Source organism: Amphibalanus amphitrite, unplaced genomic scaffold (assembly GCF_019059575.1).
Source record: "Amphibalanus amphitrite isolate SeventyFive unplaced genomic scaffold, NRLGWU_Aamphi_draft 000319F_arrow, whole genome shotgun sequence".
NCBI lineage: Eukaryota > Metazoa > Arthropoda > Thecostraca > Balanomorpha > Balanidae > Amphibalanus > Amphibalanus amphitrite.
The window spans coordinates 389,731-511,626 of record NW_024881814.1 but is presented as its reverse complement, the minus strand read 5'-3'; the positions used below and the strand labels follow the sequence as shown (position 1 = coordinate 511,626).

Sequence of the window (121,896 nt, the reverse complement as noted above, 5' to 3'; positions counted from 1 at the left end):
CTCTCTCGACGAGAAAGGCCGTGCTTGATGTTTGGCCAGGGTAATAGGCTGATAGCAGGTTGATACTACTGATTGACATTTGCAAGGGCGCAGTCAAGTTGGGACCTCCCCCGCCCCTTACCGCCAATGTAGGTACCTACGTATATTTTTAGATAATTTCTTTTTTTGGGCCCCTAACAATATAAAGTGGCCAGAATCCGGGGAGAGAGTAGGATTTGGGGGTAGGTAAGGTTCTGCAGGCGCCATCCTAACAAAAACCTTATGGCATTGGGTCCCCCTTTCAGATGCCCCTGGATTCGCCCTTGCCCCAACTTAATTCCCCCTGTCGACTTTTCCTGTAAAAGTAACCCTGCGTAGCTGTATGCAATGGGTCAAACATGACAGCTCGCGACTTTGCAGGGACTTTGGAGCTGAGTCTTTATGGTGATAGTCTGAGCGAGACAAGCGGCAGATTTGCGGATTCCGCTGTGGCGAATTCCCAAAATAGGGCTGACGTCATCACACAGCCCAGCCGCGAGCGATGTGATATTCTTGTTGAACAACTGCATCGCTTAAATATAAATGCAACACATTGGAGGGCATACATGATTCATGAGACGAGTCCAGTGAGGCTATGGAGAACGGAAATGCTGCTCTAAGAATGCGCAGTTCTCATATTGGCTACACTATCTTGTCAGCAGGGTCAGATTCCAGACAAGAAGGGAGAGGATGATGGGGCCATGCAGTCCCGATCGTCATCCGCCTGTGCTTCTGCCTGGGGGTTTCATGTACTTTATTTTACTTAGAATAACAACAAAGAAAAAAATGAAAAGAAAATATCAGGAAAGATGAAATCTTAAGTTTTATCTTCAAGGAAGGTCGCTGTTCGTTTCGGTGTTAAGCCTTTAACAACCCATACATGATTGCTGTCGCCTTATGCAGTGACAAAGGTCCTCTGAGGCTCCAAGGAACCGAGGTCCCTAATCTATCGAGAAAGGGTCTTTTTAGGGAGGGAGTCCATTCCCGTTTTATGTTTTACCCTTGCTTGCAACCGGAGAACTGCGCTCGGCGGGAGGCCGTCACCGAGTCACGTAACGCCGCATCATGTCACGGAGTGTCACGCGCGCTCGAGCGTCACGTCACGGTTGTGCGAATGTCACGACACGTATGCAGCAGCTAGCCGAGAGCTCTGGTCCTCGTGGTATGGGGCATGGGCTGGCGCGCCAAAAGGCAAACTCTTCAGTCCAGAAATACATGACATGTATTTCTTGAATACATGACTTGATGTTGACGATGAAAATAGTTAGCTACTCATGCCCAGCAGCAGCATCCCCACTCCCACACAAACATATGCACAAGGAGAAATGCTACTAATTCTGAGCTTTGATTCCAGAGTTCCGCCCTCGGTTCCATAACTCGTTGAACAGCTCTGGGATAATCAAATGCCTGACAAAGGTTCGATAAGATCGGTGGTCAGTTTAAACTTTAAAGCCACACACACCCAAAACGATGGTAACCAATGACTGGAGAATGTCCAAGAGAGCGAGCCAACTCAAACCAACCCAAGCACGAGGTTCGCGAAAAGCGCACTTCAGCCGCAAAGACGTCGCCGCATGACGCCTTTCGAGGGGGAAAGTTCCCGTTGGAGCGTCACGCGGGTCGCGCGTCACGGACTGACGCGTCACGGTGAGTCGTGAGGCGTGTCACGAGCTCACTGTCGGCGTCACACGGGCAATCGGCCGCGCGCGCGGCAGAGCGCGGCCGAGGGCGGCCTTCCCCGCACTCATGACGAGCTCGAGAGGCGCTGGAGCGTGCGGAACGGGTTTGGTGCAGTCGCCGGTCCACCGCTGCACAGAGCAGGCATCAAGGGACGGCGCCAGTGAAATAACGATAAGAACACTTGCATCTATTGCGTCACTGATTTTGTGCAAAAGGACGCTCCGTTTTAATTAGGCACCTATCCGAGCAAATTGTTTGCGGATGTATGAATGGGCTCAGTGTCTAATCATCATTTTGGAATAGCAGGAAAAGAGTGAATGAATAATAAATATACACTATACAGTGAACAGAATGAATGGTGTCAGCCGTGTTTTGGCTACAAGAGCATTTTAACCCGTGCCCTGGTGGGGTCTGTTTATAACGCAGCCTGGTGGGGGGGGGGGCTATTTTTTGCCCCCCCCCCTCGTATCTCCGAAACTACTGGACGGATCCGCAAAATTCAAAGAGTGATCGAAAGCACTGTCAAATTTGTCAGGGGAAATCCAATTTCATTGACCTCGGGGTCACCAATGACGTCACATGTCAGGTCAAATATAGGGTTTTACCGGTCACGGGCTTCTAGGGAATGCGCTATAACATCGAGTAAAACGCATTTTATCGAAAATCAGCGATAGGGCGTCAGTTGCCTAGCACATATGTTGGTATTAGAGGTCACTGATAGTACCAGGTCAGGTCACAGAAGGGTCAGCCTCAGCACACTGAACCCAATTTTACTAGGGCTGTGTGATGCATGTTTTATGGCCAATTTGTCATTTCAAACTCAATGGTGTTGGTTAGAAGACCATCAGGAACGGTTTAGGTCACTTCCTGGTGGAGGTCAGGTCAATGTCAGGTCAAAAAAGATCAAATATCAAAGTTGATATTTTTGCATAAAATGGGTATTGATTCGATGCCGCTTGTCACGGCGAGTCTAATGGTGGTCTTTGTTTTGCGCTAGGTGGTCTAGAATTGCTAAAAATTGAGCCTGAAAATTTTACGTCATCAATTTTGAACAGTTTTTTCGCTATAACTTGGCCGAAATTGAGGTATCGATCTGAAATTTGGTATGTAAATAGAAATCGGTAAGGGCTATCTAATATATTCCATTTCTTCGAAAATCGAAAAACTTTTTGGATTTTTTTTTGGCAACCATATTCAGTTTTGGGGAGAGGGTCAAAATTAAAAAAATATAAATTCCGAGATAGCAGTTTTGTAGCCCCGGTGATTCTACACCGTCAAAGACGTTTTTCTGCATCTTCAAAGCTATACGCCTGACAGCTCTTCCCGCGAAACGTTTTTTTTAAACGGCAGAACATGACGTCACTGTGACGTCATTTGCGGCCAACCTATCATATCATAGCCTTTGGAAAAAAATTGATCACGATATGTAAAATTGATGCCCGGGAGGGTACTGATAGTTTGGTGACGATTGGCGCATCGGTTCTGGATATACATAGGTATATCGTATCGAAAAGTCTGGGGGGGAAATAGCCCCCCCCCCACCCGACCACCAGGGCGCGAGTCAAATAAGCTCCCGTAAGAAACGGATCCTAGTGTGATGGTCGGCATATAAGTCATTTATCTAACGTTTAATTAACTGTGGCTTTTAACACGCGCAGTGGAAGGGGGGGGGGGCGGATTTCGCCCACCCCTCCTGTTTTTCGCCAATAACTCGCGCCGCAAACATAATATTAATGTGAAATTTTGGCTACCTGTCCAAAATTGAATTGCGGATCTTCTCGTGCAAGAAATAAGAAAATCGGTTCACAACTTTTCTAGTAATAGCGGTGTAAAGTCAAACATCCTGCCGCGGCGGCGGCGCGGCGGCCGGCGCTAGCCGTTACGCGCCGCCTGAATTGTAGACTGTGCCGGGGCGGGACGGTTCCGTCTTTACATCGCGCTCCTTACCGCTGATTACATTAGATTCGCGTCAAATTTGGTGAGAAGACTGAGAAATGTACAGGTAATCATATGGTCAAAGAATTTTGAAAATCGGCCGGTAACAACTTGAGTTATGAGTGTGTAAACACAAAATTGTGATTGCCGCGTTTCCCGCGTCGGCCGATGCCGCTTCAGCCGGCGACATCTTACCCTTAACAGGCTTCTAACTGCCATATTCATTGTTGGATTAACTTGAAATTCACTATACATACTCACAAATGATTAGTCTTTCGTATAGTGAAAGAAAAAAGAAAATCGGCCGGTAAGTTTTTGAGTTATCGGCGTGTAAACGCAAAAAAGTCGCAAATATGGCAGATATGACCACATTTGACCTCATTTGACCTTGAAGATATTGACCTAGGGTCATGAAATTCACACACAACAGAGTTCCCCATGGCCTCCACCTACCCTCCAAATTTCGTCTTTCTAGCTCCAGTGGGAGCTGAGATCTTAGGGGGGGGGGGGGCGACATCCGCCCCCCCTTCCACTGGGCGTAGTACTCGCAACCCTTCCACTGCGCGTGTTAAACCAGAGTAACAATAATGCAATTAGCATGCATAAATTTAAAATATTAAAACCACCATGTGGTAGGGAAATCATTATAACCTTTTTGATATCAGCTCAGCCCAGTGTTTTTATCCCACAAATCCGCAGAGACAATGAATGGAGCTGATGAAGCCTGCTTTGGACTTTGCAACAGGCTGCTTTACCGCAAACACACATATAATTACACATACAACTCGTCTTGCGTCAGCATCCACTGATTTATTCTCATCAGCAACTGCGTTTGTCACCATTGACATAACATTTCAATGATAAGGCATTCGAAGCTGAGTAGAAAGCATAAGAATACGAGGTTTTACAGCAATGTAACGTAAGATGAATGGCAAAAAGGCCTTTACACAGGAAGATAAAAAGATTATACACAGGAAGAAGAAATCAAGTACCTGTGTACCATCGCAAATGTTGCCATCGCAGCCCATCCCTAGAATTTCCATTGCCATTGCCAATCCTGAAATTGTACTGAACGTCACTGGAAACTGGTATGATCCTAAGAAAAACTCTAAATTTCCAGAAGTTTGCAGAATTTGTTTCTTTATGCATTTCTGTGTAACTTATTGCAAAATGCTTTGCTGGTAAGGATGTTTTCGTTTTTGCTGTAATCGGCAAAACCGTTCTTACCAATAAAGGTGCACACTGCATAAAGACTGTGCCTGCATTCTAGCTATCGACGTGTTTCCAATCAAGTTATTATCTGCATGAGGTTCAAACCTAGCTCTAGGGAGATTCCTACGTCTGATAACTGGATGAAAGTTCCTACTCAAACACCTACTACACACATATGCGCCCGACGCCCCAGGAAACACTGCCCCGTGTCGGCAATAGCAGGCACCTTTGGTACAACTTGCAGTGGCGGTGGCGGCGACTGTTCAGGGGTCGAAACGGACCGAGATCGTGCAGCAAGTGACGTCATTCCAGTGCGAGACCGTTGGATCCTGGGTGTACCAGAATGAAGTGATGCCGGCCATGGCTGGCAGCTGCGGACACTCGAACCGGGCGCTGAAAAAAATAACAATATCAAATGGGCCGTGCCCACAGGTCACAGGTCGGCCATGTTTGCGGTGTCAGGATCAACTTCAAGTCATTGTCGTTGAGATGCTTCCTCTATGCTTTTTCTCTCCACGATTGCAATGTCTTATGAATCAGGTGCACAACATAAGCACAGGCAGCATAAGCACAACAGTATCCAGAATACTCCTCAATGTTTTTTTTTCTTTAACAGAGTGTTCTAAGAAGGACCACTAGATAAGAGTTATAATTGGATAACACCGATGAATATTGTCCCTTAGTTTGTTTTGGGCTGGTTGAAGTTCGCTTGTGGAAAGGGTGGCATATCTTTTGGTATCTTTACCAGCCTAAAATATAAATCAATGCCTAGCACAGGAGACACATGCCACTTCTTTGATCACTTACCTGTCTCTCTCAAAGGCCATGCTTTCGGTATTGGTTGTGACGCAGCTCTCATAGTTCACTCTATACGTGTCGCCCAGGCTGGCACGGTCCGCCGACATCAAAACAACGGTGCGTCAGCTGATTATTGGTCCTCCGATTCAGGAGAAATTATTAACGCGGGAACGCCGGCGCTAAATAAAGGCGGTAGGATTCACGTCTTCGCATGATCGTGTGCAATGTTTTTTATAGTATCAAGCGAGGGGTATTGCCGGAGTTTTGCAAATAAATATTTTGCTCTCAGTTTCGCTATGCGATCGTGAACACTTTATTTTCATAGATACGATATGAAATAGGATAAACAGGCAATACCATAGGCCAACCCAAGGCTATGTAGGCCAACCTTAGACTTCGCATAGCCATGGACATTGCGAAGGAAGGTACTCGCCGATCGTACCACGATACCACGGGCAAGACATCAGACTTTTGGGAGTTTTGTGTCGCTGGAATGTATTTTAAGTGCTAAGAAGGAAAATAATTCAATTAAATGATGTCATGGACAATGGACATGCCATTCCAAGCATATATTTGCCTGGCTTCGACAACCAGATAGCCAGGCTTATTTCACGAGCTCCTAAAGAGGTAGTGGATTTAATATCGTTTCTATTACATTTGATTGATAATCCTACATATCAGTAAAGCTGCCACGTTATCATTATCGGCGAGCGATTACCGGCACATCGTACCAATGCCAATGCAGCGTCGAGCGTCCGATGGTTTACGATAGGAATTAAAACAATAGTTTTAATTTAGCGCTTTTTAGAACCATGGACAGAAATGGTAATTCAAAGAACCTCTTCCCCTTTCAACTCACCTGAAAAAGCTGCTTTCGTGTACCACCCAGCAACTGTTTCGTAGATATATCAAAATGATAACTGGAGGCGAAGATTATCCTCGGCCGTGCCCATTTTGGAACCAACCCTGAGAGGCATAACTAGGCGGCGGAACGGGCCGGGCGGCGGGCACCGGGGCACCGTGCCCCCTTTACTTTTGGCATTTTAACATTAGCCCTATGGGCGTCGCACGGAAAGAATGGGACCAAAAGTCGGCAGTGCCCCCCCCCCCTTAATTGAAGGTGTTCTGCCGCTACTGCTGAGAGGCCGTGGAAAATCGCTTTTGAAATCAATGCCTATTTTATGATCTACCACGATTCGTGGGGCTGACTAGTACCGACGGGGATCCCACAAACACGACGGTCACATTCGTTAAGCATGATGTAGGTACGGCGTAAAGCACCACAACTCACTCCAAAAGCGCAACCTTCTGAGATATCTTATATTTAGTTTCAATGCTGGTACTGGTGCAGTTTCAATGCTGGTACGGGAACCAGCAGTTGCTACTGTACACGAATCCCTTGTCTAGCCGTCTGTCCTGTCCAGTAACAACCGATAACATTGATATCGACAACCGGTCCCTGTACATAATAAAAACATAAAAAAACATTGGGACACAAACAACTGGGTTGGTACTTTCGCGCATAGGCGGCGGAACGGGGAGGGCACCGGGGCACCGTGCCCCCCTTTGATTTTGGCATTTTGACATGGGCCCTATGGGCGTTACATGGAAAGAATGGGATCAAAAGTCGGCAGTGCCTCCCCCCTTCCCCTTAATTGAAGGTGTTCCGCCGCTACTGCTTTCGCGTACGTAACACAACGACGCTGGCAATAAACAAGTTGCAACATACGCCCGAGATAATAAGTTTCAGATAACAACGCCGGCCAAGAGGTGCGCCGTCCGAAGGCTCCAGTTGAGCTGGGCGCAGGTACTAAATAGGGAAATCCTACATTCATCTCGCCGCATTTAAGCGCACCAATCGAAAGACGACAGCGTGACCGCGCTGACAGGCAATCAACCTGGCCACATAAAACTAGCTAGTGCAAGGAAGATGTCTATATAAACCACTGGACCATGTAAAGTGTTCATGTAAATAAAATACGAGTAAAGATGACGCGTTTGAGGGCAGACTGGCCAAACAGTGACGTTACACGCGGATCTCAACACTGCACAACCCATTCATCAAAAAAAGATCTCGTGGATCCCTATATACGTCATAACTGGCCCTAGTACGGGGGTATATAGCCATGGACGTAAATGGCCGGCTTAAGGCACAGGATCCCAATTGTCATCCCCATTACGTGGTCCCCAGAAGTCACCAGGCCGAGAGCCAATGGCAGTTAAGCACATCTTACACGTGCCGACAAAGGTGACACAATGAATCAAATCATGAGTCCGTTAATAAGCCTGCCTAATTCTGCATGTAGACTGCTATTTACCACCACGGCGGAAGGCTAAAACGCATCCATACAGCTCAACATAGGTGTCAATTTCCGCCGGGTTGGGGGTGCTCAAGCTCTCTAAATTCCCCTCCGGCTCGGCTGGCTTGGCTTTGGAGCCCCAACAGACGGTGCGGGTCAAGGTCACCGCTAAGGCGGCGGCGGATTTGCTGCGCCCGGGCAGTGGGCACTGGGCACCCTCAATTCGGTGAAAATCGACACCCATGCAGCTCAACATGACAAAACGCTGCATACAAGCGCACGTCCTCGCATTTAATTGGCGCATTTAACTGCGTCACTAACCTTGTACACTGTACAACACTGGTGAGATGACTGTCCGAAGGAAACTGCCGACTTTGGCTGGCAACATTCAGGGTTGGTGACTTATGTACTGAGTTCGGCTGGCTGACAGCGATGTGACTTCAAGACCGGTTGATGAACGGGCCATCCTAGCCCCATACTACAGGAGCCCAGCTGGTCTTGGCGAGCGGCGGCGACTGGACGAGGCTGGACCCCTACTACAGGAGCCCAGCTGGTGCTGACGAGCGGCGGTTACTGGACGAACGGGTCAGCCTGGACCCCTATTGCAGGAGTCCGGCAGGTCTTGGCGAGCGGCGACGACTGGACGAGGCTGGAGTCCTACTGCAGGAGTCGAGCTGGTCCTGTTGAGGAAACAGTTCACCTTTAACATGGGATTTTAAACTGAGATAGCAGTCTGATAGAGCAGATTTGCGTATGCCTTATATTTGAACCGTTTGAGATATTCACCTTTTATCAGTGAATATTGGTGTTTAAATTCATGTTCTAGTGGTCATTTACAGCTAGCAGAAACCTCTTCAACACACAGTGGCCAATCAGCGATGAGAGCACTTACAGGAGCAGAATCCCTTGCAGCTGATAGGTTGTTCAGCTGTTAGTGTTCATAACTTTAATCATTAAAATAATGAAATCCCTTTAGAAGAAGCGTGTAATTCCAAGTCAGAATGCATTTAAATTTTATTTATCACATTTTTAACACATCTTTTTAAATTTTATTCATCAAATTATTCACAGAAGGTGAACAATTTCTTTTAACACTTACCTTGCTTCAATGGTGACATGTAGTTCTTGCAGCAGAGAAGGCACAGCATTTGGCTGCAACTTCAAATATTTACTTGTTGCTATTAATTATTCAGTTTTGAAATGCATACAGGTACAGCGAATCTTGGGTTCTCCTGTAAGAATGCCGACGTCACCGCAGAAGTTCATCCAGAGCTTGCGCCTGAAAAGGGCCAGGTTTAATATATGAGTGAAATGAAGACTTTTGAATCATTTTATTATTATACCATAATCACACTTTGCCTAATTTGTAAGAAATAGGTTTAGGTTAGCAGAAATAGGTAAGGTTTTGACTAGACCCCCTGGGTCACAACAGGGGATGACACCCATGATTGGTGGGACCACCAGGCACCAGCACTGGCATAGTTCGTTCTGACCACCGCACACCTATCAGCCCGAGAGCACACTAAATTGCATGTCAAAGCTCCATTAATGCTTTTTTTCAATTTTGGCCATCCATTTTGTTGGGTCCATCATGTCCATCACCAAGCCACATTTAAAATGCACTACACTACATCATCCCCCACTACCTGACCACACCAGGCCAAAGCCGCACCGCGCTACACAAAATCCGCACTGCACCAAGCTAAATCCAGGCTACACCAAACCCTCACCAGCCGGACAAGCCGGCACAGACGAGATCTTGTCGAAATTGCCATGCTTTGCAGAGTGCATACTGGCCTACCTGAACCTCACCTTACCCAACATATGAGCCTGACTGTCCTAAGCACTGGGAGCTCATTGAGACCAGGCCCCACAGGCCTAGTGGCCTCCTAAAATCTGATTTCCATATGGTAAGGTGAGCTATTTAAGAATGGTGATCGGATACCTATCGAACGCGAGACAAGACAGCAATGCAAATGGGCAGTGGGCGGTTCATGCAACAATAATCATGTTTCCTTGCCACAAGTATCAAAGCAAAAGCAAAAATGGCTAGGTACCTATCGAATTCAAATTTCACTGGAACCTCACCTGCATGGATCTTAAGTGAAAGGTACATCTTGATACATCTGCACGAAAGATACATCTTGATCCACTCATCTCAATCTTGTTTTTCTGCATCCAGGGCATGCAACACTTCTGGTATTTTTGGCACAACTTACTCGACTGCTGAGCTCAAATGCAAATTGCAATCACGGTCATAAAATACCTACTGAATATTGAATCGCAATGTATATTCAGTCGATGTACCCCTCGTTCGATGTCTCTCGAACGACGAAGATTGTACGTCGTCCGGCCAATCCCGTTCTAGGTCAATGGGGGCTCGGCTGCAATTATGGAATATGATTGGCCAAACGGCGTAGGATCTTTGTCGTCCGAGAAACATCGAACAAAAGTAATGTCGCTACTGCGCCATTTGTTGCATCGAATTCGCCCCATAGAGGCACGTGTTAACTCTCTCCCATAGGGTCCTGGGTAAACTCATGTACACAACCTCCATAGGGTCCTGGGTAAACTCTCCCCTTGTCTATTTTCTTTAAACGGGAATGGTTTGGACAGAAAAATATTTCCCACCTCATAAAAAATAAAACTTAATTTTTGGTGTACTATATTTATGAAAGGCATCAAAAAACCAAAAGAAATTATTTCAAAGAAACCGATTGTTTAAAAAAGGACAGCTGACGGCATGCCTCCCGTGTCCCCTGGCTTGAAGCTTCGGCTCCGTGTTACCTTAGTATTCTATGACCGTGCGTGTCGCCCAGGGGAGCGCAGGTATAGTTTTCGGGGCTGTCAAACTCCGGAGAGGAATCGTAAAACGACACCAAAACGTAGTCCGGATCGCATTCATAGCGAGTCTGCCAGATAAAAAAGAGCATAATCTTCAATACATAATGCATAGCAGGGTACGATTCTAAATATTAACCCTCGCCCGTAAACGGCGATCTGCCACCTTCGCCCATGCAGGGGGGGGGTTGGTGCGCCCCCCCCCTTGGCGTTTGAAAACGGAGCGTCGTAGAGCTTAGCGGAAAAGACCAACGGATTGCTCTCGCCGAGATCTCGCGATTGGTGGTATATTTTTTGGTCCTAGGTCAACATTTGACCTACTTTTGACCGGTCAAAGGTCAAATTTTCGGAAAAATAGACTTTTTTCAACTTTCCGCGGCGATTGCGGCAAAACGGTGGGAGATATCGACTTGAAACCTTCACTGTCGTGTTCCTTGATCAATTCTCTATCGTTTGGTATGTATTTCGTTTCCCTAGCTCTAAAAATGGCGCGTTGGGAGCGCCGGAAGTCGGCAAGGTCACAGTCGGCGGCAGAAATTCGAAAAATCAAAATTTAAATTTTTGAAATCTGGTTGTATTTTTGGATTTGGAAGGTCCATTTGCTCCCTATAGAAGCTAATATTGCTGCATATTCCCATTGAGGTGACAAGAATTAGCAAAATAGTGGTTCGGGCGCTTTTCAAAAATAGTACCGGACGCTGTTCCTCTTGTGACGTCATAGCTCCGTGACCTGACCTGACCCGGTCAAGTTTCTTATACCATATGATAGCCAATACTTGCCCCAACATGCATGGGAAGTTTCATCACGATCCATCAACCGATGTCCGTACCACCGGCAGGAAACCTCGGGCGTTGGCACTCAGTTTGTGAAAATCCGGCCGGAGGCTGTTCCCTTTGTGACGTCATAACTCTGTGACCTGACATGACCCGGTCAAATTTTTTTTATCAAAAGATGCGCAAGGTTTGCCCCATAAGGTACCCAAAATTTGGCGGCGCTGCGCGCCGCCGTTTTTGCACTATTCCCGAAAAACCTCAGGGGGGGTTGCACCAACCCCCCCCCCCTACATGGGCGAGGGTTATAGTCCATTTTATTTCAAAAGGCGCACGGGCCCGAAAATCGATTTTAGAATTGTCACGTGCAAAGTGATGGCTTTGACAGAATTCAACGAACACCGGCTTGGCACGTTTCGAAATCAGACTGGTCGGCTGGTCTCTGATTTGCGATAGTTTTGAGAGAAGTATGTACATACAACTCATAATGAGGAACTGTGAATCGAAAATGCTTCCACACGGGGTCTAGCCATAGGCACTAAACAAATGATTAAGATGATTACGTGGATGACTTGTTTGCAGACCTACAAAAGTAACACACGGATTGGCATTTTGTTTTACGTTTATTTCTGTTGAGTTCAAAAAGAAACATGAGCCAGCATATCTGCCGATCTAGTACAATGTTGATCGATCGATTCCTGCATTGGGAAGAAGTCGGGTATGCGCCTACTAAATCTGGAAAGACTCATAAAAAGACTACTGAAGTTTGTAGGGGAGAGGCGGGAGAATTGGGACGCAGGAGAATAGGGACACGCCAATATCTAAAAAATGGACAGCATCTTTGCACGATCATTGCCTTTACCTTTTGATTATATGTGTCGTGCAACGATGGGAAGCCTCAGCAACCCTTTTGTGGCCATCGTTTGGGCTGTGCTGGCTGAGCACCAAAAAACTTGTTTTTTTCGAGCGCTATTCTGAGTTGTCTGTGCCTTGCATATGACAAACAATTTTTCTTTCAACATATTACGATGTTAGCTTAACACCGTCCTTATGCGATTGCTAGTTTGAATGAACACGCTCTGTAACTGATAAATGACAAAAAATGCGTGACTTGTTATGGCGGTGTTGTGGGAGAATAGGGACACCAAATGGTAAAAACGGTAAAGTGGTGTAAAAGATGTGTTTTTACCTTCGTGTTTTGGATGGGGTTGCAGCTGCACACTTGACCACAAATACATCAAAGCGAAGACCAGAAAGTCTTACTCTGGTAGGAAAATGTACATTTTATGGGAACATCGTGATCCTGAGAGACAATCCCGGCCTTAAACGAAGCAGACAGTGTGAAGATAAGTTCCAATGTATCAAATCATTGCCTAGACATAGACACGACAAATAATTCGAGATAAAGTCATCCCAATACCCAATTTTTATATGTCCCAATTCAGCTTCGTGTCTGTCCCTTGTCTCCTTGCATGTGTCCCTATTCTCCTGAAAATGAGTGTTTTTGTTTTTGTCCACATATAACTACATCATTACACAGGCTCGCTATTTTATGATGGCATAATGCAGAGAAATGGTCGACCTTTTATTGGTGCTGCGCAAAGCAGCTTGGCTACAAAACTTTCCAAATAATACCTCAATGAACATGGCCTGAGAAATAAGTCCCAATTCTCCCGCCTCTCCCCTACGTAGCATGCGAGAACACAATGTAAGACAACAATATGGAACGTCACCAGCTTCAGCAGCTAACAATGACATGATTAGTGAGCCTGCTGTTCAGAATTCTGGCGCCCGACAGAGCCTTGTAGCAAAAAATATTGTTCTGTCTTGATTATTTAAGGATTTGCCGCTTGCTATTTCTCAAGTGATGGCCTGGCTGTGGAATCAAGGTTAATATAGGAGTGACGTTAGATTAGCATGCAAATTCAACAGAATGGCTCAACCGCTCAAATATATGATTTTACTAACATTCTGCAATATGACACGATTTATAAGCTAAATTGAACAACTTCCTCCGTAGCACTGTGCTTATCTTTCAAAAATGGCCGAGAAATTCATCTCAGCTTGCGTTATTTTCTAGCGTCTCGCACGTGCCAACTCCAAAATAATGCTTCGGGCCATGAGCCTTTTGAAAAAAATGGACTATACTATAACCCTTCTACCATTTTATAAATCGTAAAAACTGTTCCGGTTAATTCTAACTAGTATTTGTACAGGTCTCGCGGGTTTTAGCGGTAGGTCTTGCATCTAGAAAATTTGGTGTACTTCAGACTATATCTTCGTCGTCTTAAGCTTTTAAGTGTTGAAAATGCGTTCGAGTTGTTGGGTAACAAGCCGGCCATGATCGTGTAAAATGGCTTCATCGTAGATCGATTAGTTTCTGAGATATAACCAGAAATGTAAAAGTGCAAAACCTACCGCTTAACCCTCGCCGGCACAGGGGGGAGGGTTGATGCAACCCCCCTAAGGTTTGTCGCGAATAACTCACGTAAAAAGCGGCCGATCGCGACGAAACTTTCAGTACCCTCGCATTGATCAATTTTACACCTACCCTGAAAATTTCATGACCCTGACCCAAATGACCTTTGACCTGTGACCATGGGTGTAGTTTTCCAAAAATCAATGGGGGTGCTCAATAGCTTTCAGAAAAGCATGTCATATTGATATTTTTCGTATAGTTAGTTTTTTCAGCTGATCTTTTTTACTGTAGCCATCAGGCGTCATGCAAGAAATGATGTTAAATCGGTTCGAGAGCTTGTTTTAATAGCGCCACTGTAAAACGATTTTGGTTCATCCAATGCATTATTAATCACGGAAGTTTTTGAACATATTTGAGAACACGCTGGGTTTAAGATTTAAATTCAGGCCTTACCGGACTTTAGGACCTGTTAGAAAGTTGTAAAGTGTGGCGTCTAAGGGGTTTCCTGGGTGCCTACCACAAATATCGTGTTAATTGTGATCACAGATGGTGTCGTTAAGCGTTTAGACCAGGTCGGGTCAGGTCAGGTCAGGTCAACCGGTAGGGGTCGTGACGGGTATTCGTAGCACCTGTCATCCGCCTCTGACAGCTTCGTAACATGTTACGAAGGCACCAAACGAAGGCACCAAAACTACTTCGTAAATGTTCAAATGGTTGTCAATTTCGAATTTAGCCCCAAAAACTAGCATAGAAACATGTAAAACTCGTAAAAGTGAGCCGAGGTCAGCAAAGGTCAATGACTTAACCTGACCTTCAGGTGACCTTGACACTCACCCTAATACATGGGAGCAACATCAAATCACATGTTTGAACGTTTGAAACCACGAAAAGCTTGCAAACGCGCGGCTAATGCGAGCCGACATACGCCGAATCGCGATTCCGGCCAAACATGGTCTCGGAAAAGAGGTCACAGGTCAAAGGTCATTTTGGTCAGAGTCATGAAATTTTCAGGGTATGTGTAAAATTGATCAATGCGAGGGTACTGAAAGTTTCGCCGCGATCGGCCACTTTTTACGCGAGTTATTCGCGAAAAACCTTAGGGGGGTCTGCATCAACCCTTCCCCCCCTGTGCCGGCGAGGGTTAAAACTGAGTCCATCAAAGCCCGCCTCATTCATACCGATGTCATGTTCTTGTACCAACTCCTTCACCACCGTACCGACTGCGCTTACCTGGTATCGATGTTTGGCCTTACCCTCGCCGGCACAGGGGGTGGGGTGAGGCTGATGCAACCTTCCCCCTCGATTTTTCGCGAATAACTCTCGTAAAAAGCGGCCGATCGCGACGAAACTTTTAGCACCCTCGCATTGATCAATTTTACACCAACCCTTAAAATTTCATGACCCTGACCCAAATGACCTTTGACCTGTGACCGACTTTCCGAGACCATGTTTGGCCGGAATCGCGATTCGGCGTATGTCGGCTCGCACTAGCCGCGCGTTTGCAAGTTTTTCGTGGTTTCAAACGCTCAAACATGTGATCTGATGTTGCTCCCATGCATTAGGGTGGATGTCAAGGTCACCTGATGGTCAGGTCAGGTCATTGACCTTTGGTGACTTCGGTTCACTTTTTCGAGTTTTACACGTTTCTAGGCTAGTTTTTTTTTAGCTGAACTCGAATTTATCAACCATTTCAACATTTACGAAGTAGTTTTGGTGCCTTCGTAACATGTTACGAAGCTGTCAGAGGCGGTTGACACGTACTACGAATACCCGTCACGACCCCTACCGGTTGACATGACCTGACCTGACCGGACCTGGTCTAAATGCCCAAAGACATCATCTCAGATCAAAACTAACACGATATTCGTGATCAGCACCCCGGAAAACCCCATGGCAGCCACACTTTACGACTTTCTAACAGGTCCCAATTTTCCCGACTTTTGGGTCATTGACCTGACCTGGAAGGTCAACCGATGACCTAGGACCTTAAAATTGGATATCATCGGCTTCCTCGCGTGACGGGCAACACGCTCGTTTTTTTTCCTCGAAGCTCTAGCTCGATCAGGGGCCAAACGCGAGGGGGTGGGGTCGTACCCCCCCCCCCCTTGTGCCGTCGAAGGACGCAAATTGGCCCGTGCCGGCGAGGGTTAATGTTCCTGGGAGGCGTAACCGCCGCACGGGCTTGTTTCATGTGCCCTTGGGGAGAGTGAACACCGTAAAGAACTGTCTTTCTGTGCATATTCCTCGGTTGTGCAATCAATTTTTGGCACAAGGTCCGTCGGTGGACTTTTACCACCCTTCCACGTCCTTCCGGCGTGAGGCTTTCCAGTACTCCCGAACACTGGACACCATGGGATCTCTCTGTCATCATGTCCCACTTGATTCATTGACCCAGGTTGTACTGAACTTTTAGAATATTACAGAAAATTGGATATTGTTAGGCTGGCGGCTGCTTATACCGGGTGGCCCAGAAAAAACATTCCCAACTTTAAATCAACATTTCTCAGAAAGTGAAAAAGACACAACATTGAAACTTCCCACCGTCAATGCGGCATATATTTTCAGTAAATTGTATTATTTTTGTGTTATTCGGGCTATTACCTACTTTTTAAATGGTTCGTGTTTCTAGCATGCCATGTAACAATTACTTTTTTGCTCAGATGTTTACTAAAAAAAAAAAACGTGAGTGAACGGGCCACTTCCATCTCGGTACCACGGCCTGCAGCCATGACTGCTAACTGACAACTGGCCTCACTGATGGTTCAGGCCTTAGGGTGGCACATTCCCTCTAGCTTTTTTCCTTATTCGGTCGATTTACTGTTTGATCTTCTTGAAGGGAGGGCAATCAGCAGTTATCCATGCACCGCGCCACTTCTGCTCGAAACAGGACTCACTGTTGAAACGAATGGCATTCATTAACACCATTTTGGCTCAGTATTCGGCACATAAGTGGGACAAAAATAGTTAGAATAACAACACACGTGCTGGTTTCATTCACGTGTTCCATTTTTCTATTTTTTCCTAACATGGTACGTCTAAGGCAATCATCACTACCGTCCAACATCGGCAAAAAAAGCAAAAACGTCTTACTTAATTCAACATGAGATTGCTGGCTTGAAAATGATGATGGACTGTTATAATTTGGCATACCAATGCGCAAAGAAGTAACGCAAACTTGATGAGAAATTTGGCTCGTTATTTGCACTCAAATTTGAGGTACCTATAGGCCTCCAAAGTTCGGAACGTTTTTTTTTTTTGGGCCAGCCGGTATGCTTTTACGCAAACAGAGGAACTAAGTATGGTGTTGTGAATGTCGATAAATTTTACAGCCATTGACATTGTTTGCCAACCTTCATTTATGTTAGATTGGAGATCTTACTTTGTCCCAAGTTAAGCACCATAATATCAGATGTAATGTAAACACAAATATCATGCATCTTAATTTGTGGTAATTTATTCAATGCATATTCTCTTAGTCATTGAATTCAGTAAACATAGTATTTGCATGATTCACTGAGCTCATTACAGCACTAGGAGATGGAAATACTGATTATTGAGGGCCTTGAGTCAGCTGGGAATGTTTTGAGGAGACTGGGGGTGCTTTAAGGAGGCAGGGGGTGCTGAGCTCAGGATTGGGGGTGCTTGAGCACCCACAAAGAGATATAAAGTTACACTTATGCCTGTGACCTTTTTTCCGAGACCATGTTTGGCCGAAATCGCGATTCGGCGTATGTCGGCTCGCATTAGCCGCGCGTTTGCAAGCTTTTTGTGGTTTCAAACGTTCAAACATGTGATTTGATGTTGCTCCCATGCATTAGGGTGGGTGTCAGGGTCACCTGAAGGTCAGGTCAGGTCATTGACCTTTGGTGACCTCGGGTGACCTCGGTTCACTTTTTCGAGTTTTACATGTTTCTAGGCCAGTTTTTCGAGCTGAATTCGAATTTAGCATCCATTTGAACATTTACGAAGTAGTTTTGGTGCCTTCGTAACATGTTACGAAGCTGTCAGAGGCGGTTGACACGTATTACGAATGCCCGTCACAACCCCTACCGGTTGACCTGACCTGACCTGACCTGACCTGGTCTAAATGCTTAAAGACATCATCTCTGATAAAAACTAACACGATATTCGTGATCAGCACCCCGGAAAACCACATAGCAGCCACGCTTTACGACTTTCTAACAGGTCCCGATTTTCCCGGTTTTCGGGTCATTGACCTGACCTGGAAGGTCACCCGATGACCTAGGACCTTAAAATTGGGTATCATCGGCTTCCTCTCGTGACGGGCAACACGCTCGTTTTTGCCGCGAAGCTCTAGCTCGATCAGGGGCCAAACGCGAGGGGGGTCGTACCCCCCCCCCCCCTTGTGCCGTCGAAGGACGCAAAATGGCCTGTGCCGGCGAGGGTTAACTCGCGAGACCCGTACCTATACAAGTGAGTATACAGTAGCGGCGACATGAGGAATACATGATATGCTTCTTTGTGGTATTTTACCTGGTGGGAGTCCATCTCTCTAGTCTTCAGAGATAGACCTAGAAGTGGTTTCGTAAGGTCGTACTGAACGCAGCCAACAACGCCCAATCCCTGAAACGGCAAGGACTCCGGATATAACAATGCATGTAGTGAATAAAAAGAATAAATTCTGTTCATTTTTACCCTCGCCAGGCGAGAGGGCCCTTTCATAACGCAGACGGCGAGGGGGGTTGGTTGGTATGGTCCCCTGGCGATTGGCTTCATGGCACTTAGAAACACCAAATTTACAGGGTAGGTGGGCCCATAGGAGATCTCGCCCCTGTTCAACTTTGGTGACTCTAGGTCAATATTAAAGGGACCCTCCCACCTTAACATTAGTTTTGAGTTGAGATAGCCAAGTTTGCGGCCAGGCTCAGAAACCACCATTTATCCTGGTCGCAACCCCCGCAGCTTTATAGTGTTCAAGAAATTTCTTCCCTTTACTTGCAGGGTGGGACCAGCGTGGTCCCTATCTCTTAACCATTACGGGAATCTGATGACGTCACCAGGCTTTCGAACGTCCGTTAAATGTTTGACTAAAACGTTTTGTAGCACGCGGTGGTATATGCTGCTTTGCGCGCAACAAATGCCGCACTTTCAAATAAAGTCGCTAGGAACAGCGGAGATCCCAAAAAGTAAACAAAAGTAAAAGTCTAATATCTTGAAAACCGGTGAATATTTTTCGATGAAATCTGGTAGATATTCGTTTTTGCTCTTTCTGAACCGAGCGACATCACTTTCATGCCAATTCATTAACTTTTTTGAAGGTGGGAACTGGGAGGGTCCCTTTAACCCGCGCCCTGGTGGGGGGGGGGGGCTATTTTTTGCCCTCCCTCCAGACTTTTCGATATATCTCCAGAACCGCTGCGCCGATCGTCACCAAACTTTCAGTACCCTCCCGGACATCAATTTTACACATTGTGACCAAAAATTTTTCCAAAGGCTATGATAGGTTGGCCGGAAATGACGTCAGAGTGACGTCATGTTCTGCCGTTTTCGACCCAAAAAAGGGTTTCGCGGGAAGAGCTGTCAGGCCTACAGCTTTGCAAATACAGAAAAATGATAAAGACATAAAAGCTGTAGATTGGACAGGGCTACAAAACTGCTATCTCGGATTTTTGAAGTTTTTGGATTTTGACCCCCAAAAATCAAAAAATAGATTTTTTGGATATACTAATCGAAAAATTAAAAAAGTTTTTTGAATTTCGCAAAAACCGGAATATATGTGATAGTCCTTACCGCCTTCCATCCACATACCAAATTTGAGATTGATACCTCCTTTTTTGGCGAAGTTATAGCGAAAAAACTGTTCAAAATTGATGACGTCAAATTTTCAAACTCAATTTTTAGCAATTCTAGACCCCGTAGCGCAAAACAAAGACCACCATTAGACTCCCCGTGACAAGCTGCATCGAATCAATACCCAATTTATGCAAAAATATCAACTTTAAAATTTGACCTTTTTTGGCCTGACCTTGACCTGACCTTGACCTGAACTTCACCAGAAAGTGACCTAAGCCGTACCTGATAGTCTTATAACCAACACCATTGAGTTGGAAATGAAAAATTGGCCATAAAACATGTATCACACAACCTTAGTAAAGTTGGGCTCATGTGACCTGACCTGTGACCCTTGGTGACCTGACCTGTGACCTGACCTGGTATTGCTAGTGACCTCTAATAGCAACATATCTACTAGGCAACTGACGCCCTACCGCTGATTCTCGACAAAATGCGTTTTCCTCGGTGTTATAGCGCATTCCCTAGAAGACCCGTGAACGGTGAAACATTTCATCTTTGACCTGACCTGTGACGTCATCGGTGACCCCGAGGTCTATGAAATTTTGTTTCCTTCGACAAATTTGACAGGCCTTTCGAACGCCGTTTGAATTTTGCGGATCCGTCCAGTAGTTTCGGAGATACGAGGGGGGGCAAAAATAGCCCCCCCCCCCCACCAGGTCGCGTTATAAACAGACCCCACCAGGGCGCGGGTTAAGGGAGGTTTTGGGGGTATAAGTGTAAACATTTTGCTAGGACAGGTCAAACGTTTTCGCCTATAACTTTTGACCTGATCACAATGAACACAATGACACCATTTTTGAAGCTCTAGCCCCCCTCATTGTGTGCCAAATGCGAAAACGTAGTCTGACCTCATTATACGAGTATCTTGCAAGTCTAAATCGAATCAAATCGATAAACAACTCTCGATTTGATGGAAAAATAGTGTGTTTTTAGTGTCATTTTGACAATGTACCGGCTTTGTGACCTGGTACATACCCTGGCCGGCCTGACCTGAGGTCACTGGAACTCAAAACTCCCAGGACGCGTGTCAAATGAATGACTCAAGCTGGACTTCAAATTTGGTGGCACTACATGCAACGGCACTTGCGCTGTTAAAACCCGCGCCCCACTGGGGGGGGGGGGCTATTCATAGCCCCCCTCCAGTTTTTCTGCAATAACTTCCAAACCGCTTGACGTATCGACGCCAAACTTTCAGTACCTTCGGCTGCATCAATTTGACACCTTGTGTCAAAATTGGAACTTCGTAGCTACTATAGGTCGACCGGAAATGACGTCAGAGTGACGTCATGTTCGGCCGATTTCGACGCAAAACATTGAACCACAGCAATCGCTCTCAAGGGCTCAGTTTTTAAGATAGATCCAGTTTCTTTGCATGAGAGGACTCAGAATAGACTGCGCTATCAAACTGCTATCTCGGATTTTCGAAGTTTTGAAAATTTCGAAAATTTTACATAATAAAATTTAAAATTTACATTTTTACATTTTTTTGCAAGAAATTTTGACTTTTCGAAAAACCGGAATATATGTGATAGAACGCGTTATTATGACTAACTCTAGCAAGTTTTAGCTAAATATCTTCAAAAATGGCCAAGTTATACGCATTATTGCAAAAAAATTCACAATTATTAATTTTTCAAATCAATTTTCCAGCACGTATTTGACATCGCACGCCAATATAAATAGCACCATCGTATTCCTGAGCTCAAACTGCATCCAATAGACACCTTTTCCGTTGAAAAATTATAACTTCAAAATTTGACCTTTTTTGACCTGAAAGTGACCTGACCTAAGCTAAATTCGACTCAAAATGACCTCGAATGACACAGACAACATCAAATTCGAAATCTTTGGCCCAAATGGACCATAAAACATGTGTCACGTGACCGACGCATGATATAATATTTTCGTGACCTGTGATGACCTGACCTTGACCTGAAAATCAAAGTACAAGTTTGGTACCCTCAGGGTATCTAGAGCATCTGTTCACGAGTGTGTGAACCAAAAATGAGCCTGATCTGACTTGTAAGACGGCGGCCATAGCCCAAAACGTGAACAAGCCAAAATGCTAATAATTTTTACTTTGACCTGACCTGTGACGTCATCGGTGACCTCGAGGTCAATGAAATTAAGCTTTGCTCGACAGTTTTTCCGGGGCTATCAGACTCCGTTTGAATTTGGACGATCGGCCCAGTAGTTTCGGAGCTAGGAGGGGTGCTATGAATAGCCCCCCCCCCCCAGTAGGGCGTGTTATACGCAGACCCCAGTGGGGCCCGGGTTAACAAAAAATTGTTATTCCGTTGATTCAAGTAAAATTTTACCCTGACTTTGTACCGGTTTTTGTGACCTGGGGACCTGACCTGAAATGGCTGAGACCTGGAATTTTCAGGTAAGTGTTAAAAGGCTGTCCCAGAAGGTATGCCAAATTTGGCGGGATACGCGCAACCGTTTTTACGCTATTTGCGAAAACCCTTAGGGGAAGGGGGCTGCATCAACTCCCTCGCCGGGCAAGCGTTGAAATGAAATTAAAAGCACTGAATTATGCATCGAAACACAGATGAAATAAATGACCAAAGAGGCGTGCTGCATCATCTCTATGATACGTAAGGGAAACGTCAATCTAACAAAACCTGCAAATCGTGGTTTGTTTTCTGAACTTGTCCAACCACAAACTATAATCACTTGATAAATGTCACAAACACATGCTAGTATGATACATTTTAATATGCTTACCTTCCAGGATGTAAAGAAGTCGCCTCGATCTTCAAGTACCACAAGTATCTTGTTGGGGAAGAAATTCTCGCATCCCAATACATAGTAACTTTCATTCGCCTTCAGGCCGGGTTCTGTGTGCGTCATTTCTTTAATTTTATCTGGGATAAGAACAAGCAAATAAGCTGGCTAGGTAGGTACTCGTAGTATGTATGTTATACAAACAGTAGCTGAACAATGGACTATCATGGAATGGGTGGTGCGTTCTTATAAGGGTGCGGAGCCAGAGCCGGAGCTGGAGCCGGAGCCGCCGGAGCCGGCATATTTTGCCCGGAGCCGGAGCCGGAGCCGGAGCCGTCAAAAAAAGGCGGCGGCTCCGGCTCCTTTTTTTAAGAGGTAAAAAATTATTGAACTAGTTCGGTTTGATAGTACAAGGCAGTAAAACATGTGGTATTCAAAATAGCCTTGTTATGCAAATATAGAGGCAACGTGAACCAATCCCTTCGTCTTTTTCTTCCACCCGTATTCAATTGTATAAAGATGTACTGAGTACTGGAGCCTGAGCCGGAGTCGGAGCCGCCGGAGCCGGACCATTTTACTCGGAGCCGGAGCCGGAGCCGCCATGCACCCGGAGCCGGAGCCAGAGCCGGATCCGATTTTTTCTCCGAAGCCGGAGTCGGAGCCGGAGCCGTCTGAAATTTCCACGGCTCCGCATCATCCCTGGTTCCTATGCATCACGGCCTCGGGAGTCGGGATGCTATTGCACGTGCATACCCTACGTGAGGGATCGATTCCAAATTTCGAGAACGGCTGGACCAATCGCGCTCAAATTTGGATACCGTATATGTACTCAGGTCAGATTCCGATTGCAGCAGTAGGGGCCGGCTGGTAGAGCTCCCCGCACAGGTCAGTTGGAGCTTCTAGCGTGTGCGCACGTCCAGGATGCCGCCTCTATTCTTAACCCGTGCCAGGTCGCGGGAAGGGGTGTTTAAACACTGACTATTTGTTTTTGGCACGCCATTTGATGCCTCTTTTCTGAGCATGTACCTACAAATTTCCGACCAAGGTCCATCAAGGTCAGGTCACTAGGTCTATACAGTATACATGGCCCAGGGGCTAAGTTAGAAGATTAGGGGTGGGGTGGGGGTGCTCAAACATCTCCTGGCGCGGCAAATATGACGTCGAGCACCTTCCCGGCGCGGGTGCTACAGCTGAGCAAATTGAGCTCAAAGTTGATACACCTTTAGGCTGGAAGGGTTACTCGTTTACGTTAGTTGGAGGCCTCGTGTCGTAATTTCGCATATCGGCCGGGCACACTGTCTCGCTCGCTAGTTTGTCGCCCAAAAGGCTTCTTAGTGGTAATTATGGGTTCAATAACCGAGAGAAGGAAGAGAAAATCTCATGCCATCGAACAACTTATAATGCCTTCCTAGTACCTAGTATTGTATATCACCAATCAATCAGCCATAAGTACCTCACCTTCGGTGATGTTCTGTTCGGGTCTGGCCACGGCAGTGGTTGGTGCCTCGGTTCCTCTGGTGACGTCCACCTCCTGCGTGGGGTCGGCGGCTGTGGTATTAGCTAAAACAGGCTGTGTCTCGTCTCTGGAAGGTGACTCTGTGGGTGCAGTTGTCGCTTGTTTGACGATACTTGTGGTTGACTTGAAACCTGTTGGTGGGTATATCTGACTTATTAGTGTAGTATTTAGTATTAATACTTACTGGCGAAGGTATGCCAATGAATTTTGGGCGAAGGGCATTGACTTTTGACCCGTTCTTCTATGTCTAATTTACGTTTTCTGGAATAGATTTCACTAAAATATGCATTGGTTAACCCGCGCACCGACGGGGGTCTGCGCCAACTTCGCACCGACGGGGGGGGCGGATGACCGCCCCCCCTGAGATCTCGAGAACGAAGCAAGATAGCGACAAGCGGTAAACGGCATCGGATACGCACGGTCAAGATCTACAATTTTTACTAAGGTCATTTTCAGGTCAGGTCAAAGATGACGTCACAGGGGTCGAAAAAGTCAAAATGGCGGCGCTAGATATGGAGAGAGTTTTTCTCGAATAACTTTCGAATTAGTCAAGATAGGAACAAACTAAGGGCATCATCGTGATCCTCTCGTCAATCCGCATCGAATGATATATATGTTGACCTCGAAAGGTACAAGGTCAAAGGTTGACCTCAGGTCACGTGACCTCGAGGTCATCATGTATATCATTCGATGCGTCTTGACGAGCTGAACACAAGTGAGACCATCCACGCCGTCTGTATCTTGTTCCTGTACGGAGTTATTGGCCAAAAACCTTTGGTGACCTTTGATGACGTCACATGACCTCACAGCTGCCCAACAGCAAAACAGACCTCAAGGTAGTGAAGGTTGATCGTATATGAAGTCATGTATGGTATATGGGGCCATTCCGACCCGTTTTAGTGGTAAAAACAGGGAGTTGATTTTTCCCCCATTGACTTATAATGGGGAGGTCGCGAAATTGACCTGACCTTAGGTCACCGATATCAAAATTCCGAGATATACAAATTGTAGCTCCTAATGACCTAATAATATCCTGCGACTTTCAAAGGCCTCCGACATCTACTGTAGCTCTGGCACGGTGACAAAGTTGCGAAAAAGTGACTTGAGGTTGGGTCATTCAAAGTGACCTGGTGACCTGACCTTAAAAGGTAGGAGGCTCAAACTTGCACACCATGTGTAAAATTGATTAGGTTATAGTCATACCAAATTTCGCGGCGCTACGCGCCGCGGTTTTCCCGCTATTCGCGAAAAACCTCAGGGGGGGGCGGATATCCGCCCCCCCGTCGGTGCGCGGGTTAAAAAAAAACTATGTAACGGGTGGTCAGTATGAAACTGGACAAAGTTTGAATTGTTACTGTGTCAAAAGTTTTCAAGCGAAAGCAACGAAAATTGCGTTACTGTGCCATTATTTTGTTGTGATCACGCTCGCCCTAATGGATCTGCGACACTGGACCTCTGTCAGCCGCCAAGCGCACGCGCGCTGGCAGCCCCGCTTTTGTCTTTCGCGGCACCTCCGGGTCGATTTGACGGATGGCCTGCTGGATTCTCCGCTTTAGTTGTGCGTCTCAGCGACCTGCCCATTCCCCTATACACTTTCTGTTTAATGAGCCCCCAGAGATCCTCAATGGGCTAAATCTGAGGGGTACATGGCAGGTTCATGTCACGTGCTATTTCGGGCACCCCAGCCTCCTCAAGAAGTTTCGTGGTCTAGCGCGCGTACTGTGACTGTTGCAAGGTCAGAACCTAACAGAGCATCATGCTCTATGTTCTGAGACTCAATAGTGGTAACAACGCGCCATTCAAACACTTTTCATAGCACAGTTTACCCGTTACATTGTCTGTGCTCGGCAAGTAACTGGACGCTTGATCCCCTCGGGCTCGTGGCAAGCCAGACGGGCATCTCGGGTGGATAACTTGCTCTCAGGTCGAAAGAGGAGGTGAGATCCGCATGTGGAATAGTGTCTCCACCAGCTGAGGTGTACAATTCGGCACTATAAGGCATTTGGCTGCCACTGCAGGTGAAATAAGATTCATCATCCATATGCACCTCCATGTTTTTGCTACTCTGCATTGGACCCTGTGACAGACGGCGCAGGCGGGTTTTCTGTGTACGCAATTGTGTCTCCGTCACCTTTAACCTATTCCTGTACTTGATTCCTGCTTGTTGACATATTAATTGGTCATATGTTTTGAAGATCCCAAAATTTATTCCCAGAGATCACTAGGAGAGCCCCAACTGTTCGGTGACGGCGCCGGTTTGTTTCTTCAGTAGCTGAATGAGCATTTTCTTGGTGATCTTGCCGTTCCCACCATGCAAAACATCTGCAAGTCCTCAGGACTTATTGATGATCACATATTCTTAAGATCTGGTGACACCCTATGGCGTAATGTGACGCATAATGGTACCATTTTTGTAATTTGGGTTATTCTCACAAACTTGTGCGAACAGGTCCCGGAACGCTTGCTGACTTACCGGCGCAATGTTTCCTACTAGTTAATAGCAGAAAGTTGAAATCTGAGCTGCTAAAACAAAATAACTGGAAGTATTCACCTACCAAAAATAATTAAAATCTGTCCATAATTGGAGATGCTATGCTTAATCAAATTTTGTCCAGTTTCATACTGACCACCCGTTATAACGATATTTGCTATTTCTTTAATGATTAAGCCTCTATGCCCGGGGCCAGTCGCAGCGGCTCTCTTAGTTACCGCATGTGGTTCTGTCCAGCTGATACCGTCCGTCGAGACAGCTGCACGTGTTGTCCCGGCAGACGGCAACGCCGGAGGTCAGGAGGCCACACTCCCAGTCGGACGAGCACCAGTCGCCCAGCAGCGCTGTTCGAGCAAAGAAGGGGGGAGAGAGAGGGAAGGAGAGAGAGAGAGAGAGAGAGAGAGAGAGAGAGAGAGAGAGAGAGAGAGAGACAGAGACAGAGACACAGAGAGAGAGAGAGAGAGGGAGAGAGAGAGAGAGAGAGAGAGGAGAGAGAGAGAAAAAAGAAAGAGGGAAAGAGAGACGGTTGAAAAAGTGGCAAACCATTCCAGCCTGAGGCGGTTATTATTCATTTAGGTAGCACCTATCTTTATGAATGTCGCAAATATTGCACAGTGCATTAGTTGGATTGGAGAGCAATCCACACCTTTTGTCAGTTAAATTCGGTGCTAATCGTCCATTTTAGAACTAACGAAATGTGTGTATATGTAGTCTCACACATCCGATTCGAAGGCTTATCTCACCCAGTCCTCGTTTGTAGAAGACGGACCAGGGCCGGAGGGAGCCGACGTTGCCTCGGACATTGTATAACGTACAGCGGTGGGTGTCAGGGTGGTAACTGAAGCTCAGACAAAGGTCCCTCGCCATACACCGGCTACGGCAGAGACCTGGAAACGTAGCAAAACGTAAACGTAGCGTTCTATCGTAGAACACGGTAAAACATGCGTCAAGTGCTTGTGTTTTGCGTCCCGAAGAGCGCAGTACAACGAGGAAATAGGTAAGTCACAATTTTTACCTAAAGAACCAAACCAAAATAACACATGATTAACCCTATTAGTGGCAGGGGGGGGGGGGTGTTTTCATCCACCCCTCAAGTTTTTCGGGAATATCTCCAAAACCGCTGAAGCTACGATGTTGAAATTTTCTGACTTTTCCTAAAACTACATTGGGCACATTCCCTGAAAATTTCAAGTTCATAACTTTACCAGGGGCGGCTCCAGAGCACTGGGAATTGGGGGGGGGGGGGGGGGTCCTATTCGTGAAGCGAGTCATTTGGGCGAAGATCACGATGCTGATGTATTATAACTGTATGCACCAGTTTTACGAACAGTGAAGGAAAGGTATCATGTGATAACATATACAAAGTTATTGTGCATCCTCTTTTGACACGTTTTTGCTATAATAGGCGGATCCAAGCGTCCAAAAAGGGGGGTTATGTTTTACCTCCCAACATAGGTGCCCTGACACCGCCTATGCATGACCAATACAATTGTAGTCGTTCTCTCATAAGAAAATTGTAACATAACAAGACCATTACCACCCTTTTTAGAAACAATACCAACAAAAACCTTAACCCTCGCCGGCACAGGGGTGGGGGGTTGATGCAACCTCCCCCCCTAAGGTTTTTCGCGAATAACTCGCGTAAAAAGCGGCCGATCGCGACGAAACTTTCAGTACCTTCGCGATTTTACACTTTGATTTTACACATTGATCAATTTTACACCTACCCTGAAAATGTCATGACCCTGACCCCAATGACCTTTGACCTGTGACCTCTTTTCTGTGACCATGTTTGGCCGAAATCGAGGTTCGGCGCATGTCGGCTCGCATTAGCCGCGCGTTTGCAAGCTTTTCGTGGTTTCAAACGTTCAAACATGTGATTTGATGTTGCTCCCATGCATTAGGGTGGGTGTCAAGGTCACCTGATGGTCAGGTCAGGTCATTGACCTTTGGTGACCTCGGGTGACCTCGGTTCACTTTTTCGAGTTTTACATGTTTCTAGGCTAGTTTTTGGAGCTGAATTCGAATTTAGCAACCATTTGAACATTTACGAAGTAGTTTTGGTGCCTTAGTAACATGTTACGAAGCTGTCCGAGGCGGTTGACACGTATTACGAATACCCGTCACAACCCCTACCGGTTGACCTGACCTGACCTGACCTGACCTGGTCTAAATGCTTAAAGACATCATCTCTGATCAAAGCTAACACGATATTCGTGATCAGCACCCCGGAAAACCACATAGCAGCCACACTTTACGACTTTCTAACAGGTCCCGATTTTCCCGGTTTTCGGGTCATTGACCTGACCTGGAAGGTCACCCGATGACCTAGGACCTTAAAATTGGGTATCATCGGCTTCCTCTCGTGACGGGCAACACGCTCGTTTTTCCGCGAAGCTCTAGCTCGATCAGGGGCCAAACGCGAGGGGGGGTCGTACCAACCCCCCCCCCCTTGTGCCGTCGAAGGACTCAAAATGGCCTGTGCCGGCGAGGGTTAATTACTATACTTTTTGTGTACCCCCAATCTCAATGATCTGTATCCGCCTATGATTTTTGAAAATGCATATTTTTAGGATCCATGTGAACCTGGTTCATTCTCTATCGATCGGCAAAAGTTGCGTTAAGATTGGTTCAGAAATCTGGCCGTGATAAACAGTCTAAAATGTATCTGCAATTTGCACATTTTTACCCCCTTCTACCCCCCTATTGACATTTTTTTAATTTTTATTTTTTAGAAATGTAGATCACGTTGAGCAAAATCGAATGCCGTTTGAATTTTGAAAATTGGCCCGTTAGATCTCGAGATATAAAGGGGGGGGGGTCGTAAACAGCCCCCCCCCCTGCCACTAATAGGGGTAGCCAGGAGCCTGCCACTAATAGGGCTAATGCATAATTAGCTTGAATATAGCTTGTCCGATAGCATACACAATACTTCAGTGTATTTCCTAGCGTTTTACCTAACATAAGTTCTGTTTGAAGCATGCGCCTCATTTTACCAAACACAGCGCATGGCGCAGGCGAGCGGGTCGCAGAATACTCACACTCGGACGCAAGGGTAACCTCATCGAGCACTTCAGACTCCGGAGCTTCTGCCCTGTGCTGGGGCCAGGAGGAGTTCTGTACGACAAGCAGCTCCCTCTCAAGATAGACACGACCGGGAACATCATGTGCGAAACTGATTCCATCGGTGATGCTGTCGAGAATGCCGCCAGTAGCCTCGTTCAGGGCACCGGGACCGGACGGCCTCTGGTCAGTCAGCGGTGCCGGTGTGTATTCGGCGGGGGCGTCGGAGGTAGTGCCAATGTTGTCTGCCTGCTGGGTCGGCAATGAGAGCAGCTCCACAGCGGCTGTGTTAGAGGTGAGGAGACAGAGCATGGTGAACAGCCGCAGACCCTGCAGGGCCAGAGGCGGTGCCATCCTAGCCCCCTGCTGCGCGGCGGTCCACCAAAAACTGACCAAAGCTCAGTACGAGCGGTGTTTTATACATTGGTCCGAATAGATGAATGTCCAAATGTTTTTGAGAGTTAGAACGACGAGAGCCAATTAAAAGGAAAAACGGTTTCCGGTTAGGCTCGGATAATGAGTTTCTGTTGTTTGCCGCTCGTGCCTCGTATGCATGTGTAACACGCTGCACGAAATAAATGAGAGCAAATTCGAACACAAAAACAGCAGACTGTCATGAAGACAGAAGACCGCTACTTCATAACACGTTTATCCACCGGCCGATCCAGGATAGCTTTGAAGCCATGTGGCTTCCAGTTCCAAAGCTCCACACTAAACGTTTTTATTCCCTAATTCATGCCAATATGCCGGAATGGGATCAGACTTCCTTTGCTCGATGACATTTGCTGCCGGTCAACAATAATCAACCAAACTTTCTCATAGTTCGAAAACATTGCCCACTGTTGATCTCTAACTAGGAGCGAGATCTGCCCGCTGTCTAGCTTGTGGCGAAAACCCGCGAGAAACACGAACCCACTTTTACCCTTAATTCTGGCATTTCAGCGATCTGTAACTAGATATTCTCACTAACGGCTCTCTGCTTGCAGGGTCCGGCGAACGGGCGGAGCCGTCGGATTGCATTAGCCCTCGGCTCTCGGCGACCGCCCCGAGGTGCCATCTCGCCGGAACGCACGGCAACGGCGCGCACATTAGCGTAAATTATGCAGTTTCACGTGATCTTCGGACATTTCCGGGGTAGTTCCGACTCAGAGGAGAGGCGGGATCTGGGGAAACGAATGGTGGCGTTGGGGACCGACCGACATGTTGTCATCAACTGTACCTAATAGAATAATAGAATAACTGCCTTTCCCACCAGGCTATCGACTATTGAATTTGACAGGAGCCAAATTGTGCGATAGCTGCTGAGCAGGCGGACCAAAGTGAAGAAAATTGTACCGGGGCCTCTACAACATTTCCTCAGGGCGAATAAGACGCTGTAATTTGTCCTGCTCGAATGTACGACATAGAAACGTTACGGCAAAATGAGAATCAACCGACAACCATCGATATTACCGATATGAGTCAGCAGGCTTTGATGCATTATTATAAAGGAAACACCGTCAGCACATAACATTTTCGTTCCAGAAACCAAATATACATAAGTAGGCAGTAGATACCTAGGTAATATCAGCTTACCAAAACATCCAGTCTACGCTCCGAACATATTCGGTTATAAACGAGGATGAGCTCTTGGCCAGAGACCAACTGTGTACAACAGCGTACAAACTAAGCCACATCAACAGACATGTTTTTCGGCGCGCGACATTCCAACTACCATCAAACAGTGTGTCCGCGGATTACGCTGCTGTCGCCGAACGGAAGTTGGCCCCGCATACGGCGGTATTCGGACGGCGTTTTCCATTTCCACGGAGACGTGTAGGCCGAGGGCCGTTTGTTACGGCACAAATTGCCGTACATTCGCCGCTCCCATATTGCGCAGCCTACACTCACAGTGGTAACGGGTCGTAAAATCACACGCCGCAGCATCAGATGACGGGAGTTGTCGCTGTCTCGTTATGACGTACTAAGCGGGGCTGCTTCCGTGAGAACGTGACGCGGGGGGACGGCTGTTTATCGAGGCGTTTACTTCTCACATAGGTTAGAATTAAAGCTATTCCATTTTACCATTACATTTATAATAACCGTAATCAGATAAATGTCACGACAGCGAAGGCGTAATAGAGCCATCAGTACAGCGTGCGCCACCTCTTCCCTCTGCAATGTCCGGCGTGCTCCGTCACTCTCTCTTCTCTTCAAATAAGGGCCGGAGAACGTGACAGGAATGTCATAAACGCACTGTGGGGGAGAATCACCGCTATGATCGGCTGCATAGCCCAGCATGGCACCCTATGGGACAGCTCAATAAAGGCCAATGATGAAGAACGGGTAGTACGATCATATAAAGTTATCAGGCTGGGGCTTGCGCATTACCATCCGATGATCGTAAGTATGAAGTAAGGACCGATAGTGACGCTAACGGAATGTGTAAACGGTGCCCTTTGACGTGATCTATCAACGAGTATTCACTAGTTAGTATCTGTCAAAAACACGGGATAGATCTTAAGTTCCTCATTGTATTAAAAAGGTGCTCTTGAATTATGATGAATCACACATACCTAGTGGACAAGACACATTTCATTGGAGAACATTATTGAAAACAATGCTTATTGCATTCCCGAAAGCTGCACGCCCAACCGGCACCAGGTAAAGTAGCGTGCCGCATACGACGGCTCTAGGTCATTAAAACACTAGATGAATCGGTCATTAACCCGCGACCTGGTGGGGGGGGCTATTTTTTGCCCCCCCCTCCAGACTTTTCAATATATCTCCAGAACCGCTGCGCGGATCGTTACCAAACTTTCAGTACCCTCCCGGACATCAATTTTACACATGGTGACCAAAAATTTTTCCAAAGGCTATGATAGGTTGGCCGGAAATGACGTCAGAGTGACGTCATGTTCTGCCGTTTTCGACCCAAAAAAGGGTTTCGCGGGAAGAGCTGTCAGGCCTATAGCTTTGCAAATACAGAAAAATGATAAACTCATAAAAGCTGTAGAATTAACAGGGCTACAAAACTGCTATCTCGGATTTTTGAAATTTTTGGATTTTGACCCCCAAAAATCAAAAAATAATTTTTTTGGATATAATGATCGAAAAATCCAAAAAGTTTTTTGAATTTCGCAAAAACCGGAATATATGTGATAGTCCTTACCGCCTTCCATCCACATACCAAATTTGAGATTGATACCTCTTTTTTTGGCGAAGTTATAGCGAAAAAAACTGTTCAAAATTGATGATGTCAAATTTTCAAACTCAATTTTTAGCAATTCTAGACCCCGTAGCGCAAAACAAAGACCACCATTAGACTCCCCGTGACGAGCTGCATCGAATCAATACCCATTTTATGCAAAACTATCAACTTTAAAATTTGACCTTTTTTGGCCTGACCTTGACCTGACCTTGACCTGAACTTCACCAGAAAGTGACCTAAGCCGTACCTGATAGTTTTATAACCAACACCATTGAGTTGGAAATGAAAAATTGGCCATAAAACACGCATCACACAACCTTAGTAAAGTTGGGCTCATGTGACCTGACCTGTGACCCTTGGTGACCTGACCTGTGACGTGACCTGGTGTTGTCAGTGACCTCTAATAGCAACATATTTACTAGGCAACTGACGCCCTATCGCTGATTCTCGACAAAATGCGTTTTCCTCGGTGTTATAGCGCATTCCCTAGAAGACCCGTGAACGGTGAAACATTTCATCTTTGACCTGACCTGTGACGTCATCGGTGACCCCGAGGTCAATGAAATTTGGTTTCCCTCGACAAATTTGACAGGCCTTTCGAACGCCGTTTGAATTTTGCGGATCCGTCCAGTAGTTTCGGAGATACGGGGGGGGGGCAAAAAATAGCCCCCCCCCCCCCACCAGGTCGCGTTATAAACAGACCCCACCAGGGCGCGGGTTAAAACTGCGTGATGACGGATGATATACAAGATGATGTGTCGATGTTACGATACACGTAGTGAAGACCACCCCCCGCAACCCTCACACAGGAACACACAGAACAAGACATGTGAGCACGCATCAGCTACAATGCTACATCGCCCGTTGAACAATAATATCACAATGTGAAGACCGGCTACCTGAGACTCTTCACCAGTCACCAGGACAACGTAACACCGTGCCCAAATAAAATCACCAAAATCGCATCATCGCCACACAGTAGCGAAAGTCTCCGTCATAATCGCACTCACAGTAACAGTCAACAATGCCATCGATATAGTGGTCAGTATGAGCAGACACATCACTTCACACCAGTTTCACTCACTGATCAACCAGCACACGCTCGCTTCACTTCATCACATCACATTGATATCGGAGGACGAAACCAGCCAGCACAGGGATAAGCACCTCCGCGGCACCCGAAAAAGGCGTCCGTTCGCGTCCACTTCGGTCCCTGCACCGCTTCACGCTGAACGCACGCGCCTCGCTCCTCCTGCCTGGAAATGCCATTATGACTTCCCAGTCCCGAGCCTGAGCTTGGCTGAGCCAGACCCGAGCCAAGTCAAAACCGATGGCTGAGATAGATTCGAGCCAAATGGAGCTCGATGGCTGATCCAGTGGTGACTCCACAGCTCTGAGGTTGGCTGAGCCAGATCCCAGCCAACTAGAGCCCGGTGGCTGAGCCAGTTGTGACTCCCCAGCCCGGAGCTTGGCTGAGCCAGATCTCAGCCAACTCGAGCCCGGTGGCTGAGCCAGTTGTGACTCCCCAGCCCGGAGCTTGGCTGAGCCAGATCTCAGCCAACTCGAGCCCGGTGGCTGAGCCAGTTGTGACTCCCCAGCCCGGAGCTTGGCTGAGCCAGATCTCAGCCAACTCGAGCCCGGTGGCCAAGCCGTCCCAGCCGCCGCAGCCGACACCAGTACCGGGCCAGCGTCCGTGCCGGCACCGCTGCCGAGCTGCCGCCGGTCGCTCCGTCCCTACTCTCCCGCTCAGACCACCGGGACGCGCCCGTTGTTGGCACTGAGCGCCCGGCGCTGCTGCTGCTGCTGCACCACGGCCTGTTTGGTGCGCCGGCGGCGCGGCCGGCGCGACTTACGGTACAGGTAGCAGAGCACACACACCGAGGCGATTAGGAGCGCCACCAGACCGTAGGTGGGCAGGTGGGGGCGTCGGAACGACGGGCCCAGCGGACCACTGTCCAGGTCCTCCAGCGGGTCCGGCCACGTGGTCTGTCGGAGGAACACGCCGGCGGTCAGCTGGGCTGACTGGAGATGATTGGTGAGTGGGATTGGTGGGCTGGTTAGAGGCGTCGGGTGAGGTACTTTGGGGTAGTTGAGACTACGGCGGAGTAACGGGACAATGTTTCGGCACAATTTACAGGGTGACATAGGCTAGTTGGTTGATGTTGAAGTCAAACGATATTGAGACATATATACCGTAATAAAGTGATGCAGCGTGGATTACGTGACCTAGTTATTATCGAACCCGACCAGCGAAGCATCATCTGATGCCATCTTTGGTCAGATGGGGCCAGTTGAGGTCAGATCAGGGTGGTACGGGGATCCGCAGTTGCTACTGTACAGCGACCCTGAGTAAATTGTCCCAGCACCCTCACAGGGAACAACGATAAGCTGTCAGAGGGCACTCACAGAAAACTTCAGCTGCTCTTGGACAGGGACCGTCAGTCGATATCAATGTTATCGGTTGTTACTGGGCAGGACAGACGGCTAGAGTTGGGGTTCGTGTACAGTAGCAACTGCGGGTCCCCGTACCATAGTGCCAGGCTATAGTGGAAAAGGATCAATTAATGCTTTCCAGCGTAGTAAATACGCAGCTTTCCTGTAACAGGGAAACAGCAATCGCATATGACAACAATGCGATTCTCCATTGTGCGGCTCAAGTGGTACACAAGCACACTTTCACTGGCGAACCACGCGAGTAATCGATAAACTTGTTTTGGCCGCGGCACGCGTGCCATTTATCAGCTCCCGTCATCGGCGAAATCTCTTCCCCCGATAACCGCCAACATGTTTGTGAGCCGCAAGTACACACCCACTGATGAATCCACCACACACACAATCACGGGGACGCATAACTTCAACACAATCACGCGGTGCATAATTTCACGAGCGACTAAGCAGCGCAGGCGGCGGCGGGCGGCCGGCGGGCCCGGCTCGTCAGGCGGCAGCAATATTACACCCAATAGCGGTCACCGTAGTGGCGGCTACGCTGAGCGATTTCTGCACGGTCGGACGGCTGCCCAAGAGCCGCAAGCTCGGACCGGGCGGGTCGATCGGGGGTCGGGGGAGGACCATAAAGAAAATGTCCGAGAAGTGATAATCGTGGCGATTTGTGCCTCGAGGCAATTGAATATATGGGTACCGGGTACTTCCAAAGGCCAGTAGCCGTTGAAGCAACAGGCCAGTGTTTCTGAGTTCAGCTACGAGAGCAAGTGTTTGACAATTCCAATATAGCAAATTTGATACGACATGTAACAAGTGAATCCCGATGCATGAGCACAGCCGGCTTGTCAGGTATCAGCCAAGAGCTACAAATGTACCTTTACATCTCGTACCAATCGATCCAGTCACGGGGATCGCGAGGAGTGCAAATTGACCCGGTCCGAGAAGGCACTGACCTCGGGTCATCGTTTAACGCCTTTTGACAGACCCGTTACAGCAGTTACAAACTACTGAAAGTAGCTTTGCTTGATTCGATGCCGCTTAGTACGTCGATTTTTCTTACTCCCTAATCGATCCGAACCGATGTAACATATTTCAGACTCTAACATGACTTCCGGAATAGCCTCTTTCAATATTAGAAGCTCGACGAACTGCTGAAAGCGAAGTTTCAAATCTTCAAACTTCAAAGGTTGCACACACTTACAAGTTTCTCACTCGCGTATGAAAACCGCTACCCCATCAAACGAGACACAAAGCTCGATTAGCATCCACCCACTCGATTCACACTAGTTCAGACCTCCACACGAGTTGAAAACCGGCCCAGATCTTCGTTTGCCGCCCATCGCCGCGCTCTATTCCCGCGTGGCAAACTGCAATCAGCGTCCGTCAAAGCCGCGCCGAGCGCAGCAAGCTTTCACAAAGCTCCTCAAGCCTCCTCCTCGGGACGGCGCAAGCAGAGCGGACTCAAAGCCTCCGATTAGACCCCGCCTCCGGTCCGCTGTCGAAACGAGTTTACCGAGAGACATTGGCGCTCAATTTCTGTCATCGTACCGACGGCACTGCCCCGCCCCCGGCCCGTAATTCAGTTTACAACGCGCGACAGCCGCGCGCGAACAAGCCAAAAACGCAATCACCGGCGTAACAGGTCTCCGGGATTAAACTCGACACATGCCCGACGGTGCGTCGATTTATGGCCGCTACGAGCCTCAACGGCGAGAGAGGGGTGGGGGTGGGGCGAGAGAGGAATGGAAGAGACAGAGCGGGGAGAGGTACAGGGCAAAGACGGGGAGAGAGGGGACGGGAGAGTAAGACAGATGAATGTGAGTAGGAGAGGATAATTTTCGAAATAATGGACAGAATCGACGGTACCAGGCGGAACGAGAAAGCCGGGGACGCGGATGGCAAGATAATGTACGCGGTAAATCTATCGGGAGATGGCTGAGCGCGCATCCCTCAATGACTGGGCAGTGGGCAGGGGATGGCAAAATGGTAATCGCCCGCTTATAATTGTGTGCTTTTTATGGCTTATACTTTATGTAGGTTCAAAACATGCAACGTCTCAAATATCTCTACAATTATAACCATTTACTTCTGGTTGCCCGACCGACCAATGAGATATTTCCGGGTCTACGGTCTACGGTTTCCCGCCACCGTCCCCTCCAGACACCCACAGCCACCCCTCTCCCCCTCTTCCCCACCTCTCCCCACCCGCGGCCGGGGTCCGCTCTCCTACCTGCGCCTCCTCCAGTGAGTCGCGCTGGTCGTTGTGCAGCGGCAGCACCGGGCTTTCCAGACCGACAGACAGCAGCTTGGCAGACTGCAGGCACGGGCACACACGGTGCACTGTGACATCGGCGAAACCCGCACCCGGGCAGCAGACACACGCACACACACGCACACGCACAAACGCAGTCAAAATAGGAGGGGTGTGCTGTTTATAAGCATGTGGGGTCCTTAATGACGCACACGACATGCACAAAATCTAGGGGGCAGTTTGAGATGTCCATTCTGATGGCTGATGATTCGTTTTAAGAAATTCGCAAGAGAAAGTCAACAAGGTTAAAACATTATTAACCCGCGCACCGACGGGGGTCTGCGCCAACTTCGTACCGACGGGGGGGGGGGGGGGCGGATGACCGCCCCCCCCCCTGAGATCTCAAGAACGAAGCAATATAGCGACAAGCGGTAAACGGCAAGGGATACGCAAGGACAAGGTCTACAATTTTTACTAAGGTCATTTTCAGGTCAGGTCAAAGATGACGTCACAGGGGTCAAAAAAGTCAAAATGGCGGCGCTAGGTATGGAGAGTTTTTCTCGAATAACTTTCGAACTAGTCAATATAGGAACAAACTAAGGGCAGCATCGTGATCCTCTCGTCAATCCGCATCGAATGACATATATGTTGACCTCGAAAGGTCAAGGTCAAAGGTTGACCTCAGGTCACGTGACCTCGAGGTCATCATGTATATCATTCGATGCGCCTTGACGAGCTGAACACAATGAGACCATCCGCGCGGCTGTATCTTGTTCCTGTACGGAGTTATTGTCAAAAAACCACTGGTGACCTTTGATGACGTCACGTGACCTTGCAGCTGCCCAACAGCAAAACAGACCTCAAGGTAGTGAAGGTTGATCGTATATAAGGTCATGTATGGTTTATGGGGCCATTCCGACCCGTTTTAGTGGTAAAAACAGGGAGTTGATTTTCCCCCCCATTGACTTATAATGGGGAGGTCGAGAAATTGACCTGACCTTAGGTCACCGATATCAAAATTCCGAGATATACAAATTGTAGCTACTAATGACCTTATAACATCCTGTGACTTTCAAAGGCCTCCGACATCTACTGTAGCTCTGGCACGGTGACAAAGTTGCAAAAAAGTGACTTGAGGTTGGATCATTCAAAGTGACCTGGTGACCTGACCTTAAAAGATAGGAGGTTCAACCTTTCACACCATGTGTAAAATTGATAAGAGAATAGTCGAACCAAATTTCGCGCCCGCCGCGGTTTTCCCGCTATTCGCGAAAAACCTCAGGGGGGCGGATATCCGCCCCCCCCCGTCGGTGCGCGGGTTAAAATGTAGAGCTGCTTGTTGACTTCAAGATAAAACCATCGACTTCTCAGGAATGCAGAAGCATCTCTTCGATCTAGAATTTGCTTTGAGAACGGCGGTCATATTCAGCAAAGTTCGATAATGGGTAAATTTGCATCACTATGATTAGGGTAAGGGCGGGTAAGAGTACGCGGGCGATAAGAGTACGCATCAGCTGTTTCGGTTGCTTAGCAACGCGGGTTTGTCGAGTTCATGAAGTGACATGAAGCCGCCAGTGCGTGCTTGTCACCAACGGAACGTGGGCGTTGAGCGGCGACGCTGTTGAGTTTAAGGCGATGAATATTAATTTCGAGCGTTATGATATTATTATGGTATGGTACAATAATGTTGATACTTGGCAGTTCAGATAAGGTACATTTCCGCGATTGTTGTGGGAAACTTGTGAGGTTATCTGGGGAAATACTGTGCAGTGCAATATTCTGTTTGCGAAGTTTTGCACAACGTTTCGGGGTTGTTTTGTGCGCGAATTGCATGTACGGTAAGAGGACGCACTGTTCAGGAGGGTAAGAGTACGCAGAATTATACATTAACCCTCGCGGGCCCGGGGGGGGGGCGTTTTTCGCCCCCCCCCCCCTGGCGAATATTTGCGATAACTCCCGAACGCTTAGGGATAGGAAGGCGAAACTTTCAGTACCTTTTCTCCCATCAATTTGACATCTTCTGAAGTAAAAAATTTGGACCTAGCCCCATTGATGACGTCACAAGGTCCATTTTTCTAGACCCCTGCACGGCAAACTTCGGCGTCACAGACGCAAACTTCAAATAGCTGCTAAAAATAGAGTTTTAGAGATAAAGACAAATTACGAGCACGGCTGTGTAGCGTTTGACCTAGAGAAAAATAGAAAAATAGTTTTGGTGACCTGAGGTCAGAGGTCAGGTCAACGACCCCGAAATGTGGTTTTAGTTTTTCGCAAATAACTTCGACAAAAATGGTCCTAGAGCTACGGCAGTGGTACCATCGCATTCGCCTTGTCAAGCCGCGTCGAATGATATATATTTTGTTCGGAAAAGGTCAAGTTTCATGTTGACCTCATGTGACCTCGAATGACCTCTGGTTGACCTTGACACATGAAAGGTCGTTTATGATGGATTTGTACCCGCTGATCACGAATCTGGCATCTATTTTCCTCTAAGCCTTCATTTAGAGCTTCCGGATGGCAAAATTGTCTTATTTATTATTACTAACTTGAATCAGTGAAATAGCCTCTAGCAGGGATACTCTTCTGTGACCTTGACCTTTGAGCAGCCTTGTATCGTAAGATGAACCACAAATAGGGAACTGATAAGCCTCAAAACATTTCAAAACATCTTGGAAGTTAGCACGCAAGATGTGCGAAAAAGTGCCAAGTTTGAGGTCAATTTTGAGCGTGACCTTGACCTTGACCTTTGATTTGGAGCACATTTTCAGAATCCTCAGATTCTCTTCTTTCGTTTGACACCCAATTTTGCCGGTTTGATGCAGCCTGCCGTCCTCTAGGAGGCTTACTTTGAGATCACTACACATGTGCCGGTTTTGGCCTTTGACCCTGACCTCTGACCTTGAAAATTGACCTGAGATCAAAAATTTTAGGTGCATTAGAATCGTCTCGTAAGGACCTTTCGTTTGGTATCGCTTTTGTTTCCGTAGCTCCCTTATTTACGGAGTTAGACAGGGGGGGCGAAAAACGCCCCCCCCCGGGCTGCGGTGGTTGGGATTACCCCCCGGGCCCGGCCGGGTTAAATCGAATATACAGAAATATACAATTATCAATCTATCGCTCAATGACGTTTGTTTTGTAGGTATATCATCAATGGAGCACTGTGATGCAGATGCGTACCCGAAATTCTTCCAAATACGAGTTATTCTCCCTTTTGATTGTGCATGTTTTTAAAGAAATACACGACATGATTATTTACTGATTTATAGACTTGAAAGATTTATTTTATGTTTTTCTTTTTGGATACTAGAATTAACTTAAATGCCCTCTGAGTTTGAAGTTAAGCATTTGGACAGTACAAGCTACATAGGTGTGTGTTCATATGCTTACGTACTCCACCCGCCTGGCGTGCGTACTCTTACACACCCCATATGGTAAGAGTACGCAACTGCAGCGGTTCAGAAAATGTCAGTTTTAGACCACTTCCATTTACGCTGAAGGATCGTTGCCCCATGGGATGATGGCTAATTCAATGAACTTTAATATTCCCTATTTGCGATTTCTTTCTTTCAAATATTAAACAAATGAGAGCAAGAAATCCACTAAGTGCGTACTCTTATACGACTTCACCCTACAACAATGTGCTGAAAAATGTCGACATCTGCTCACTGCGTGTTCCGTGTTAAAATCATATCTAATTTGTACCAGCAAACGACATTCAACAGCAATCCCGATAAGAACACAATTTAGGTAAAAAGCTCTGCATTGAGTAAAGGGGATTTTCGCATCAGCGTAAAAAAGAAAATTGAAACATCTGCACTATGGCCGCACGACAAATATGAAGATCTTTCCCCATTTACTCCGGTCGCGCAAGAACGTCGTTCAAGAATTCAATTTCCCATTTTGAAAGCCGGCGACGATAGCACAGAGAACGGTCGGCCTGAGGGGCATTGGAATGACTTTTTGATAGCGCTATTCACCGTGGCGAATATTCAATTCATGTCGAAAGCGCTCGCACAGGGGAACCTTCTCAATAAGGCATTATCCAGCTCAGCTTCGTGGTTCCGTTCAGAGGTAAACAGGGCACGAGAAACCCAAAACATGACCAAACATCACCAGCAAACAAATAACTGAATTCAAAGCCACAGCACTGCACTCGACAAACAGACAAATAAATAATACTGTTTTAAATTAAAGCGGAAGCCAATCCTACACATTCAACTTCAACCAAATACCAAATTATGCAAAAAGCAACAGGCCTAACACACATAATCAGCCAATAACAAACCTCTTACAGCAAGATATAACCTTCTACACCCACCCGTCCATTGTTCCAGAACCCTCTGAGATTTTCAGCCCAGCCCCGTCTCTCCAGACTAGATCGTCTCCATTCAAAGGCCCCGACACCGTATCCGTGCCTCCTTATTCGTTTCTGGTCCTTACGCCTCCTGTTTTTCTGGTCTATTTCTGTGTCTCTGTGCTCCTCCTATCACATTTCCCTGATTTTCTTTCCAGAAATAAAAAAGCAATTTCCCATCTCCACGTGTGTTTCTTTCCCTCCCTTTTCCCTGCGTCTCCCGGCATCTGACCTGGTACAGGTTGACGGGCCCGGATTGGTTGACCGGCTGCGGGACGGCCCACAGCCTCTCCAGACAGGCGGGCAGTGGACGATGCGTCCTGCCGTCCAGGTCGTTCACCAGCACCTTCGAATGCCTGACGGAGAGAGAACAGCACGGAAATCAGACACACGGGGGAGGGCGAGAGGGGAAGCGGGTGGCGTGCCCGTATGTGATAAATGTGGAAATAAATAACATGTGAAAAATAAAGATGGAAGAAATGTAAGCAAGAATTTGGAAAAGAATCGAACACTTGGGAGCACAATGAATGAGCTTGTTCGGAAAGTCAAAGAATCAGAATGAAGAAAACTGCGGCATTGAAGAGGTTCAAAGCACCAAAGGGTCTAAAAACAGCTGTCGAATAGGGTCTAGCTATTCCGAAGAAGCTCGCTTCCGTAGCTATTTGATTATATTATTTCACGCATATTTTTTTCACATCAGTGTATAAGCCTAATTCAAAGCTTTCATTCAAAAATTTTACTTCGTACAAACCTGTTCGTAATAAATTCCACTACCTACAAACTACGCAGCGATTCTATTCAGGGCAACAGAACACCAACCACAAAGGCCGACTCCGTCTCCAACTTCATTGACATTTGCACAAATTACATTTCCGTTAGCCAGTGACTCTAATCCGGCTGTTCGTGTATACTTAGCTCTGCTTATAGGCCAGAGGTCAGAGCAGCATACAGCGTTACTCGTACTACCATGAGATTATGGGCATGTAATGTGCATAGTTCATGCATGCCTTCTCAAAATAAACAAAATGCCGCCACTCGTCCGTAAAATGGCTGCATTCACTAGCTATCTCCATGGGTTCCCTTTAGCGGATACTTGGGCTATTAGTTTACATAATGACGAGAGGTTGAAAAACTAGTCCAAGACTAACGATGGATGTGGGAGACGAGGAAAACGAATTGCTTATCAGGATGAATGACGGGGAAGGGCTGGAAACTAATCACTCGCTTTATTCATGAAAGGGACGATAAAAGGATTGCAAGACTGCAAAAATAAGATTGCAGAATGACGATAGCGAAAATTGATCGAAGTGGCAGGCATCCATCTTGCAATGCTCATCCACCTGGTGCAACGTTGTTACCTCCAATAACGGAACAGTGACTGGGGAAATTTCCCCATGCGACAATGAAAAGTCCTAGCCAAGAGAATATATAGCCCATAACATTGAATTATGATCACGAGAGACCATCTTCTCAATACAGTCACCATCCTGTGGCTTAGCGCTGCCATTTACGTTTCACCTAGCCAGCAGAGGGATGAATAAATAAATAGTGATGCAGCATTTACACTCGCTGTCTCGGAACGCTCGTCTCTGGTGAATAAGTAAAGGTAATGATCGGGAGACGCCACAGTGGACCAAGGCTCAGACGAAACAACACAACAAAAAAGATTCTATGTGTCCCGTTTTCGACTCCTTAATAATTATGAACCAACGTGCCTTACCCAGTACCCATGCAGCGCTCAACCGGCTGATGCAAGCCTTGACAAATATTGTGAAATGTCATGCGAAATAGCGAGAACCCATCCGCATTGCAACATTCGGCCATCCGCTGCGAGCAGCGGTGTCTAATTTCGCTAATTACTGTGACGTAATGCACCCAGGTTGGTAGTTAGCGCTAATGAACGGTGTAACTCTCACAAAGGGCTGGTACTCTTAAACCGCATCACTACGCACCTCGGGCGGCTTAGCATGGCTCTGGCTTGTTTTTCTATTCACCAAAGTTTGAACTAGGTTTGATAGCGTGATACGTGCTTTACTGAAAAGAAAATGATAAAAAGAAACCGTAGCCTCATAATAAGGTACAATATATTGCCGAATATAATTATAACAAAGTGAGACGACAGTTTCGGGCGTAGCCCATTATCAAGTCTGACATATTTTTTGAAATTTCAAAATGTCTTTTTTTTTAATATTTTTGGTGCCCGACTCGGGCTTTTGTCGTTAGTAGCACACATTCATACTGGGTTAGTACACTATATACACGGCAGTGGTACGAATCGTTTTCGGCACCCGCTACGCGGGACAGCCTTGACCGCACGCTTCCTGTCACATGCCCCAGGTGGCACGGCACTGGTGCGCACGCTGGGGCTATCCCGATTTCTCGGGCCCGGCAGGTCAGAGGGCTGCTCCGGGACATGAAGCGAGGCCGTGCCCTTGGGACATGTCACCGGACCGAAGGATCTGTTTAAAGGCGGATCAGGCCCGTGTACCTGCGGCCAGGGGCGCTGGTTGGCACAGCGTTAATCCCCACGACCGAGCGAACACTCCCCAGTTACTGCCATCTCCTGGGTAGGAGCCGGCCGAGGAAAACGCTGCCAGAGGTCAGCTTTGATCCAAGGACCTCCCACACCAAACGCGAACGCAGTTGCCAACTGCGCCACAAGGGTGGTGAAATTTCAAAATGTCTAGCACACTCGCAAACACAAACATTCATTGAAGCGCATCTTCCTTTTTCTGGGATATCAAGCCTGATATATCTCTCAAACACAGCTACCATACATCAATGCATATTCGTAAATACACGAAACATACAATGCTGCACACATGCAAGATCAGATCGATTCGGGATATTCGTGCAGTTGTGTTACAATACACAGGTGGTACTGAAATGATGAATGTGTCGGTGAATGAATAGGCAACTTAGTGAATGAGTGAATGAAACTTTATACAGTGTCTGACAGCCTATATATGGCCTACTGAGTGCCATAAGGTGGTGGGGCTATGAGTTTCCACGATGAGTTTTGCGTGTTCAGCTTGGGATGAAGGTCTCTGATGTATTTTGACTCTGTGATTTTAAGGGATGCTACGTCTTTACATTTCCGAAGGATTTCTAGATGCATTGATGTTGCTGTTATATCGGTGTCAGGATGATGGGTGCGCACATGGTCACCAAATGGTGTGTCCTCTGTCTTGTTTTTTGCGTCACGAAGATGTTCGTTGTATCTGAGTCTGATTGGTCTTTTTGTTTCGCCTATATAGTCTACATTTTGGCAGAGTGTGCAGCAAATTTTATATACCACGTTTTTAGTGGTGCATTTCCCTTGAAGTCCTGCTGTACATGCGTGGCACTTTTTGTTGCCCGAAGGGCAGATAGGTGGGTTAAGCGCAGAATGAGAGCGCAGAATGAGTGAGTATGTTTGATACTGTTGGTCCTTTTTGCCAAGCTATTTTGATGGGGAGGCCTGATGAGCGAACTTTTCCATTAATTTTGCGGGTTAGGTCGTCGTCAATAAATGGGAGGGAGATGAAGGTGATGTTTTGGTCCTTTTTGTCCTTTCTGTCATTGTGGTTGTCGGGGTGTTTTACCTTCCAGATAGCTCGTTTGATGATCCTGAGTGGATAGCCATTGCCAAGAAAAAGGTCTACGATTTTTTGTTTCCCTCGTTGTATGGCTGCGTCATTCGTTCCCAGTCTTGTCGCACGCGTAAGCTCTGAGTGGAGGACGGCTAACTTTACTTGCATAGGCTGTGCTGAAGTAAAGTGGATAATGATTGGAGAGGCCATAGGTTTGATGTAGAGCTCTGTTTCGTACTGACCTGTGGGTTTCACTGTGATAAGAGTGTCCAAGAATGGCACACTGGAGAGGGAAGCGGTGTTTTTTTTTCTAGCGAGAACTTCAGGGATGGGTGAACAGAGTTCATAAACTCATGATATTTGTCGAGTGACTCTTCCCCGTGTGTCCATACGCCTAGGATGTCGTCGATATATCTCAGGTAGACTTCTGGTTGTTCACGAGGGGCCGATAAGATCAGAGATTCAATGGCGTGCATAAAGCTGATAGCTAAGGGTGGTGCTACCCTACTGCCCATGGCTATTCCTTTCGTCTGTTGGTAATATTTGTCGCCGAATCTGAAAAAAGCGCTTGCCAACATTATCAAACATAAGCCTAACCTTTACTGAAAAGGTCAGTTAAGCTCGGGGAGGAAGCTTATTTTTACACAACCTGTAGACACCCAATGATGAATACGACAACGCATTTACTTATGCTCTGCATGGTCTCAACCATGTAGCACTCTAGCCACGAACCGGTCACACCTTTCCGTGCGGTGTAGAGTGCAGGTGCATTATGTGCATCTCTCCACTGTACACCTCTTCCCACCCCTTACCTGTGCAGATTGCTGCCCTCTCCCCACCCCTCACCTGTGCAGATTGCTGCCCTCTCCCCACCCCTCACCTGTGCAGGTTGCTGCCCTCTCCCCACCCCTCACCTGTGCATATTGCTGCCCTCTCCTCACCCCTTACCTGTGCAGATTGCTGCCCTCTCCCCACCCCTCACCTGTGCAGGTTGCTGCCCTCTCCCCACCCCTCACCTGTGCATATTGCTGCCCTCTCCTCACCCCTTACCTGTGCAGGTTGTCCCACCCCTCACCTGTGCAGATTGCTGCCGTCGGCTCGCTCAGGCAGCTCCAGGACCGGCTGTACAGGCACCGTGGTAGCCGGCTGAAGCGTGGACGGCAGCTGACCAGACGACGTGAAGTGCAGCAGCGCCGAGAGTAGCGTGAAACATTCTGGAACCGAGGAGGGAGGGGGGGGGGGGGTAAATCATCTGAGAGAACGCTGGGGAACGAGGGGTAAATACTCTGGGAAGGGACAAGAGCAATATGGTACAGTCCACAGCAGAAGTAATGTGCGGTTTCAGTCATGGGTATGTTCTGCCTCTGAAGCTTAGCAGCGATTAGCCAGACTACAATGAAACTTTGAATGTTGCTTAAATGTATCGTCACCCTTGCAGCTACAACTTTACCTATTGACGTCTTCTTTTCGATCACTCCATATTAAAAAATCGCCAGTCAAAGCCATCCGTTGAGATTGGTAAAATCGCACATTACTTTAGCGGTGGGCTGTACATTGGGGAACGGAAAGAGGAGGTGGGGTGAAAGTCTGGAAAAGACCAACAGCATCGTTAAACACTCTTGAACAGCAAGGAGATGTGGGGATGCTCTGGAAAATACCCACAGCAGCGTGAAACACTGGACACAAAGGGACATGTGAGGCTAAAAACTCTGAGGGATGCAGGGCGGGGTAAATACATACACTAAGAAATACTGCAGGACTGAGGGTCAACAATATTGGAGGTTATCACGGCTTATCACGGTTTACCACTTGGTTCAAATGTATTCCGTGGGAGTGTGTCTAGATAGATTGGTGTTTGCATTCCATAAATCGTGTGTTTCACTTCCATTTATATTGTTGGCACACTGCGACAAAGAACGGTATAAGAGTCAACCAGATTGATGGCCATTGCTGCAAACTCTTTTCGCGTGTTGTTCTTTGGGATCCCCGCAGTTATTAATGTAGTTCGATTGTTTTAATTGAGGATTCACAAAGTCCCCTAAAACAAAACCATTCACTCAGCAGTCTCTCTAATGTTTGGCGGCTCAAAACTTTACACAAGTCGCGTTTACGGATCAGTAAGCATATGATAGCTTGAACGACCTCCGGTGACTGCTTCGACCTACGTGTCTGAGCAATCTGACACGGAACGACGAACCGGCAAACATCGAACGACGCGAACGCACACACGATCGATCGACGGCGGTTCAAATGTGTCAAGGTGCATAATCGGAATGGACACTTAGGGTGAACATGAGGATATTACACCTAACACGAAATATGGCCAGAAAGTGTGTAAGACAAAGTATCGATGCAGGGTACTGGCACATTGCGTGCGGCGAGGTTGCGTGACTAAAGCTAATGGTACAGTATGCCACTAATTGAATAAAGGATATCTAATTGACATTACAGTCCATCGCCAATGGCGTCTCACCATCGCTTACGATGATAATCATGAAGCTATTACGTCGAGTTCCGACAGACACCTATAACCGCACGGAAGCACGCTAACGCATACAATAACGCACACAATCAGCGAACGGACAGCACATCCACCATCCGACCATCTGTCCACCGTCTGTCCACAATCTTCCACCGCGCCGGCAGAAAAACATTGTCCACCGACCGGCCGCGGCCCAGAGCGGCGGCCACAAATCTCACTCAGACACAATCGGCCCGTCCAGCGCCGGACCAACTTGGTCTCAGAGTGCTCAGAGCCCAGTTAGCGCGTCAACATCAAACGAGCCGGGAAAACGCGGTGGAAAGACGCCCCCAGGCACACAAAAATACACAACAGAGATGAACAAAACAAACATAACTCTACATAACATCAACACATAAAGGACACAAATACACATGAAACATACATACAACTAAGTAAAACATACGTTCACAAAGGCACACAAACACACACAAAGACAACATGTTATGGGGTGCTGGCAGTCAATACTCGCGCCGATTAAAAGTGCGGCCGGCCGTCAGCACGGCTCGAACGGACCCCGGGCGGGCAGTTAGCGGGCGCCACGGGGGCTGTTGCTGTCCAAATCGACTCGCCTGTATTATGGGCGCCGAGAGCTCGCCCGAATACAGAGAGGGGAGACGAGGAGGTACACGAACTGAGAAATTTAGTGGAGGCTTAGTGGCAGAAAAAATAATGTGAAGTGGAACTGAGAACATCGATAGCAAATTTAATGTTTCTATTGTTAATTGAGCTAAATGTTTCAGCGAAAAAAAAAAACAAAGAAAAGAAGCAGTAACAGAGCCTTTCATCGGAAAAAAGAAAACTAGAAACGTCCGACGTCGTCAAAACAGGGCTCGACAATAAGACGGGCAAATGCACTTAATACTGACTTGCAGCCCCTCCCCGGCAAATATTTGGCGTTTTAAAGTTTTGTTTTAAAAACATTGTCTTCAGACTAAGATAGAAGCAGATACGTTTTCATTACGACCTTCATCACAACCTTCTCTTAGCTCGGTAGATGGCTCGAGTCAATGAAATACACAATGCGAATCGCTGTTGGCACAACTGGCACAGAACAGAAAACCTTTGAAGAACTCCTCTTTGAAGAAGAAAAACTCCCTTTGAAGTAAAAAGTCCGATCTCGCCATTCTATTGAGGTTAAAGTTGGTCTGAAGACTTCCTTGTTTGTGTTTGAAAGCAAGCGGGTAAGGAGTTGCGACACAGTCTTTTCAGGTAACTGTAAGAATCAGTTTTAAGACTCTCGGATGGTTAAGATTTATGTTTCAGGTTCCGGTCCAATGTAGCCTGACGAGTTCCCTGCCAATGGGACTCCCCGGGTGATTCGGACCCACCATTTTGGTTATGGTTAGTATCTGTCCGAGGACTCGTTTCGGACTCGCCCCTCTGATTGACTCACCACTCCGGTTGTTCCGAACTCACCCTTTTGGTTGTGGTTCGAGTCGATGCAGCTAGAATCGCCGTAGAGCACGATGCGCCCGCCCCCGGCCGCGCCGCGGGTCTGATACAGACCCAGGATGGCCGCGTCCGGCACAGTCTGCTTCGTGCCCTCCAGGATCTGTCAGACAAAATGCACATATGTGTCACAACAGGGTCCGCCAAGGCTAGGAGAGGAATGACAGGTAGAGTGTCATGGATGAGCAAAACGTCAGGCAATGCAGCGAGCATTTTCACCAGCCGCCGAGCATAATGTGAAATCACATTGATGATATTGAGTGCGTGCTATGAACATAGAATGCAATCAACACCGCTGTGTTCAACTGTAGTTGTACCAATGCAGATGCACAAAGAATCCAGTGAACACCTTGCCTCGCGCCCATGCAAACCGTTCCCTACACCAGCCTGCCTGCTTATGAACCATGTAGAACACAGGCACTTGGCTCGTTTCATCTGTGACCAGACTCATCTAGACAGCAGCCTTTACTGCATCCCGCCTCCTGTCGCCAGCCGCGCCGCTCACCTCTGACACCTGATCGTTGAGTGTGTGCCGGATGACGGTGCCCTCGGCCGGGAACCGTGCCAGCGTCGTGCCCGACGCGTAGTACTGGTCGTGGTCGTTGAACTTGTACTCACCCTCCACCACCTGTCAGGGAAAAGGTAGGAGTGGTAAGACACGATAGAGCAGTAAGAGAGATACGTGAGAGGGATGGGAGTCTCAGTACCCATGAATGTGTGAGACATTGCATTAAATATAAATCGATAAGAGCTGGCGCTGTTAAATTTGAGTGGCAGGTCCGATAGAACAATCAATAAATGACTGGATTTATACACGGGAAATTTATTTTTAAAAATAGCCCTTTGACACCGAACAACTAACAACTCTTCATCAATTAATTAACAACACAGCCAAAAGTCATCCCATTCAGCGTTCAGCTCATGTGCATTCTGCTGTTGCTGCGCAGCATACGCATATTCTGCAAAGCACAGCAGTTGTTTCAAGGTCGCGGGAGAATCAAGATTGACATCAAACCTACATCAAACCCTATGATGAACATCGACTGAGGGCGGCAGCATCCTCACAGACACGCGCATATGGGAGGGATGTAGGGTGGGGGAGGGGTGAGACTGAGACTCCAGAGACAGCGTTGACGCGTGACCTCGCTAATGATATGGACGACGCGCCGCCGGTGATTGGGCTCCTAATACACACCGATTCCGCGTCCCGGGAGACAGAGGGACGGAGCGGCGGGGCAGAGGCCCGGGGGCGGATACGGGCCGACCGAGCGAATCTGCGACCGGTGTCAGGAATATTGATGCCGCCGGCCCGGCCTGGTTCCGACAGAACAAATTTCGCCGGGAACTTATGCCACCCGGCTGAATGGGGCCGCCCGGGAGGAAGTTTGGGCGGTAAATTGAGTCTCGAACGGTTTGCTATTTCATGAACAAGTTATAAAGTCGTTCACGACAATGACAGTTAATGGCTCCAGTACGGTACTTTGGGGATAGTGAGCGAAGTGAGGTAATACAAGTTCAGTGGAATCTTACAACGGTAGACGCATTAACCAGCGACAAACGCTCGCTCGTGTGTGAAGATTCCTTGCTTTTGGCAACATTAGCATGTTCATTGTTCGCCTTTAAGGTAACTGCCTCCACTAGCCAGGATACTAAAAATCCACTCAAGCGCTCAAGGAGTCTCAGTATGGCTCATCACACATCACCTTGACAGGCCTCAGGTCACCATAGAGATCACAGTTTTGGGCCCAACACAACCAACTTAGGCAGGTCAACAGAGGTCAGCCGACGCGCGCCTTTCTTCTCAGTCAGGTCATCAAAGCTCAACAGGGCACATGCCAGCCAGTCAAATAGACCACAATTAGAGGAAAACGAACACATCCCTCCCCTGTCAGGTCGCCGTGGCAGTCTCACCTGGTCACTGAAGGCCATGCCCCAGGCAGCGAGCAGGTCGTTTAGCGCCGGCAGGTTGGCGCCGCCCGTGTCCGGAATCCACCACTCCCTGAGGACACCAGGGGATGTATCAGTGACAGTGAGAGTGTTTACAGGTCGGTCTGTGCCGGCAGGTTGGCAACGCCCGTATCCGGAATCCACCACTCTCTGAGGACAAGAACGAACCGTGGCAGTGGCAGGCAGTGACAGTGACCTTGACATTGACAGACGAATTACAGTGACAATGACAGTGACCGTGGCAGTATCAGACGGCGACGGACAGAACACACTGGCAGACATTGCTGTCAGACAGGGACAGTCAAGTGGCTGTTTTGGAGTCGAGAGACAGAAATGCATAACGAATTAACGCGAAACGACGACTGCGAAGACGCGACGAATGACGAACGGTTAATGGGACATCATCATTCTAAATTGCTACGTTGCAGAAAATTGCAACAAACCATCCATACCTAATCGTAACACTACTCCACTAAACGTTGTTGTTACCAAAGACAAAGAAACATTAATGATCTACGATAAACACCACCGACATAACGTTTTTACTCGGTATTGAGCTGCGTCAGCGAGGCGACTTACTTTGTGTTCTCGTCAAAGAACTTGACTTTCTTCATGACTGGAACGTTGTACCACTCGGCGAAAATGAGTACTGAGAGTCCCTCGTCCACATCGCGGCGCAGCTTCGCAGCCTGTCAGACAGACGCGAGTGAGGGCTTCGTCAAAACAAGGGCATTAATTGATAGGGCATTAATAGGATATAGGATATTAATGCCCTTATAGGATAGGATAAGGGCATTAATACCAGCTGGTATCGCTTCATAGTGGGTATGTAGTGGTCAGCAGGAAAATTACAACTGGTCAGCAACTAACGAAAATTACATCAGGTCCTATGAGCAGGTTCGCAATGTCCTTGATCAAACCTTAGGGCATGTCTTTGAGCAATTTTCCTATCTGGTGAGACATGATTCTAATAGCATGGACAATCACGATACCCGGCTTCGCATGAGCTCCAGCCCAGCATCTAAAAACGATACAAATCCTGGAAATTCGTAGCGCACAGCGCAGCAATACCTACGTACCTCTTCCGGAAAGTACTCCTCCTCGGGGTCGGCAATGAGCAGCGTGCCGTAGTTTTTGGCGTCAAAACACGTGAAGGGCTCCCCGAGGACCTCCACGTAGTAGTTGTGCGCGCGCAGCGACTGGTACATGTCCTGCGGGATGACACGAGGTCAGAAAGTCAAGATTTACTTTAAAAGTGATGGAAGAAATGGTATGGAAGGCACGAGCAAAATACCGCTAGGAGCAGTCATCAAACTGTTGACAAATCCCAATAAAGATAACTGCTATAGAGGCGGCAACACAGATCATGTCGTAATCCCTATCAAACGAACCGATCCGTAACCCGGCCCATCGTTCAAAACATCTGTTTAACCCCACATACGACTAATATATCTCATACACACTCGTCCAAATCGAAGACGCACTGGTTAGGATCAAAGTCACTTGGCATTCGACAATCCATGCTGAGTTTAGCTCACCAAACCATTAGAGTCCCACGCAGAGCCAAAGCTCCAGCTCACCCTGAAGTTGGTATGGATGTGGTCTCCGAGCCAGTCCAGCGGGTCGTGCACCGTGTTCAGAATATCTCGTGGGAAGTAGCCCGGTGGGTAGCGCAGGTTGTGGTACTGGTCCCAGAGCACGCGCACGCTGTGAACGGTAGGGGTGGGGTGTAATACCGGGGAGGGGGTACATGGGATGGGACGTGAGGGGTGGTCCATATGGGGTAATGGGGAACACGACATCAAACGCACCTCAGCGCCTCCGGCAGTCTGGCAGACGGATACAGTTGCTGTATTTGAAGATGAAATATGATTGGGCACACGGTTTGCATACACGCCGTGCTTTCTGACAATAGGAGAGTTGCATATGCGAGCTTTGATCATACCATCCCAGATTGAAGATTCCATTATAATGATGCCTTCAAAGAATGAGATCATATTATGGTCTTGAGAATAAACTATTTGACTGAAAACCCGGGAATTTTTCGTAAGCAGCACATATCCAAATTTAGTGTGTTGGTACGCCAACGTGGTCTAAACGGATATCCAACGTCTAGGATAACGTCAGACTCGCTATAGCATAGTGCATGCCAGTTGACAAAGACATCGTCAACCCCTTCAGACATTAACGGCTTTCGCAGCCCTGCATTTAGCACCCCACATACAGTGAAGGCGACAAAATACACCGGACTACCCAGTCGAAGTCACACCCATGAGTCTGGCCTACCCGCACGAGCTGGCAGCTGCTTCAGTAATCCAGTCTTCTTCTTCAGCCGTCCAACCCTTACATTTCCCTTTCTTCCAAAGCCAAATAGCAAGCAAAACCTGACACCTCTTACCCTTGAATTCTTTCCTCTCAATCCACTCAGCGATCACATTTTACCACGCCCCCCACCTCTTCACACCTTCCTCAAACACGAAATGTCCCAACCCAGTGGCCCTATCACACTCCCTAACGCACCCTCCCACCCGCTCTCAGCTTCAGGGGCCAGGGCGGATTGGCCATGATGACCGCCTTCCCGGGAACATCACTCCTCACACCCAGCACCCTAGCACTTATATCCCTATTGCACCTCACCCTCCCACCGTCCCTCGCGCGCCATCCCCCTCTGGCCTCTTCCTTTACCTCCTGGGCGGCGTGGCGATGATGACGGCCTTGACTGGCAGCCGGACGGTGGAGCGGCGCGGCTCAGTGTCGCCGTCCTCGGGCGGCGACTCTATGGTCAGCTCGACGTGGCCCTGCACCTGGCCGTCCCACGAGGCGCCCTCCTCTGTCACCGCTATCGACACGGCCAGGAAGCCCGACCACGGCCAGATGACCTCAGAGTGGCTGAACGACATCTGCAGCAGGTGGCCGTACTGGCGCGGGTACGGGTACCACGTGGGGCCCTCGATGATGCGGCCAGAGACGCCCATACCTGGCAGACCGGGGTACAATGGAGGACTAGTGAGCAACCTGAAGAGGGTGGCTAGATGAAAGTCATTCATCTGAGTTGTTACATTCGCGTCACATACTGAGAACGATATTATGGAAAGCAAAGGAAGGGGAAGCAAGGAGACAAACTCAAGTCTTCTCAGCAACTCTTCTACCAGCAAAACATTCCAAGAAGTACTTTGACATCTCACATTTGGTAACCTGTAATGACATGGTAATGACTGTGCGAAATTGTAAGCTAGAACAAATCTTTTCTACAGAGTGTTTATTATCGCCAGAGCCACTATCTTGTGTGACAGACATAAACCACCCGCTACAAAGAACAGTCATAAACTCGGCGCCTGCGTGAGTCTCAGGGGCATCTCACCGTTGAGTATGGTAACGTTGACGATGATGGGCATGCCCGTGTGATACAGGGGCTGGGTGCAGAACGGCCACATGTAGTGACATTCAGTCAGGTCGATATAACTGTCGAGAGAGAACGGGGGGGGGGGGGGGGACGACTGTCAGCTTTGGCGGTATAATCACTCTTGACGCTCAACTTCATCAGGTGCAGTAATAAAACTGCTGGGATAGAAACTCAGATCAAACACAGTACAAAGAGAGGCACCAAGCCAAAAACCGCTGTCAGCCGACCAATAGAATACAAAACTACGAGTTACGCACCCGTAGACAAACGTCACAGGACTTTACTAAAGAAGCTGATAATTGAAACTGCTACTGACGTAGTTATATCTGAACCACATTTTATACAAAGTTGGTGTTTAAAAATAAGGTACCCCGGACCTGTTTTGCATTACTGGCTATCAGCGACCCAGTCTAGCGTTTAGCGCCAGTCCCGTATTTGCCACGCGAAAGCTGCCCCAGACGAGAGCTGCATACGAAATCCGTCCAACTGGGAGAAAACAGCGCACATCCATTACACACAAATGCCGGTGAAGCGCGACACTGAGCGCCGCCATTAGAGCTGACATAAAGCACATTCGCAAAATGGTTCAGAGGTGAGTGTGCAACCATGCTTCATACGTTTTGTTCATAGAATCCTCGTGGATGTGTTTATTTCAAATAAAGACGAAAACTTTGTGATTCGAACCAAGAAGACGATTTTTACCAGACGCGTCTGTTTTCTATTACCTGTGTCACAGATAACAGTAGTACTACTGTTATCTGTGCCTGTGTTGATTGGCAGAGGAGCCACAAACGGAAAGAAATGATTGATTTCGGTGGCGATGTTATCCGATGGAATTCCAATAACCGCAGCTTATTCGTTCATCGAATGCGCAGGAAATTGTGAGCTAGCAAAATACTCCGGAATTCGATTGGGAAGTTCAAAATATATAAATGAGAAAAACATATTGTGATCTTTACAGACAGAATGCCTTTCAAACATCAATAAGAGAAATGACAGCAAAAATACGCAAAACAGCGCACGCGGGCCCGATTTGACTTTCGATTTCACTCTGGACATTACAACATGCAAAACACACGCAGAATAACATAATGCTATCAGTCATTATAGACGTAGCATTCACACTTATTGATTTGATCATTCATCCAAACTACGTAAACATCTCGCCCTTCAGTCATATAAACCACTCACCTAGACTGCGTTTCACTCACGTCTCTCATTAAATGTCCCACCAAAGCCGCTCAATTTTCCCACCCAATCACCCATCGATCCCGTTTTGTCGCACCCACCTGGGACTGAGGCTGGCCTGGGGCTTATAGCGCGACAGCACGTGGTGGGCCTTGATGAGATCCAGCTTGCCGGCGCCCTGTTCGTACATGCTGACGCCGGGCAGCCGGCGTGCCGACGCCATCAGAGCCTGTTTGACGCTGGCCGGGTTGATGACGGAGCCGCGGTGGAGCACGGCGGACATGAGCAGCGCCACGGCACCCGCCACCACCTGTAAGGCGACATAGCAGTGATGAGACATACGACGCATAGTGTGACACATTGTATATGATATGAGCAGCGCCACAGCAACCTGCACCACCTGTAAGGTGGCATAGCAGTGATAAGACAAATGACACAAAGTGTGACGAATATGACAATCAGCGCCACGGCATCCGCCACCACGTCCTGTCATAAGACACGTCATGTGGGGGAGATGGGCGTGGGACAGTGGGGCAATGCGGCACACATCGTCGAGTTATATGACGGTTTCGAAAGAATAAACTAGGCACAGCTATAATAAACTCGTTTAAATAAAACGTCATCCATATGGTGATGTAGAATAATGCAGCATCACCATTAGTGGCAAAGGAACGCCATAATGCAAGTGACGTGTGTGACAATGTCAGCCAGCATCACAAAAGCTTACTAATGGTCAGCTGAATAATGTGAATGAGCGAATGACATCTTAAACATGCTGCGAGCAAGAATAACACATATGTATCGTCACCTACCGGAGAGGCGACGCTGGTGCCGCTGAGCGTCTTGCAGCCGCCCCCGACGTTGCTTCCGCGCACCGCTGAGCCATACGTCACCAGGTCCGGCTTCACCTGAGGGAGGGGGAGGGGGTTGGGTCAGGTCAAACAGGGGGGGGGGGGTCACGGACCACCGAGCCGTAGATCGCCAGGTCCGGCTTCATCTGGGGAGGGAGGAGCCTAGTGGGAGGGTGGAGGGTCAGACAGGGGTAACACTGCGGGCAGGGTCAGTGAGGGAGGTCTGAGGTCGGTCCCACTGTCAGGGCTACAATGTGCATATCAAGGGAGGGGTGAGAGTAGAACGATCTTCGAAATGTGACAGGTGAACGCCACCGTGCCAATAGTACGTCGATAAGAAATGTCTGCTTAGGACTGACGTGCAGGACGCGTGGCTGATGCAAGATTTCGTTTTTGTCTTGAGTCAACCAAAAACTTGCTTCGCAGCTTTCGAAGAAATGTGCCTTCATTTATCAGCATTGACATAGGCATGCATTTTGTGAAAATATTACCCCAAGTCCCATTTTGGAACTATCACACTCGGTCACATTACTGGCCAGATCCCACAGTGCCGCCTACAGATTAATCCTTAACTACATACCGTCCGTAGCTGCAGACAGGCAGCTCCCAACCTAAACAGTTTCTACATACCCGCCCGTATCCGGCAAGAATGTCCCATGCCTACATAGTAACATACCCGCCCGTAGGCCCCACCTCTACAGACTACATACCCGTCCATAGCCGGCAGGCAGCTCCCATGTGGTCATTCCTCGCGATGAGAACCGTGCGATCTGGTCCTCGAAATTGATACCGCCCACACCTATAACGTCCAGCTGATCGGCCGGATTGTTCAGTGTTCTGTGGACACGGAAAAACACTGAGACATGCAAGAACTACCCACACGACTGGAGTAAAATCGCTGGAATAATAACGGCGCAGGTTGTGATAGCTGCTCGGATGGCCGCTGGGAAAGATTGTCACTTACGGTCCAGCCGTGCATATGTTTAACAGCAAATCCATAGAACAAGCTCCTTCCACTGGCTGAAACCCCAAATCAGGGACTGATTAATCCCTTACACTATACGGAACACTTCAAAGGCATTGAAGACCGAGATGCCTTTTACCAGTCTGAACTTATCAATCATACTTTGTACCAAATTAATGACATTAGACCCTCACGCCTGATTACCAAATAGCTCACACTAGGAAAGGAACCCCTTTTCGCACCCCTCCAATATCTCACCACCCATCCCTCTCCCTCTTCCTCTCCCTTCCCCCACCGACTCTTACCCGTAGAGCGGTCCGTCGTTTCCTATGGCCGAGACCATGATGATGCCGTTAGCGGTGATCTCCCACACCTTGTCCACGAACGGCTGGTCGGTGAAGTCGGGCCCGCCGATACTCAGGTTCAGGATGTGCACCTTCTTCAGGATGGCGTAGTTGAACGCGTCCAAAAACCACGAGGTGAACGACGACTGCCGGAGGGGTGGAGTCAGTGTAGCACGGGGATAGAGACGGTAGGACAGCCGCAACACCACCTAGCAGTCGAAACGCTCCCCTCAATTAGAGAATGGAGGCACTGGGCCCTGGTGAGGCTAGTATAACTGACTAGTGGCTAGTACCTTGCATCAGCAACGTTCAGATGGTTCTATTTGGGATGAACGATAGAAAATTCACGAGTTATACATTCAAATACACATTCTGACTAAAAGAGAATTGTGCGAGGTGAGACATCATAAAAATGCGCGACGCATAACCGCAATAAATGGATTCCTACATGTTCTGAAAAGTTCGAGTCTCGCGTGTTAAAAATCAATATCAGTCCAATTTCTCGCTATTTGCCGTCGAACCATCGACCCCTCTCCCCAGCCCCCAACCCTTGTCACCCTAGCCTGCCCTGTTCCCCGGACTCCTCTCCGCTCCAACTAACCTGCTTCTTGGTGAAGATGCGGAAGATGTGCAGCTCGGCGTCGGGCGCGAAGCCCAGACAGTCGGCCTGGCTGGCGATCACGCCCGTCACGAAGGTGCCGTGCCCGACGGCGTCGTCCAGGGTACGCTCTGAGGTCCAGTTGGTGCGCTCCTTGACACGGCGGAAGTGAGGGTGGCCCTTCTTCAGGCCCGTGTCGAAGATGGCCACCTTGACGCCTTTGCCTGGCGACAGGGGGAGGGGTGGTGACCGGGTCAGAGGTCAAAGCGTTAGCCGGTAAGTTATCAGTTGAGCAACAGATGTCGTAGGGGAGGGGGACATGGTGCACAAAACCTGGTAAAGCTGGAGTCGGCAAAATTAATACATCAGCGACATCAAGTTATCAACGCATCTATCGCTAGATGTAGCATCTTACCCAACACGACCCATGAGCAGTTCTAGGCCGACGTATGGCCAAGCTGGCAAAGGAAGCAGCCAAATACAAGTATATTTATGTTTGATAGCTCCAAAACAGACCATTTGTCCAGGTCCCGCGTGGTCTAGTGGCTAGGATATCTGGCTTTCACCCAAAAGGCCCGGGTTCGATTCCCGGCGCGGGAGGTCTTTTTCCCATATTCCATTACCACGCTCAATCGAAAACTTTGCTAGATGTTGACGCAAGCGGTTACGCGACCCTACTAGACTCGTCTCATTTCCATTCACCTTGGGCCGGCCCATTACCCACCTGTGAAGCCAAACTGTTTCCAGAGTCTGTCCGCCTGCAGTATGGACGTGACCTGACGGGGCACCGCCTTCAGTAGCTTCCTGCCGTTGTGACGCCCCGTCGAATGCCAGAACGCCTTGTTGCCCTGCAATGGAGAAAGTGTTTTACAAGGTGGCCCGACAAAAAAAGGTATTCGCCTATCCAATTAATGAGACAACCAAACGCCAGAAGCATAATGGCAAATAGATCAATTATGGTGGATATTGGAACAAATATTGGGAATATCAGGCACACTACCGAGATAACATGCATTGGAGGCGGAGCATACCAATTAAAAATGCCAAATACTATGCAACAAACACATACTTGCAGACTGCACTGCATCCCAATCCAATCCTTCTCTTCCACTCACCAACGTAAAGGACCGCCGTGGAGGCTGAAACTTGACACTGGCCACCTCTTCTTCATCCCCCTCCTCCACCGCAGCGGCGTCACCCTCCTCACTCCCTTCCAACGGCTCTTCGGCGCCTTCTTCCGCAGCGTCTCCGACATCCTCTTCCTCCTCGTCTGCCTCCGGCGCGTCCTCACTCGCCAGCTCAGTCTCGTTGACGCTGACGAACTTCAGCGTCCGCACGACCAGACGCTGCCGGGTGACCCGGCGCACGTTGGGATGACGCTCCAGCGCCGCCAGACCGGTGCCCGGGTCAGACTCTCGGATCTGGGGTAAGACCAGCGTATGGGTCTGGTCAGGTTCATGTATAGGGTAGGGGCAGACAAGTTTAGATTTCGAGTTTTGGGGTGAGGTAGATTAGAAATGGTTACACCGAAAGTGAATTAATACAACAAAATGCAAATCGATAGGAATTGAATAGCGAGCAACGACAAAACACATTTAAAAATGAAGTTTATCACTGATCGGCATTGCAAGTTGCAAAAACTTGTTAACCTTAAAAACAAACGGTACAGCCAAAAAGAGAAGCTCTTTCACGTGTGAGCGAGATGAAGAATACGCTATGAGGAACAAGATCCAACATAAGCATATATGAGCATCGGTTCGAGGCTAGCTCACGAAGCACCTGACAGGAAACTCATTTCTTCTATTCGGTGCTTATTTCTTCACGAAACCATGAAGAGCTCAGCACCAACTAAACCCCACAGGCTATTCAAACGCCTGAGAGGTTAAGCTCCATTTGAATGGATCTTTTCCAGACAGCTTAGCGATGAAACTAGTCAGACACAGGCTCGTCTTTCGAAAAATATCAGCGCCGAGTTCCCACCTCGAGCACGTCGAAGTCGCTGGGCAGGTGTTTGGCCGGGTTGTCGCGCGGCAGGATCTTCCACTGGACCACGCCCGAGTGGTTCAGCGCCGCCGTGATGAAGTTGCGCCGCGCCTCCTTCGTGTAGTAGTTGTTGAAGCCCACAATGTACTCTGAGGTCAGTGAGCATTCGTCAAATGGTGCCACATGACTTCACGTGCAAGCATCATCATCAGACTCAATACAACACTGGTATATACGACAAATGTTCCTTGTAAGCTTATGAAGCTTCACTACTGGATATCAAGCTCTATGCAATGATAGATACCTTAATTTGTTATTGGTATCTACTGTAATTTAATTTTAGTTAATTGTGCCAACTTGTTTTGTACCTACGCTTTACAATTTGTTTTGCATGCTTTATATTCACGGCACTACATAATCAGTCTTCGTCTTCGCCCCTAGCACCATCGTGACAGCACATGCCACATACACCTGCGCCCAGCGCCACCCGGACGTCACGTACCATGCTCCACGACGCTGGAGGCGAACTCGACCTGCACTCTCTGGCCGACACCAGGTTGGCAGTTGGCGTGCCCCTCGTGGTCTGTGGCCGCGCCCTCCCCGGGCACCTCATCACCGAGTGACGCCAGCGCTGTCAGAAGCGCTAGGAGTACCACCAGGCACCAGCGCAGCCCCGCCATGGCGCGCGGCCGCTCCAGGAGACACTGAAGGTGCGGTGCACCGTCACCGAGCCCCGCTGTTGATGACGTCACTAGGTCGACTGGTCGTCATCGGCCCTGCAACGAGAAAAGCAGGAGAATGTCAGCTGATTGTCACTGTTCACTGTGGCTAAGAATTAAAAAATCGTAAAGGATACTGGACAGTCGTAGATTGAATGCATGAACATCAAATGTGAAAATGTTTATTTCGTTCGTGTTAATGTTACATTAAAAAAAAAATTGTTTGAATGTGTGAGCGGATGCATTAATAGTCTCAGCACACCAGCAGGCTGTTTGTGGGGGCTGGTTGCCGTCGTCGATCGTGCAATGGCAGGTAATGAGGATTGGTTTGAAATTAGAGTTTGAAACACCGATCGAAATCGGACAATGCCAATCTTCAGTCTCACTCAATTCAACTGGCCATGGTTGCTCCTAATGGCCAGAGGCTCTCCATCCCAAAGACTCGTACCTATATTGAGATCAGGAGTAGCTCAAAACTGGTTTCTCACCAAAAGTGTTCAATGCAGACCTATCCGAACTGAGCAATGAACCGACAACACAGGTAAGCAATAAGCATATGGTGATTTACTATGGAAACAAAGAGGATCAACAAATTTGAGTTTTAACCCGCGCCCCGCTGGGCTATTCAGCCATACGCGCCCTGCTGGGAGGGGGGGGGGGGCAGAATTCTGATTTCTGCCCCCCCCCCCGTCTAACTTCCGAACCGATGGTCGTAGAAAGACGGGGAAAACGGCAATCAAAAGCTCTCAACAAGGCGGATCTTAAGAGCCCAAATTTTTTGCTGAAGTAGGTCAGAGGTCAGGTCAAGGTCAGGTCAAGGGTACAAAATGCAAGTTTCTACAGTATCGGCCTTGCACCGTAGTTGCCGAAGAATGGACTGAGACTGATTGCCCAAAACGTGTTCTTAGGCTACCAAGACAATATTCGTTGCATACAATATTATGCAAAGGTCAAGCGTCAAGGTCAGGTCAGGTCACCAAAAACGAAATATAGAAAAGGACATGTTGATGTGCGACACATGTTTTATGGGTCATTTTATTCATATAATTCAATAGGCACACTCAATAAGTGATATGGACCACATCTGGATGAATTTCAGGTCGAGGTCAGGTCAAGGTCAGGTCAAGTGAGATCAAATTTTGAAGCTAGTTGTTAAGGCCTAAAAAGGTGTCTATCTGAAGCAGTTTTTCACGGCGTATCGAATGGTGCTATTTTTGTTTCCGTACGAGGTCTAGAACTTCCAAAAAATTCATTTTTCGAAAATTGTGTGTGTCGTGACTCGTGAGTCATAAAATTTTGAATAACTCCCACATTTTTGAACCGATTCTTCTAAAAATTGGTATGTAGGTGCACATAGACCAGTTCTCTGACATATATTTCGTTTTTTTCGATTCACTCAAAATTTCGGATTTTATAATTATTTTCCCCAAGTCAGTTTTTGAAAACATTTGGGCCAAAATCCAAAAATTTCAAAAAACCGAGATAGCCATTTGATAGACAAAGTAGAATCACGTATAATCTTTTTGTTACGTCTTGATTCCTTTAAAAATGAAGATGTTAGCGGCGTTTGAAATTTTGCCGTTTTTTAGGCGAAAATTGCGAACATGACGTCACTAAAACGTCATTTTCTCAAAAACTTTCATATGGATTTCGCTCAAATTTTCAGGGAACGTGTCAAATCGATGTATGATAAGGTACTGAAAGTTTGACGTCGCTGGCGTAACGCGTTTAGAAGTTATTGGCGAAAAACGGGAGGGGACAGATCCTGCCCCCCCCCCCCTCCCCAGCGGGGCGCGGGTTAGCTTTTATGCCTGATGGATTCTACTGCCGGTACAATAAGAAATGATAACTCTGCTGCATGGATAAGTTAAAATCAGTTTATCACCTAATGAACTATTAATTGATGACCTCTGAGTCATGCATGTCCAAATTGCATAGGTTTATGGAAATGAAAATCAAAACAAGTCTTTCTGATTTCAAATAAATAAATTAAATCCTGCTAATGCATCAAAGCATGACATTTTGGCCTGACTTTCCGTTTTATTTAACTGATATTCTTAAAATATTCATTAAATAAAAAGGGCCTGAATATTGAGAGCTAGAAAAGTAGAGAAGAAAAAAAACTATAGCCACCTAGAATGAACACATTTTTTTGCAGTCACAAATGACTAAAATGTATGGCCAGAGGCTGACATAACCTTAGTTTCATTTTAGTAAATCATTAAATGTGCACATACCGGGCTTTGCAAAAGTTCTGTTACACTTTCTTTTTCTTAATTTTGAGGGGTTTACAGGTCTGGGCCAAACGTTTCGGCGATATCAATTGAAAATTCTGCTTATTAGAGACATGGTACCATGACGAATTTAACCTTCTTTTGCAGTTATATCAAAATGGAGGCCAAGAGAATAGAGATAGCCGCTTTGCTCCGCGCGCAGCATACCAAAGCTTTCTTTGCCAAGCACCTGAAAGTCAGTCGGATGACCGTCCACAGAGTTGCATCATCACGGAGGCCGGATGTTTGGTCTTTGACACGCGGCGGACCTCGGAAACATCGTTCCCAAAGGTGACGACGCGGTCGTTCTGCTTGTTCACGACCGGGTCAACCGTGAAGGTTTTCTCATCAGAGAAGATGAGGACGCGTTTTACGTTGCTCTTCAGGTCGCTGAGCAGGCGCTGACAGCGGTCGCGGCGCTGCTCCCGCATTCGGGCAGTGAGCAGAGGCCCTTCCAGGAGTCGTAGGCTCTTTCCACCCTGGTTCTTGACGGCCCTGGACACCGTGGCGACCGAAGTCTTCTTGCGTTTCGCGACCTCAGTCATTTTCAGCCTTGGGTTGCGTTCGAATGCCCGTTTTACGGCCAGTCGGCTCACTACTCGAGGTCTGCCGGTACGGGGTCGATCTTTGAGACCTTCTCCGCTCTTGAGCCTGTCCGCAACTCTGTGGACGGTCATCCGACTGACTTTCAGGTGCTTGACAATGAAAGCTTTGGTATGCTGCGCGCGGAGCAAATCGGCTATCTCTATTCTCTTGGCCTCCATTTTGATATAACTGCAAAAGAAAGTTAAATTCGTTATGGTACCATGTCTCTAATAAGCAGAATTTTCAACTGATATCGCCGAAACGTTTGGCCCAGACCTGTAAACCCCTCAAAATGAAGAAAAAGAAAGTGTAACAGAACTTTTGCAAAGCCCGGTATAGCTCCCTTGGCAACATTCTACACATCTGCATAAGGTGAATAAGGTGCCTGCACACCCACGGAGTGCCCGTTCGCACATGCAAGATGCAATTGAAATTACCATAGGCTTTAGGCAAATTGCAGTCTGGCAAGATAATGACTGAATCCATATAGGCAAGGAACCCCAGCCTGGAACATACTGCTAAATCCAAATGCTCCTATATAAACTGAGAACATCTAACTCTTGGCTTTTGAGTTATACTGCTCCACAAGTTGAAGTGGCTGACGAGAGGGCTTCACCTCAGGGAATAAGTTGAAGTGGGAGCCTGAAACATTGCTTCACAGCACCGACCAGTATTGGTATCAGTATTGATATACAGTCGTCAATGTATACATTCAGTATTCACACTACGGATCTATTATCCATCATTTACCAAAAAATGCATCGCAAGGCCTTCAGTCCACAGTTCACACATTTGACGTCCTCCCTGTCCGGTGCCTGCGTGCTCAACCAATGCTGCAGGATAAATACTTTCACTTCTTCCTAGCAAATTGATATTTCCTTCACTTTTCCTCTACACAAAATTTACATGCGTGCTGAAGTCATCCCAAAAACCTATACTTTTCCTCTAAAATAAAGCATTATAAAGGAAAAGTGAAATTCTCTTCATATGGCACTAGTTCTTGTGGCTCAATCTAGCGCAACTTTTTCAAAACCGACGAGATATACCGTGCCGACGAGTAACACAAGCAGTGCGTGGGGTGGTGTCGTTTCAGTTGGTTTCATATTTTTTTTTTAATTACAGGTAGCTTCTTTTACGGAATACCTGGTAAGAAATGAAAATTTTCAGAGTCTTTTCATTGACGATATCATTTTTTCTGCAACGGTTGTGATGATTGGCACGGGATTTGTATGGTAGTGTTCTTTTCACGGCATTTCAATTTTGACATTTTTATGAAATTTATTTTAGGTACGTTTTTCATACCTGCTCCATATTTTTATTAAAGCACCTATTTTTGTTATTAAATTTTGAGTCGCATGCTAAAGCCGGCAGTCGTTATCAGGCCACAGTTTGATACAGGCCACTCAGGTCAGCCATCAGGCCTCAGGGTGGTTTCTGCATCTCAGGAATGGCCTAATAATTATCATTGAAATATAATAGCCTTTGCTTGTATCAATATTAAGTTCCGAATGGTAAATGAATGCCTAAATTTTGTCCATGGTACTTCTGGCAGTGTCAACAAGAAGATTGAGGGAAAATTGGTTTTCAGTGTTACCGAGGTTTAAATCTTGTAAATGGTTCTGTTCACATTTATTTTTGTGTTTCAATGAAACCAGTTTCAAGGGTTTCTGGCACAGTTCATTTGGAGTCTAAGTGTGCAAGCTTGTAAGTTGTAGGGCTGAGCCACTTCTGAATCTTGATCTGAAGATTGGCTTGGCTGACTGCTTGAAGTCAGCATGTCATTAGAATTAAAGACCAAAGCAGTGATAAACAGTTTTTAACAGCATTTTAACCCGCGCCCCAGGCCCAGTGACGGTCTCAGCCAACTTTGCTATAGTGGGGGGGGGGGCATATCTTACCACCCACCTTTAACTAAAAAACTAAGAGGGCTAGAAAGACGCGGTAAAAAGCAGTCGATAGCTCTCAATGCATACGTTTGAAAGTATTTCAGTCATTTTTCATCTTAGAGCAAAATTGGGGTCATCAGAGGTCATCAAAGGTCAAAATTTGCAAATGTCATTATATTTATCAGAAAACATGCCCTTATCTCAGGAACTATGATACCTAGCTAGAAAAACGCATGGAAAAGCAATCCATATCCAGAAAGCTTAGCTTTTTTCATAAGCAAATAGCTGTGCTAGAAACAGCAGGGGGTCTGGGGGTGTGTTAAAATCCCCCCCCCCCCCCGGCCCGGTGCGGGTGAATACTTTAATTGGCTTGGACGTCTTTTATTCTCAAAGAATCTGTAGGTTTGTTACCACTTACCAACACTGTAAGCCGTTAGGATAGGCTTTTTCTGGACCCTATTATTCATGGCCAATGGGCATGCCTCACCAATAGCGAAACCCTACCATTTTAACGATAAATACCTACCGTTGAGGTAAACGGTCGCACCCGGGCCGACGAGACCAGCAGACCGCCGCGCCGTTCCGCTGGTCCGCCGATACGAGACTGACCCCCGCCGAGCGCCGGCGGCGGTCAGTCACGTGACTGACCCAGGCAAAGGACAGCGGTCATGACCTTGCAAGGTCACCGAACGCTAGCTGGAGCGCCGTTCGCTGTCTGTTTTCCATCGGCGTGCTGCCAGTTTGCTGACGTTGTGGTGCTTTTCATCGGTGGAATTCACGTGGGGTGTGCGGTTCGCCAGTGAACGGTTTAGCGATGCCTGGCTTTCGCATTGGACACTTGTGGAAGGTTTTTCGTGATGCAATTGCAATGATAGTTACTCAAGTTGTCTGTGATTACTGATTCGTCGAGCAATTTACCTACATTGGATGCCGTGGTGTTGCCGTTGAATGGTTGGATGTCTTTTGCTTCAACCTGCATCATGACCACAACGATGACGATGACTGCTATTTTTCAGGACAGGTTTGAATAACCAGATTGAGGTTGAAAGTTCCGAAGCTATAATTTGTCTTTTAGAGGATGGAGGATGACGCGCCCGTTATCTACGGTCTGGAGTTCCAGGTAAATAAAAAGTTGGGTATCATTTTTGTGACATCGCCACTGCGAAGGACCGTTCGGCACGTTACTGTTTGCTATCTCGTAACGAGTGAACTTTCAGCGGTGGTTTTGATTACCTAAGCGTTTGAACACATCGTAATTATAATGTTTTGCTATATGCTGCACCTGTCTGTTACAATGGACTATGCCCCTTGGTCATGTATTGCCATCGTAATTATTGTTTCTAATTATCATCCACTGACGATTTGCCCTGATTGACGTCTCTGTATGGCGGTGCTCCGCTGTCGACAGTCGCGCGCGCTGGCGGCCGTCCAGGGAGGCACCGATGACGTGCTGTTTATGGTGGGCACTCGGTCGCTCAAGTACACCAACCAGATTCACCTGCTGCACCTTGATGAGGACACAGGAGCACTCAATAAACAGGTGGGCTGGTGGTCTCTCAGTAGGTATACCCTGGGTGGGCTGACCCGTGCATTTCGCCTTGCTGTTTGAATTATGCACCGAAGTGGATTATATTTTGCCTTTGCGACTCCAATTTCTTTGTTTATGAATATATCTGTATTACAACATTGTATTATGTGTTGCTCTTTCATTCATGCTTCATTTATTCATTCTTTCGTGAATTTTTAACCCGCGTTCGATGTCTCTCGGACGGCGAAGATTCTACGCCGTCCGGCCTATCACGTTCCATAACCGCAGCCGAGCCCCCGCTTGGACGGGATTGGCCGGACGACGTAGAATCTTCGTCGTCCGAGAGACATCGAACGCGGGGTAAATAAATGATTATTTGTTTAATTATCTTTTAACATGATGAAGCATTCGGTCATTTTAGTTGTCCATTTATTCAGTTGCCTTTCATTTATTTGCTCAATGCTCATTCAATGGTTGATTGATAGATTCAGTCATTCATTCATTCATTTGCCTGGTAGAAGAGACCAACGCCATACACTCGTCTCGTCTCCTATGTTTTCGTTCTTTTTTTACGGTTTTCCTCAGTTGCCTAGCATCTCACTAATCACAGCGGTAAAACTCGCCTGTATTCCATTCTACCACTCGCCAACCATCCCCCTATTTACCACCCTCACCACACTAACGCCCCTCCCCTCCCCCCTCTCAGGTTTTTTCGCACCCTGCCGGCGAGGTGTGGCACCTGGCGTGCTCGCCCACCGACCGGCGCCACTTCAGCTCGTGTTTCGGCCGGCTGGAGGAGGGCTCGAGCCGCCTGGCCGCCGCCGTCTGGTCGCTGCCGCCCGAGGACTCTGAGGACGACACCGGCGCACCGGCGCTGACGCAGCTGCTCGAGCTGCAGGCGCAGGTGGGCGGGGCTGTGGGCGAATGTAGTAGGGGCTGCGGGCGAAGGTAGGCGGGGCTGTGGGCGCAGGTGGGCGGGGCTGCAGGCGCAGGTAGGCGGGGCTGTGAGCGTTCGAGGAAATTGGGACAGATTGAGGGGTGCAGCCACAGTAAGGCAGACTACAGTAATTCAGCGCATTTTGTAGTGAAGTAGTTAAGCATAATCCCGATGGCCGTTCTCCTTATTCGTCATTGGATTCGATGAGCCGTGTCTGTTGTATATTTATAACCCCTCTCGGACTGCCGACTATTTTTGGGCTGTCTGTCATGCAACGTCATGCGTGTTACTCTGTTCCCTTTCTAACGACTCTTTCGTTTTTCTTTCCTCCTAGACTTTTTCTGATGTCATGTCTCTTTCTCCGCTTCCCTCCATAATTTCGCGTTTCCGTGTGATGTCACCTCAGCAGCTCACCTGTGTCCCCGTGTGACCACACTTCTATCCCCCATATGACGTCACGTCCTCTGCTCGTCTGCCTCAGGAGGACATCAGTAGCGTGCAGTGGCAGCTGATGGACGGCTCTCAGCTGCTGGGAGTCGGCGAGCACCAGCTGACCGTCTGGGACCTCGACACCGGACGAGGCGCAGCCGCGGTGAGTGAGGCGACTCAGATTTATCGCCCTGTTATTGGTGTGAGATTTATTGTGTTTGTGGGACGTGCAAGAACACTTAAACGTGAACAATAATTTGCTGGGAAACGTTGAAAAGTTACCTCGCAATAAAGTAAAATTGTGTGTTTTAGTTTATTGCCATGGGTTCCGGAAAATCATAACCTACGTTAGTGCTGTTTCATATTCGTATCTAAAACACATTAGTTTATCCAACCTAATCGACGGAATACTCGCCACATACGTCACACTGACTATCCCCACCTCCCCCCCCCCCCCCCCGGCAGGTATCCAGTGAGATCCCGTGCCCGGGCCGGGCGCAGTCGGCCCTCAAAGGCGCTCGATGGAACCCCCACCAGTGCTGCAGTCAGGTGGCGGCCGCCTGTGACACGCACGTGCGTGGCTTCGACCTGCGCTGCGGCCAGCAGGCCTGGACCGTCGAGAACGCCGACGCACAGCTGGTTAGGTGAGGCACCAGAGGCTCGTCGCCGTGGGAAGCTGTGGTCGTTATTTAAACAATTATGGCATGTGCATGAATTCGTGCATTATCACAATGATGCGCACAAATAAGTACGTACTCAGCATGTAAACTAAACAAAATTGCTTATACATCACACCATCAATTTTTTGATAATGTTTCATCAAAATATGGGGCATTTATTTATTCCTTGACTGAAAACACTTCTTTTATAAATGCAGCCTTTCATAAATCTATTAGCACGCCAATAAGAACGTGATTTTTGGCATTATCGATCCTGAAACATCTGCTTTCGACCGTCAGAGACCTGGACTTTAACCCGAACAAGCAGTACTACCTTGCGACGTGCGGGGACGACTGCAGGGTCAAGTTCTGGGACATCCGCAAGCCGACAGCTCCCCTCAAGGTGCTCGTCGATCATTCACACTGGTAAGACAGCGACGTCTCTTTAAAACGTTTAACACCTGAGGAGAAGAGTATGTGGGTGAAATGAGTCAAACACCCCAAGACGCTCATGAATCGTATGGATTTGATCTAAGAACGCCGACCAAATATGTGTAACTGATTTATTGAAATAAAACGAAACATCAAATTAGCCATATCTGTAAAAGTGATACAAAATGTGATTCCTGTATCCGCCTTTCTCCAAAACATCCTCCCTGCTAACGCCCACACTTCTACCTACCAGGGTGTGGCGCGTGCGTTTCAACCACTTCCACGATCAGCTGGTGCTTACGTCATCGAGTGACTGGCGCGTGCTGCTGACGTCAGCGGCGTCACTGAGCTCCGAGCCGTACGGCCACCTGCTGGATGACGACGACGAAGGACCGGCGCAGTCAGGGTGGGTACAGGGAGATTATAGGGTATGGGGCGTCCTGCCTGCGGGAGGGTTGAAGGGAGATTATAGGGTAGGTGCGTCTCGCACTCCGGCTAAGTTACAGGGAGGTGGGGAGGGCATTGGCGCACTCTGGGTGGGTAACAGGGAGAATGTAACGTTCAGGGTCCATAAAAGGGGAGCCGGGAGGACTAGGGGAAGGTTGGGAAATTTGAGGGAACAGTTTGGTCTGCTAGCAGTTAGTTATTGGGAACTAGGAGAAAATCCCGTTCGGACAGCTCCCGTTCGGCCGTAGGTTTTGGTTAGCTACTGATTGCTTTTCACATGGGGCGAGGGAAATGAGGGAAGGGACTGCACACTCCGAGTGGGTTTTTAGGCCCCGTGGAGACAGAGAAGGCGCGGTAGTGTCCGGCGTTCCCCCGGTGGGCTCCAGGGTTTGCGCGGAAGGAGGAGGTCGAGGGCAGGGAAGTCTGTACCGGACTGGCTAAAAAAGATAGTGGATTAAGCCGGGAGGTGGTATTTTTCCTTGATATGATAGTTTGTAAAACGCCCTTTTTTCTTTTCGTTTCTTTATCTAAGCCATTTATTTAAATACAATAATTTTGCTTTTGCTTTTCACTTGCTGGACGTTGACACCGTACCGTTATCTAGCGTGCTACTGGCGTTACCTAACCATGGACAGGGCTCGGCTGCCGCTTTGTTTCCTACCGTCTTATGACGTGTCTATGACGTCACAGGGCTCAGCTGGCGGACGGTCAGCTGGCCTGCTGTGAGGAGCACGAGGACTCTGTGTATGCCGCCGAGTGGTCGTCGGCCGACCCCTGGACGTATGCGTCGCTCAGCTACGACGGCCGACTGGTGGTCAGTCGTGTGCCGCGCCAGGTCAAGTACAAAATCCTGCTCTGAGGGCGACGTCAGGTGGGGTGGGGGTGGTTATTTAGAGGGCAATGTTGTGAAGGGGGTGGGTACTGGGTACATATAAGACAACTGTCGTGATTCTTAAGTTTTGTTAGATGCTAGAATTACCGACGTGAAAGAAGCGTAGGTATACGCGATACTGTCAGTCGGTGGAGGCTGCAGAATAATGGTGAGAAAGTCGAGCTAAACAGATGACTGGGAACATTCAGTCTCAGGCAATATCCAATCGTAGCCCGCAAACGAGTGCCGATCGTGGCTGAAAGGAATTAAGAACAGGAAGTCTGGGTGTGGGAGCTGTTACATTCACATTGTGGTGAATTGCCGTGTGTGCCGGGGGCGGCGGTTGGGGATGGAGTTTGTCTAACCTTTGTGTGTGATACAGGGCGAAGCAATCGCACCTTATTCTTATTTTGTTTCGGCTGCATGTGACACAATTGGTGATTGGCCATTGGCTTACGGTATTGGTAAGATCGGGTGCATCTACTGTAAAAAAGTCTCGTACTATTTAAAGCATCCGGCTGTGCTATAGGAATGAATGTAGGCCATTTTTTATGGATTTTGTCCAACTGGCTAGTACGATGGTATTTAGTGGCAAGATAAATGCAAATTGGTATCAGTTGATCCTAGTTTTACGAGTTTTTGCCCACGTATGTCTGAATTGGATTCATTCTTGTTGATATTTGTGATTGTATTTGTGTTATTTATTCCTAGCCATATGCCATTCCAGCCTGAAATACATATTGCATAGTTCAGTTGCATGTACTATGCAAAATTTTACTTTACTACTAATACCAGTAAAACGCCTTTTGGGCCAAGAACGAGCGAGCGAGATAGTGAGCCCTGCACGTGCGGAAGGGCGAGAGGGTGCTTCCAACGGGCTTGCGCAAAGCACCCTTCTAACCGGTCGCTAGCGGTGTGCCAAATTTGAACGCAATCGGCCCAGCCGTTCCTGAGATCTGGAAGCGGCATTCTGCACGTGCGCACGTGCAAACGGGGTCCAAAATGACTTTTGCACGGCACCCTACTAACTGGTCCCCAACCGTGTACCAAATTTGAGCGCAATCGGCCCAGCCGTTCTCGAGATCTGGAAACGCCCCCTGCACGTGCGCACGTGCAGTAGCACCCTAACCGCAACACATGGGAATGCATTGCCTGGTGGGTGCCTACCTGTATGCCAAGTTTCAGCGAAATTGCCCCAGTAATTACCGAGTTACTGAAATGGGAACAAATTTGGCACCTCTTATTGTTGTATTTTGCACGCGCACTGGGGGTGACCTACATGCATCGAGACTATCCTATTTTGGGTAGAAGGGATGCTGCTACCCTACAAAAATTACCGCAAGTCAATCGCCCAAGCGGCTGCTGAGATATGAGCCTCTCAAAATCACTACTTTTGCAAAACAGCTTGAACACCCTTGACTTTTCACGTGGCACGTGCCACGACGGTCACTGAGATGCAGGGCTGCGGAGTCGATGGATTTTCGGCGACTCCGACTCCGACTCCGACTCCGGCTTTCAAAAACCAGCTCCGACTCCGACTCCGACTCCGGGCAGAATTGTCGACTCCGACCGACTCCAACTCCCGACTCCGACTCCGCAGACCTAGCAGGGCTGCGGAGTCGACAGATTTTCGGTGACTCCGACTCCGACTCCGGCTCGGGTTTCTAAAATCGACTCCGACTCCGACTCCGACTCCGACTCCGGTCACAACTGTCGACTCCGACCGACTCCGACTCCGACTCCGACTCCGACTCCGCAGCCCTGCTGAGATGTATCAAAAGTAGTCAATTACGGGGTAGAAGGGATGGGGCTACCCAACAAAAAAGACCGCAGGCCAATCGGTCCAGCGGTTGCTGAGATATAAGCCTCTCAAAAGCGTTACAGGCCGGGCCGGGCCGGGCCGGGCCGCTCATACTGAGATTTTTCCGTTATATTGAAAAGACTCACTTCGCTCGCTGCGCTCGCTCGCTCGTAATTATTTAAGATGGTGTGTGATTAAATGTGGAAAAGCATAAATGTGATCAATGTGTATTGGGCAATCGAAAGTCGAAACATCCTAGCACATAGTCATTAATTGATCGCCACTCGGCAGTCCATAGAGATTGTCACAGTTTAATGATTGGCCAGTGTAGTCGCACGCAGTCCTGCCCTAGGACGGCTCTCATTTTTGTCTTTTTTGTGATGAGTTCTAGAGCAAGATAAGCGAATAGGAAAGAAGAATGGACCATGGTTACTTTACTAATAGACTGGTCCGATCTTTGCCCGAAATCCTTTATTTGCTAGCCTTGATATGGCACATATGGCAGCTCTCGTGCGTCCTGATTTTGACGCAGTACAGACAAAATATACTCTGCGTTCTTGGCCGTGCGCGTAGGCCAAAAAGCAGAATCGGAGGTAATATATATGTTTCTAGTCTATATTTTACCTCGCTTTTGTTTATGAGTGATGTAGAAATGTGTATCATACATTCAGCAATAATATGGGGTGTTTTATTGTTATGGAATGTGGGCTGGGATGGGAACTGCGATTGTGATCGTCACTCAATCTCAATCTCATTCTCCCTCTGTCAAGCAGGCCTAAATCTAAATTGAAATGTTTATTATTGAAGGCAAAAATAATCACTTGTGATAAAAAGGGCTGGGTTTTAGTAGAGCAGTCATCACACGAAGGTTTTCCAATCAAGGAGGGGTGCTATACCCGGGGGCCGGAGTTCAAGTTGCTTCTTTCTAACAAAACATAAATTAACCTTACCTAACCTGACCTAACCTTACCTAACCTAAAACCTAAAAAGCTACAACCTACAAACCTACATTACAACCAACAAAGCTGCAAGTACAGCGCCTCTCCTCGGAAAACATTTGTGTGACATCTGCTCTACTAATGCCAAAGACTGCTAGCGGGCAAGTCATTCATGAGCTCAGAGGCTTAGTATGTGTAATGTCCAAACCTCTATATTCAATGACAATGGCAATGGTAGATAGCTATTCATGTGAGTCATTGGTGACTCATAGTAGGAATTTGACTGTGTTTTTCTTCTTATAAGCAATTTGAGAAAGCTTGGACTGAGAAACTGAGGTATCATCATCACACCTGTTATTCACTTCAGTTTATTTACCTACACACAAGTAGGCCAGTACTCACTAATCAAAATGGTTTTGCAGCACCTATCTATTTGGGTGCAATGAGTCATGTTGATAAGTAATGATGCTTTTTCAGTGTCTTGGATACATGCAAATTGCAAGATTACATACACCTTGGGCATTAGTACTCAAATATGTCAATGTGCTGTTGATGAAGATTGTGGATTGCTAAACAGTAAAACCTTATAATTGTAAATTGTTACAGCTCTCAGAAGTTAGAAGAGAGTTGAAGAAGTTTTTCTTTTATTTGACATTCTTTATGGCAAAAAGTAATTGCATATGATGTGTTAACATTTTTCTGGTTAACTGTTTACAAAGAAACAATGTGGTGCTCCGTGATAATACGACTGTACCAGAGTGCCCACCATGCTCGCTGCCTGCTGTCACACGGAGTTGTGCAGACCCAGCAGAGGGCTGCGAGCAGGCATCTCCCCGCCGCGCTCCAGCTCTCCCCGCCGCTGTGCCGCGGGCTGTGCTCGGAGTCGCCGCCGCCGGAGGACGACTGGGACCCGCTGGAGGAGCTGGGCCCGGGGCCGGGCGGCGGCCCGGGGGACGGCGCACACCGGCTGCTGCTGCTGCACCCGCAGACCAAGCGCGGCTCAGAGCGGCAGCCGGCCGAGCGGGCCGACCTGCTACTGGCCGAGGCGGCCGCGCTGGTGCGCTCGCTGCCCGGCTGGCGCGTGCTGGACACGCTCCGGCAGCCGGTGTTGAACGCCCGCTCCAAGACGGTGCTGGGCAGCGGCCAGCTGCGCGCGCTGCAGGAGCGGCTGCGCCGGCTGCCGGCCGCCACCGGGGTGCTGGTGAACGTTCAGCAGCTGAGCGGCCTGCAGCAGGCCGAACTGGAGACCGCCCTCCGGCTGCCCGTGATCGACCGCTACGGACTGGTGCTGCGCATCTTCCGGCAGCACGCGTCCAGCCGCGCGGCGCGCCTGCAGGTGGCGCTGGCGCAGCTGCCCTACCAGCGCTCCCGGCTGCGCGCCTCGGGCCAGCACAACGCCGCGCGCCGCCACCAGCTGGACCTGCTGGAGCAGCGGCTGCAGCGCGAGCTGCGCCGGCTGGAGGGGCGGCGCGAGCTGCTGCGCGCCGGCCGCAGCCGCTCCCAGGTGCCCACCGTCGGCGTGGTTGGCTACACGAACGCCGGCAAGACGTCTCTGATCGGTGCTCTGACAGACGGCGACACGTCGCGTGGCCGGGACCGGCTGTTCGCCACGCTGGACGTCACCGCGCACCGCGCCGCCTCGTCCCGGCTCCGGCACGTGCTGGTGGACACGGTGGGCTTCATGGCGCAGCTGCCAGCCTCGCTGCTGGAGGCGTTCCGCGCCACACTGCGCGAGCTGGCCGCCGCCGACCTGCTGGTGCACGTGGTGGACCTGTCCCAGCCGGACCGCGTCGCCCAGGCGGAGCACGTGGTGGACACGCTGCGCCACCTGGGCCTACCGCCGGCACTGCTCGAGACGGCCGTCACCGTCGGCAACAAGGCCGACCTGACGCCGGACCGGCCCGAGGGCATGCTCTGTGTATCTGCCACCGGCGGCGAGGGTCTGCCCGAGCTCAGCGCGCGCCTGGAGGAGGCGCTTGCGGCCGCCACCGGCCGGCGCACGATGGTGGTACGCGCGCCGACCGGGGGCGCCACCTACGCCTGGGTGCTGCGCCACTGCGACCTGGTGTCGCAGGAGGTGGACGAGACGGACCCGCAGCTGAGTCGGATCACCGTGCTGACGTCACCGGGGCAGCTGGCGCAGCTGCGGCGCCAGTTCCCCGGCGTCAGCGTCAGTAACGCCTGACGTGTAGTCCTCGCCAAGGTGTGGTGTAATTGTGCACTGGGGCTGTGGTGAGCATGTGTGAAGTGTGATCAAGCTGTGAGTAACTATTTGCCGTCTGAAGTTTGTAGATGACGTCAGTTGCTTTTTACGTGTGTGCGACGACTGAATGTGAATGACGTCAGAGGTGTCTAACGTTTCAGGCAAATGACCCCTCTAGATGATGCAATCAATTGTCATTTGTCGCTGTGCTATCAAGCGCAAAGGCTGTGCAATAAAGTACTTAATCCCTCAGATTGGTCTTCAATAAGGTTGAGGCTCACCTAACACTTGACAAAGTCTTTCATTTGCGATTTGCAAAGTCTTTCACAATCGGATTGGGGTAGGGTTCGTTAGGTATTGATACGTTTCACGTTCGTGTATGAATCGATAAGATAAACGCGCTTGAGGGCGGGATTATAATATGAGACTAAAGCATAGATAATCCCACACATGTAAACGGCACAGCATTATTTACATAACGCAATGCATTGGGCACTACGATCCGAGCTTCATAGTGCCCAATGCGCATCATAAGCTATTATGAGTTATGACCATTATATTATGACCATTCACGGTCATGACGTGCGAATACATCAGACGCCAGTTTGATGCATTGCCTTTATTGCAATCTTTCATGAAAAATATGCCTCCGTGGATACAATATTCGTCCTGTTCTCCAACTCCGTTTATTCATGTTTTACCCGAAACTGTAAGGCATGATGACTAAACTAAAATAATTTACGCATTGTTCCTGGGTTCCTGCCAATTCTGGTCCATACTCCAGCGACCGTAGCTAGACAAGAGGCTTTTTGCATCGAACAAGAACAAATACCGACATGGAATGTTCTTAGCCGCTGAACAGCGAGCGGTGGAATCTCTAATCTCACTAGTCTCTACTACAGCAGGCACGACCAGTGATAAGTTTCCGATGTCCATACGTTCATGCAACTCACGTAGGTATACACTGCGGAGGGCAGGCGCAGTTTGGATGACGATGCAAATCTGTGGCTCGGTTGTCGAGCGAAGTGGTTATGGATGGTGCCTGGAACTGCTTTGTGTCTACACAGCAACATAGCAACGCGATTGCCTCGTAAAGGCTAATTTAGAAACTTTGAGCATCCATATGTGTCGTTTTACAAAGGCCCGGTAGGGCCTGTAAAAATGGCTTTGGCATCCTAACATTAGCCACAAAAGCTGCTAAGTAACGCCTGTGAGCGTTGGCCAATTCGGATAGTTTTGAAGAGCTTGTTTGACTTAAATAACGTGTGCGTGATGGATTGTATACGTCTGGCTCCGGGTGAAGTGCGTATAAACAGGGGCTCAGCGTAGGGTCACTGGATCGGTGCCAACTGCCAGGGTAGATCGGCACTGTGTCCTGTCATGTCACTTGTGGAAAATCCTGCGATAGATAAACAATAAACATTAAACACCCTAGGCGTTTTTAGCTTTCCAATGTGGCTTCAGTCGCCAGTATTTTCCAGTATGAACCGTAGGTATAAATTATAAGACAATGCAAAATGTCCGTGTGGGTTTTGCGTAGGTATTGACGTGAAGACACATTGACGTATTCAGCGCGATATACGTATTCAGCGTGCGACATATTCAGCGACGGATTCAGCGTCAGATTCAGAATCAAAACACGTTATGAGGTCAAGTAGGGCACGCTGATTAAAAAAAAATTGGCATAAAACACATTTTAAGGTCATCATCAAGGTCAAATTTGAGGTCAAAGGACGGGGTACCCAATAACGTCTCGAATTATTGCCCGAAGAGGATCAAAAGAAGTCATGCATGATAGCTCGTCACTGTGGGCAACCTCCGTGACTATGACCTTGACCTTTGACTTTCGAGGTCAAGTTTTAGGTCAAACGACGGGATACCGGATAACGTCCTGAATTTATGGAAGGAGTGGGCTAAAAACGGTCCTAAACGACGGCCAGTCTCGTTAGCTAGCCTCCGCTACCCTGGCCTTGGCTCTAGCCCTTGACCTTTAACGTCAAACACAAGGTCAAAGATAGGCATCATTTCCCAAAGGAGTAGGCCAAATTAAAAAGAAGTTGATCTGCCACGCCTCAAACAACCATTCCAATGGATGCTCGTCTACGTGGGCTACATTTTGTTCCTCAGTTGACCTTGACCCTAATGTCTGACCCTAGAGGTCAAACTCCAGGTCAAAGGACGGAGTACCTATAACGTACCGAATTATTGCCCCAAGAGGACCGAAAGTGGCCGCTCATGATAGGTACTAGACATACCTATTAGAAAATATTATACGATACCTATTTTCTGGTTGTAAAACAAGACGGCGACATACATACGTGCACTAAGGTACGATGTAGCGTATAAAAAGTGATGCTCATAACGGTCCTCCTGAGCGTTACCGTTTATCCAGTCTCGTTTAGCTAGCCTCCGCTACCCTGACCTTGGCTCTAGCCCTTAACCTTTAAAGTCAACGTCTTTTTAGGGTCTCATGGTAGAACCTCACATCCTTCTGAGTCCAAGAGTGTCACACCGGTCCAGAGTCTTGCATCGATGTGACACGTGCGTAACCGCTGCAGATGTCCACCGATACTTTCTGTGAGAAAAGAGCACAGATTTTACACAAGCAAGTAAAATGCATCTTAGATAGAAGATACGTGCTAAGTATAACATTCGCTCGTGGCCCATCACAATTCACTTGAAAATTCCCCAGTCATACAGTTCCACTCAAAGCAACTCGTGCTCTTATCCCATTACATGTGTTGTCTTCATTTTATCGCTTGATCACATACCTACACCCATCCCTGCTGTTCTTCCGAGATTCTCTTTTGGACCGTAATACCGTATAGGTAGTCGGCACCATTACCACTAACGAAATCACCAACTGTGCTCACTCCCCCACCCCCAGTTACCTTTCTTCCTGATGGTCGGAGTTCAATCTGCACCTGATTGCCTACCGTCTGCCTACTCCGCACGCCCTCCACCCTGTCGCTCCTCTGTTGCTTCGGCGGCCTTCCGGTTGTTGACCTCCTCAAAGACGCCGACTCCGCCAGCGTTGCCGGCCCGTTCGCCATCCTCCTGTTTGTCCCAGGGTTGCCGGTCGGCGGACATCAGCGCCTGGTAGACCACCAGGTTGACGGCGAAGATGCCGGCGCCCAGGTAGAAGACGTTGTTCCACCGCTCGGCCGTCTGCTCGCCGCGGATCATGGCGCCGGTGGCGACCGGGTTCAGCGTGGAGATGCCGTTGCCGATGAGGTTGGCGATGCCGAACACGGAGCCGGAGTAGTTGGGCGCGATGTCCAGCGGGTTCAGCAGCGTCCCGATGGTGACGAGTCCGTTGAACGTGCCGGCCAGGCAGACGAACAGCGTGGCCACGGCCGGCTGGCAGCCGACGAACGTCACCAGGAAGAGGAGCAGCGCGCAGCCGCCGCTGGAGAGGCCGGCCGCCAGCCTCCGGATGGTGACCACCCGCAGCCAGCCGCGGCGCAGCGCCAGGTCGGCCAGGCTGCCGCCGGTGAGCATCATCAGGCCGCGGCACACCAGCGGCAGGCCGCTCAGCACGCCGTTGGCGCGCAGGTCAAAGCCCAGCACGTGCTTCATATAGGTGGGCAGCGACGTCATCAGGTAGGTCAGAGACCAGCTGTTGGCCGTCTCGGCGATGATGATGGCCAGCACGGGCGCGGAGCGCAGAATGGCGCCGTAGGGCGGCCGGCGGACCGTGCGCGCCGAGGTCACGTTGCCGGCGCCGATGCGGCGTCTCTCGGCCTCCGTGGCGGACGGATGTTCGTGGGGCGTGTCGTGCACAAGCAGCATCCAGGCGGCGGCCCAGAGCAGCGCTATGCTGCCGGACGTGTAGAACACGGAGCGCCAGCCGAGCGAGGTCGACAGCTGGCCGGCCATCGTCGTCGTCAGCGAGATGCCGAAGGCGGTCATAGCGTTCACGAAGCTGAAGGCCCGCTGGCGCTCGTCGAGCGGGAACCAGCGCGCCACCAGCGGGAACAGACATGGGTACACGGGTCCGCAGCAGACGCCCTGTATGAACCTCACGGCGATCACCCAGCCGGGCCCCCCGTCGGCGGCGACCGGCAGCAGCAGCGCCAGCGCCCCGTTCAGCCCCTGCGAGACGCCGAGCACGCGCTTACTGCCGAACCTCTCTGCCAGAAACCCACCGGGCACCTGGGTGACGAGATAGCCCCAGTAGAAGGCCGCCAGCAGGAGGCCCTGCGTGAACTCGTCCCAGACGTACTCGCCCACCTCTGTGTCGTCGTGCTCGGGTGGCGGAGGTGCGGCCGCCGAGTCCGCGGCGATCCAGTTACTGCACGCGGCCTGGGCGCTGACCTCGGCGTGCGGGATGGCCGTGTGGTTCACCATGGCCACCATGGCCACCGAGAGCGTGACGCGCAGCATCATCTGCACCATGAAGCCGCCGGTGACGAGGAACAGCACCAGCAGACGCACCGGCGGCTGGCCGCAGCGGCGCGCGCCGGCAGCCGCACCTGGTGACACACGATACAGATATTGTAGACCATAGACAATAGACATTGTAGGCAATTAGCGAGAGAGGTGGGGAGGGGTAGAACAAGATGATCCTTTTCCTCGTGTCCGGTGTGTGCCAGGTAAAGTTACGGCTAATTGACGTTAGGTAGGTACCTAACATCTATGGCCTCTTTTCCAGTCTTCCCAGAAGCAACGTCTTTTCTTTTCGAATGTCGTTCGTGTTTATTTCCAACTTTGCGTAACATATGCTATGCCTAATTACTGCCTATTGTTAATTCCGTGGGCGAGCGTCTTCCCGTCCCAGTATTACGTGAAGCCTACCGTGTACGATTTAAATTGTACGGTCAAAAAATGTGTAGGAATCATAAAATACCAGTATAGCGCCTTTTGGGGCGACCAACGGAGCGAGCGAGGGGGTGAGTCTTGCACGTGCGAAATTTCGAGGGGGTACCTCCAACTGACTTGTGCACGGCACCCTACTGACCGGTTTCTAGCGATGTGCCAAATTTGACTGCACAATCGGCCCAGCCGCTCTCGAGATCTGGGAGCGGCACCCTGCACGTGCGCACGTGCAAAATGGGTCCCAACTGACTTGTGCACGGCACCCTACTAACTGGTCCCTAACCGTGTACCAAATTTGAGCGCAATCGGTCGAGCCGTTCTCGAGATCTGGAAACGACCCCTGCACGTGCGCACGTGCAGCAGCACCCCAACTCTGGCACATGGATATGCAGTGCCTGGTGGGTGCCTACCTACATGCCAACTTTCAGCGCAATCGGCCAAGTAATTACCGAGATATTGCAACAATTACAAAACTGACACCTCTTCGTTTTGCACGTGGCACGTGCATAAGGGGTCACCCAAATGCATCGGGAATAGTCCAATACTTGGTAGAAGGAATGAAGCTACCCTACAAAAATTACCGCATGTAAATCGGTCAAGTGGTTGCTGAGATATAAGCCTCACAAAAGCGTCCGCACGGCCGGCCGGCCGGCCGCTCATACTCAGAAATTTCAATAATATCAATAAGGAAAGGAAAATATAGGAAAAAAAACAATAAGGAAAGACTACGCTCGCTTCGCTCGCTCCGTAATGATGATATTCAGTACCATTTTGTCGAGTCGTAAAATCATTTTTTGGACATTCTGAAAAAATCCACGAATCTTTTGTTCCTTTTTCATATTTTTTACCTCATTTTGCACTTCTGTGAAAAGCACACACTCACGTCGACACGTCGACCGGTATAGAGACATGCCCTCGTATTTTTAACGACTCATTTCGCTTCACTGCGCGTTATGTCTACAAAGTACGATCATGTGATAAACGTCTGATAAGTGTGAACGTCACGATGTTATCGCGGTGTATGTAGTGACGATCGAGTGACTCCCTTCGATGACGTAGCTCCAAGGTGCACTGCTCATACCTATCGCCAAACGATGTGACGTCAACGGCTCCTTCAGATGACGATCTCGGATCTACTAGTATGTCGCACGCCGCACACTTGACGAGTTTCTTTGACATATAGCTTATCTAACTATATCATTTACCTACATTTCCCACAGTACATTTCGATGCCTGGCTATGGCAACTACAAATTAACCCGCGCCCCGCTGGGGGGGGGGGGGGGGCAGAATCTGCCCCCGTCCCGTTTGTCGCCAATAGTTTCTAAACGCGTTACGCCAGCGACGTCAAACTTTCAGTACCTTATCATACATCAATTTGACACGTTTACTGAAAATTTGAACGAAATCCGTAGGATTTTTTTTGTTGAGAAAATGACGTTTTAGTGACGTCATGTTCGCCACTTTCGCCTAAAAAACGGCAAAATTTCAAACGCCGCTAACATCTTCATTTTTAAAGGAATCAAGACATAACAAAAAAGGTTATACGTGATTTTACTTTGTCTATCAAGTGGCTCTCTCGGTTTTTTGAAAACTTTGGATTTTGGCCCAAATTTTCAAAAAACTAACTTTTTTGGGAAAATAATTATAAAATCCAAAATTTTGGGTGTATCAAAAAACCGGAATATGTGTCGGAGAAGTGGTCTATGTGCACCTACATACCATTTTTTAGAAAAATCGGTTCAAAAATGTGGGGTTTATTCAAAATTATGACGTCACGAGTCACATAATTTTTTTTGAAAAATGATTTTTTTTTGAAGTTTTAGACCTCGTACGGAAACAAAAATAGCACCATTCGATTCGCCGTGAAAAACTGCATTAGATAGACACCTTTCTAGGCCTCAACAACCAACTTCAAAATTTGACCTCACTTGACCTGACCTTGACCTGACCTCGACCTGAAATTCATCCAGATGTGGTCCATATCACTTATTGAGTGTGCCTATTGAATTCTATGAATAAAATGACCCATAAAAGATGTGTCGCACATGCCCTTTTCTATATTTTGTTTTTGGTGACCTAACCTGACCTGACCTGACCTTGATCTTGACCTGTGAATGATATTTTATGCAACGAATATTGTCTTATTAGCCTAAGAACACGTTTTGGGCAATCAGTCTCCGTCCATTCTTCGGCAACTACTGTGCAAGGCCGATACTGTAGAAACTTGCATTTTGTACCCTTGACCTGACCTTGACCTGACCTCTGACCTACTTAAGCAAGAAAATTGGGCTCTTTAGATCCGCCTTGTTAAGAGCTTTTGATTGCCGTTTTCCCCGTCTTTCTATGACCATCGGTTCGGAAGTTAGCCCCCCCCCCCCCAGCGGGCGCGTATGGCTGAATAGCCCAGCGGGGCGCGGCTGAAAGTCGATTTTGATATCAAGTATCAACCCGTAACCTAAAAATACTTATAATGAATATCACTGAGAAGAGAGAATACAACAAATTAGGATATCTCGCTTGCATTCGGCATTGCTCACAATCCTCTTTTGTTTACACAGACCCCAACCTAGCCAGACGCGACCTGGGCCATCTGGCTGTCTCCTCAGTTACCCTCAGTACCCTCTAAGTGGTGTGCTGTTATCGCTCTCAAAGACAGATGCTCTCACTTTAGCGCCGATGTTTACACGACGCTTGGCCTCAGATGCACTAGTAGGTAGTTCGCTTATGCATACCTAACACTTGAAATGAGATGAAAAGGTAACTATTGCCGTTGACGTACTACCGTTTATGTTAACTAGCGACCATAGCTATAGCCCGCGCCCTGGTGGGGTCCGTTTATGGGGGGGGGGGGGCTAAATTTACGTCACCAGTATGTGATTTGTAAGTTATGGCATGCTAATGGCAGCAGTCGTGAACTCCTTCATTTTCCTTTGTTTTACTTTTAGAATTTGGTTCTATGCATTGATGCTTGATGATAGCACCGCTTCAGCAACCAGGGCTGCGGAGTCGATGGATTTTCGGCGACTCCGACTCCGACTCCGACTCCGGCTTTCAAAAACCAGCTCCGACTCCGACTCCGACTCAGGGCAGAATTGTCGACTCAGACCGACTCCAACTCCCGACTCCGACTCCGCAGACCTAGCAGGGCTGCTGAGTCGACAGATTTTCGGTGACTCCGACTCCGACTCCGGCTCGGGTTTCTAAAATCGACTCCGACTCCGACTCCGGTCACAACTGTCGACTCCGACCGACTCCGACTCCGACTCCGACTCCGACTCCGCAGCCCTGTCAGCAACGCTAGTCCTTGACATGGTTAACAGTAACACCGGTCAATTTTGATGCAGGAGTAGCCTGGTTTGTGAGAATGTAAACCAAAATAGCCCTTTTTGTTCAAGCAAAATGTTATGATTCCAATTGAGTTTCACTTAACCCGCGCCCTGGTGGGGTCTGTTTATAACGCGACCTGGTGGGGGGGGGGGGCTATTATTTGCCCCCCCCCCCCGCGTATCTCCGAAACTACTGGACGGATCCGCAAAATTCAAACGGCGTTCGAAAGCCCTGTCAAATTTATTGAGGGAAATCTAATTCCATTTACCTCGGGGTCACCGATGACGTCACAGGTCAGGTCAATAATAATTTGTTTTACCGTTCACGGGTCTTCTAGGGAATGCGCTATAACATCGAGTAAAGCACATTTTATCGAAAATCAGCGATAGGGCGTCATTTGCCCAGTGCATATGCTGCTATTGGAGGTTACTGATAATACCAGGTCAGGTCACAGGTCAGGTCACCAAGGGTCAGCACATTAACCCTATTTTACTAGGGCTGTGTGATGTAGGCATGTTTTATGGCCAATTTTTCATTTCCAACTCAATAATGTTGGTTATTTGACCATCAGGAACGGTTTAGGTCACTTCCTGGTGGATGTCAGGTCAAGGTCATGTTAAAAAGGTCAAATTTTAAAGTTGATATTTTTGCATAGACTGGTTATCGAATCGATGCAGCTCGTCACGGCGAGTCCAATGGTGGTCTTTGTTTTGCGCTACGTGGTCTAGATTTGCCAAAAGTTGAGTTAAACAATTTGACGTTACCTAACATTTTTGAAGTTTTTTTTTTTGCTGTAACTTGGCCAAAAAAGAGATATCGATCTGAAATTTAATGTGTAGATAGAACACGGTTGTTACTGTCATATATACCCCCTTTTTCGAAATATGGAAAAAAAAACTTTTTGGGTTTTTTGGCTAATATATAAAAAAATAGTTTTTTTATTTTTTGGGGTCAAACCCAAGAATTAAAAAAAATTGATATGATAGTTTTGTAGCCCTGTCAATTCTGCAGCCTTTACGTCTCATCATTTTTCTGTATCTTCAAAGCTATAGGCCTGATAGCTCTTCCCGCGAAACCTTTTTTGGGGGTAGAAAACGACAGAACATGACGTCACTCTGACGTCATTTCTGGCCACCCTATCATAGCCTTTGGAAAGTTGTTGGTTACAATGTGTAAAATTGATGCCTGGGAGGGTACTAACAGTTTGGTGACGATTGGCGCAGTGGTTCTGGAGATATATCGAAAAGTCTGGAGGGGGGGGGGCAAAAAATAGCCCCCCACCAGGGCGCGGGATAGGGGAGAACCGTCTAGGCAGACTCCAAGGGTAGATAAGACCTCGTGTAGGTATGGCGTTATTTATGACACAATTGTTTCTTTGATCTTATTAACCTTACAGACAAAACCGATGATACCTACCTAGGGGAGAGTGGGGTAAGATGCCCAGGGTGGGAAAGACGCCCCATCCCCTCTAGCGGCGAAACAAATAATCAAACCTGGAAATTAATGTTCTTAGCGTAAAGCGGAAGCCTGCCTTGTTAACTGCACAAAAATTTGCAAAGCTCAGTTGGGCAACGGCTGGCTGGTGATTGCATGTCTTTTATTTGTTGCTTTCAAAAAAATATTCTGGTGTCAAAACATTGTAAATATCAAAGAAAGTAAATAATTTTTATGTCCCTTGCTATGATCGTGATACACTAACATGCGTGTACTGTGTCCCAAACAGTTTGTTTCAGGGTTTAGTTTCATGGCTAACAAATTGTAGGTACTGATTTAATGTTAATTCGGTACCTTGGGGTAAGATGCCCCCTGCCCTCATGGGGAAAGACGCCCCCCTAAATCCGTAGGCTGTCCTTCAAGCAACCCGTCAAATCATTTATTACATACTTGTGATGAGAGACAAAAGCCGATCTGGGACTATTGAGGGTCCAGTACAGTCGGGTGCTCCCCATGCCGGTCTCTCGGCACACACAGCGACTTTTTGGGCGGCATCTGACTCTGAGAGCCCTCACGACGGCCTCTGTGGGCCCCATTATTGGCTCCAAGGCCCCTCACGACATCCTTTGGGGGCTCCCACGCTGGCTCCACGGGCCGCGCTGGCATCTGAGGTCCCCGCGATGGGCTCGAGGGCCCTCAAGCATCATGAAGACCTATAAGGGCCTCACAACGGTCTCCGAACGCCACCACGGAGGCTTGTTTAGCCGCGCCGGACTATGATGGCCCTAACGATGACCTCTGAAGCCCCTTACGACTATTTTTGAGGGCCCTTACGATGACGTTTTGTGTCTACTGCAGGCTCGAAGGGACTACTGATTCGTTCAGGCGATTCACGTGGCCATTTATGTCACTTATAGTGCAGGGGGCATCTTTCCCAACGCCAGGGGGCGTCTTTCCCACCCTTTGGGGTAAGATGCTCCCTTTCACTTCTTCAGGAAAATGCTTAATAGCAAAAAAGTTATCCTATTTCAGGCACGAAAGTGTGATATTTTTTGGAGAAAAATGATGTCCGCTTCCGTTGAAACTCCAAGTTTTTGCTTTCCGATCATCATTTTCGAATAATATATGACATTGCAAAACCCTGGGCATCTTACCCCACTCTCACCTACTGTTAAAATAAGATATTGACGAAGTTTCACCAAAAAATCAAAACGTTTACGCCGTAGGGGAGAGCGGGGAGAGTTGTATCATGTCCAAGTTGTATCAGGGCGAATTGTGCCAAACTTATCCAATGGATGGCGCTCGCGACACGACCAGCCGACGAGGTTTTCCGGGCGCCATCTTTCCCTGTTCTGTCTTGTGGCTGAGTGGACGCGTCTCGAGGTGAGAGCCGATTTTGTTTTTTTAATGTCATTCTAAAAAAAATAAGTTGCAAGAAAATGTGTGTTCTGGGCATTTAGATGTGCACGAATTTGAAAGATCTCCGTAGCGGTGGTGAGGGTAGGTTCTAAGGCTGCGTGAGTGAAAACGGATTTCTCCAGCTGTCCGCTGTTTTTTTTTTAGCACGAGGATGTTTTTTCCAAGATGGCGGCTATGTACATGTTGTATCAGAGCCGGGTGGGGTATGTTGTAACATGTATGTATGTATAGGTATGTTGCTTTTGATCGCGAAAGCTAAGCCCTGGCTCGCGTTTGTAGGTAGCTAGTCAATACTCGTTCCATTTCGGCACAATGTGTTGGCTTCTTTGCTCTTAACGGGCCACTTTTGCGTTTAGTCTGTTGATGTTTCGTTCGTTTCGATGTTTCGTTCGGATTGCATTGACCTAAGTTTGGTCTAATAAAAGTGAAGCCTTTGAGCATATACATTGTATTAAATTAACCCCATTTAATGTTGTTATGTTCAAAACCAGTAGCAAGCACACTCCCTGAAACGTGAAATGCCTAGTGATACAAATTACCCCACCATGTGATACAACTCACCCAAGCCATGGGGCAAGTTGTATCAAAAACATTGTTCTATTCGGGAGACCGTAGAAGAAAAACTGGTAGAGGTAGCGGAAAAGATACTTTGCACAAAAAAGCAGAAGAATCAAGGAAGGGGATAGTATGGAAATAATGAGTTTATCACGGATAGTTACGAGGTTATGGGTCTCGGAGTAAAAACTGATACAACCCACCCCACTCTCCCCTATTTTATTGACAACTGCCATAACTATCTGAGTTCATCGGCTCTTATAGCCTCCAAAGCTTCTGCATAGGGAACCTTGTATACCCTAGCAATATTGGGCTTTAGCAATCAATACAACCTTAAGCCCTGCTCTGAAAATCTACACGGACCTCGGGACTTTGCTATTTCACCGGTTTCCGTCTCAACTCTCAAACTGGTAACTTATAAGCTACCAGTTGATAATGTACTGATAGGTTTGTGCCAACGAACTTAACCTATTCATGTCCTACCTGGTATCAGACCGACTCACCGTCAATGTACTGCTGTTCGGTCGCCATGGCCGACTTCAGCTCCAGACTCGTCGGTGTTGGACTCGTCTCTGACGACGGCATGCTGGACGCCATGTTCTGCGGCTTGTCGTCTCCTCTTCAACAAGGCGATAGATTGGCGATATGTTTCGTTTCTCGGTGCTTCTGGTTTGTTTCTGTCTCCCTCAATATTATTACTGCCGTTGGGATAAGCGTGTGTGTCCCTCAGTAGGCAGTGTGGTCCTGCTTCATGTTCTGAGACGGTTTTCCACTGTATCTTTTTCAAATCTCGGTCACTACCTATCCCCCATATCCGTTCCCTGTCTTCTCTTCCCTTTTTCTCTTCCCCTTCCTCTTGCACGATTCCACTGAGCTCTCAGCACGATTCTACTCAGCTGTTCGTTCCTCTCCCAGAGTGGCTCGTCCGTGACCGCCCTGCACCGCCCGCCGAGAGCCCTCACCAGACCGCCGCTGTATCGGTACTGGTGTCAGCTAGTCCAGTGTGAGCAGACACACCCCAGGCCAGCCTCACACACGGTCAGCGCCCGCTACTGGGGCTCGTCGCCGACCTTGATCGGACCGAGTACGGCAGTTCGTCCAGCGCCACAGGCAGCGTGCTCGCTGGAATGCTGCCGCCGCGGTCTGCCCGCGTGGTAGTGGTGTCAATTTCAGAAAACGTATGTCCAATGTCCGTCCAATGTCCAATACTTACGTCGACTGTGTGTCCAAAAATGTCCAAGCCAGCCATTTGTCCAAAGATGTCCGACATCTACGCAATAGTTTACGCTCAACACTGTTATTTAATTTGCTTTAAATGTATCGTTACCAGCTCAAAAGTGTTAATCATATCGAAAGCTGAGCTTTCTGATAGCCAATCAATGTTAAACACGATTACTTTATAAAAATGTTGAGGTGTATCAAGCGATTGTCCAAAGTTGTCCAAAGCCTTCTGTCATTGTCCAACCGAATTCCGAATTGGACATAGGACAAAACCGGAATTCCTAAGATTGAAGTTCGATTGACACCACTACCGCGTGGTGGTGCCCAAACACTAAACAGTGGGGGGGGGAGGGGGCAGTGTTTTAGCCTCGGACCCCGCTCCCGGCCGGAGCCGGGTGGGTGTGTCCCGAATTGGGAATGACGCCCGGAGTGACGCAGTGGAAAATAATGGGAGTGTGACGGGGAAGCGGTCACGGACACACAGTACGAGCGCTGAGCGCGATTTGGCCCGTCATCTGGGAGCCAACGGTTGACAGCTTTCATGTGCTTGTATGCTTCTGGGATCGCTTGAACATGCACGTTTTTTTTAAATAGACAAATGCATCAACCGTATACTGTGAATGATATGCTCCTTAATGCATTGAGACAAGCATTTAAAACTACATATATTTTTCCGTCGTTGCCAAATATTTGAATAATTTCGGGGAGACCGAGCCAAGCGGCCACCCCATAATGTTTGTTTCTATGCCGACACATCATCTTCAAACAAGGACAGATTCTTCCTATCCCTCTGTCAACATGATCCTTGTTCAATTGTCTTTCATTGCAACTTGTTTTATATCTAAGCGCATTTAGATATAGGACATATTGGCAAAACCTTGCCCCTATGCATTTTAGCCACTTTGCCATAACTCCCGGGGCAAAGCGGACACCGACGATTTCTTTGCCCCAATATGAGAAACAGGATAGTTGCTTCATGTACGACAGAATTGTTGAATGTTGATGGAAACAAAGTTTAGACGAGAATTGATTTGTTATGTCATCTTCCCACCCGTAGATAAGCAATGCAAGGAAATTCATTGAAAAACTGTACATTGCATTTTTTCGTAACTCGTAACCGAAAAGTGACCGAAATAAACGCATGACGATACATTTAAATAGCAATAACGTTTGTTGCCCAGATGGAAACAACTTCTAGCCAACTGGGAGCTGGCTTCTTGTCCCCGTCCACTTTGCCCCGTGCATACCGACCGATAAAAAAAAAATCCAGCTCAGCTGTTAGTGAGGCTAAAAAGCATTAAAATTGGTAGAAGACAGGTGCGATAACCACACAATGCATGAAATAGAGCCCTTAAATACAATTTTAAACGGTTATGGAATAAAATAACATTTAAAAATCGTAACAATAGTTAGTAACCTGGGAAGAAATACTTTTCCGTATATCACAGAACAAAGGCGACGGGCCGAAAACTCCGGTGTGGCTCATTCAAACGACCGCGAAGAGAACTATAATTGGCAACGAATAACTGGAGTTGACACCCGCTGGGAATGGTTCAAATACGGAGTGGCCACTTTGCCCCGGGTAGCCGCTTCGCATTGGTCTCCCCTACCCTAATTTTGGAATTTAAAGTCCCTAAATAAATTTCGGCGATAGGCGTTATCACAAGTGTATTCGCGGCCATTGGGGCGACGTAAGAAAAGAAGAAAACAACTGGCTCCAGGAACTTTAAATTATCAGTTAGCATGCATCTTTTCCTTGATCTGTAGAGAATTTACCATTAATTGCTAGAGAAAATTGCATTTAAAATCTTCCATCTATGCTTTTTCATCGTTTGCACAATATGTTCTTTTATTAAGCTAGAAATACTAATTAGAAATAGTTCCCGCATCATCAAGAACAATAGGGAAGGCTTGAAGCAGGGGCGGATCCAAGGGGGGGGGTCACATGGGTCATGGCCCCCCCCTTGCGGCCCGGGGGCCCAAAGACCTGCCAGGGGCACCACCGGCCTATCAGGGGTATCACAGTCCTGACAGGGGCACCACAGGACCGCCAGGGGCACCACAGGCCTAGCAGGGACACCACGGGCCTGGTGCCCCTGGGCCCTGACAGGACTGTAACACCCCTGACAAGCCTGAAGTGTCCCCGGCAGGCACGTGGTGCCCCTGACAGGCCTGAGGCGCCCCTGCAAGGCCGGTGGTGCCCCTGGCAGGCCTGTGGTGCCCTTGCTAGGCCTCTGGTGCCCCTGACAGGCTTGTAATGCCCCCGGAAGGACTGTGGTGCCCCTGGGCCCTGACAAGCCTGAGGTGCCCCTGACAGGCCAGTGGTGCCCTTGCTAGGCCTGTGGTGCCCCTGGCAGGCCTCTGGTGCCCCTGACAGGCTTGCGGTGCCCTTGGAAGGACTGTGGTGTCTCTGGGCCCTGACAAGCCTGAGGTGCCCCTGACAGGCCCGTGGTGCCCTTGTTAGGCCTGTGGTGCCCCTGGCAGGCCTCTGGTGCCCTTGCTAGGCCGCTGGTGCCCCTGGCAGGCCCCTGGTGCCCTTGCTAGGCCGCTGGTACCCCTGCGCCCGGAGAGGACTGGTGCCCCTGAAAAGTCTGAAGTGCCCCTCGGCAGGCCCGTGGTGCCCCTGACAGGCCCAAGGTGCCCCTGCGAGGCCGGTGGTGCCCCTGGCAGACCTCTGGTGCCCCTGGCAGGTCTGTGGTGCCCCTGGCAGGTCTGTGGCGCCCCTGGCAGACCTGTGTTGACTGGTGCCCCTGCTAGGTCGCTGGTGCCCCTCACAGACCTGTGGTGCCCCTGGGCCTTGACAAGCCTGAGATGCCTGGCTATGACAGGCTCGTGGTGCCCCTGATAGACCAGTGGTGCCCTTGCTAGGCCTGTAGTGCCCCTGGCAGGCCTCTGGTGCCCCTGCTACCCCTGCGCCCGGAGAGGACTATGGTGCCCCTGAAAAGCCTGAAGTGCCTCTCGACAGGCCCGTGGTGCCCCTGGGCCCTGACAGGCCCAAGTTACCCCTGCGAGGTCGGTGGTGCTCCTGGCAGGCCTCTGGTGCCCCTGGCAGGCCTGTGTTGACTGGTGCCCCTGCTAGGCCGCTGGTGCCCCTCACAGGCCTGCGGTGCCCCTGGAAGGACTGTGGTGCCCCTGCCCCTAGGGGTGCTCATGGGCCCAACAGGCCCGTTGTGCCCCTGACAGGCCTGTCGTGTATACTTGCTAGACCTGTGGTGCCCCTGCTTCCTGGCAGGCCTGTGGTGCCCCTGGCGGGCCTGTGGCGCCCCTACAAGGCCGTAGGTGCCCCTGATAAGCCTGAAGTGTCAAGGACAGACCCTTTAGACGCCAGGGTCAAGTTCGTCGGACTGACAACGATTTGCTTACCTGATAACGTTCCTGGTAAGTACTCACTACTCAGCGTCCACAACATATATACACATAGCACATTCATATATACTTGCTTACAATTGGTAAATGTGGTTGTGGCTAAGAGTTAAGATACTGACTAAAAATAAAAAATAAAAAGAAAAAAAAAACAAAATGGGGGCACCACCAAAATGAAGTGGACGAAATCCGTTGAGTTTTTAATTTTGGGTATAGGTAGGGGCACCACTTCGATTCATGACCCTCCCCTTGGAGTTTTCCTGGATCCGCCCCTGGCTTGAAGTGAATACAATAATCTAAACGGTGTTGTAATCTATGTGAAGACACTTCTAAAATTGCCTGTAGAAATATTGAAGGCAAAAGTTCAACTTTTTCACAAGACGGATGTCTATAAACCTATTCAACGTGTGACAACTCAGCCGGTATTTCGTCGCCTACAGCCCAGCTTTCCCTATTGACCGATAGAGGCGCTGCTATCGATGTCCGCCCGTGCCGCCTAACGGAAAAGTGTCGCCCGTGCTGTTAAGAACTTGTCTCCATAGACTGAATATGGAGAGCGCTAGACGCATGATGGGCATGCTGGTTACGAACGAGGCTCCCGGCCGAGTCGCTATAGCTCTGGCTTCATGGCTGATGGAGACAGCCTGCAATCAACGCTGCAATTTCCACTTGTGTGCCAACGTTTATATGCCAATGGCCATGTGCGTGGATCCCAGTGATCCATAGATATACGATGGCAGTGGGTCTCCGAGCAAACGGACGGGTGAGGATCTGTTATATCATTGGATCCCACGTGGAAATTACCTATTTTTGGAGCTGATTTTACTGGAGCTGACGACAAGAACAGGGATCTGTGATCCGAGTGACTCCAACTCGCACAGCCTATGAAACAATGCTTCCAAGTGGTTTCATGTCAAAAAGCCTACCACGATTTCCACGAACTATATGAAACATGGTGTGTGATCACCATAGAGATCTCATACATTATCTCTATATCTATGGTGATCACATGAGACCCCACGAAAACACAACTGTCGAGAAATGCCAGAAAGGCTTGGTAATTTTTGGGTCGACAAAAAGTGAGAAAGGATCTGTATGATCGCACTGGATTTCTAAACAAAATAGCTTCGGATCTTTGATCCTAATGGCTGTCTCGACAAATTAGGCAGCTGGATATATAATCCCATCGGATCTGAGATCAAGATTCGTGGAACCATATCAAAGAGACTGCCTTGTAGGTACAATGCATTTATCACGGTAACATGGAATAGGCAAGACAACAAACACGTTAGATACACTCGCGTACATATCGCGTTAGAAAAGTGTAGGCCTTGGAAAGAGGCTAGAGCACAACTTAACAATCATGTACACTGTAGGTCTATGGTTGCAACACTGCAACAGTACACTTCTGTGATATGGGTGCCTGTTCGACAATGAAGACCCATAATTCACATTTGTCAGCGCCCCAACGGTAATAATATCGCTGGATGAAACGTGCGCATGGGCGACACCCCAATACCCAACAAAGCACGGTTGTGATGTGATTTTCTCTCAACTGTGTGTTTTTCTCCCAACGATGTTATGGTGATCGCCGGTATAACCTACACACTGACATCTCCATATGTTATTTCCTGCAAGGTCAACAAGACCAGGGGCGGAGCTTCCTATGCAGTTGATGGGGCGGCATGCCCCACCAACTTGGTATTTTGCCCCACCAATAAGCGCCTGGCCCCACCAACTTAAGCTGATTTCTAAGACTTTTTGCTTTGCAAATTAATCTTTTTCGCTTTGAAGAGCTTTGGAATGTCTGTTTAATACAAAATATTATATCTGTAATGATAGGAATTGATTCAGTGTGGCATTTTATTCAACTTCATAATCGGACATTGTGGGTTTGAGACGACTTCTTGCCCTACCAACTTTCCTGGAAAAGCTCCACCCATGAACAAGACTCAAGAGTGACGGAGCCATTCCGGTGCTACACGTTGACATTCAAATATCTTTGGTGTTGATGTCGGCACAGCATTGACGTAATTGTTGCATGCTACAACAATGCTGAAATAATTGTCTGTTGCATGCTGTTCAAGTCCAGCTCTATCTATACTGTAGTCTTCTCGCAGATCATCACGCACCATGCAGTTCAACACTGCACTTGACCTCGACAAGTAACAAAGTCGTATTTCACGTTAAAAATTGGCACAAAAGTACCACACCCTTTGCTAGTTCGTCCTCGCCGTGTCCCAGTAGGTATTTCTCGCGCTGAGGTCACTGTCTGTGGAGAGACCAACCGTCGGCGGTCCGTGGACCCCGGACGGTCCGTGGACCCCGGACGGTCCGTGGACCCCGGACGGTCCGTGGACCCCGGACGGTCCGTGGACCCCCGACTGCTGTGTGGTCCACGGCCCCACCGCGCTGTACGGGGGCGGCGGATCGCTGCCTGCAGCTCCCCCGGTGGAACTGTATGCCGGAGGAAGGTCCGCAGGCCGTGCCACCAGTCCCCGAGGCGCCGCGCCGGGCCGACGACCGCCGCGCGGCACGTGAATCACCACGGTCGCTGCCGGAGCGCCTCGCGCCTCCTCCAGAAGCCGTCGCCGCAGCAGCGTGGCCAGGATGTAGACTCCGAGCACCAGCACCAAGTAGATGATGATGTTGATTGAGAACATCCAGTAGAGGTCGTCCAAAAAGAAGATGACCAGAAGCATAGCGAGGGTGTTGAAGCAGAATATTCCTACAAGTATGTAGCGAAACGTTGTCAGTTGATCTATGGTCATGGCCATGGTGGCAGCGCACACGAGACACAGCAGCTTCGAACACGGGCTGAACACACTGGCAGCGCCGTGACGCCGGGCGCTCATACCAGACCTAGTCGGCACTAACGGCTATCTTATCTGACACTGTGCGCGGCGGCTGATAACATGTGCGCCAGCCACCGTCAGCACTCTCCGCGAAAAAAAAAACACAAACACAGGACAGGTTCTTGGGCTAGTTAAAGCACTTGCGCTTATATGGAGGGTACTATGGACTCCTCAATATTCGTCTCTAATTTGCCTTAAAGCGGCTTACACCGAAGCATGTATAGCACCGACGCTTCCAGAATCATGTTAAAATCGTCTACAAATCAGGCACGTAGCTAGGATTTGGCCAAGGGAGGGGCGGAGGAATCCCGGGGGCCTCCTTTCTACAGAGGGCCTCCCCCCTAAAGGGGCCTCCTTTCTACAGAGGGTCTCATGCCTACACAATTACATGCAACATAATGCATTCACTTTTGTTCAGCTTTCATATGGCCAGCGCACTGGTATGTTTCTTACCGCTGCAGCGGTAAGAAACATACGCATATCACAAGTCACCGAGTGGCATGGTAACTGGCAAAAAAAAAAAAAAAAAAACTCGGGCGCCGGCGGCGGCGGCGGTGGTGGCCGGACCGCAGCAGGAGGGGGAGGATCTGCGAGGAATGGGTGGATACTGGATGACGGTCAGAGTAACACTTGGTGTATTATCATATATCGTTCAAGCGCTTAACCGTATTCCGGGCGGGCTCTGAAAGACTCTGAATCAGGCGCGGGTCTTTTTGGCCCCCGTCAGAACTCGAAAAGCACGAATCGTAGCGACAAACGGCAATGGCGTTTGATAGTTCGTTGAACGACTTACAACTTTTGTAAACATTTTTTTGGGTCAGGTCAATATTGAGGTCGCCAGAGGTCATAACATATAACATGGTTTATAATGACCTACATAGATAGGTCAACTTCAAAATCTGACCTAGGAAGGTCACGCTGGCTACCAATCGACGCGTCATGGCCAGGCGAACAGTTTGGTACACTAACAACTATTTAGCCCCATCATGTCGTGATTTATTGGCTAAAAACTGTTGATAACCTCACCTGTGGATATCTCAAAACGGCGGCGCGGCACACGTTATCCTACATCATTTCTACATATGTTGTGAAAATTTCAGACCCTGGTCACTTAAGGTCAGGTCACCAGGTCAGGTCAAATGACATCACTACATAAAAAGCTTCAATGTCTGTTAAAGCTACACGGAGTGACCAAACGCTTTGAAACTTTCAGAGATGCAAATGCACAAGAGCGACAAAATGCACAAAATGTATGTCTTGGAATTTTGATATCGATGACATAAGGTCAGGTCAACTTTGCGACCTAAAATTGAAAGTCGCCTTTTTTGACGGAAGTCATTATAAACACTCTAAAACACTGAATTACTAGTATCTTTGACACACTGAACATGAAAATGGCACCCGTGACCCCTTTTTATAACCCTGAGGTCATCTCAGGTCACCAATGGTATCTGACTGTTTTTCGCGAACAACTTTTGATAGAGGCATGCTAGAGCGATGAAAACACCTTAGTTGTGTTTGGTTCGACGATACGGATGGACTGATATGGAACTTAGCCCTTATCGGTCAGGTCATGACCTTAACCTGAGGCCAACTTTTCAATTTGACCTTTCAAGGTCAATTGATAGTTCATTCCACACGTCTTGACGAGAGGAACACGATGCTGGTAAAGGGAAGTTCGTGAAATTTTTGAGACAAAAGTTATTGCCGAAAACTGGTTTCCGAAAATATCGGCTATTTTGGCAGTTTTTACCCACTGCAGATAAAACTGTTGACGGCAAAACCGTTGACGGCACCCGGCATGATTTCTCTGAACGCATTCATACAGCTAATTTGTCTACATAGGATAGGGCCTTCTGTTTACAGAGGACCTCCTCCTTACAGAGCCCCTGTCCCTTCCTACAGTGGGCGGCGACGCGGTTGGGAGTCTATTCTGTACAGTTTCCTGAGTTCTCAGTTCTCACTATAGTGAGAACTGAAAACTCTATAGAGAGTAGCAGGGACCAGAAGCCAAAAGGTTATTTGCTTACAGTGGGCCTCCACTCTATGTACTTAATATACGACGCTGTCTTTGACCACCGGGGGCCTCCTGCCCACAGAGGGCCTCTTATCTACAGAGGGCTCCTCTCTGCTGAGGGTGCCTTTCTCACCAGAGGGCCTCCTTTACAGAGGGCATCCTCTCTACAGAGGGCCTCCTCTCTAGTCTATACAGGGACCTCCTCTCTACAGAGGGCTTCCTATCTACAGGTATAGGGCCTCCTCTCTTCAAAGAGTCTCGTCTCAGGACCTCCTCTATACAGAGGACCTCATCTCTGCAAAGGGCCTCCTCTCTTCAGAGGGCCTTCACTCTACAGAGGGCCTCCTACCTACAGAGGACCCCCTTTCTACTGAGGGAGTCCTCCTCTACAGAGGGCCTCCTCTCTTCAGACGATCTCCTCTCTACAGAGGGCCTCCTGTCTTCAAAGGGCCTTCTGATTTCAGACGGCTTCCTCTTTACAGACGGCTTCCTCTTTACAGAGGGCCTGTTCTCTACAGAGGGCCTCCTTTTTACAGAGGGCCTCTTTTTACAGAGGGCCTCCTTTTGCAGAGGGCCTCCTCTCTACAGGGGGTCTCCTCTCTAAGGGGGCCTCCTCTCAACAGACGGCCTCCTACCCACAGAGGGCCTCCTCTCTACTGAGGAGTCGGAGGGGCCCTAGCGGTCAGACACAGACACTAGTGGTTATTCACAGGAGATGAGAAGGACCCTAGCTGTCACTTGTCAGGCTGGTCAGAGGGCCCTGATTGTTCTGACGTCATTTTTTAGATTCCCGCGTGAATTTCGTTCGCTTCCGACGTGATTTTGGCCAACGTGGGCCTTCGGCCCACGTTGGATTCAGGCCGAAAGGATTCAGGCCAACGTGGGCCTTCGGCCCACGTTGGCCTGAATCCTTTCGGGGGGCCTCCTGAAAACCCCAAGGGAGGGGCGGGCGCCCCCTCCGCCCCCCCCCTTGGCTACGTCCCTGCTACAAATTACACTGAAAATGTCATGACCCTAAACAGAACGACCTCTGACCTGCGAGAAAACGCTAAGTTTAGCGTAGGGTGGTGTTACGTATGATGTACTTTCCCTTCGGAGGCTCGTCTTTCACGGCTCTCGCGGAATCAAAACATGTGAGCATAAAAATCCAAGAGACTCGCGCTGACATAACTACATTTTTCGGTCGATGTCGTCAATTGCACTTCCCAACAGCGTCTCGCTCTAGCCACATCCATCAGGTCCCAGTGATGAGTCGCCGCAGTCCACACTGCCTTAGTTCTCACGAACCGACGGGGTACCCGACTGACGTTAGGACTCCGAGTGAGTCCCATTCAGCTTCTATTTAGGTGTTTTTAGGGACGTTCCAGTAGACGTTTTGGCCGGGCTGCTGGCTGAACGCCGCGCCGTCTGGTAACAGCAGCTGTCCGGCCGGAGCGCCGCGGTTCGGCGGCATCACGACCACTGCCGGCACCACGCCGACAACGCCCGCCGGCGGCGGCTGGAGGCACCGTATCTTGACTGTGAGCGCGAATAGAGCGGTCACAAGCCCCGTGTGCACGACGAAGTTGATGGCTATCCAGTAGATTTTCAAACATATTCCAATGGGTATCGCCACGATGATGTTAACCGCCATAGCTCCATACAGAATCAGCCTGATCTTCTTCAGCTGTTCGATGGTGAAGGCCATGACTGCAGCAGAAGGCAGGAGCACTTCTGGTAGGTAGGGAAGCACGAGTATATCCTACAACTCAGTCGCACCACTAACCACACAATGCATCAGCGCGAGGCGCGCGGGCGCACTATATCTCCCCGGTACTGCTGTGATGCAACTTCAAACTTTGTTGCCGCTCGCCTTTTTGCAGGCCGACTTCCGCCCCCCCCCCCCCCCGAGGTCATGCTGTCTCGGTGCCAAGGATCTCAGTGGCAGTCAGTTGGTTGGACAGTGAAGCTGTGGTGAACCCCGGTTTGATTCTCGTCTCGGTCCAGATTATTTGTCGTTCAGCGAATGACCTATAGAATGGCGATTGGTGGCGTTGACTGACAATCACAGTTACTCCAGACCCTGTAAATGGTAAACCCAATCCCTAAACACCCCTACCTTCCCCTCATCCTCAATATCACTGACGGAGATTGCACAATACAAGTCGGGGAGAGGTAAAGAGCTGTCGCAATCTGTCTCCGCGACTGTCGCGCCGCCCGGACATGACCGCGCCGTGTTCCGGTCCCATTTCATCCACTCGTGTCGCCACATGCAGCTGCATTTCTGTTGGCCAGAGAGTGACATACTGTTCTGGTATTGCATCATTGCGTTCCTTGGTTAGAGACAGTGTTTAAGTTTTCGTCAGATATTCTCCTATTCAGAAAAACGGATTTTTTAGGGGGCCAAGAAAGTAGGTACCCGTGACCGTACCTACTTACTACCTTCTTATATCCAAGTTCTTGAATCATAAGTTTGGTATACCAGCATGGTTAGGTATCAGCCCTCTGTTCTTGAGACGTGCCGGGTAATCGCGAAACAGGTTATGAGATGCTGGAAGCTCCCCTTCGTTCGGGGAGGGCAAAGTATTTATTTAAGACACTTTTTCACGCGCTTTTACACATCAGCTCACATTTGTCGAACATTGCGCTCTATACCATTTCGCTTCGTTCATCGTTGCATGTTGGCATATCGGCATTCGTGGCATGGCTGTTTATATTGTAAATCGACATTCACGAAAACACATAAAACATTTACAAAACTAGTTGTCTTCTTTAGATCCACGACAAATCGACAAATAAAAAATTAAATTTGCACCCTCATATTTTATTTTTCGTTGAAAACTGGTGTAAGGGGTTGCGATGGGCGGGGAAGCCAGCTGTGGCAAGGATTTTTTTCTTCGAACAACGGTTTCCGAGATATAACCTCGGGCAATTGCAGCAGGTCGCGCTGCAGCCCTATGTTTGGCGGCCTATAACTCAGAAACTATTGATTTTCTACTATAAAACTTTATATGGTTCAACTCACAATCAGCCAACAGTTTGGCTATCTCGGATATTCAATTTGTGAAAATTTTGATCATGTGACCTTTTGACCTATTTTTCGAAGAGTGACCTTGATATTTTCCCCACTGAAAGTTGCAATTTTGTCTGATGACGATTAAAGTCTTATCAATTGTCATTCATATGCGAAAATAAAAAAGTGGATATCGCCCTGCGTTGACCTCAGGTCAGGCAGTGTGGCCAAATTGGTGATGTTGCGGGGAAAGTCACCCCCAATGAAAAGCATAATGACATCCTCAGAAATTTTAAAATTACATCATCACGACGTTTTTGTTGTGAAAGCATACCTAGTGTAGGAATACAGATTAAAAATGTTCCAATGTACGATTCGCACCGTCATACTCGTGCTGTCGCGCCTGCAATGTTGATTTTTTTTTTACATCTTTAATGACAATATTTGGAGTTTTTTTTTCTTTCCACCAGAGCTTGACGTCAGGCATAGTTTTCCACTTTACTTGTAAAAACTGCACCTAAAATGAGGCTGAAGACGATTTTTTTTTTTTGAAAATAGTGACATCCTCATACGACTTTTTTATACATCCTCCCCCTAACGCTAAACCAATTTGGCCACACTGAGGTCAGGTCATTTTTATGACCTGTCCATTATTACGAGCGGGAGCGACAGCGAGATCTCAAGAATAAAGCAAGATAGCGACAAGCGGTAAACGGTGCAGGGTACAAATGGATAAGGTCTATAATTTTTACTGAGGTCATTTTCAGGTCAGGTCAAAGATGACGTCACAGGAGCAAAAAGGAAGTCAAAATTGCGGCACTACCTACATATATATGAAGTTTTTCTAGAATAACTTTCAAGGTATCCCAGCTAGGAACAAACTAATAGCACCACCGTGATCCTCTCGTCGATCCGCATCGAAATATATGTATATCGCAATGGATATCGCAGGGCGATATCCACTTTTTTATTTTCGCATATGAATGACAATTGATAAGGCTTTAATCGTCATCAGACAAAATTGCAACTTTCAGTGGGGAAAATATCAAGGTCACTCTTCGAAAAATAGGTCAAAAGGTCACATGATCAAAATTTTCAAAAATTAAAAATCCGAGATAGCCAAAATGTTTGATGGTTGATTGTGAGTTGAACCATATAAAGTTTTTATCGTAGAAAACCAATAGTTTTTTAGTTATAGGCCGCCAAACATAGGGCTGCAGCGCGACATCCAGGAATTGCCCGAGGCTATATCTCGGAAACCGTTGTTCGAAGAAAAAAATCCTTGCCACAGCTGGCTTCCCCGCCCATCACAACCCATTAGACCAATTTTAAGCAAAAAATAAAATATGAGGGTGCAGGGCACTTGTCGATTTGTCGTGGAACGCCCCAGGCATCAGATCACATGCCTATTCCACTTCAAGCAAAACTTATAAACTTACATGCTGCCTGACTTGAACCTGAGAACTCAAAATTAACATGCGGCTCATAATAAGCATCCCACGATCGCGATTTTCTCATCGCTTTCAACGGTCGTTTGATCGCCGCTTCGTTACCGCTTGTCGCTACGTGACCATATGAGCCGATTTAGAGGCGAAAACGCTCTCCCATCACCTCGATGTGCTACGATCAGTCCCGGGCCCTAACCATATCATGAAGTGGGCTCAAATGAACAGTCATCCGATTTCCGGCTCATCCTTATATGGAGCGAAATTGTAACTCACTCTTCAACCACTGCCGCGTCCAAGATAGAAAATTATGTTATTTTTAACAACTAATATGCACACACGTTTGGTTAAAATGCTGTTTTATTAGCATTTCGTGCACCAAAAACTGTCTACAACAGAATTCGAAGCAGCTCCTGTCTAAGTTGTCATTCATTTTAAATTATTGATCACGACGGTACAAAGTTTCAAACATTTGATAAGAACGCTCCAGGATCTATACACTGTAAAAAAAGATTAGCACCCTTTGGGTCATAAGTCAGAGTTCAATTTTCAGTACCCCGTTGGTGCTTCACTGTAAAAACCCATGTCAAAAACCAGCACCCTATACCTGCTTATTTTAAGCAGGCTAAATGGGTACTAAATTTTAGCACCCTTTTCGAAAAATAGCTCCCTGTGCCGGCTTATTTTAAGCACCCTAAATGGTTGCAGCCATTTAGGGTGCTTAAAATAAGCCGGCACAGGGAGCTATTTTTCGAAAAGGGTGCTAAAATTTAGTACCCATTTAGCCTGCTTAACCCGCGCCCCACTGGGGTCTGTGTATAACACGCCCTACTGGGGGGGGGGGGGCTATTCATAGCCCCCCCTCCTAACTCCGAAACTACTGGGCCGATCGTCAAAATTCAAACGGCGTCTGATAGCCCCGGAAAAACTGTCGAGCGAAACCTAATTTCATTGACCTCGAGGTCACCGATGACGTCACAGGTCAGGTCAAAGTAAAAATTATTAGCACTTTGGCTTGTTCACATTTTGGGCTCTGGCCGCCGTCTTACAAGTCAGATCAGGCTCATTTTTGGTTTCCACACTCGTGAGCAGATGCTCTAGATACTTTGAGGGTACCAAACTTGTACTTTGATTTTCAGGTCAGGGTCAGGTCATCACAGGTCACGAAAATATTATATCATGCGTCGGTCACGTGACACATGTTTTATGGTCCATTTAGGCCATAGATTTCGAATTTGATGTCGTCTGTGTCATTCAAGGTCATTTTGAGTCGAATTTAGCTTAGGTCAGGTCACTTTCAGGTCAAAAAGGTCAAATTTTGAAGTTGAGATTTTTCAACAAAAAAGGTGTCTATTGGATGCAGTTTGAGCTCAGGAACACGATGGTGCCATTTATATTGGTGTACGATGTCAAATACGTACTGAAAAATTGATTTGAAAAATTAATAATTGTGATTTTTTTGCAATAATGCGTATAACTCGGCCATTTTTGAAGATATTTAGCTAAAACTTGCTAGAGTTAGTCATAATCATGCGTTTTGTCACATATATTCCGGTTTTTCCGAAAAGTCAAAAACTTTTTGAAAAAAAATATAAAAATATAAACTTTGAATATTATTATAAAAAAATTTCAAAATTTTCAAAATTTTGAAAATCCGAGATAGCAGTTTGATAGCGCGGTCAATTCTGAGTCCTTTCATGCAAAGAAATTGGATCTAGCTTAAAAACTGAGCTCTTGGGAGCGATTGCCGTGGTTCAATGTTTTGCGTCGAAATCGGACGAACATGACGTCACTCTGACGTCATTTTCGGCCGACCTATGGCAGCTACGAAGTTCAAATTTTGACACAAGGTGTCAAATTGATGCAGCCGAAGGTACTGAAAGTTTGGCGTCGATCCGTCAAGCGGTTTGGAAGTTATTGAAGAAAAACGGGAGGGGGGGCTATAAATAGCCCCCCCAGTGGGGCGCGGGTTAAAATAAGCAGGTATAGGGTGCTGGTTTTTGACATGGGTGCTTAACTTTTTTTACAGTGTTAATGTATGCCCCAAATGGTGCTTACTCAAGAGCCCTAGATGCTAGCATTAGCACCATCTTGGTGCTCAACTTACACTCCAAAGAGTGCTTAGTTCAGAGCCATAGGTGCTAAATAGGTGCTAGCACTAGCACCGTTTTGGTGCTTTGGTGCTAAATTCACGCACCCAAAGGGTGCTTCATTAAGAGCCATAGGTGCTAAATAGGTGCTAGCACTAGCACCGTTTTGGTGCTTTGGTGCTAAATTCGCGCACCCAAAGGGTGCTTCATTAAGAGCCATAGGTGCTAAATAGGTGCTAGCACTAGCACCGTTTTGGTGCTTTGGTGCTAAATTCACGCACCCAAAGGGTGCTTCATTAAGAGCTCGGGTGCTAACATTGGCACCGAAGCACCCTAGCATGCGTCTAGCACCCAAAAATGTGCCGAGTTCAATTTTCAGCTCCTAGTGGGTGCTTACTGCCGTATGGTGCTACAGCGTAAGCACGTGCTAAGCACATGGGTACTTGACACCGACCTTCTCGAGCCTCTGGCGGAGGCCGGGACTTTTATTCGGAGCGGAGAAAACTTAGACGCATTTTGAAGAGTGGCGGCGAGGGACGTAGCCGCCGGCCGGGAGCCGAGCTAAATCGAAAGGAACATTGCGATTCTTAATGCCTACCTCATGCTGCAAACACGTTTAGTTGTTTAGTTGTTACTTGTTTGTCGTTTATTTATGGTAATGGACATGACGTATGACGGTTATTAGAGTTAAATTTAAGCACAAGCGTAAACTTCTTAATCACAAAGCACCTTTTTACAAATTAAAAAAACAACAACAACAGAATATCAGCACGTCCATGCGAACAGTGCCACAGGGCCGCTCCCCTGGCATTATAACATAAGCTGATAAATCACAACATATCGGCGCCGCTATACAGGCTGCGGCCGCCGCCCTAAACAGCCACGTCTGCCGTCAACCATGCCCGTAATAGATAAATGGAAAAATATGCCATCTGCATTCTGCAGTCTGCACTGTCTCTTTCACTGTAAAGATTATAATTCATTTCATTAGCCATCAGTTATCTGTCGCCTATCTGGTAAAATGTCGATAAAACTTTGCCTTATCAACCCTAAAAAGGTGTGGAATTACATCCATTATTATTCATAGCACGACAGCAGGTCAGTGCAAGCCCACCTTAGCACTCCGACAAGGCTGGAAAGTTCCCACGCAGCTCCTCCATTGATGCTCCGTTTCAGACTTCAGACTCGGTCTTCATTTCAGTTAAGACGACACCCACTTCAGTATTGTCACTCACGAATACCCGTATTCGCCTACAAACGACCAACACCATCACTGTTTCTATCACTGACCGCACGCACATGGACCAACCAACCCGGCCGAGCGCTCCCGCACAACTGACTTGACAAATGCAAATGGCGTCGCGAATCCCGCGCGCTTTCTGAATTCGCTGCTTTTTTTCGTACGACGTAAGCACCCAGATGCTGAACAAGCAAACCAATTAGCACCGAACGGATGCGATGTTCCCGCCAAAATCGATGAAGCATATTTTGGGTGCTTTCATCAGCTCTGAAGTTTGATCATGGTGCTTAAAACTGATGCTTAGATTAGCACCATCCGTGCGTTGGTGCTATTCCAAGCACCCTTGAAGCAGGGAAGTGCTTCAAGTGCGGGCAAATTGTCAATTTCGGAGCTTAGACAAGTACCTAAGAGTCTTAGACTGCTAAATGTAGAACATTTTAAGTGCAGGTTAAGCACCCAGGGCTCTTGTTCCAGAACCGCAGCATCCGACTAGCACACCGGGGTGCTAATCTTTTTTTACAGTGTAGCTGTTACAGTGCAATACAACACTGCTTCCAACTCCTTATGAACTCACCACATTGCATTGTCGATAATCTATATTTCTCCCTAGTGTACGTCAGTAAGCCGATGAGAGCGCCGGCCGGCCTTCACCTAGCTGGTGTTAGAGGCGTTCCAGTAGCTGTTCTGGCCGGGCTGGTTGAACGCCGCAAACGGCTGACCGCCGGCCGGCGAGGGCTGCGCAAGCGCCGTCTGGCCGTAGGCTGCAGGCTGGCCGTAGCCGGTGCTCGCCTGCTGTGTGCTCCAGAGTCCCTGCTGGCTGTAGGGGGGCGGCGCGTCGCTGCCCGCCGGCGCGCTCGGCGCCCCGTAGGCCGGAGGGTAGCCGGCGGTGCCCTGCTGCACAAAGCCGGGCGGCGGCGGACCGGCCGGAGCGCCGCGGTTCGGCGGCATCACGACCACTGCCGGCACCACGCCGATGATGCCAGTCTGCTGGATCAGGATGCGCCGCATCTGGACCGTCACTACAAACAGAGCGATCGCCAGCCCCATGTACACGAGGAAATTGATGGAGGTCCAGTAGAATTCCAAGCATATTGCGATTGGTATCATCATAATAGTGTTGATGATCAGGAGTATGAGCAGAATTATTCTGATCCGCTGTAGCTGTTCTAGGGTGGCCATGGCTGCAGCAGTCTTGTCCCACAATTCAGTCGCACCACCACTTACTACACAATGTCAGCGCGGGGCGACCGGGTGCACTGATATCTATACCCGATATCCACTCGGTACTCGGACCTATCTAATCGGAATGATTGAGCTCCCTCAACCGATATGTCGCACTGATACGCGGCATGCGCATTTGTCTAATGCTGTTTTTAATTAGGAACCAAGAAACGCTTTTGATTACCCCTGGATGCCCCTGGCCGTCTCTGGCCTTCAAAACTTCATTCACTTTCAATGAACCGCTGTCGTGGGCCGGAGACAAAATCTCCGGCAATCTGGCTGAAGAATCTGTCCATATTTTTATTGACATCTAGTTACTCTGAAAATCATTTGGCATTTTCCAGACTGTGGATCCTACCTCAGTCCTAGCTCGCACTTTTGTGACTAAGAAAGCCGACGGCTGTGGAACTGTTAACGACTGAGCTGACCGAGAGTTTCGAGCTGCTGTCCAAGGGCTTGGAGCTGCTGGCTGAGGTCTCCGAGATGCTGGTTGGGGGCTCCTGGCTGCTGCCTCGCTGTTTGTGAGGGTTGATTTGAAGATGACTGCGCGAAGACTGAAAACGGTCTGATGACTATCCCTGACTGCGGCGTTGTCCAGATGACCATGTCCTCGCACGGAGGGGGCTGCTCTGGCCGGGCAGCTGACATCAGCGTGCTGTACGCCGGAGGAGGGTCCTCGACTTCTGGCGCAGAGGAATGGCTGGTCGGCGGCGGCCGGCCGTCCTGACTCGACCTCCGAGGAGAACCGGCCGGCGGCGGCGCTGGTCCTGACCTCTGCGGAGGACCGCCAGGCGCTGCTGGTCCTGACCTCTGCGGAGGACCGCCAGGCGCTGCTGGTCCTGACCTCTGCGGAGGACCGCCAGGCGCTGCTGGTCCTGACCTCTGCGGAGGACCGCCAGGCGCTGCTGGTCCTGACCTCTGCGGAGGACCGCCAGGCGCTGCTGGTCCTGACCTCTGCGGAGGACCGCCAGGCGCTGCTGGTCCTGACCTCTGCGGAGGACCGCCAGGCGCTGCTAGTCTAGTCCTGACCTCGGGGTAGAGCAGCTGGGCTGTGACCGTGACGGTCCCGACTCCCGACCTCACAGAAGGACCGCCGGACGGTGGCGATCCTGATCTCGGAGAGAGACCGCCAGGCGGTGGAGCAGGCGATGGAACGAAGCTGGCCGGCGGCTGAGACTGGCGTCCGCCTGTGGCATCATGCATCTCGATGACTGGCGATTCGAGGTCAGTATTCCCTGTCGGTGACGACGCCCTGGTCGTGCAATGGAGACCGCCGACAGCTACCAGCAGTAGCACCAGTATGAAGGCACTAATAAGGACCCACATTGTTATGTACCACTCTAGGATGCAAGATATCATAGTTACACACGCAATGAAGAATAAGAGGATCGCAATCGCAATTGCCTTTTGCTTTCGCATTTTCACTACTAGGTATGTGTATTGATAGCGGTCACAAACAGCACATGCACCTTCTAGCTCCTTGGTACCACTAAAACTCGGATTGAAAACACCTGTTGGAACCGCAATGGTGTCCGATATTGATGATCGTATCTTATCATCCAAGGCAAGGATAGATATCGTCAGTGGCAGATCCAGGGGGGGGGGGGCAAAATGGGCATTTGCCCCCCAAACGGCATGATTTTAACATTACGCCTATGGACGATGCATGGAAAGAATCGATAAATTGTTATGGTTTGCCCCCCCAAAAAAACTCTGAGCTGGATCCGCCTCTGGATATCGTCAGAAGATGTACCTAGGTACTTGGTCTGGGCATCAAGGACACGATGCAACATTGATCGAGCCTAAATTGAGGTGCGCAGAGGTGGTACTTCTTCCTCTACACTGTACTTACACCACATGAGTAGGTACAGTCTGTCTTAAAAGTACCGAGCAAAGTAACGGTAGAACGGGTTGCATTAACTTTCCCCCGCGGCCAGGCGAGGTTAAAGGGACTTTCCCATACCTGCTACATTGCATAATTAAATCGAGACATCCAGGCATTTTAATGGCACGTGCACTGTACCACACTTTTCAAAGTTTAATGCAGTGCTTTAATATTGCCAGCCGTGTGGTTCAAGGGGTGTGGTTAAACGCGTTGAACCACACGGCTGCTGACGTCACTATCAATTATAGTTGTGAGCTTTTTGGCAGGTATGGGAAACACCTTCCAGCCCTAAGGCCGGGAATTCAATAAATGTCACCTCACTTTTTTAGCGAAAAGCACCTCGGGCCTAACGGCCCTCGGAGTTTTCGCTAAAAAACCTCGGTGACATTTATTGAATCATCCCGGCCCCGGGCAGGAATATATTATCCCACCTTTACATTAGGTTTGAGTTGAGATAGCCAAGTTTGCGGCGAGGTCCAGAAACCACTATCTATCTTGGTTGCAACCCCCGCGGCCTCGTGGTGTTGAAGAAATTCGCTCCTTTCATTTGAAAATGAGACCTGCGCAAGGCCCAATCTCTTAACCCGGCGGCCGCTGGGCCTCCGCGCCACCCGCCGGCCGCTGGGGGGGCATATACATAGTTGCCCCCCCTTTACTTCTGCGACGATAACTATCGTCGCAACGCGAAGAGATAGAGAAGCGAAACCTTGCACACATCTTCCTGAATACCTAGCCAAGGTTGTGTCCAAATTTGGTGTCGATCCCATTTGAAATGACGTCACAGTGACGTCATAAGTCAAATTATAGATTTGCGACTCTCAGTTTCCTCGCGATACATCAGATATATGGGACCGAATATAAAGGGCCGATTATTGGTCAGGAACTAGATGGAAATGTACTTAGATGTTTTAGGATGACAGCAGGTGCTATCTACATAGTTCATTTACAGTTGAGTTTCATGTTCAGCGTCATCAGAAACGGTCCATATCGGAAAACGACAAAATTTTATGACGTCACTGTGACGTCATCTTAGGTGCTACAGCCACCAAACTTTTTGCAAACATTGCCTAGGTATTCATTTGAAGCTATGCCAAGTTTCACGTTCGTAGCTCATCAGGTTTCGGAGATATTTCACAAAACGTAAAGGGGGGGGGGCAACTTTATGCCCCCCCCCCAGCGGCTCGTGGGTTAACCATAAACGGTAATCTGATGACGTCATTTGCCTTTTGAACGCCTGTTCAAGTGAAGTAGGGGAGAGCGGGGAGAGTTGTATCATGTCCAAGTTGTATCAGGGCGAATTGTGCCAAACTTATCCAATAGATGGCGCTCGTGACACGACCAGCCGACGAGGTTTTCCGGGTGCAATCTTTCCCTGTTCTGTCGTGTGGCTGGGTGGACGCGTCTCGAGGTGAGAGGCGATTTTATGTTTTTTTAATGTCATTCTAAAAAAATAAGTTGCAAGAAAATGTGTGTTTTGGGCATTTAGATGTGCACGAATTTGAAAGATCTCCGTAGCGGTGGTGAGGGTATAGGTTCTAAGGCTGTGTGAGTGAAAATGGATTTCTCCAGCTGTCCGCTGTTTTTGAGCACGAGGATGTTTTTTTCCAAGATGGCGGCGAGGTACATGTTGTATCAGAGCCGGGTGGGGTATGTTGTAACATGTATGTATGTATGTATGTATGGGTATGTTGCTTTTGATCGCGAAAGCTAAGCCCTGGCTCGCGTTTGTAGATAGCTAGTCAATACTCGTTCCATTTCGGCACAATGTGTTGGCTTCTTTGCTCTTAACGGGCCACTTTTGCGTCTAGTCTGTTGATGTTTCGTTCGTTTGACGTTTCGATGTTTCGTTCGGATTGCATTGACCTAAGTTTGGCCTAATAAAAGTAAAGCCTTTGAACATATACATTGTATTAACCCCATTTAATGTTGTTGTTATGTTCAAAGCCAGTAGAAAGCACACACCCTGAAACGTGAAATAGTGATACAAATTACCCCACCATGTGATACAACTCACCCAAGCTATGGGGCAAGTTGTATCAAAAACATTGTTCTATTCGGCAGACCGTAGAAGAAAAACTGGTAGAGGTAACGGAAAAGTTACTTGGCACGAAAAAGCAGAAGAATCAAGGAAGGAGATAGTATGGAAATAATGAGTTTATCACGGATAGCTACGAGGTTATGGGTCTCGGAGTAAAAACTGATACAACCCACCCCACTCTCCCCTATCACTTGATTTACGAATAAGCCAATCAGAGACACTTTTGTTATTGTATGAGCCGAGTCATATTTGAGAGCAATTACCTATATTTGCTGCCAAATTTCCCCCACACTGACATGAAGTTAATCCTTCATTACGTCACAGATCCGATCTAAATGACGTCACGATGAAATATAAAAGTCGCAATATCTAAAAAAGTATACGATGAAAACGCGTAATAACTTGCAGTATTCGTCACAATATCATGAGTAACATTTCCGAATCATAAACGGGACTTTTTTGAAGGTGGGATAGTCCCTTTAAACGTGATATTGCTTGTTGCCGGTCCCGTAGCTCAGTTGGTAGAGCGTTGGACTCCGCGTGGTGAGAGCACGCGTTCCCGGTTACAACAGTCCGGGTTCGAAGCGCGACGGGCGCTTGACATTTATGGGCCTCCTGACAGGCATGGTTGCGGTTGGTGGCAGGCCGTAGCCAGGCGAAGTCAGTGAGGGGACCGGCCGTGCGCGGCTATGTGCGCACGTTAACCTTCGCCCCAGTGGGGGGGGGGGGGCATATGTTACCACCCTGTCGCGCTTTTTGCGTGTGAATAAAAAACCGCGGCCCGCTTGGGGTAGCTTTTGGTACATCAATTTTGGACAATGTGTGAAATTTTTGACCCCAGGTCATGTCAGGTCAGGTCACCAGGTCAAGTTAACTGACCAAGCCTAAAAAGAAGTTTGCAATCATGTCCAGCCTGCAGTGTTTGTCAGAAAGGTTTTAAACTTGGTGGATTGCATGCTGTTATGCGCACCTACAATTTGTATATCTCGGATTTTTTATATCCGTGACCTAAGGTCAGGTCAATGGCGTGACCTTTCCATTACAAGTCAATGGAGAAAAATGAAAATGCCTCTAGATCCGTGTTTACGCATAGGAACAGTCCAAATATTTCAGAATCACAATGATTTAGTCCACTCGTGATGACCAAGGTGTCATTTTTGCTGATAGCCTCTAGAAAGGTCATCCGAGGTCATTTGAGGCTACAAACAGTTTTTTTGCCAATAACTCGCGATTGGAAAGAGATAGAACGCTGGGGATGGTCTCATTGTGTTTGTCTTGTTGAGACGCATCGACTGATATGCAACATGACCTTTTCCGGTCAGGTCATGACCTTGACCTGAGGTCAAATTTTCAAGTTGACCTTTCAAGGTCAAATTATAGTTCATTCGACGCGTCTTGGCGAGGAGAACACGATTCTGGCAATAGAAATGTCGTGGCTTTTTGTAGGTAGTCGAAAGTTATTGTCGAAAAACACTTTTCGTAAAAACAGCTATTTTTGGAGTTTTTGCCCTCTAGAGGCTAAACCGTTGACCTGAGGTCAATATTGATAATGACCTTTTCAAAAGAAGAGTTCAAAAGCTATCGATTGCTTTTCCATGCGTTTTTCTAGCTACCATAGTTCCTGAGATAGCGGCATGCTTTCTGAAAAATATAATGACAATTGGCAAATTTTGACCTTTGATGACCTCTGGTGACCCCAATATTGCTCTAAGGTGAAAATGACCGAAATACTTTCAAACGAACGCATTGAGAGCTATCGACTGCTTTTTACCGCGTCTTTCTAGCCCTCTTAGTTTTTGAGTTAGAGGTGGGTGGTAACATATGCCCCCCCCCCCCCCCCCACTAGGGCGAAGTTGGCTGAGACCGCCACTGGGGCGCGGGTTAAACTTTGGACTCTAAATTCTGCCATAGAACTGGAATTGCGCGATCGGAGGGTAGAGGGCAGGGTCACCGCAACAAGCTTCGCTTAGCGGCGGCTCTGTCCTTGTGAATCCTTCCCATCAAAAGGTCCGGACTAGATTTATAAAAAAATTGTTGGTTGACAAAAACAAAAAGTATGAGGGGCCAAGTTTCATTTTATTGAGAATAAGCTTCAAAGCAGTTATCGCGACTCCACGCCAAGTCACGGTCACATCAAAGCGTCCCACGTCATAAAGCGGCGTCAAAGCGCCCCGTGACGTCCACACGCTTACACAGGTGCCGATAAGATAAGACCCGTGCTCTGACGGACGACCTGCCGAGCCCGGCACAGACTCACGTGTCACCGGACAGAGAACACCGCACAGGTCGTCTGTTAGTCGGACCAGTCACGTGTCTCCAGCAGTGCAGTCGGAGGGAGAACTAGGGGAGAACCCAGTGAAGGCAGGCTCCGGCTGACTGGACCGCAGCCATGGCCACCATCATGCAGTTGCAGTGGGCGCGAGTCATCATCGGCGTCCTCATCGTGATCAACGTCATCATCACGATCACGCTGAGCTACGCCGTTGACATCGAGAACTACTACTACTGGGGCTACTACGTGAGCGCCCTGGTGTTCCTGGTTCTCGCGCTGGCCGGCGCGACGGTGAGTGTTTTGCTTCAGCGAAAGGTACGGGCGATGGCCACCTCTGGGCCCGCCACTGTCCTAACGGTGCCCGCCGGCTGGACGGGGCCGCCACCGGCGCCGGGCCTGGCCGCGGTGGGCCAGAGCCAGCCGCAGGGCTACGGCCAGTCAGCCTTCGCACAGCCTGCAGCCTACGGCCAGCCTGCAGCCTATGGCCAGACTGCAGCCTACGGCCAGCCGTCATCCTACGGCCAGACGGCGTTCGCGCAGCCCTCGCCGGCCGGCGGCCAGCCGTTCGCGGCGTTCAACCAGTCTGGCCAGGATGGTTACTGGAACCCAGCACAGACCAAATAAGAAGGCAGCATGTGAAGTCAGTCTAGCCTCAATGTTGCACCAACTGAACTGAAGGAAACTGAGCCGGTGTTGTGTTATATCTATGTAGGTATTTGAGCGGGTCGTTTGTGTGGCGAGACGGAGAGTGACGTTGTTTGTGTTGTCATTATCAGTATTGTATTGTATTAGCATTGTTCTTGACATGTTTAGTGTTGTAAACGTCTTATGCTCAAGGAAATGAGGCTAGATGTTATGCAAGTAAGAACATTATCGCGTACCTATTAAGTATACTTATAGGTAGGCTAGTGCCTAAGGTACCGTGTTCGTGCGTGTGTTCGTGTGTTATGAATCTACTACTGCCAAGCCAGGATATGCTCAATATCAAGCGTCAAATGATGCATATTTTTCGGAAGTAAAAGTGACCTGAGTTGCATTCAACTTTATGACAGGCTTATTTTGTGATTGTTTTCATTGCAGGTTTGATAAGACGTAATAGCCGTTTTCACGACGGCCATCTGGTACACCGTTGGTGCACATTTGGTGCAGATTAGGTGCAGATTTGGTCAAATTAGGTGCTGATTTGGTCAAATGGTTCAGTGTATCTCTTAGCCCGCGCCGGGCCGGGGGGGGGGGGTGTTTGAACACCCCCCCCCTGCGGTTTTTCGCAGATATCTCAAAAAACGGCGGCGCACACCTGTTCGTGCATCTTTTCCGCACATGTTGTGAGAATTTCAGACCCAGGCCACCTTAGGTCAGGTCACCAGGTCACGCCACGTGACCTCACCTCAGAAAAAATAAGAATGCTCGTCATAGCTACACCGATTGATCGATTGCCTTGAAACTTTCAGCGATTGATAAGAGCAACATTATCTATAACATGTATATCTCGGAATTTTGCTATCGGTGACCTAAGGTCAGGTCAATTTTGCGACCTCTCCATTATAAGTCAATGGGAGAAAATTGAAAAGCGTCTGTTTTGCACGAACGCTATTCTAGACACTCTCAAACATCGAGATGTAGGTAAAATGGACACACTGAGCCGGAAAATGGCAACTGTGACCCCTCGTTATGTCCCCGAGGTCATCTCAGGTCACGAACAGAATCTAACAGTTTTTCGCTAATAATTTCTGATAGAGACGTGCTAGAGCGCTGAAAACGCCTTAGATGTGTTCGGCTCGACGTTGCGGATCGACTGATATGCAACATGACCTTTTCCGGTCAGGTCATGACCTTGACCTGAGGTCAAAATTTCAAGTTGACCTTTCAAGGTCAAATCATAGCTCATTTGACGCGTCTCGACGAGAGGAACACGATGGTGGCAAAAGTAATGTCATGGCTCTTTTGAGTCAAAAGGTATTGCCGAAAAAAAACGTCTTTCGTAAAAACGGCTATTTTTGGAGTTTTTACCCTCTGGAGGCTAAACCGTTGACCTGAGGTCAAATCTGAGAACATTATTCAGAAAGGTCTGTAAAAGGGCTATCGAATGCGCTTTTCTGCGGCGCTGTAGCTCTATCGGTTCCTGAGATAGCCGTTGGCAGTTTCCAAAATGTTGAAATAGTGAACATTTGACCTTTGGTGACCTCTGGTGACCTGACCTTTGACCTGACCTGACCCAAAAAATGACCTAAGTGTTTTCGTCCTTATTTTGGACGTTCTTTCGATTGCCGCTTACCGCGTGTCGCTACGTGGCCCAGGAGCGGAGTTAGAAGGGGGGGGGGGTGTTCAGACACCCCCCCCCCCGGCCCGGCGCGGAATCTCAGAGCACCGGCCCGGCGCGGATTAGTGCCTAGCAGCTAGGGTTGCACTAATTGCTTATATGCCTGCTTTATCATATTATCAGAGAGAAAACACTGAAATCTATATTATGAATTATAAGATGTCTGTGCGTGCGTGATCCGTCATGACTTATGTGTCTTATTGCGCCTGAAAGGCGCCGCGTATCGGCGTGAAATTTGGCATGCCGAGTCTGTGGGCGTGGGCGGCCTTTGTATTAAAATTTGGGCGTGATCGGACCAGGGGTGCGCCGTCGGCACGCGCTCGCGTGCGCCATAGGGTTAACACAGGAAACGGTCAAATCGACGATCGGGCGAAAACCGGCCTGCGGCGCCCACTTCCCGGGCCCAAAACTCGGCGACAGATTGCCGTAGCGAGGTGGGGTTGCCACCACTGGATAGAGGAGAGATGGAACTAGCGTATTGATATGGTTTCATAGTATAGCACGCGCCACGTGCAAGACAGCACCCCCGGTTGTGAAAAATGACCGATTTCGTGCATTGTGACGGGAAAATCGATGCCGCTGGAAAACGGCTTGACGGAATGAAATCGGTGTTGTATCATTTTGCAGACAAATGTATGTGTTATCAGAGAATAGCAAACAAAAACTGATGATCCGTACCATTTCCTTAATAATGAAACATTAATTGGAAAATTTGATTCGCTTGGAGCGCGATGTCCTTTACACCATCAAAACGTATTGAAAACGCTGAGCAATTTCTATGAAACCTACATATTCGGAAAGAGCATTCTTTTGTGACCAATATCCACCCAAAATATTGTCGAAAAGTCAATAAACTTTTGTGAAAATGACTCCAACATACGACCGTGTTTTGTTAACGTTACGGGTATTTTTCGACAAAATCCAATCGATGGCTTATGGCCGGCAGGTCATTCCACTTTTCACAATAGCTTTCAAAGCATTGGCTGCAATGCACCGCCCGCAAAGGGGAATTCTAAACACTGAAAATAAGCGTCTACCAGTAAACAGCACATTATTGTACTAGGAATAACTCAGCTACTACTGGGCCGATTGCGCTGAAACTTGGACTGTGGGTGGAGGGGGCACTAACCTGGCGATGCATGGTCATTTGTGACAGGTAGGGTCGATCGATTGCACGTGCGCACGTGAGGGGTCCACTTATACATCTCGAGAACGGCTGGGCCGATTTCGCTCAAATTGTGTTCACTGTTGGGGACAATTTAGAGGGGTGGCTGGCACAAGTCATCTCGAGTCTCAGTTAGCGCGTGCGCACGTGCAGCGGGCCGCTTTTATATCTCAAGAACGGCTGGGCCGATTGCGCTCAAATTTGGTGCGTTACTTTAACCGATTATGAGACGGGTAACTATGTGTAGGTTATTAATAAGGTAGGGTATGGGTAGGGTAGGGTAGGTTAGGGTAGGGTAGGGTTGAGTTCGATAAAGGCAAACAATGAGAAAGGCTCTAACAACCCGCAACCAGCACCAGCATACCATGCCGTTCAAACAAATATCCAACTCCGACAAAATAAGATAAATAAAAATCATAAGTTCCCACACCCAACCTAATGCCCCATCAAATGCATCTATCAAAACGCACAGTTATAGCGCAAAATATGCCATCTAGTCTATATTATGAATTATAACATGTCCGTGCGTGCGTGCGTGCGTGCGTGCCTGCGACTGTCATGCCTTATGTGTCTTATTGCGCCTGAAAGGCGCCGCGTATCGACGTGAAATTTGGCATGCCGAATTGGTGGGTTGATGTCACCTCTGTATTAAAATTTGGGACGGATTGGCCCAAGGGTGCGCCGTCAGCACGCGCTCGCGTGCGCCATAGGGTTAACACGGGAAACGGTCAAAACGAACATCGGACGAAAACCGGCCTGCGGCGCCCGCTTCCCGGCTGTATAAATCGGCAACGGAGAGTCGCAGCGACACGGGGTTGTCACCACTGGATAGAGGAGAGATGGAACTAGCGTATCGATATGGTTTCATAGCATAGCTTGCGCCACGTGCAAGACAGCACCCCCAGTTGCGAAAAAATGACCGATTTCGTGCATTGTGACGGGAAAATCGATGCCGCTGGAAAACGGTTTGACGGAATGAAATCGGTGTTGTACCATTTTGCAGACAAATGTATGTGTAATCAGAGAATAGCAAACAAAAGCTGATGATACGTACCATTTCCTTAATAATATAAAATTAGTTTGAAAATTTGATTCGCGCGGAGCGCGACGTCCTTTACAACATCAAAACGTATTGAAAACGCTGATCAATCGCTATGAAACCTACATATTCGGAAAGAGCATTCTTTTCTGACCAATATCCACCCAAAACATTATCGAAAAGTCAATAAACTTTTGTGAAAATGACTCAAGCATGTGACCGTGTTTTGTTAACGTTACCGGTATTTTTCGATAAAATCCGATCGATGGCTTATGGCCGGCAAGTCATTCAACTTTTGACAATAGCTATCAAAGCATGGGCTGCGATACACCGCCCGCCAAGGGGAATTCCAAACACTGAAAATAAGCGCCTACCAGTAAACAGCACATTTTTGTACTAGGAATAACTCATCTGCTACTGGGCCGATTGCGCTGAAACTTGGACTGTGGGTGGAGGGGGCACTCATCTGGCGATGCATGGTCATGTGTGACAGGTAGGGTGGATCGATTGCACGTGCGCACGTGAGGGGTCCACTTATACATCTCAAGAACGGCTGGGCCGATTTCGCTCAAATTTTGTACACCGTTAGGAACAATTTAGAAGGGTGGCTGGAATAAGTCATCTAGAGTCTCAGTTAGCGCGTGCGCACGTGCAGCGGGCCGCTTTTATATCTCAAGAACGGCTGGGCCGATTGCGCTCAAATTTGGTACGTTACTTTAACCGAGTATGAGAAGGGTAACTATCTGTAGGTTATGAGTAAGGTAGGGTATGGGTAGGTTAGGGTAGGATAGGGTGGGTTTGAGTTCGATAAAGGCAAACCATGAGAAAGGCTCTAACAACCCGCAACCAGCACCAGCATACCATGCCGTTCAAACAAATATCCAACTCCGACAAAATAAGACAAATAAAAATCAAAAGTTCCCACACCCAAACTAATGCCCCCTCAAACGCTCTATCCAAACGCACAGTTATCGCGAAAACATGGCCATCTAGTCTATATTATGATTTATAAGTCGTCCGTGCGTGCGTGCGTAATCCGTCATGCCTTATGTGTCTTATTGCGCCGGAACGGCGCTGCGTAGCGACGTGAAATTTGGCATGCCGAATCGGTGGGTTGATGTGACCTCTGTATTAAAATTTGGAAGTCATCGGCCCAGGGGTGCGCCGTCAGCACGCGCTCGCGTGCGCCATAGGGTTAACATGGCAAACGGTCAAAACGAACATCGGACGAAAACCGGCCTGCGGCGCCTGCTTCCCGGCTGTATAAATCGGCAACGGAGGGTCGCAGCGAGAAGCGGTTTACACCACTCGATAGAGGAGAGATGGGCCTAGCGTATTGACATGGTTTCATAGTATAGCACGCGCCACGTGCAAGACAGCACCCCCGGTTGTGAAAAAATGACCGATTTCATGCATTGTGGGAAGAAAACCGATGCCGCCGGAAAACGGCTTGACGGAATGAAATCGGTGTGGTGCCATTTTGCAGACAAATGTATGTGTAATCAGAGAATAGCAAACAAAAAGTGATGATCCGTACCATTTCTTTAATAATGAAAAATTAATTTGAAAATTTGATTTCCACGGAGCGCGATGTCCTTTACAACACCAAAACGTATTGAAAACTATGATCAATCGTTATGAAACCTACATATTCGGAAAGAACATTCTTTTCTGACCAATATCCACCCAAAATATTATCGAAAAGTCAATAAACTTTTGTGAAAATGACTCAAGCATGCGACCGTGTTTTGATAACGTTACGCGTATTTTTCGACAAAATCCGATCGATGGCTTATGGCCGGCAGGTCATACAACTTTTGACAATAGCTATCAAAGCATGTGGACTGCAATGCACCGCCCGCAAAGGGGAATTCCAAACACTGAAAATAAGCGCCTACCAGTAAACAGCACCTTATTGTACTAGGAATAACTCAGCTACTACTGGGCCGATTGCGCTGAAACTTGGACTGTGCGTGGAGGGGGCAATAACCTGGCGATGCATGGTCATGTGTGACAGGTAGGGTGGATCGATTGCACGTGCGCAAGTGAGGGGTCCACTCATACATCTCAAGAACGGCTGGGCCGATTTCGCTCAAATTTTGTACACCGTTAGGAACAATTTAGAAGGGTGGCTGGCACAAGTCATCTGGAGTCTCAGTTAGCGCGTGCGCACGTGCAGCGGGCCGCTTTTATATCTCAAGAACGGCTGGGCCGATTGCGCCCAGATTTGGTACGTTACTTTAATCAAGTATGAGAAGGGTAACTATGTGTAGGTTATGAGTAAGGTAGGGTATGGGTAGGTTAGGGTAGGGTAGGGTGTGTTTGAGTTCGATAAAGGCAAACCATGAGAAAGGCTCTAACAACCCGCAACCAGCGCCAGCATACCATGCCGTTCAAACAAATATCCAACTCCGACAAAATAAGACAAATAAAAATGATAATTTCCCACGCCCAAATTAATGCCCCCTCAAACGCATCTATCAAAACGCACAGTTATAGCGCAAAACATGTCATCTAGTCTATATTATGAATTATAAGTCGTCTGTGCGTAATCCGTCATGCCTTATGTGTCTTATTGCGCCTGAAAGGCGCCGCGTATCGGCGTGAAATTTGGCATGCCGAATTGGTGGGTTGATGTCACCTCTGTATTAAAATTTGGGACGGATTGGCCCAGGGGTGCGCCGTCGGCACGTGCAAAAGGGCGCTTCCATAGGGATAACACGGGAAACGGTCAAATCGACGATCGGGCGAAAACCGGCCTGCGGCGCTCGCTTCCCGGGCCTGAAACTCGGCGACGGATTGCCGTAGCGAGATGCGGTTGCCACCGATGGGTAGAGGACAGATGGAACTAGCGTATTGATATGGTTTCATAGTATAGCACGAGCCACGTGCAAGACAGCACCCCCGGTTGTGAAAAAATGACCGATTTCGTGCATTGTGACGGGAAAATCGATGCCGCTGGAAAACGGCTTGATGGAATGAAATCGGTGTTATATCATTTTGCAGACAAATGTACGTGCAATCAGAGGATAGCAGGTAAAAAGTGATGATCCGTACCATTTCTTTAATAATGAAAAATTAATTTGAAAATTTGATTCGCGCGGAGCGCGATGTCCTTTACAACATCAAAACGTATTAAAAACGCAAATCAATCGCTATGAAACCTACATATTCGGAAAGAGCATTCTTTTCTGACCAATATCCACCCAAAATATTATCGAAAAGTCAATAAACTTTTGTGAAAATGACTCAAGCATGTGACCGTGTTTTGTTAACGTTACCGGTATTTTTCGACAAAATCCGATCGATGGCTTATGGCCAGCAAGTCATTCAACTTTTGACAATAGCTATCAAAGCATGGGCTGCAATACACCGCCCGCCAAGGGGAATTCCAAACACTGAAAATAAGCGCCTACCAGTAAACAGCACATTTTTGTACTAGGAATAACTCAGCTGCTACTGGGCCGATTGCGCTGAAACTTGGACTGTGGGTGGAGGGGGCACTCATCTGGCGATGCATGGTCATGTGTGACAGGTAGGGTGGATCGATTGCACGTGCGCACGTGAGGGGTCCACTTATACATCTCAAGAACGGCTGGGCCGATTTCGCTAAAATTTTGTACACCGTTAGGAACAATTTAGAAGGGTGGCTGGCACAAGTCATCTAGAGTCTCAGTTAGCGCGTGCGCACGTGCAGCGGGCCGCTTTTATATCTCAAGAACGGCTGGGCCGATTGCGCTCAAATTTGGTACACTACTTTAATCGAGTATGAGAAGGGTAACAACGTGTAGGTTATGAGTAAGGTAGGGTGTGGGTTGGGTGGGTTTGAGTTCGATAAAGGCAAACCATGAGAAAGGCTCTAACAACCCGCAACCAGCACCAGCATACCATGCCGTTCAAACAAATATCCAACTCCGACAAAATAAGACAAATAAAAGTCATAAGTTCCCACACCCAAACTAATGCCCCATCAAATGCATCTATCAAAACGCACAGTTATAGCGCAAAATATGCCATCTAGTCTATATTATGAATTATAACATGTCTGTACGATCTCCATGCCTGCGACTGTCATGCCTTATGTGTCTTAATGCGCCGGAAAGGCGCCGCGTATCGACGTGAAATTTGGCATGCCGAGTCGGTGGGTTGATGTGACCTCTGTATTAAAATTTGGGCGTGATCGGACCAGGGGTGCGCCGTCGGCACGTGCAAAAGGGTGCTCTTATAGGGTTAACACGGGGCCGTCGAAAATCGCGATCGGGCGAAAATTGGGCCTGCAGCGCTCCTTTCCCGAGCTTATTACTCGGCGAAACGAGGTCACAGAGACATGCTTTTGTCACCACTGGATAGAAGAGAAATGGAACTAGGGTATTGATATGGTTTCATAGTATAGCACGCGCCACGTGCAAGACAGCACCCCCCGGTTGTGAAAAAATGACCGATTTCGTGCATTGTGACGGGAAAATGGATGCCGCTGGAAAACGGTTTGACGGAATGAAATCGGTGTGGTACCATTTTACAGACAAATGTACGTGTAATGATAGCAATACAAATAAAAAGTGATGATCCGTACCATTTCCTTAATAATGAAACATTAATTGGAAAATTTGATTCGCGCGGAGCGCGATGTCCTTTACGACATCAAAACGTATTGAAAACGCTGATCAATTGCTATGAAACCTATATATTCGGAAAGAACATTCTTTTCTGACCAATATCCACCCAAAAAATTATCGAAAAGTCAATGAACTTTTGTGAAAATGACTCAAACATACGACCGTGTTTTGTTAACGTTACAGGTATTTTTCGACAAAATTCGATC

General features: G+C 48.3%; 6 protein-coding genes, 1 long non-coding RNA gene and 1 other non-coding gene across 12 annotated transcripts; 3 read left to right on the top strand and 5 right to left on the bottom strand.

Annotated features, from left to right (window-relative positions):
* Positions 1 to 4,423: 4,423 nt before the first annotated feature.
* LOC122388363 lies at positions 4,424 to 18,545 on the bottom strand. The gene is made up of 4 exons (XM_043379397.1): positions 18,469 to 18,545; positions 10,764 to 10,855; positions 5,653 to 5,730; positions 4,424 to 5,238 (listed from the first exon to the last, which is right to left on the bottom strand). The coding sequence occupies exons 1-4, from the start codon at positions 18,481 to 18,483 to the stop codon at positions 5,109 to 5,111; spliced, it is 315 nt and encodes a 104-aa protein (XP_043235332.1). The 5' UTR covers positions 18,484 to 18,545; the 3' UTR covers positions 4,424 to 5,108.
* LOC122388364 lies at positions 6,881 to 10,238 on the bottom strand. Its single transcript, XR_006257777.1, has 3 exons — positions 10,032 to 10,238; positions 9,043 to 9,222; positions 6,881 to 8,623 (listed from the first exon to the last, which is right to left on the bottom strand). It is a non-coding gene; the product is annotated as an uncharacterized LOC122388364 (long non-coding RNA).
* Positions 18,546 to 22,373: 3,828 nt separating the features above from the next.
* On the bottom strand, positions 22,374 to 29,942 carry LOC122388349. Its single transcript, XM_043379379.1, has 6 exons — positions 29,567 to 29,942; positions 27,269 to 27,412; positions 26,744 to 26,869; positions 23,977 to 24,165; positions 22,519 to 22,658; positions 22,374 to 22,379 (listed from the first exon to the last, which is right to left on the bottom strand). The coding sequence occupies exons 1-6, from the start codon at positions 29,940 to 29,942 to the stop codon at positions 22,374 to 22,376; spliced, it is 981 nt and encodes a 326-aa protein (XP_043235314.1).
* Positions 29,943 to 33,502: 3,560 nt separating this feature from the next.
* Positions 33,503 to 66,712, bottom strand: LOC122388360 (membrane-bound transcription factor site-1 protease-like). 3 transcript variants are annotated; one of them, XM_043379391.1, is made up of 22 exons: positions 66,638 to 66,712; positions 61,151 to 61,424; positions 60,646 to 60,797; positions 59,781 to 60,086; positions 59,390 to 59,513; positions 58,669 to 58,889; positions 58,029 to 58,213; positions 57,470 to 57,596; positions 56,721 to 56,816; positions 56,010 to 56,218; positions 54,679 to 54,779; positions 54,003 to 54,294; positions 52,898 to 53,024; positions 52,397 to 52,528; positions 51,897 to 52,006; positions 51,282 to 51,369; positions 49,876 to 49,998; positions 49,338 to 49,473; positions 46,473 to 46,611; positions 42,058 to 42,181; positions 37,451 to 37,534; positions 33,503 to 34,764 (listed from the first exon to the last, which is right to left on the bottom strand). In XM_043379391.1, the coding sequence occupies exons 2-22, from the start codon at positions 61,326 to 61,328 to the stop codon at positions 34,525 to 34,527; spliced, it is 3,294 nt and encodes a 1,097-aa protein (XP_043235326.1). In that variant the 5' UTR covers positions 61,329 to 61,424; positions 66,638 to 66,712; the 3' UTR covers positions 33,503 to 34,524. The 3 variants fall into 3 exon arrangements, with proteins under 3 accessions (XP_043235326.1, XP_043235327.1, XP_043235328.1); XM_043379392.1 differs by lacking the exon at positions 66,638 to 66,712 and adding an exon at positions 64,976 to 65,072; XM_043379393.1 differs by lacking the exon at positions 66,638 to 66,712 and adding an exon at positions 64,663 to 64,679.
* Positions 59,194 to 59,265, top strand: Trnae-uuc. The gene has a single exon. It is a non-coding gene; the product is annotated as a tRNA-Glu (tRNA).
* Positions 65,254 to 72,166, top strand: LOC122388361 (EARP-interacting protein homolog). Of its 3 annotated transcripts, none has more exons than XM_043379394.1 (9): positions 65,254 to 65,371; positions 67,128 to 67,231; positions 67,520 to 67,651; positions 68,346 to 68,543; positions 69,058 to 69,168; positions 69,471 to 69,649; positions 69,965 to 70,090; positions 70,350 to 70,502; positions 71,234 to 72,166. In XM_043379394.1, the coding sequence occupies exons 2-9, from the start codon at positions 67,190 to 67,192 to the stop codon at positions 71,400 to 71,402; spliced, it is 1,110 nt and encodes a 369-aa protein (XP_043235329.1). In that variant the 5' UTR covers positions 65,254 to 65,371; positions 67,128 to 67,189; the 3' UTR covers positions 71,403 to 72,166. The 3 variants fall into 3 exon arrangements, with proteins under 3 accessions (XP_043235329.1, XP_043235330.1, XP_043235331.1); XM_043379395.1 differs by lacking the exon at positions 65,254 to 65,371 and adding an exon at positions 66,818 to 66,958; XM_043379396.1 differs by lacking the exon at positions 65,254 to 65,371 and adding an exon at positions 66,861 to 66,897.
* Positions 72,167 to 74,216: 2,050 nt separating this feature from the next.
* Positions 74,217 to 76,608, top strand: LOC122388358 (putative GTP-binding protein 6). The gene has a single exon (XM_043379390.1). The coding sequence runs from the start codon at positions 74,878 to 74,880 to the stop codon at positions 76,336 to 76,338; it is 1,461 nt and encodes a 486-aa protein (XP_043235325.1). The 5' UTR covers positions 74,217 to 74,877; the 3' UTR covers positions 76,339 to 76,608.
* Positions 76,609 to 77,025: 417 nt separating this feature from the next.
* On the bottom strand, positions 77,026 to 88,994 carry LOC122388357 (putative inorganic phosphate cotransporter). Its single transcript, XM_043379389.1, has 2 exons — positions 88,415 to 88,994; positions 77,026 to 80,831 (listed from the first exon to the last, which is right to left on the bottom strand). The coding sequence occupies exons 1-2, from the start codon at positions 88,506 to 88,508 to the stop codon at positions 79,300 to 79,302; spliced, it is 1,626 nt and encodes a 541-aa protein (XP_043235324.1). The 5' UTR covers positions 88,509 to 88,994; the 3' UTR covers positions 77,026 to 79,299.
* Between the last annotated feature and the right edge of the window lie 32,902 nt (positions 88,995 to 121,896).

Bases quoted from the DNA above. Each gene is read 5' to 3' on its own strand.
- LOC122388363 (XM_043379397.1), bottom strand. The intron at 5,731-10,763 runs CCTGGGCGACAC...GGACCGTGCCAG, and splicing joins GAAAACTATACCTGCGCTCC to CCTGGGCGACACGTATAGAG. The intron at 5,239-5,652 runs GTAAGTGATCAA...TATTTTTTTCAG, and splicing joins ATGGCCTTTGAGAGAGACAG to CGCCCGGTTCGAGTGTCCGC.
- LOC122388349 (XM_043379379.1), bottom strand. From the start codon at position 29,942: ATGGCACCGCCTCTGGCCCTGCAGGGTCTGCGGCTGTTCACCATGCTC. The intron at 27,413-29,566 runs GTGAGTATTCTG...CTACGTTTCCAG, and splicing joins GGTTACCCTTGCGTCCGAGT to GTCTCTGCCGTAGCCGGTGT. The intron at 24,166-26,743 runs GTAACTAAGAGA...ACCCACCAACAG, and splicing joins GCTGGACAGAACCACATGCG to GTTTCAAGTCAACCACAAGT.
- LOC122388360 (XM_043379391.1), bottom strand. From the start codon at position 61,328: ATGGCGGGGCTGCGCTGGTGCCTGGTGGTACTCCTAGCGCTTCTGACA. The intron at 53,025-54,002 runs GTAAAGGAAGAG...TACCGTTCACAG, and splicing joins ATCGCCACGCCGCCCAGGAG to CGTGCGCGTGCTCTGGGACC. The intron at 49,999-51,281 runs GTGAGACTGCCA...TTTCCCTGACAG, and splicing joins GCATGGCCTTCAGTGACCAG to GTGGTGGAGGGTGAGTACAA.
- LOC122388361 (XM_043379394.1), top strand. From the start codon at position 67,190: ATGGAGGATGACGCGCCCGTTATCTACGGTCTGGAGTTCCAG. The intron at 67,652-68,345 runs GTGGGCTGGTGG...CCCCCCTCTCAG, and splicing joins CAGGAGCACTCAATAAACAG to GTTTTTTCGCACCCTGCCGG. The intron at 70,503-71,233 runs GTGGGTACAGGG...ATGACGTCACAG, and splicing joins GAAGGACCGGCGCAGTCAGG to GGCTCAGCTGGCGGACGGTC.
- LOC122388358 (XM_043379390.1), top strand. From the start codon at position 74,878: ATGTGGTGCTCCGTGATAATACGACTGTACCAGAGTGCCCACCATGCT.
- LOC122388357 (XM_043379389.1), bottom strand. From the start codon at position 88,508: ATGGCGTCCAGCATGCCGTCGTCAGAGACGAGTCCAACACCGACGAGT. The intron at 80,832-88,414 runs GTGAGTCGGTCT...GTGTGTCACCAG, and splicing joins CGAACAGCAGTACATTGACG to GTGCGGCTGCCGGCGCGCGC.